The sequence below is a fragment of the Cupressus sempervirens genome, chromosome 3 (assembly GCF_028749045.1).
Source record: "Cupressus sempervirens isolate cs-2001-9-10 chromosome 3, ASM2874904v1, whole genome shotgun sequence".
NCBI classification, from domain to species: Eukaryota; Viridiplantae; Streptophyta; class Pinopsida; order Cupressales; family Cupressaceae; genus Cupressus; species Cupressus sempervirens.
In genome coordinates this window covers 850716265-850860443 of record NC_143120.1, presented here as the reverse complement: position 1 = coordinate 850860443, position 144179 = coordinate 850716265, and the positions used below count along the sequence as shown (strand labels likewise).

Sequence of the window (144179 nt, the reverse complement as noted above, 5' to 3'; positions counted from 1 at the left end):
TTAGCAAACCAAGTGTGATACAGGATAAAAGTATCTTTCTCCTACCAAAGATGGACAAGTGATCTTTAGGCAAGATAGGACACCAAATTGATTACCCGCTATTTGAAGATGGACTTGTGATCCCAAATGAGTGAGTGTAACTATGATAAATGTTTGCTTATGGATAAAGGTCTAGTGTTGTAATCTCAGAGGTTTTGTAACTAAGATGTCCTTATGCCCAAAAGATTAAGGTTCAAATGATCAAGCTCTCTAGAGGAAATTTTGCAAATGGAATAATAGAAATTTGGAAATGGGGTTGATGTGGAAAAAAAAGGTGTTATGGTCACTATGCGATTAACCCAATCTTCTCTCACTGGGAACAAAAACCTTGGGTTCACTTTAGGGAAAGCATACCAATTTCAAAATTTAGCATTGTATTTGATTCTATCATAACGGACTCATTCAACTTCTTCTTTCTTGATGTCTTTGATAGCATATTGGAATTGTTTATCACCATGTGCTAGGTTTTTCCTTTCCTTGTAAGCAAATGGTTTGGACAAATTTCACCTTCTTATGTTTGACTTTGTTGGTCATAGCAGGAACAAAACAAACCTAGTTTTTAAAAAATTTACAAATAAGCTTATGACTAAAAGACCCAATGACTTCCAAATGGTAGACCAAATATAAGAACTCCTGAAAAATAATTGTAGGTCAAGAGGACCCACTTACAACTATTTCACTCACTAAAAGTTTAGTTCACCGTTTCACTCATTTTTGAACTTGTTTGATGTTTGGTACTGGTTTTGGATGTTTAAATAATCAAGTACACTAAACACATCAACAATCCTAATAAGGTTACCACTAGGATGTACAAAGATTATCTAAAGGGATTCCTTGATATATGCAAGGTACATGAGACCCAAATATGTAGATGAAAGAAAATAGTGCCACATAGCTAGAAGGAGACCGTAACCCAAATCTCCACCTTCACTTCCCAAAGGTATAAAGTTCTTTGGGGCTTAGCCAAGAGTGACAAAATTTTGCTTCCAAGAGAGGTGTCTTTTGATTCACCTCTTGATTCTTATACTCTGCCAGAACACTAGAGTTGAGGTCATCCCAAGGGGTGATGAAATCCCCAAGCAAGCCTCCTAAAAATATAAACAAGACCACTTATTTCTTATGCACTCAAGATCACACGAAGGCATCAGAGGAGATAATATGTAAGTGGCCTCAAGGTTAAAAGATGTTTGTTCTTTCCCAATAGAGCTTTAGGTTTTGTAATCTACTCTTGAAGACACTCACGTTTAAGCATGCATTGTTCTTTCAAACTTGACATCGTCGTCAACATAAAGTAAATTGATCATCTTCAATATAAGTAAGATGCTGAAAATAAACCAGTTCCCTTAAGTCATTCAAGATTGAGTGAATTCATTTTAAGCACCAAATCAAAATATTTCATAGCAAGCTTCATTGACCTTAGGTATTCAACAATGTATTTGCTATTTAAACATTCATTCCAATGAAAGTATGTCAATTTCCTTATGGCGCTCAAGATTGGGTTTGGCTCATCTATAGATACATTCCAATGAAAAACTTGTTCATTCATTAATGACATTCAAGAGTGTGTTTGAGCATCATCCATTCCAATGAAATGCGTGTAATTTTCCTTAAGGCACTCAAGAGTGTGTAATGGTTTACCTTAGGGCATTCAAGAATGTGTTTGACCTTTATATATTAATTGCAACATGCATTCCAAGGAAAGTCATTAATTCATACAAGTTCATTTACCATTTGTATCCCATAAGTGATTAAAATCACTACAAATTCTCAAGTGGTTAAAACCACTATAAAGTCCCTAAGTGATAAAAATCACTATAAATTTTTTAAGTGATTAAAATCACTAAAGGAAGTTTTCTAAAACTTGTCTTCTACAATAAAAATCAATTAGAAATCCCTATCAATCAACCAATCAATGAGTCAATTGTTAAAAAAATGATTCAATCTACCAAAACGTGGAGATGACAAAAACTAGGTGCAGACGACAGAACTGTGTAGATGTTGAATAATGCAGATGACAAAACACTAGGATGCACAATTAACTTTTCATTGATAAGTTGTCAATTTCAGATGAAAAAATAAGGCCATAGAAGCCAAAACTCAGAGATGCTAAAATATGCAGACGATAGCCTATGGATCTGAGATGACAGAACTATGTGACAAATTGCAGAAGATAGTATAGTGAAACAACTAGTTTTAATGGTCACCCGTAATGCAGAAGACAGTATGGTGAATCTACGAAGATGATAAAATACACTTTGGAGATGCTAAAATTCAATCGAAGATGACAAATCTTAGATTTAATGCAAGATCGAGTTGATTTTAAAAAATTAACAGTGGCAAAGACACGAATCTACGGAGACACAAATATGTGGAGACGTTGATCTACGAGATGACAAATATCTTCATAGATGAAACTGCATCCTAGTGGAGATGACAGTGTGTAGGTTTCAATCACAAATTAATGGTTTTGATGATTCTTGAAGGTTGAATAGGGATGTGGGTCCCACCGAGCGTGCCAAAATGTATATGTGAAAACCTAACCTATCAGGAACACGTGTAAACAAGAAAACATTAGTAATATGTGCATTCAAAATAACAAATATGATTGAAAAACTACTAATTCTACTTGAGTTTTAAACAATTATGCAACCAACATATTAGAGTTCTCACACAACCTCAAAGTAGCTCAACAAGGGTGCCCATAAGAAGCCTTGTTGGTGTGCTTAACTGTGAGGGGTATAGATGTGCTCTCCCAAACACAAATATTGAATCCCTTGATGATGAAAATGCAATATGAAATGAATCTATACTAAGAATGTGTCTAAAATACTTCAAGCAATGGCTATGTTTAAGCCATCCTCAAAGGATTCCATAGATATGGAGGTGAATGAAATGCAATGAAGAAAGAAACCTACAACATCATACTACCATGAAACTAATGCAAAAACTATAAATCTAAGTAATGCAAACAACTACCAAAGGTTAGTTCTAAGCATAAAATATCTAAAAAAGCTCTAGAACTATACTAGCATGATAACAATGCATATGGAGGAGATGGATAAATGTTTGAGATAAGGGCTCTATTTATAAGTTTGAGAGAGGCCTTGGGGAGGTGGCATCTATGTGGCATCCACATAGGTGCCACAAGGGAGACACATGGGCTAAAGAACAAGTCATGCAAAAGTGAAAATGAGCCTTTATGGTTGAGAGGCTCAAGGTGTACTCACACATGTGTGAGCAACCTTGGGGGAAGGAGTGGGGGACGAAGGTGTAAGAGGTGTAAGAGGTATAAATGAAGTGGAAGGTTTATTGGATGAAGAGCTTCTCGCACATGTGTGAGCACACTTAGGAGCTAAAAGGTGATTAGAAAGGTGTTTAGGATAATAAAGTGGGATTAAGTAGTGAGTAGGTTTAGAAGGATGGGAGTGATGGGTATAGACTATGTTTTAGGATAGGATTATGATTAAATTAAATAAGATTTAACTTAATCATAGGATTAAATAATTTAATAAAGTAGAGGGGCTTAAATAAATTATAATTTATTTAAAAGGGGATTTATGGAGTACTATGTATTAAATAAATTTAATACATTTGAGGGCTTGTATTCAAATTAAATTTAAATACATTAGGGAAATGAATCTATTTAATTGGAATAAATTTAATTAAATAAGTAGAAGAATATGACAAAATATAATTAATTAATTAATTAATTAATAATTATAATGTCACGGGAAATATTAAATTAATTAATATAGCATTTGGGACAATTTTAAGTGTCTACAACAACATTACATCTTTGCACAATTACACATAAACTGTTAGCTCACAGTCTTTATAATTCTTCACTCGATGCTCATTTAGATGTGTGCATTTGACTATAGCATCTTCATCATGTCTTCTATCTCCATCCAAGTCCAAATGAACAATTTCTACCTCTATTAGGAGATATTGATACAGGATCATACTTGATTCAATCTTCCATCATGTACAACATATCTCCTAATAGAGGTAGAATTTGTTCATGTGCAACAATTGCCTTTGATTGAAAGTCCAAATGAGGTTAAGTGTAGTATTGTGAGAATTTGCATGGTTAATGGAAAGAAATTTGAAAATGAAATGAAAAAGAATCAAGTATATTTTTCCATAATTCCTAGGAGACTAAGTTGTACTAGTAGCAGTTGAGCATCAAAAAATAGTGCTAATTGAGTGCTAGCCAATGGTGATTGAGTGACAACAGAAAATGGTAGTATTGACCGAGTGCTACTAGAAATTACAAAATTGCTGAATGAGTATAAGGATATTGTTTTAGAGGACATATTTGATGGTTTACCTCCAAAAAGAAGTATAAGCCATTGTATGGATCTAATTCTTGGAGCTAGTTTTTGTAATAAAGTACCATATAGATTGAAACCTACTAAAAATGAAGAACTTAATAGACAAGTGCATGAGTTGTTGGAGAAAGTTTTGATCTAAGAAAGTTTGAGTCCATGTATTCTACCTACCATATTAGCACCTAAGAAGAATGGAGAATGGAGAATGTGTACTGATTCCAAAGCTATTAACAAGATCACAGTGAAATATAAGTTTCCTATGCTGAGGATGGATGACATAATGGATTGTTTGAGTGGAGCAAAGTATTTTACCAAGATTGATTTGAAAAGTGGCAATCATCATATTAGAATCAAAGAAGGTGATGAATGGAAGACTACTTTTAAGACAAAAGATGGTTTGTATGAATGGTTGGTAATGCATTTTGGTTTGACTAATGCACCTAGTACTTTTATGAGGTTGATGAATGAAGTTCTAAAAATATTCTTGGGTAATTTTGTTATTGTTTATGGGGATGATATTTTGATATTCAATAAAACTAAGGAAGAACATCTTGAGCATGTTAGACAAGTATTGTAGAGATTGAAAGAGGAGAAGTTGATGATTAATCTAAAGAAATGTTCTTTTATGTAAGAAGATATTATGTATTTGGGATTTTTTATTTCAGTTGATGGTTTGGAGATGGATCCCAAGAAGGTTAAAGAAATTTTAGAGTGACCTATAGCTAAGAATGTTGGTGAGGTAAGATCATTTCATGATTTGACTAGTTTTTATACGAAGTTTATAAAGAATTTCAGTTCTGTTTGTAATGCTATGACTAACACAATGAGAGGAGATGAAAAATGACTTCAAGTGGACACATGGAGCTGATAAGATTTTTGAGACTTTGAGACTAAAGGTTGTTGAGTTACCTGCATTAGCTTTTCTTGATTCCAATAAGGTATTTCAAGTTGAATGTGATTCAAGTGGTAGTGCAATAGGAGTTGTATTAAGTCAAGAAGGAAAATATGTTGCTTTCTTTAGTGAGAAGTTGAATGATGCTAAAATGAGTATTCTATGTATGATCAAGAGTTTTATTCTATTGTTCAAGCATTGAAAAAGTAGAGACATTATTTGATTCCTAAGGAGTTTGTGTTGCATCCTGATCATAAAGCTTTACAATACTTGAGAAGTCACAATAAGTTAAACTAGAGACATATGAAGTAGATTGAGTATTTGTAGAGTTTTAAATTTGTGATTAAGCATAAGAGTGGAGTCACTAACTGATTTGATAATGCATTGAGTAGAAGATGTTCTTTGTTGACTAAGATAACGGTTGAAGTTCTTAGTTTTGATGAGATGAAGGAGTTATATGATACTAATCTTGAATTTTATGAGATGTGGAGAGAGTGAAGAGCACCTAGTTTGATAAAACAACCAAGTAAGTTTGATGACTATTTTATTCAAGAGGGTATGTTTTTTAAGGGTATTCAATTGTGTATTCCTAGGAGTTATATGAGATTGAATTTGATTAAGGAAAAACATAGTGGTGGATTGGTTGGACATTTTGGAATTGAAAGGACACTAAGTTTGTTGAAAGAGAAGTATTATTGGCCTCAGATGTATAAAGATGTTTAGAAGTTTTTTTAAGAGTGTGGAATTTGTCAAGATGTAAAAGGAGTAAGTCAGAATACTAGTTTGTATACACCTATTTCTGTTCCTAGGAAACCTTGGAGTGACATTAGTATGGATTTTGTTCTTGGATTGCCTAAGATAGTGAAGGGGTATGATTCTATATTATTTTGTTGTGGATAGATTTTGTAAAATGGCTCATTTCATACCTTGTAAGAAGAAATCAAATGTCAAACATATTGTTGAGATTGTTAGATTGCATGGATTACCAAATATTATTATTTCTAACAGAGACAATAAGTTTGTTGGTTATTTTTGGAGGACTATGTGGAAGAAGATGGGTATTGAATTGAAGTTTAGTTCTACATTCCATCCACAGATAGATGGACAGATAGAGGTTGTGAATAGAAACTGGGGTAATTTGTTGAGATGCTTAGTTGGAAGTGAATCGCATAACTTGGAGGTGATATGAACACAAGTTGAGTTTGCATATAATAATTCTGTGAATAGAAGTACAAGAAAGACACCTTTTAAGATTGTCATTGGAATACAGCCTAGAGGAGTTTTGAATTTAAGGAATATTGTTGGTGAAGAGGAGAGAAGTGAAGTAGGGGAAGAGTTTGCTCATTTTATGGAATCTTTACATAAGGAAGTGAAGCTGAAGTTGGAACAAAGTAATCATAAGTACAAGGAAAATGCTAATAAGTTTAGAAGATATTATGTTTTTGAAGTTGGTGACAAAGTGATGGTTCATTTGAAGAAAGGTAGATTTCCTATTGGAACATACAGTAAGTTGAAGATGAAGAAGTTTGGACCTTGTAAGATCTTGAATAAGTTTTCCAATGGAAATGCTTATGAAGTTGAGTGACCTAATGACATGGATATATCTCCTACATTCAATGTTGATTATTTGTATAAATATCATGAGTTAGATGATGAAGTTGTTGTATCATATGATTATCCTAAGAAGTAGATTGAAGAGACTGAACATATATTAGATCAGAGATTTGGTAAGAGCACAAGAGGAAAAGATTATTATGAGTATTTGGTAAAGTGGAAAAATAGGTCAATGGAAGATACTACATGGATTTACCAATCTGAGTTGGATTCAGCTTGGGTTGTGACATCTCAATGATTCATAAGAATCATTTATTTCAACCCCGATTGTCTAATGTAGGAGCATCTTGGGTTGCATGGCTATCCTACATGTTTATCAGGTTTCTTAGTTTCTGTTAAGTTGCAATGCCTTGCATTGTCAAGTTCTCTTTGTTGCCAAGTTCACAGATGCTGCCAAGTTATCTTGTAGTTATCATGTGTTCTTTTGTTATTGAGTCATCCTATGGTTGCCAAGATCTCCTTGGTTGTCAAGTTATCCTTTGGTCACCAAGTTCATTTGGGTGCCAAGTTCCTTTGGTTGCCAAGCTTGTTTTGGATGTCAAGATCCTTTTGTTATCGAGCATTGTTGAGTTTTTTGAGTTGCAACATTTTGCTTGGTCCTTTGTTTACCAAGTTGTCTGTGTGGTTTCTTGTTAGAGCAAACCTTTGCATTTAATTTAGTGATAGATGTTTGTTGAGAGCCAAATTTTGGCTTGTTTTAGCATTTAATATGAGACTGTATTTTGGTTGTATTTGCAATAGGTGACTTGTGGTCATGCATGTATTTAAAGAGGTATTTGGTAAAGATTTAGGAAAAAAAAAGTTAGAAGATAGAAGATAGGAGGAGTAGAAGCAAGTTGATATGTGAAGTTTGATCATTGAAAATTGTAGTTGTTTTTAATATGGTCGTAACCCAAATGGCCTTATAGATGGGCATGTAATTAATCATTCCAATGGATATATGAAAGCATTTTTGTTCCTCTATCTCCCGAGTTTGCTATAAATTGGTGTTTATTTTTGTTGTGTTTACTCTCATAGATGGGTTTGAATAGTTGGGTGTGCCTTTGGTCCTAGCTAGATGTCATTCCTCTTTGTGTCAAATATAATCCAAGCAATATTAACCATTGCAGAAGAACTCTGTCTGAACACTATCTTCAATAAATCTTGAATAATTGTCCACTATCTTCATATTTTTGTATGCACTCTTAATCATAACATTAGAACACTCTTTAGAATATTATACCAAGTTTGCATAAGCTCAACTTGATTCCTTGATCCTCGCAAAACCAAATTATATGCTTCTCTAGTAGTCTTCACAGAGTAACTACTATGTTGACATCAATGATAAACTATGTCATGAATGCAACACGCAGTCATTGTATCATCTCTCCAACAATGCTAGGATACTTCCCCATATAAATATCATCAACATCCATCCTAAAAACACCAAGTTAGCAAGTTTTACAATTTTAAACAAATCTCTAACTGCAAGTGTAGTACCGACTTTTGCAATGCTACTAAATTTGATATGACAAATCTCTTATGCCATAACAAACTATCATCCACTTAAACAACTAAAAATGGCATCTCTGTAGGATTAAAATGACATACATTACCTCTTGTCCTTGTACCAGTACTAATCAATGTGTCATTGTTGTCTTTGATAATGCAAGTCTTCTTTGTGAATTGTAACTGATATCCCTTGTCCACTAGTTGTCCAACACTTAAAAGATTATGTTTCTATAAAATATAAGAATATGGATGAATAGGGTATAGAATAATGCACATGAAAGAGACCCTAAACACATATTTTTATACATACATATGAATTGTAAGGAGATGGAATGTAAATATAGAAATGCTAATATTGAAATGAAGAAATGAAAGTACTTACCTCTGAAAAAGAACTTGTTGAAAGCCCTGTCAAATAGTCTCATAAACTATTGATTTCCATCAATCCTAAACTGAGCCATCCGATCTACAAAACCCATAAATATTTTCCTTTTCTAAGCTAGGGGTAAGATCTTATCCCTTTATTTCTAACCTTGACCTACACTACTTTGATGGAAATTATGTTTGCGGATCTCAAAATTTTGCCGAAAAGGGTACTCAAATATGCACTGATATTCATTAGCCCTCACTTGTATCTACAAGAAAAATGGTTTTATTACTTGGATGAGGGATTTGCCTTGGTCAAACCTTGGTTTGGAATCAATCTCAATAATAGAATTGAAATAGAGAATGCTAGCAAGTAGTAGAAATAAATCTAACAACAAAGCTATGATATTCGATAGATATGCAATTGTATTTGAAATGTAAAAAAGTATATTGATATGAAAGCTTGGACTCGATAATGTAAATCAAAACCTCCATGATTGTATGCATGAAATCTACCTTGAGGGAAGAATGAATAGATCTTGAACATGAACAAAGGACCTTGAAGGAAGACCACACCACCATGATGGATAGATCTAGGGTTTGAATGACGAATCTTGAATGCTTGAACCAATTTCCTTCAAAAGCTTGAATGCTTGAATCCTTGATCTTCAATGGAGAATTTTAATGCTTGAATAGGTGATTGCTTGCTCACTTGATTTGCTTTCTTGAATTCAATGGAAGGTGGATGCTTGATAATGACAATTAAATATCTCCTCATAAAAAGTGGATATCTCCTTGCTTCTCTATATAGAAAATGAGAGAGGAAGGCTTCCTTTTATACTAGTCTAGGGCACAAACTTCTAAAGAGGCTGACATAGGAGAATTAAATTCCAATTAAGCCTTAACCCCTATAAATGGACCTAGTTTAAATACAATTTAAGGGTTTATTATTGTAAAGCCCAAAATAGCTGACCCAAAAGTGGGAAAACAAACTTTTGAACCTCTCCCCGCATCTGACAAAAATTTTGATGAAAAGGGGGACCTGAGTCAAGGTCAAGGTTGACTTTGACCTAGTTTAGGGTTGAGTTCAACCTTGACCTAGATCAAGGTTGAGGTAAACCTTGACCTAGATCAAGGTTGAGGTCAACCTTGACCTAGGAGTTTAGGTTCCCTAAAAAATGAGCCAGAAGGGGAAAACAGTGACTGGGGAGGCCCAAATAGAGCCTTAAATAGGCATAGAAGATGGGAAGGTGATAGAAAATAGGGGACAACTTGATGAAGTCCCAAAACACCCCTTAAGGAGGCTAAACATTCTTAACATGGAACTGCTTCCATTTTAAGATGATATAGGTTCAAACCATTGACAAAGTAAACATCATCGATGTTAGTATTTCCATCAAGGGTAATAGATCCTTTCCTTTTATATGAAAAGTTGTATTATTTCCAACACTAAAAATTTCTCCATCATAGCTATTGAATTCAACAAACTTGTTCATATCCACAATCATGTCATTGTCAATAATCCAATTAGGTTTCTTCCTTTCAACTTGACATATTAATGTTTTTTCTTCTCTAACTTCTTCTTTTCCAGGGCTTTCTTCCTTACTAGCAATAAGTATTTCATCATCACTTTTACTCAAGATATTAGAATTTAATTCATCCTTATCATTTGCAAAAAGGCATTCCTTAGATTTTCTTGATTTGAAGTGATTTCTAGTCTTTCTTACTCTCTTAGGACACTTAGAAGAATAATGATTATGTTCATTACAAGTCCAATATTAAAAAAAAAATTTACCTTTCGGTTGTCTCTTCATAAGTAAGGTAAGCCATTCCTTAATCTTCTTTTATGCTTCAAATTTTGTTCGACTACTACTAGCATAACCTCTAGTTGTACTTGCACTTCTTGTCAACATAGGTTTGTCTCTTTGTACACAATAAAAGGATTCTAAATCATAAAATTTAATGTTTTTCTCTACACATAATTCAGATAACTAAAAAAGGAACTCCATCTCCATTCTCTAGATATCATAATTAACTCCATCAAACTTCAGATTTTCTTTCCTGAACTATGCCATAGATCTCCTTAAGTTGTTAAGCTTTTCCTTCAAGAACTTGATGCTCTGATACCAATTGTTAGAAAGAAAATTCCACCAAGATAACTAAGAGTGGGAAAGGGGGTTGAATTAGTTATGTAATTAAAACAACTCCCAATATCCTTATTAATTCCAAAAGACTTAAACAATAGATGCCACAACTATAGATAGATCACCATACAAAATAAAACCAAGAAAACCCTTTTGAGGATGGTACCCACAAAATGATATACTAATTTATAATTTCCTTTTAAAAGGATGGATCCTATTAAGAGTCAATGAAATACATTCAATACATATTAGTCTCTATTAGGAGACTATAAATCCTTGTTCAGAGATTCCAACCCTATTAGGTGTTGTGTCAACCCTATTGGGAGTTGTGTCACCCATGTTAGAAGTTGAATAGGAAGACCACTGAATCTACTATCCAAATAGGCTATGTATTATCCTCACTAAATAAGACAATTGTTCATCAACACTTTTTAACAACATCTTTGCCAGATACAATTTTTTTTTATCTCAACATGCCTCAACTACACCAAAAAATTCTCTGATTGAAAGATATTCATTATCAGGTTCACTGGATCTCACATACAAGTTTTCATACTTGCATTATACAAATATCCAATACACTTCACACTCTACCACAAGGAAAACATCTTTCCTTTATACCAATTCCCCAAAAAAAATATTAACTCGGCCTTGAGGCTTTCTCAATTTACAATAATAATATAGGACTAACTTAAGATATTACAATTATATGTTACATTACAATATTGCATCATTTTAGAATTACACTCAAACTGTTGGCTCATAGTATTCATAGCTCTTCACTCGATGCTCATCTAGATGTGTGTGTTTGACCACAACATCTTCATCATGTATTATACCTTTGTTTAAATCTACATGACCAGATTCTATCTCTGTTAGGAGATACAATCCAAACAACAATAACTACTACACTGAAACTCTGTCTAAATGCTACCTTCACTAAATCTTCAATAACTCTGTACTTTCTTAATATTTATGTACACACTCTTAACTATAGAAACTAGATGCTCTTTACAAAATATCCTCAACTGTGTATAAGCTCATCTACATTCCTTGAATTTTGTGAAAGAAAATTGAGTATAACTAGTATGTTGACCTTAATGACAAACTTTTTCATGAATACAACAAACAACCTATTAGTCATGTCTCCAACAATGTTAAGATACGCCCCCTTAGGAATACCATCGACATTCATTCTTAACAAGCTTATGTAGAGATTTTTTGGGTCCAAAATAATTGAAAACTCTATTGTTCAGGAGCATTTTGAGATATTGTGAAATGTTAGAAGGTTGGGTGATTAGTATTTATTATACCTCCTTTGTAAAAGTAGGGGTTTTCAAGGCCAAAAAGAGGCCCATAGTGATACAAAAGGGACATGATCCGAAACAACCCTACCCTATCTTTTGGTATGTTGAAGAAAATCCAATTCTACAATTTAGTTTCCTCATGTTTTGAGAAATTTAGGAGAAAAATGTGGGGGAACAATATTGGAGGCTTAATTGGGGCTATTAGGCCTAATAGGCACAACTGTTGGGTTTGGCCAAGGAGATAGACACTTCAGACTTTGAGGATTTATTCAATAGGATATATTGGTATGGTAAATATCCTTTGAACTAGGGTTAGTATCCTTTGAACTAGGGTCAATCATTGGGAAGAATGCACACTTGGTTTGGGCTACTTAAGCCTCAAGTTTGCATTGATAAAATATATTATTTTGACCTTTTTGTCATAGTAACTTGGCACACTCATTTTTTCATTTTGAGCATGGTAGAATCAATTAGAAGGAACACTCATTTCAAATTTGAAGTGGACAAAACTTGCAATTAATTAAACCTCAAGTGAGAGGAATTTGAAGATAATTAAATATTCTCTGAAGGAGATGTTATCATCAAATCCACCAAATAGAGTTTGACCAAGAAGTAATACAAGGAAATGAAACTTAAATTTGAAATAATTCCTACGATATAACCATGAAATCAATTCCATAAATTCTATGTCTTCAAAAACCAAGTTTATAACCATAACAATATATAATAGTATACAAAATTTATATCTCTCTTATCTATTTTATATACAAAATTTGGCATCTAAATATGCACTTGTTACATCTCTTATTAGTTTTTTTATACAAAATATGGCATCTAAATATGCACATATTTCATGTCTTCTCATTTTTTATATACAAAAATTGGCACCTATATATGCACATCACTATGAAGTTACAATCTTTCGCATGAGATATATACCAAATTCTCCAAATTATTCTAGCATATGTAGAATGATTCAGCTATATAGCACAAAATCAATCGAGGGAACCTTTTGGATCAAATATAACCCTTATTGTATCAAGTATTGCCTCATGATCAGATTCACAAAATTTCCACAAGTTCTTGTTAAGAGGACTACTATGATACAATATAAATTAAATATTTGTTGCAACAATAAGGTTAGAGTAATACAGGATTTTGTCTATGTCTCTCAAAATCCTCAAACAACCATGTGTTAGAATTCTTTTTAGGGTACCTGCATTAAATTATTAAGATAATTTAAAGGAAACATTGATATGTTAAACATTATTTAAATTGACTTAAAGAGGTCGCCATGCCACTAGACACAAATATTCTACCTTCTAATCCATGTGCCTATCACAATGACAGATCCTATTGGGTACTCAATACCCTCACCATCAATGATTATAGTTACCAATTTTCTTTGCCCTCAATAATGGCATAGAAATTAATCAACTTCTTCATTATTCTCATCTACAATAACTAGATATATATGACTTGCATTATATGGAACAATAAGTTAATGCTAAAATTGAAATGGAGATTGAACTAAAATAACACAAATTTAGTTTACCCAAGTATTAAATAGATAAAGTACTTGGTTCAACTAGGTCACGTACATGGTCAAAATTTGTTGATGCTTCAACCTGGTTGAATTGTAGTGTTTTAGGGAGTTTATATGAATCCGTTAGATGAAAAGGTCTACAAGACCATTGGTCAACCCACTCTTTTTCATTCACATTCATCCCATAAATGATGCATACAAGAAGAACAAAAGCATGCAAGCTTTCTAGTATGAATAACTAGTGACAATCCATTTGACCTTCTAAATGAATGCATCTCACTTGATCTTGTAAGTGTACAACAATATTTTAAAAAATTAAAGTTAGGTTCATGTATCAACCAAAAATATCTAGAAACCATAGACTTACTTGTATGACCTGGTCCCATCATACAGTTACACCATTTCATAATTTTTTCAACATTTTGTAATGTTGCACCACCTCTGTACTTTAATTACTCTCTACTAAGAGCAATTTTCATGCATTCTCTAACACCATCATGCTCTCCCTTTCCATGTCCCACCAAAGTGAAATTCCAAAAATGTTGCAATCCACTTGTCACATGCATCCTACTCAACCAATAGAACATCCTTGTGTTCTTGAATTATCTAGTGCAATTGTTTGACCATATTATGTGTTGATTGCATCTTACATCTCTTTCCCTCAAATTTTCATAGCTCCCTCTAAAACATCCTTGCACAAACTCTAATGAATAAGTTTGATCATTGCTAATATAGAAGTGATACTCTCTTAAAACTTTTCTATCCTCCTCGGTGCTATCATGTACATGAATAAATGTCATGTGTACCAAAATTGACACTTATATAGAGTTGTAATACATTGGTTGCACTTCATTTTAAGGTTTTAGTGTATAGTTTTTGGTGAAGTCAATAACTACACAATCATACCTAGGGGAAAAGTGTCCTTGCACAACTTAAATTGCATATCCAATTCAATCTAGCTCTATGTGTATGACATATGTACTCATAAACTACTTTCTCTTGCAAAAAAATCATAATATCAGTTATGCATACATTATTTTTTACTAACTCACACCTCTTTAATTATTTTCCTTCTTTAACACCATATGTAACTAAATTGTACTTTCCAAGATAAATTACTATCTTATCAATTTTGTGTGTTCTACCTAGATGTAGGAATCTATGCAACTTTTGCAGGCCACTACATTGAGGGCAAAAACCTTTCAAATACACGATCTTATAATAAATGCATCCATCATCTCATTTACATGGTACACTTGCAATAAATTCTCTTAGTGACTTAGGAGGTACTTGTGGACCATATTCCTTTAATATATTGTTAGTATGCAAAGTACAACATATATAACAATAAACATCATAATGCATAGAAAAATCAAAATGAACCCTACAACAACATGTAGTGTGTGTATAACTAATCTTAATAAAAAATGGTTTAGTCATCTCAAAAACCTTTGGTTGATTTTAATTTGAGAAAATCTTTGAAGAAATATTTCATTAAATTGTGTTTGAGTCATATCCAAATAATATTTTTCATGTGGCTCATGATTTGTTTTTTGAAATTGTCTTTTGATGACATCTATTTTCTTTGGTGAAGCCCTTGTGTTGTCATGCCAAAAATTTTCAATTAATGTTCTTTTGCATCAACAATAACCTTATCCTTATGTGAGAGTCTACCTTAGAATGACCAAAAAAAAGTTTTGTTAGAATCTTCAATTTTGTCTCACCTCACTAAGGCTTTTACTAACGTTGTTCTACTTATTTTTAATGTTTACCTATTTTGCTTATTATACGAGATTTTTCCATTTCCTTTCCATTATGATTAATGTGAGTAGACATAGACTAGTATTAAAATCTTTACTATATGATTTTGAACCAATGGATTGGTATACATCTAATAGATTTCTAACAATTCTTCTTTTCACTAGTATTTTCAAATGTTTTTAGCCCCAGAAATCTCATTGTCTCTCTAAATTTCACATTTTAAAGTATTTCAACCACAAGTTGGCATCTTTTACTTTGATTTAATTTTCAAAATATTTATTCTAATTTTTTTTAAAATTCTTCTACAAGTTCTAGACATTTTATCATGCATTGGCTTGAAAATATTATCATCAATGTCAATTAGAAACATTGGTTTTCTATGAATTATTCTAGGAGAGGTTGATGTATGTGCATGCTCAATATTTTCATTACTTTCATTATGTACATTCATCATGTCACATTAGGTGCATTAAGTGAAATAGGTGTATTTGTCATAATCATTTCAATTGAGGTATGTTGAACTTTTTTCTTTGTTGAATTAGGTGCATTTGTGACATCAATATCAATATGTACATTGATCATGTCATTATTTTTTAATATTTTTTTATTACTTACATTTGAGACATTTGATGATGTACCTTCAAGTGATCTCCTCGTATGCTCCCTTGTTTGTGCCTCTAATGTTAATCTGATATTGGTTTTGACATATGAGTAACAACATGCTTAAGTCATTTGCTTAGTTCATGTCAAACAAGTAGTATATGTTGAGCATAAGATGTCAAATATACAGTATGTGTTGAGTAACTAGTAAGTGTCGAGTCACTCAAGTGTCGAGCAGACAGTATATGTCGAGTCATTCAAATGTCGAGTGATCAATGGATGTTGAGTCATTTAGAGGTCAAGTTATAACATTAAAGATACAATGGATGTTGAGCATCAGACACTTCAAGTGCCAAGCAAACAATTTTGGACATAGTTATTTATAATGACACAAACTACTGTGTAAACCATTTTTGAGCCAACTTAAGGATTGATTTAAGATTCTAAGATAATAAGGATGAATCTATATTGCAGATCCTTATGCACTACATGCAACCAATCAATTAAAAGGATGTTTTAAGCGAAAAAAATGGGTGAATCAAAATCATTGATTCATAGCTAACCCTAAGTCACCTAGATCTTCTTAAGGAGGAAAAATCCTAAACATTGAATGCATGAAAAGGTATGGAAGGGGGAAGTTCGCATGCACAAACAAAGCATTCATGGTGGTTGAGGACTTGTGAATTGAGATACATTGTAGAATCAATTAGAGGAGAATAGAGGAAAGGAGTTAAAGGAAATAATTGATACATTTGATCATAGAGGATCAAGTGCACATCAAAAATAGGTGATCTATTATCTAGCAGCAGAGTGTTAATTGAAGGATCATTGTTGATACATTCCAGCAAGTGAATCAGTTAAATCTCTTAACAAAGTAGTCCTAACATGCTGTTGTAAATCCTTTAACAGGGTGCTTACTTCATTGAGAGTTGAAGTCCTTTATTTAGGCACCCTTCTAATAGGGTGTTGAAATCCTTTAACAAGGTAAGATATAAAAATCTTGTAAGCCTTTAACAGGGTAGACCTTTCACAAGGTAAATCATAATTTATGATCATACATTGTAGCTTTCATTGGATACACTTTATTACTATAGTAGTGGAGATTTGTGGGTGTCATCCCCACCCCAGTTTTACCTTCTCATTGGAGGGTTTTTGGGTAACCAAATATCTTGTGTAATACATGTGTTGAATGTTATTTGTTTTCATGCTATGGATGAATATGTTTAGCTAGCTATTTCATTTGCATGCAAATTATGAGATGGATGTGTGGTGAATGAATTTATGGTTAAAGTTTTGAAGCACTGATTCACACACCCCCCCCCCCCCCCCATAGTTTACTTTCCCTATTGTATTTCTAACAATTGGTATTAAAGCTTTGCTTCTCTAGAAAGGAAATATTTTCAGCTTTGAGGAAAGATCTTGAAGGTGGAAGTCTACAAGTTGTGAAAGACTATTGAAAATCAAAAGATTAAAATCCATCTTGCCCTACATTAGTTGATTGAAGCAAGAGATGAGTTGAGTTGACGCACTCATTAAAGAGAAGGAAATAGATAGTTATTGAAGAGAATGACACATAATACCATTAAATTGATGTTTCTGAATTATTCGCAAATGGAAATACAAGTGAATTTGATGCAACAGTTGCAAATCTGATGGAAAAGAATGGAGTCCTAACTAAAGAGGTCATAAATCTTAAGATAGAACAATAAGTCCAATCAGTATTACTATGTGAGGTGACCAAGAAAAAAAAGAAAGTTGAAGAAGACAAAGTCATGATTGAAGATGACAAAAGGTTATTGACCAATAGAGTAGAAGAGAAGACATTAGAGGTGAATAGGATAGCTCACATGCAATTGGAAACATTGAATCAAATGATGATTACCAATTATGAATTGAATGGAAAAGATATTAAAATCACAACACTAAAGTTGCAAATGAACAACTGAGAAATTATTTGAAAAGAGAAAAAGAATTTGCTGAAAGTTTCAATAGACCTAGTGAAGCCATCAAGTATTTTGAACAATTGATGAGATCTCCTAGATCTAACAGTGATACTACTGGATTGGGTTACACCAATACTAAAGAAGGGGAATCATCCAAAAGTGGTGAACAAAGAAACAACAAAGATAAGAACTACAAACTCACTTGCCATAATTGTGGTAAGATATGTCATACAACAAATGTTTGTAGGAGCAACAATGTAAATCAGAACCCTAAGAAGAAATTCATGGGAAACTGTCACAAGTGCAATAATCAAGGACATCAAGCACATGAATGTAAGAGCAAGACATCAAGTACACAAAGAATTGAAGGTTACTGTTACAACTATAAGAAGTATGGACATAAAGCATATGAGTGTAGATCAAAGCCTTATTGGTCATCAAATAAGCAAGCCAAGAAAAATCATATTGGAAAATCCTACAATTGGGATTACAATACAAGGTATAGTTGTCACTATTGTCAAGAGTATGGACATGTTGCTAAAAATTCCATTAGAACACATTTCAGAAGTGACTACAAAAGATGATTGAGTCAAACCACCTATTTTAGTTGTTTGAAGACTAGTCATTTGTCCAACAAGGTCAAGAGTACCTAAAAATGAATTCAATTGATGTTGAAGACATCAGAGTGCATATAAACAAGACATGGAAGAAGAATGGAGATTTCCACACATCAAGTTCAAATGGGATCACTTCATCCAATGGATCAGGTGATCACACCATCCCTAACTAGGCAATTAAGAGGTATGTATGGCACTGATATTTCAAAGTTCAATTATACATCAGTTCCAAGGATTGAGTTGTAAAAAGATCATATAAGCATGAAGTAAGATGAAAAATATTGGTTAGAACTTAGAAGAAATCTATAAGTTTCATGTTGTTGCCGAGCATAAAAAGTTTCACTATGGTTGCCAAGTGAAATTTAGTTGTTGCCAAGCTATCGAAGGTGATAATGTTGGTCGAGCTCACTGTGGTTGTCAAGCATAGTAGGAATTACATAAAATTTGAGTGATTCAAAATTTCTATTAGAGCTGAGCTTGCAGCTATGTAAGCACTAAGCATTAATTGCAAATTTTTAAGGGCTATATGATTGATTTTTTTACTCATTTTCTATTGTTCGAGATTAAAGAGAGGATGAAGAGATGAAGGTGAATTGCAGAAAAGGATTCAAGTGTTTGTAAACTAAATTCAACTACTACTCAACACTAGTCATCATATTTTTCAAGGTATTTATCGTGTATCAAGCTACATTGTTTGAATTTATGCAAACTCTAGTTAATTTTTATGGCATCTAGCTCTTCTGCTATTGCGATCAAGGAAGGAAAGGAAGTTTTGAATGTTCAATTAATAAGTGATGAGATCAATCAACCACATTTATGGGAAACTCATAACATTGCATGTAAAGGAGACTCATCTGGTGTGTTATCTATGATACCACCACAAGTTCTGATGATACAAGATGTAAAGTGTTGCTACACTTGTAAGGTTGGAAGCATTGGAGACATGGAGATAAGAGAGTTATATGGAAAATTGTGTGATAATGGAGTATTGAAAGAAGAATACAAGGTTGTAGAGAAAAAAGGGTTAACCCATGCCCTAGATTAATGTGTTCAAGACAGAATGGATAAAGATTGTTCTTAGTAGAATTCATGAGAATTCTATATGGTTGGAGGATGGCCCTATCAAAATCCAAAAGATGATTATTCAAAGAGTGATAGGGTACCCAACCCTAGATAGACCTAAGACAATGAGGAGTGATGCAAAATAGGCAATTTAAAAGAATACAAGGACACTATGGAACAAGAGAGGGATGACCATAGATACAATTAATGATCCCTTAATTGCATTTGTAGTAAGAATTATTGCACATAAGTTCTTTCAATCCAATAGGTTAAATAGTGTACCTTGTATGGTTGTGGATTTGGATTACAAGATAGTGAAGAAAAACCATTCTTATGATCTTGTCGAGTTACAACTCTAGCAATTATCTAAAAACTTGGCAACCATAAGGAAAACAAAGAGTGCACAATGCAAAATTGGTTCAATACTTTTTTTCATATTTTTCTATGTGCAGAACACTTTTCCCACATATGGGAAAATAGCTTGGAAGACTAAAAGATTAGTTGCAGTGCAAATTGGTGAATTTATAGAGCAACTTGGAGATAATTTTGAGTTTGTGGTGACTAGCTACTTTGAAGACTTTGAGAAGTCAATGAAACAAAGACATAGGATTCCAATATCACTAGTAAAGAAGCACTTTGATGATGTTTTTTTTCTACTTGATGTTGATTTCACTTATGTTCAAGTTGTTGTTCCAAGGTTGAGATGGCTCAAACCATTGCCTTATGAGATTAATGTTGATGAGGCATTTGCAGCTATCACTGCTTTACTGGTAAAAGAAGTAGACAAGGAGGCCACTACTTTTAGAAATCATGATGTAGCAAAGTCAAAGATTGCAATGAACTTAAAGACAATTTTTGTGATGAGGAAAAAGAATAATCTTGTGAAGAAACTCAAGTAACAATTTGGTGAAAGGGCAGAAGAAGATGAAAATAAAGAAGATAATGAAGATGATGAAGATGCACCTACCCAAGCACCACTTGCTCTCACACAGGGTCAAGGTAAGGACCAAGGATAAGACAAAGAAGAAATTGATGAAGGTGTTGAGGGAGAAGAAGCCAATGAAGCACCTATTGCCATAGAAGAAAAGAAGAGAAGAGCAAAGAAACTAGCAACAAGAAAATGTAAAAGGGTTGTGAAATCAAAGTCTACAGTTCCTCTTACCAAGGCTAGCACAAGAGCGACTGCCAGGAAGGCTAAAAAAATTTAGAAGCCTAAAGGCAAGAGAGCTAGCACAACTACAAAAGAAGATGAACCTAAGCAGATGCAAAGAAGGAAGTATATTGCCCCAGCTAAATCAAATGAGGAGAGGACTGAGTCAAATGATAAAAACCAATTCAAAGTGGTAAGTCATAGTCCCTCTTATGATTTGGATAACTTGTATGAAATTATCAAGAATAATGTTGATTTAAGTGGATTCACACATATTGAGTTTGATAATCTTGGGAAGTTAGATATGGATAAAGTAGAAGAGTCTATATATGCCATGATGGAAACTTTCAAGAAGAATCCAATTGAGATTGACAACTCTTTACCCAAGAGCCTATATGATAGAGTTTAGCAAAGGTGGAAATATAGTCTCTCAACAGAGAGAAACATTAGAGAGATTACACTTGCAAGAGTGATGCCAAACTTGGACAAATTTGAGATGACAAAGGCTATTAACAAGTATAAGGGAGTATTTTCTCCAAAGTACCAAGCTTTTAATATTTAACAAAACAAAATTGAAGTTGTTGTTCAGCAGAGCACACAAATATGGAAGGTAAACTATGGGCTAACAACACAATAGGCTATTGAGAAAGCACCTAAGTAGGTGAAGAAAAACACACAATTCATGTACAACACATGACATAAGTGTCAAAAGGGGGAGAATGAATAAAGGGGGAGAGAATCCATAAAAGGAGAAAATACATTTTTAGGGAGACTAAACTGAAATAGAGACAAAGTATATAGAAATAGAGCCAACTTAACAAATCTACTCAAAAAGGAATATTCAATTCTAGAATCAAAACATAACAATAAACTCAGCGGGAGTTATGAAATTTTGAGGTATGACTGTTAAGTCATAAGTGTTTTGCAAAATTTTGAAATTTTGTACATAAGCTGAGTAAAGGATGGAGATTATCTTAGTTATATTGAAGAGCTAATGATATTCATGCATGACCGAGTGTTTTTTCCACTCATGTCAAAGGGGGAGATTGTTAATCTCAGATTGGTTTTGACATATGAGTGACAACACACTTAAGTCACTTGCTTAGTTCATGTCGAATAAGTAGTATATGTCGAGCATAAGATGTCAAATATACAATATATACTAAGTAACTAGTAAGTGTTGAGCAGACAGTATATGCCAAGTCATTCAGATGTCGAGTAATCAATGGATGCTGAGTCATTTAGAGGCTGAGTTACAACATTAAAGATATAGTTGATGTTGAGCATCGGACACTTCAAGTGTCAAGTAAGCAGTTTTGGATATAGTTGTTTGTAATAGCACAAACTACTATGTAAACCATTTTTGAGCCAACTTAAGGATTGATTTGTGATTCTAAGATGATAAGGATGAATCTATATTGCAAATCCCTATGTAGTACATGCAACCAATTAATTAAAGGGATGTTTTAAGCAACAAAATGGGTGAATCACAATAGTTGATTCATACCTAACCCTAAGTCACCTAGATCTTCTTAAGGAGGACAAACCCTAAAAATTGAATACATGAAAAGGTATGAAAGAGTGAAGTTTGCATGTGCAAATACAACATTCATGGTGGCTAAGGACTTGTGAATCAAGATACATTGCAAAATGAGTTAGAGAAGAATAGAGGAAAGGAGTTAAAGGACATAAGTGATACATCTGATCAGAGAGGATCAAGCACACATCAGAAAAGAGGTGATCTGTTATCTAGCAGTAGAGTGCTAACCAAAGGATCATTGTTGATACATTCTAGCAAGTGAATCAGTTAAATCTCTTAACAGAGTAGTCCTAACAGGCTATTGTAAATCCTTTAATAGGGTTCTTACTTCATTGTAAGTTAAAGTCCTTTAATCAGGCACACTTCTAACTAGGTGTTGAAATTCTTTAACAAGGTAAGGTCTAACAATCTTTTAAGCCTTTAACATGGCATACCTTTCATAGGGTAGATCATAGTTTATGATAAAACATTGTAGCCTTCATTTGATACACTATATTGCTATAGTGGATATTTTTGGGTGTCATCCCCACCCCAGTTTTACCTTCTCATTGGAGGATTTATGGGTAACCAAATATCTTGTGTCATACATGTGTTGAATGTTATTTGTTTTCATGCTATGGATGAATATGTTTAGCTAGTTATTTCAATTTACGTGCAAATTATGAGATGGATGTGTGGTGAATGAATTTATGGTTAAAGTTTTGAAGCACTGATTCACCCCCCCCACCCCCCCCCCCCTTATAGTTTACTTTCCCTATTGTATTTCTAACATTCGATGTCTCTCATATTTCAATTGTTCCTCTCTTGTTCCTTCCCATGATTATAGATCCAAATTGCCCTAAAAATAATGACATGGACAATGAACAGAATCAAAGACAAACTTAAACAAATCTCCATCATTATTTCATGTTGAATTACAAGATGTAAACATAAAATAACATGTGAACACAATAAAATAGACCAAATTCATCATTTCCAAGCAAAAAAGACTAAATATATACATAAATGTTGCATAAAAACATGTGAACCAATTGTATAATATCATGGACCATAAAAACATGTGAAACAATAATATAATAGTTGTTGACATGTTTATAAATTAACAGTTTTCAGTAACTCGATCAGGTTATCCATAACCCAATCAGGTTATTAAGTCCTGACTACAACATCCATAGGATCTCATAAACTAATCAGGTTTTACAAAACTCGATTGGGTTATATAGAACTATTATACAAAGAGAGATGGGTGTTAATGTGTGTGTGTGTGTAAACTGATTAGGTTTTACAAAACCCAGTTGGGTTTTATAGAACTATTATACAAAGAGAGATGGGGGTTAATGTGTGTGTGTGTGTGTGTGTGTGTGTGTAGAGAGAGAGAGAGAGAGAGAGAGAGAGAGAGAGAGAGAGAGAGAGAGAGAGAGAGAGAGAGAGAGAGAGAGAGAGAGAGAGGGGATTAAGGGTTATAGAGAGAGGGATAGGGGTTAGGGAGGGAGGAGAAGACATAGAGAGAGGAGTTAGGATTTAGGGGTTAGAAAGATATTTAAGGATAAGAGAGAGAGAGAGAGAGAGAGAGAGAGAGAGAGAGAGAGAGAGAGAGAGAGAGAGGTTATGGGTTTGAGAGGATCAATTAAATTAACTTTGCTCCCTTCTTAAGATTTCACTTTCATGCACTTGTATTAGTGATTTTATTATTAAATTAATTATTAAATACCTTTCTACCTGTTAGGGTTTCCTATTAGGTTTTTTTATCTCCTTCTATATGGATTGATCCATTGCACATTTCATTTCATTCCTTTTTGTTGATAATACAATCTTGCATATTGTTAGTTAAAAAACCATTGTATTTGTCTTCTCTCCACTTCTCTGTGATAGGTTTTTACATGTAAGTATTTTATGGGTTATGTGAATTTGTTTTGATCAAATTCTACATGGTATTAGATTTGGATTTGTTGCAAAAAAAAAAAATTTAAAAAAAAAAAAAATATATATATATATATATATAATGTTTAATTATATTTTATTTTGTTTATATATTTATAAATATTGAATTATAGATGTTATAGTAAAATTTTAATTTAATTGCATTAATAAAATTAATTTTTCTCCCTTCTTAAGATTTCATTTTCATGCACTTGCATTAGTCATTTAATAATTAATTATTAAATGCCTTTGTACCTATTAGGGTTTCCTATTAGGGTTTTTTTATCTCCTTCTATATGGATTGATCCATTTTACATTTCATTTCATTATTTTTGGCTGATAATACAATCTTGCATATTGTTAGAGAAAAAACCCTTGTATTTATCTTCTCTCTACTTCTCTATGACAAGTTTTTGCATGCAAGAATATCATGGGTTATGTGAATTTGTTTTGATCAAATTCTACATGGTATTAGAGTTGGATCTGTTGCAACTTGTTCAGATTCTTTAAGGCTATCAAAAGAACAAGGGTATTAGTGGATTAGATTTGTGATTTTTTAGTTTTTTTTAATGGAAATAGATGTTGAGAATAGATTGAGGAAGATTGTTCAAGAAGGAGACTGTTGAGAACAGATTGATATATAATTATGATCAATATATATGTTTCAATCATTATTTTTTCATTGATGTCAAACTTGCTATTTGCTGGTAAGATAATTGCTTATATGATTTAAGTACTATCACTTATTTGATTGATGAAGAGAATTTGATCAAAAGATGTAACAATAGCACCTAGAGGAAAAGTTGATTTATGCTATGTTAAGGAGTACAAGAATTAGTTAAGACAATGATAACATGATGTATTGATAATTTACTTAAGGTTACAAAGGTTGGTTACACTAAGCAAGTATAGAAGAACAAGTTAAATAAAGTTTGTCTGCCAAGCTTGACCGAGTAGATAGTAGGTGTCAAGCAAAGTTAGTGCAAGCTAAGTAGAAAATCAGTTTGAGCTAAGTAAAAGTCTATTATAGTGTATGCCAAGTAAAATAGTGGATGTCGAGTAAAATTTAGTTCATGCCAAGCACCAGTAAACTTTAGTTCGTGCTGAGTGATTTTATAGAGAATGTCGAGCAACGTAATATGTGTCAAGCATTAGAAGCAAGTTAATGCCAAGTGGCTACATTATTTGAAAATTTTTTAATTAGATGGATCTAAGCTGACAAGTTTGTTTTCTTAGATTATGTGAACTAGGTGGAAGATAAGATTGATGAGCTGGTGGCACAAAATTCAAGGTATACCATTTTGAGGTGAATTCAAAGAGTATTGAAGGAGAATTTTCTAGAAGAGATATGAAATATGGGGTAGATTCATTGTACCCTACCTAATATGTCCTAACCCTAAATTGGATGATGGAGAATGAGTGATAACATATTTAAATTTCTTATTTTTAGCAATGGCTGGTCAAAAGCAAGGGTTGTCATGTGTGAGAACCTAAGGAAGACAAGAAGTCAAGGGTTTTGCTTCATCAAGTGACCTAAGAGAAGAGTCAGCATTAATATGTTAAGTAAGAAGGCTTAAGGGTATGAATGCTTGAAGGGTGAACAAGCTATCAAAATTGAAACGTGTAAAGGCCAAGCAGAAGGGAGGATTGGAACAATGATCTTTAATTTGCAAATGAATTTGTAAGTTATTATCAGACTATTACTCTCTAATAATTATATCAATCTAGGGTAAAATCCTTTGGATTAAGGTTGATTTAATAGTCATTTGTAAATCCTTTAACTGGGTGATATTCCAAATGAATGGTCTAAAGTCCTCTAACAAGGCTCACTCCTAACAGGGTGATTGAAATCCTTTAACAGGGTCACATTTAACAGTGTGTATTGTAATATTTATCAAGGTTGGCCTTTCATAGGGCATCACTTCAGAAGAGTGAAAAAGAGTAGCATGTTACTGGTGGTTTTTTCCAAAATGGGTTTCCATGTAACTCATTGTGTCAAGTGTGTTGTTGAATCTGTTATGTTTCATGTTTACATTTCTGCAAGTTGATTTAATAGTAACCTACAAGATTTAAGTGATTGCATAATCTAATAGATGCATGCATGATGATAAATGTTTTATGGGTTCACTAAGCTGTGAAAAGTTTTATTTATACATCTGGGCCTTGGATAACTGATTCACCCCCCCCTTCTTAGTTATTCTAAAGTATTTCAAAAATGGAGGGTCTCTAAAACTTGAAGCACTTTAAGCAGAAATAGGCCTCACTATTGCACTCACAATTTCCACAAACCCCCAAATCCATATAAAACAGATAAGATTTGGAAAATATTAATGCAGGAGCATCTAGAGGTATAAGGGTAATCCTATGTCACCCAAAAAAATGTACTTAGACTTAGTTTCTATTTCATGTGTTTTCATTTCTGGATACCCATTTGGGTCAAATAAAGGTTCCAACTCTCACAGTTTCACTATCAGTGTTCTGGGTTAGAGTTTTTAATCACCTTGGGATACATGTAAATGCCAAAAAAAATAGGAGTATGTAATTGAGACATCATTTTGGTGAACTAGAAGGTGTAAATTGGTCAGATGATTGTCATTGTAATTTAGAGCATTCTAGAAAAAGAATCAAGTCAAAAGGCCTCACGGTTTGAAAGTTATCATAGTTTTTCGATTTTTGGAGACATCCTAAGAATGTTTCAAAGTAAGGTTAGAGGCATTAAATGACCTTGAATAGGGCCAAAAAATTGGGGATGAGAAAATCTAGTCCATAGGGCTATAGAGTGCTTCAAAAGCTTTCCAAAAATGTAAACGGTTCGTCAATCAGAGCTACGGTTCAAAAGTTATGCCTCCCGAAAGTTCAGTTACCATTTCTTGATTCTTTTAATTTTGCGTCGACTTCTAATGCGACTTCTAGAGCTTTCTATTTGGTCGGTGGATGCCTACTAGCACTTTCTAGAATGTATTCCTAATCCTTAACCCTCTGGGGTCTATTTAAGAACATTTCTGCCATTGTAAAAGGCAATTCGGAGTGGAGTTTGAGAGAAGGTACTGGGTGAAGAATTTATCTCCAGATTTATGCTATTGTAAGCCCATAGGGCATGTTTTGAAGTCTATTTTCTCTGTACCAAATGTAGTAGCAGATTTTCATAGTTAATAAATTTTTCCCTTTCCTGTTGTGTCCATTCTATGCTTGGGTTGTGTCCCCATCAAGTGGTATCAGAGCTGGTTTTCCTGAGTGTGTAGACAGAGCGATGATTGTGAGGCAATTTGCACCAGGACTGTGTGGTTGTTGGTTTGAATTAAGAAGATGCCTCCATGAAGAGAGCGTGGTGGAAGGGTCATAGCTATTAATCCTAAGGAGGTTAGAGCCCTCCAAAGGAAGGTACAAGCATTGTAGGAGGAGCTCTGTAGATGAAAAAATGTTGTTGCAGGCGATGAAAGTGAGGATGACAATGAAGAAGAAGAAGAAATTGGACTAGAAGGGGAATTTTATGGGGAAGTTCTGAATCAGGCAGAGGAAAGGCTTTTTAGGGCCATTACTAAGTTTGGGAAAAGACCTACAATAGATGTGGGTGTATTTTCAAGAAATTTGAAACCAGATGAGTTGATCGATTGGATCAATGAACTGGAAGAGTACTTTGAGTATGAGGATATCAGGGATCCAGATAGGGTTAAATTTGCAAAGGCCAAACAGAAAGGACATGCCAAAATCTAGTGGCAAGAGGTTCAGTTGGAACAAAATAGAAGAGGAAAGGATAAGATCACAAGGTAGGATCGTATGGTGGACAAATTGAAGAAGCAATTCATTCTTGTTGATTATGAGCTTGATTTGTTTAAGAAGATGCATGGGTTAAAGCAAGTAGGAAAATCAGTCCAAGAATATACAGAGGAGTTTTACCGACTTCTGATTAGAGCAGGGCATGCATAAGCAAATAAGGAGAAGGCTGCTCGTTATATCAGTGGGTTGCGACCTAGCATCCAGGAGGAATTAAGTCTGGTAAGAATGACCAGCATTGAAGAGGCATACCAGTTTTCCCTACAAGTTGAAGAGAAGCTAAATAAAAGGTTTGAAGGGAGACAAAGAGGGCGCAGTCAAGGAGGAAGGGGTAGTGGTAGGTCATTTGGAGGCTGAAATGAAACCCAAAAGAAAAATGAAGATGTGGGTACTAGCAGGAACCAAAGGAACGAGGGTTTCAATCGCTCCCGAGATCAAGACTTTGGAAATCAGAGAAGAAGAGGTAGAGGACGTGGACAAGGAAGAGGAAGCTTCCATGGTACCTATTTCCATTGCAATGAAGAAGGTCATCGTGCCTTTGAATGCCCTCAACGACAAGGAAGGACAGATAAGAGAGCTGAGGGTCAAGCTAGGGTTGCTCATGTGGATGAGGATGCACAATCATCACATTCAAAGGATGCAGAAAGAGGAGAGACTTTAGAAAATGAAAGGGTCCTACTAAGTGGTGAGATTGAACCTGGACAAAGGGGGAGTTTATTCCGTACTAGGTGCAAGTGTGAGGATAAATGTTGTGATATAATCATTGATGGTGGTAGCACTAATAACTTGGTATCAGAGGAGATGGTCTCTAAGCTGAAGCTCAAGAGGGAGAAACACCCCCAGCCCTATCAGATTGCTTGGGTGAAAGATGATCATAAGGTCCTGGTAAGTGAACAATGTTTAATGAAATTCAAAATTGGGAGTTACCATGATGAAGTTCTCTGTGATGTTATTCCAATGGATGTTTGCCATCTATTGTTGGGTAGACTGTGGCAGTTTGATAAGCATGCAATAAATGATGGCCATGCAAACACATACTCTCTAATAAAGGATGGAGTTCACCACAAGCTGAAGCCCATGAAAAAGGAAGGTGAAAAGGTATGTAGCTGTGCTAGGATTTGTCTTGTTGATGGAAGGAAGTTTTTAAATGGCATGAAACATCAGCGTATGTGTTATGCTTTGATTCCTAAGAAAGATAAAGAAGGTAGTAGTGAAATACCACTTGAAGTTTCAGATTTACTAGGTGAATTTAGAGATATCATCTCTGATAATGTTCCAGAAGGATTGCCACTGGTAAGGCAAATCAGTCATCAGATAGATTTAATTCCAGGAGCTAGTTTTCTTAACAAGGCTGCTCATAGGATGACTCCTATTGAAATTGAGGAGCTAAATAGATAGGTTCAAGAGCTATTGAGGAAGGGCTTGATTCGGGAGAGCCTCAGTCTATGTGTAGTACCTGCAGTACTGGCACCAAAGAAGGATGGAGAGTGGAGGATGTGTACAGACTCACGAGCTATAAATAGGATAACCATCAAGTATCGATTTCTTTTGCCAAGAATGGATGATCTTATGGATTGCTTGAGTGGAGCTCAGTACTTCACAAAGATAGATCTCAAGAGTGGCTATCATTAGATATGGATACAAGAAGGAGATGAGTGGAAAATAGCCTTCAAGACCAAGGAGGGTCTTTATGAGTGGTTAGTCATGCCCTTTGGATTGACAAATGCCCCGAGCACCTTCATGCGCCTTATGAATGAGGTACTTAAGAAGTTCTTGGGAAAATTTGTTATTTTCTATTTGGATGATATTTTAATTTTCAGCAAGACTTTGGAAGAACATTTATTGCACATTCATAGTGTCCTTGAAAGGTTAAGGGAAGAGAAACTGTTAATTAATCTGAAGAATTATATCTTTGCAAAAAGGGAATTAATCTACTTGGGGTTTGGTATATCACCTTAAGGTCTCAAAATGGATCCAGAGAAGGTAAAAGCCATCTTGGAATGACCTACTCCAAGGTCTGCTACTGAGGTAAGATCATTTCATGGTCTGGTTAGTTTTTACAGGAAGTTCATTAAGAATTTCAGTGGCATATGTGCACCCCTGACTAACACAATAAGAGGGGATAGAAAAGAGTTCAAATGGACTGCGGCAGCTGCGAGAAGTTTTGAATTGCTGAAGAAGAATGTGACAGAATAACTGGTGTTAGCACTTCCAGATTTTAGAAAGGTGTTCTAGGTGGATTGTGATGCTAGTGGCAACACTATTGAGGGTGTATTAAGCCAAGAAGGTAAGCCTATTGCATATTTTAGTGAAAAATTGAATGATGCGAAAAAGAAGTATTCTGTTTATGATCAAGAGTTATATGCAATAGTTCAGGCCTTAAAGAAATGGAGGCATTATTTATTGCCAAAGGAATTTGTTTTGTATACTGATCATCGGGCATTACAGTACCTAAATAGCCAAGGTAAATTGAATCAGAGGCATATGAAGTGGGTAGAGTTCTTGCAGAGCTATACATTTGTGTTGAAGCATAGAAGTGGAAAATCTAACAGGGTTGCAGATGCGCTAAGTAGGAGACAGTTGTTGCTTACAGTAATGCAGGTTGAAGTAGTTGGGTTTGATGAACTCAAGAATCTGTACCTTGAGGATCCTGATTTTACTGAAGCGTGAAAAGCTTGTAAAGAGCATGTTACTGTAGACAGAACTAAGTGGTTAGACTATCTGATTCAGGATGGTACGCTATTCAAGGGCAGTCAATTATGCATTCTAAGGAGTTCCATGAGGGAAAATTTGATTAAGGAGAAACATAGTGGAGGGATGGCAAAACATTTTGGTCAAGATAAGACCATTGCCATACTTAGGGAACATTATTTTTTGCCCCAATTGTCACAGGATGTGAAGAAGTTTGTACAGAATTGTCAGGTTTGTCAAGTGGCCAAGGGATTTAGTCACAATATTGGACTATATCAGCCATTGCTTGTTCCATCAAAGCCATGGAAGGACATAAGTATGGATTTTGTTCTTGGATTATCGAGGACACAAAGGGGTAGTGACTCAGTATTTGTGGTGGTTGATAGGTTCTCCAAAATGGCACATTTTATTCCATGCCACAAAACTCATGATGTTGTCCATATTGCAGACTTGTTTTTCAGAGAGGTGGTAAGACTACATGGTCTCCCAAGGAGTATAGTTTCTGACAGAGATACTAAATTTGTGGGGTATTTCTGGAGAACATTGTGGAAGAAGTTGAGAACAGACTTGAAATTTAGTTCCACACATCACCCACAGACTAACGACCAAACAGAAGTGGTAAACATAAGTCTGGGCAATTTGCTGAGATGTTTAGTTGGGGATAAGCCCAAGGGATGGGATTTGATTCTACCACAAGAAGATTTTGCTTACAATAACTCTATAAATAGGAGTACAAGTAAATCACCATTCCAAATTGTATATGGAAGTAGCCCAAGGACTGCACAAAAATTGAGGAAGATAGAGCAAGGGGAGAGGACAAGTGCTGAAGCTGAAGAATTTGCTGGACATATTAAGCGTCTACATGAGGAGGTTCAGGCACACATTAAACCAAGATGAATCAAGAGTATAAATCTAGGGCTAATCAAAGTAGAAGACATAAGGAGTTCCAAGTAGGGGATCTAGTCATGGTACACTTAAGAAAAGAAAGATTTCCAGTCGGTACTTACAACAAGCTGAAAATGAAGAAATTTGGCCCCTGCAAAATTCTGAAGAAACATGACTCAGGAAATGCATATGAGGTGGAGTTGCCAGATGGTATTCACATTTCTCCTATTTTCAACATTGCAGACTTAACAGAGTATCATGATGATGGTGCAGATGAGGAGCCGATGTTAGAGCCATGTCCAATTCCTACTTCTAAGGAGGAGATAGAAGACATTCTAGATCATCGTGTGGGTAGGAGTACCAGACATAGGCAATATGAAGAGTATTTGGTCAAGTGGAAAGGACGGTCGATCGAGGACTCAACTTGGATATCAGTAGCTGAGGTTTCCCATTTGGGATTTCCTCTACCATTCATAAAGTGACAGGGTCACTTTTCAATCTACCCTGGGTGTCTGATGCAGGAGCATCCAGAGGTATAAGGGCAATCCTGTGTCACCCAAAAAAATGTACTTAGACTTAGTTTCTGTTTCATGTGTTTTCATTTCTGGATACCCATTTGGGTCAAATAAAGGTTCCAACTCTCACAGTTTCACTATCAATGTTTTGGGTTAGAGTTTTTAATCACCTTGGGATACATGTAAATGCTAGAAAAATAGGAGTATGTAATTGAGCCATCATTTTGGTGAACTAGAAGGTTTAAATTGGTTAGATGATTTTCATTGTAATTTAGAGCATTCCAAAAAAAGAATCAGGTCAAAAGGCCCCATGGTTTGAAAGTTATCGCAGTTTTTTGATTTTTGGAGACATCCTAAGAATGCTTCAAAGTCAGGTTAGGGGCATTAAATGACCTCGAACAGGGCCGAAAAATGGGGGATGAGCGAAGCTGGTCCATAGGGCTATGTGTCACCCAAAAAAAATGTACTTAGACTTAGTTTTTGTTTCATTTGTTTTCATTTCTGGATACCCATTTGGGTCAAATAAAGGTTCCAACTCTCACAGTTTCACTATCAGTGTTCTAGGTTAGAGTTTTTAATCACCTTGAGATACGTGTAAATGCCAAAAATAGGAGTATGTAATTGAGCCATCATTTTGGTGAACTAGAAGGTGTAAATTGGTCAGATGATTTTCATTGTAATTTAGAGCATTCCAGAAAAAGAATCAGGTCAAAGGGCCACATAGTTTAAAAGTTATCGCAGTTTTTCAGTTTCTGGAGACATCCTAAGAATGCTTCAAAGTTAGGTTAGGGGCATTAAATGACCTCAAATAGGGCCAAAAAATGGGGGATGAGTGAAGGTGGTCCACAGGGCTATAAAGCACTTCGAGAGCTTTCCAAAAATGTAAACGGTTCGTCAATCAGAGCTACGGTTCAAAAGTTATGCCTCCTGAAAGTTCAATTACCATTTTTGGATTCTTCTAATTATGTGCCAACTTCTAATGCGACTTCTAGAGCCTTCTATTTGGTTGGTGGATGCCTACTAGCACTTTGTAGAATGTATTCCTAATCCTTAACCCTCCGGGGTCTATTTAAGAATATTTCTGGCATTGTAAAAGGCAGTTCGGAGTGGAGTTTGAGAGAAGGTACTGGGAGAAGAATTTATCTCCATATTTATGTTATTGTAAGCCCATAGGGCATGTTTTGAAGTCTATTTTCTCTGTACCGAATGTACTAGCAGATTTTCATAGTTAATAAAATTTTCCCTTTCTTGTTGTGTCCATTCTATGCTTGGGTTGTGTCCCCATCAAATATAGACTGGAGAGAAAAAAATCCTTGATAGGGTTGTACGACCTTCTACACGCATCTTGAGGTAATTTTTAGCAAAAAAAATAGGAAAAAAAAAGCACTACCTTTTTTAAAAATAAGGGGGCAACTTTAATAAAACTTTCTTTTAAAAAAATTTAAACTTTGTTGTATAAAAAACCTTGAAAAAAAAACATGCATAGGTATGCCTGCAAGATGTTAATGATACAGATCAACACATATAGGGGTTATGTCATCAAATTCTTGGCTGAAATTTGATGTTCATGCGCCCATCACCAAGTTTCTTCTTTGGTTGAAATAGTAGCACTTGGTTTTTTGGTAGTATCTTGAGCATATAGTGTCAAAATCGGGCAAACAAGATATTGTCAAAAAGTGATTCTAAGATCTATCTAATGGTGTAGGTTTGGTCTTCTAGTTTTTGCATTTTGATCTTTGTTTTCATAGTCAAAGTGAGAAGTTCTTTTTGGACTCTGGGAGGCATATCTTTTACATTTTGAGCTCTGATTTTTTATTCAGAAGAAGTGTCGGAAAGCTCTCTTCAATCTCTCTTCAGATTATTTACTATTTTTATTAGAATTTCTCAAAGATACATTTCATGTTTATTTGAAACTTTTTTTCTCTCTTATTGTAAGCAATCTTTTCTAGCTTCTATGGTTGAGTTTATTGAATTGTTGGGGGTGTTTTATTTCTTATTTTCTATAATTTACTCCAGTAAACTTGAAATTATCTATAAAAAAAAACTTTTAAAAATTATGGCCGAGACCTCTTCTTGTCTAGAACTTTTGACACCCCATAACTATCACACATGGAAATCCCTGATGACATGACTTCTCTAGCCAAAAGGGTTATGGTGTTGTTTAGACATAGTGCAACTAGATTTATAGAGGAATTTTGAGGTCATGCAACACAATAACAAGATGGTGTTGGGAGTCTTATTGGGAAACAAGATACGTCGAGGGGGAGGGGGGTGACTTAAGATCTATAAAACTTTTCAATGTTAAAGAAATATATTAATTTAACTTCTTTCACTCCTAATCCATCTTGTATATTAGATCTCATACCATATAAATGTTAGCATGAATGTTGATGATACTACTTTGGGGGAGTATCCTAAGCATTGGAGAGTATTGACATGTTCTATTCATGACTATGTTTTTCATTAATGTTAACATAGTAGTATGTTTGTGAAGACTAACAGAGTTACTAAACAAAGATCTTAGTTGTACAGAAAATGTTTTGATTATCTAGTGATGCACGTTCGTGGACATGTTTGGTATAGTGTCCTAATGCGAAGGTTTAATGTGCAACATCTAAGTCAAAGATGTATTGAAGTTGTACCTAATTTATAGAGAGTGGTATAGAGATAGAGTACCTAAGAAGCCATTTCTAATGTTTGCATTATATCCTTTGATAGTCATATAATTTGTTGATGCATAGTGAGTCAATGACTGATGACAGTCTGATGATGACATTAGCGGATATACAAGCCCTAGTGTTGCATGTGTCATAAGTTGCATAGAATATGAGCCAACAGTTCTATTGTAATTATAAATAAATTAATTATCTTATTATAATTAATTGGAAAGCCTCAAGGCCAACTCAAGGAATTATCTTGAAGATATGGTATAAAGGAAACATGTTTTCCTTGTTTGTAAAGAAGTTGTGATCACTGTATTGATTATGAAGTAAGAAAATGAGTAGAGTGTTTATTAAATACAAGTAAGTGATTCAAGGGATTATTGAATGTGAGGTTTGTAATCTAGTTACAAGATTAGGAGCAGAAGTCTAGTTGACAGGACAAAAAGAGGAAGGAGCAGTGCTATTCATTTATATTATTCTACAAGGAATAATACAGAGATCATTTAGACAGTGAGGTCATTGGTCTTTCCCTTGAAGCTATTTACATAGTGGGTCTAGTTGTCTTCCAGAACTCCTAACAAGGTTGGCATAACTCCTAACAGGGTTGGAATCTCCTAACAAGGATTCAAAGTCTCCTAAGAAGGAGTGATATATATTGAATATTGTTATTGACTCCTAATAGGGTCCATCCTCTAATGTAAGAAATATTTATATTACTACATCATCTTATGAGTACCATCCCTAACGGGGTTTTCCCTCTAATCAAGGGTTTCCCTAGTTAAAATATTCGGTATTATTGTGCATGAGTATCTTGTTGTGGTTTCTGATTATATTGCTCATATGGTTAAAGTTTATTAAGGTTGATATTTGTGATATTAGCTGGATAACTGATTCACACCCAGCACCCCCCCACCCCTAGTTATATTAGTGAACTATATATTCTAACAATAAACATAAACTTGTAATGCTGGAATGAAATCTATCTAAGCATAACATACATGAAAATATAAACACATAACATGGAAGATTTGGTAACCCAAAAACCCTCCAAGGTGAAGGTAAAACTAGGGTGGGAATGAAACCCACGCATCTTTACTGTTGCAACATCAAAATTTGCCTATTAGGGCTATAATTTGATCACTTTTGATGATCTACCTTATGAGAGGTCTGCTCTATTAAAAGCTTTACAAGATTGTTAGGTCTCACATTGATTAAAGGATTTTATAATGAAGTGAGGACTCTATTAGGATATTTATAAAAGTAAGGTCTGTTAAAACAACTCTATTAAGATATTCTCCTTGACTCAATCTATCAAAATTGATTCAATACATGATCCTTCAATTTTCTCTGCAAGTTGTTTATAGATCTCCTCTCTTCAATATCTTAGTCCAATCTCCTTATCTGATATGTTTTATTATGTCCTTCACTGTTATAGGTTGCATTCGTCTAATCTTCTCTACCTTAGCCTTCCTTTCTCTTTACTTTGCTTGTTCACTCCTTCGTATCTTCGCCATCATCACTCTCATTCGGATCATAATGATATAGGGTTAGATCCCTTGTTTAAATAGATAATCATAGAAAGTTATAGATCTTAATCAATGATCCATATTTCATCCTTTTGTTGTTTTATCCCTTTGATTTTTTGATTGGTTAATTCACTTTTTTTGGGATTAATTCCTTCTAAAAAATGCATAATCTACTCCTTAGCTGTCTCTACAATCATTAACTATCACATAAAAGTTGACTAAAATGATTTACATAAGTGTTTGTATCATTACAAACTCATATGTCAAAACTAGTTTACTCGGCAATCGAATGTTTTGACACTTGGTCATAACTAACATTCATGTTGTCACTCAACTTCTATAGGCTTGACATATATGCTAGCTCAATCTCCACTGGCATTCTTGGCAACCTTTGACTTGTTCTGTATGTAATGTAATATAGACAAGTCCTTTGTAGCTTGGCCTTCTCTAGATGGCTCAGTTGCATTGATGACTGACCAACACTACCTTGGAAATAACTAAGTGTTGGACATTAATAGGAAACTTGGGCTTAGAGATCAACAATCCCCCCCTTTGGAATTTAGAGAAAATAATTTGTCATGTCTTATCAATAAAAAATATAAAAAATGCAACACTCCCCCTAAGATTGTGATACAATCTTCAAAAACTTGGTTCTACTATACAATTATGCTATACAACATATACATGTTTGCAATTTGATATTGACTCATATGATCACGCATTTCCCCCTTGTTTATTATAACATTTCCCCATTTCATCTTGTATATATACACCCCCTTTTACTTTATTTATGTCATGAGAACATTTCCCCCTTTTTTTGACACTTATGACTTCGCGTTTGTAGGGGTTAGCTGATATTAATCCAAAAAAAAATTGTGAGAAGGCAAAATCTCTTCAAGTCCTTTATTCCATCCCACTCTCACCGATTCCATGGCATGTATTTGAAGCTCTAGCTGAGCAACTAGATCAATCAAGCTCTTCCTTGTTGAAAGATGGGGATGTTTCCTTCATAAATCCTGAGCCACTAATAATTCCTTTTGAATTATCTCTAGATGGGGTAATAACATAAATTAAATTGAAATCAATGTTTGACAAATGTTATTATCTCTAGTCATCAACTTAGCTAACCTCCCTTGATCATATTCCATTTTATTGAAGGAATGTGAGCTTAAACTTACATTCTTGCTCAATGAAATTGTACAATCCTTCATATATACTTGTAATTTATCAATAGCATGTTGGTTCTCCAATGTGAAGAAATCAACATCACAAAGTTTCATATATAAAGAATGAATTACTTTCAAAATTTCTTACACATTTGTTACAAGAGTAGTAAGCTCAACCTGCCTGATTACAATTGCCTTTGAGACTTTCTCCAAAACTTTGTGTTCAAATTTCTTTTCAGACCATCTCATCAATTTATCATTGGTCTCTATATCATCTGATTTTTGTCAACTATATACATATGTTGATGCAAAATTAGGTGTTGGTCATTAACAAAAAAATCTCAAAAGCATCGACAAAAATATCCTTGATATTATGTAGTAATTGTTTCGTCTTGTGTTCTCTTCTCAAATGTTCTTGCTCTATCTTGTGACTTACCAAGGTTTGCAAATGTTGCATTTTCTCCAAAGTCATATTGTTCAAGTCATACATAGGCAATGCAATTACCTCATCTAAACTCGTTGTTTCCTCTGGTGTTTCATCTTTCTATGCCACTATCTATGATCAATGGGAGCTATCACTAAGTAGTGATACTTGTAGTTATTTTTTCTTAGCACTCAATCTAGATGTTTGTCTTAGCTCCTATGGATTTGATCTAACCCATTGTATAGGTGTAACAGTTAATGTCTCTGTTGGCATGGCACTCAATAGTTGTACAAGAGCTTGGATAACCTCTTATTCTTTGGGTTTCTCTACTAACTCTATTTGCTTCTCCTCCTTTTTTTCTTCAATGGTACCATCTATAACATGGGAAATTTGTGAAAACACAATTATTGCCTTGCCCTACTACTCGACACTCATGTCAGAAACCACTATAATTGATGTAAGTTGAAAATCATTAGTCTTTGTACTTTCAATCCTTGGATAATCTTTAATTTGTAACAAAAATGGATTGGTCCATGGTAGAGAAGAGTCTAAGGTGTCTATTTTAGCATTCTTCAAATCTTCCTCAGTTAATACATTTTGATTCAGTGCAGAAGAATTAGGAATGTCCTAAATGGTGACAACATCTTGTTGTTCACTCTAGTCCATTGTTCTCTTCTTTGTCTTCTTCTTCTTCATCAGTTGATGGAACAAGCAATCCAAATGCTTTCTTTCATGTTAATATACTCTCTTTTTCCACTTCATGAGTTTTATTCTTCAAAAATTTATATGCTCTTTTTTTGGTATAAATTTATTTACAAATTTTTTTAGGGCTATAGTTGTGTCCTTCCCAAATCAGGCATTTTTTGTGCTAAAGTGGTCTCCCTTATTTGTCTTTCAGTGCATAATGCCCACTTCTACTTAGCATCAACTTTATTGTACAAATCCTCAAGAATACCTTCACCTAATTCTATAGGTGTATACCTAAACTTGATCATCGTATCTATCATAGCTTTTTCAAGCTTCTTCTAATCATCTTATTTAAAGAAACACAATTAATATTCTTAAAACATGCAAAACTGCTTAAGTCCTTAATCTCCTCACATACTTGGTCAATAGTCATCGGAGGTAGTTTGTGAATAATTTGAAGTTTTCTCAAATTGTCAAACTTAGTTTCTTCTTCATCTTCCTCCTCATCATCAGGTATAATGACTAGTTTTATTCTCTTCCTCTTAGGTAAGCTTTGTTTCTGTGCTTTGGTTGACTTCCTCTTTATTAGGCTTCCTTTTTCTTTTGTAGCCGACGATTGAGATGCCTTTAATCTTGTGATCACTCTTCTCTTCATCTCTAGCCGTAGTGATGTGATAGACTTCTTCACATCTTTGTTTAGATCCTCCTTCACCTTTGGATCAACACTCACCACTTTCTTTTGTTTTGTTTCCCTAGACTCGCCAACAACTAGCTCTTTGCCCTTTGACTCTTCAGCTTTAGTTGCTTCATCGAATTCCTCATCCTCTCCTTTTCCTTTAGTTATTTGAAGTTGACCTTTACCTCGTCTTCTTTATTTTCATATCTATCTTGGGCACTTTTGTTTCCATTAACATCTTAATCTTGGTTGTCTCAAAGGTACCGAAAGGCTTAACATTCTTATCAATCTCTTTAGATGATAATACAATCATTGCTGCTATAACTTCATCATCATTAACTTCATATTGTATTGGCCTTATCCATGTAACCCTTGGTAGTATTGGCTATTCATAGATGAAATATGTATCTACCATAAAACCTATATCATTAAAATAGTTGTCTACTACTGTATTCTTGTCCTATTCTTCATTTTATTTCTTGAATTCCTCAAAATAATAATCCATTATTGCCTCAAAATTTTCTCACTGTTGATTGATTAGGTCACTTATATTTTCAATTGTCGGTCTCCTTCTGTCCAGTGCTATGGTGTTGATGATGGGGAATGAATTTTGTACATAGAAAAATTTACAAACAAGTAGAGATCCAAACTTACATGAAGTATTCTTTTCTTTTCTTATTGCTCCAAAATCCTTTGATGTTTATTGTAGTTGCATCTCAACAAGATCATAACTATGATCTTTCTTTACTATTTTATATCCTAAGTCCACTGCAATGCAAGGTACACTATTCAGTCAACTCAACTGATAGAATTTGTGTGCAATCACATGTACTACAAATTCAATGACTAGATCTTCAATCCCATCGATTGACATTCCATGATCGTTCCACTTTGTCTTTGTCAATTGTTCAATGATGTCTTTTGCAATACACCTCATTATCTTTGGTATATCCAAAGTAGGGTAACTAGTCACTCGGTGAATTATAGCCTTGCTTATGTTGATTGGTCGTCCTTCCAACCATATCTTCATATCATGAACTTGGCTCAACATAATCTTTATCCATTCAACCTTACAAACCTTTGGAAAAGCTAGGGCATAGGTCAACCTTTCTTGAAAACAATTTTATTTCATCCCTCAATACTCCATTGTCACACAATTTCTTATAAGCTGCTCAAAGTTCAGAATCTCCAACTTTTTCCACTTTACACATGTAGGATGATATTACATTATGAATCATCAACACTCTTGGTGGAATTGACCATAGGAAGCTAGATTCATTGCCAGTCAATGAAATGTTAGGGTACTCCTTGAATTTTGGTGGACATAGATTGTTCCTCACAATTTATGCATTGCTCTCCCTCAACCTTTCATTTTTAGATGCAAATATAGAGGATGTCATCTTTAAACTAGGGTTTGAACATGTTTTCTTCAACAACTTCAAAAAATAACTTAACTCAGCACTGGAACTTTATTTACTGAGTTCTTCCAATTTTTCCAATGACACATTATGATTCACTTGTTATAACATTGAAATGCCTTAATCACCTTTGAATCCCCTGTGCACTGAAAATCGCTTGGTAAAATGCAAATGAATACCAAAAATTGATATATACCTTCAATATATTCATTTAGATCTGTAATAAATGTGTTTCTACTTTGGTAGGTGCACAAAAATGATCTTGGCTTCCACAAGTTGTATCTGCGCTTCTTTGCATTCAAATACTCAGTCACTATTACTTGACTCTACCAATACCACTTTGTTTGGTCAATACATCAACTCGGTTGATATAGGTTCTTGGTTGATATTGCCATGCTTGATCAATATAGCCAATATTACTAATGCTCATCACTTAATAGTATAACTTATTCCATAACACAATTATTTTCTCAGATATGTCTTAATGCATCTTTATTCGTGCTAGTATGGACTCTTAATCTCATTTAGGAACTGGTGTATGATATAACATTTCAGTAAACAATGCCTTACATACCTTCTTTTCTTAGTTGGATGTGGTGTGATCACTTGATCCATTGGACTGGGTGATCTCAACTTTGCTTTCTTCACTACTTCCAGCTTCTACTACCTCTTTCCATGATTTATTCATCTTAACTTTCCCTTTTCATTTATTGCTTTCATTTTTTGGTGCTGGTGCTTAGGTCCTACAATTCTTAATAACATGTCCAACCTTAAGACAACTAAAGTAAACTAGGTTTCCATTCAACCATTTCTTATAGTTACCTCTTAAATGTATCTTAATGCAAAATTTTGAAATGTGTCCATACTTTCCACAATAATGACAATTATACCATGTGTTGTAATCCCAATTGTAAGATTTAACTTGCGTAGGTGCATGTGTTTTCCCTCTAGATGCCCAATTGGATTTTGCTTTGGATATGTATTCTTGAGCTCTATGTCCATATTTTTGACAATTGTAACAATGTCCTTCAAATCTAGGTGTAGTGTGTGTATCACTTACCTTTGACCTATATTCATGTGCTTGGTGTCCTTGTTTCTTGTAATTAAAACAATTACCAATAAACTTAGTTTTAGGGTTTTGCATACCATTTTTGCTTTTGTAAATGTTCATTATGTGTCCAAGTTTACCACAATGATGACATGTAGGTTTACCTTTATGTTTTGCATTTCTTTGTTGTCGACTCTTTGATGACTCTCCTACCTTAGTAGATGAAGAGTGCTTGATATGTCATATACCAAAAGTATCATTGGATGACCTCGGTGATCTCGTTAATTCTTCAAATTATTTGATAGCTTTGATGGGTTTGTTCATTATTTCTAGAAGTTATTTATAAGTTCTTAACTCATTCCTTAGTTGGTCACTCTGTGATCTCATATTTGTGACCTCCATATCCTTTTTGTTCAACTCCTTATTTGTAAGTAGTAACTAATTCATCATGTCCAACCGATTGTTTGTAAGCTTATGCACATCAAATGATCTTTCTTCAAGTTTGGAAACCATTTGTCTTTTATCTTCTTCATCCATAGTCTTATCTTCTTTAGCTTTCTTCTTTTGTCCAGTTACCTCACATAGTCTTACTGATTGTATTTCCCATTCTCTCTTGAGTCCTCTGACTTCTTTACTTAGAATGTTGTTCTTCTCCACTAGATTTGCTATTGTTGCATCACTATCACTAGTATTTCCATTGCTAAGAAAGTCCTTGACATCAAATTCCTTGTATAGTGTGTCATTTTGTTGAATGGCCATATCTTTCCTTTTCTTCAAGGATTTCCTTAACTCTTCTTTTGTTCCTTCAAGTTGCTACAATATGATTTGGATTTCAATCATCTGATTCTCAATGATCTTTCCTAATTTGTATTCCCCATTTCCAAAATATGTACTCTCTCAAGTTGTTAGACTCATTTCAAGCCAATGGGGGTCTAATAAAAATTGTTGGGAATCTTATTGGGAAACAAGATACTGATAGGGGGGTGTGAATCAGGATCTATAGATCTTTTCACTATTAAAGCAATATCTAAATTTAAGTACATTCACTCATAATCCATCTCATATATTATATCTTATACCATATAAATATAAACTTGCAATGTTGAAATGAAATATATCTAAGCATAGCATCCATGAAAACATAAACATATAACATTAGAGATTTGGCAACCCATAAACCCTCCAAGGTGAAGGTAAAACTGGGGTGGGGATGAAACCCACAAATCTTTATTGTTGCAACGACAAAGTTTACCCATTAGGGCTACAATTTGATCACTTTTGATGATCTAACCTATGAAGGGTCTGCTTTGTTAAAAGATTTATAAGACTATTAGGTCTTACATTGATTATGGGATTTTACACTTACAATGAACTAAGGAATCTATTAGGAAATTTAATTAAAGTATGTTAAAGCCACTATATTAAGAGGTTTGCCTTGACTCAATCTGCCAAAATTGATTCAGTACTTGATCTTTTAGTTTTCTCTACAAGTTGTTTATAGATCTCCTCTCTTCAATATCTTAGTCTGATCTCCTTATCTGATATGTTCTATTATGTCCTTCACTACTAGGTTGCTTCACACCACATTGTTGACCTCAGATTGGTTTTGACAATTGAGTGTCAACACACTTAAGTCATTTATCAAGTTCATGTTGAACTATTAATGCATGCCGAGTATGATATGTAAATACAAGATTGTGTCGAGTTGCAATGAGTGCCAAGTCACTCAAGTGTTGAGCAAATAGTAGATGTCGAGCAGTTCAAGTGCTGAGTTGAAAAAAAAATTATAGTATGTGTCAAGCATCAATAACTTCAAGTGCCGAGCAACACAGATTGGACATATTTGTTTGTGATTATACAAACAACTATGTAAATTGTTTTTCAATCGATCAAAGGATAGAATACGATCTTTTGAAGATAAGGATGAATCTATATGTGGATTCCCTATGCAATTACATGCAACTAATCATAAAAAGGTAAGGATTAAGCGGCAAAAAGGATGAATCTCAATCATAGATTCATACCTACCCCTAAGTCTTCTAGTCTTCTTAAGGAGGATGGAACCTTGAACTTCATAATGAGTGTGTAAGGAATTGAAGGAGAAAAATAGTGAACTTTGCACACAAAAAATAGAGCATTCATGGAGACATAGAAGTTATAGAGAGTAAATTGCAGAATTAGTTTGAGAAGAACAAAGGATAGAGGATACAACATTGACATACCAGATCAAAGAGGATCAAGAAGGAAAATGTACAGATTTGATCTTTAATCAGGCTACCAGAGCTAATCACAAGATCTATGTTGAAACATCCTAACAAGTGATTTTAGTTAAATCTCCTAGGAAAAGTAGTCCTAATAGACTATTGTAAAACCTTTAACATGGTGACATTCCAAGAAAATGTTTCGAAGTCCTTTAGTTAGGCACACTTTTAACAGGGTGTTGAAATCCTCTAACAAAGTGGGACTTAATAGTCCTTATAAGCCTTTAGCAGGCAGGTCTTTCACAGGATAGATCATGTTTCATGGTCAAATCATTGTAACCTTAATTGGCTATACTTTGTTGCTGTAATAGTGAAGAATTATGGGTTTCATCCCCACACCAATTTAACCTTCACTTTAGAGGGTTTTTGGGTAATCATATCAGGTGTCAAATGTGTGATTACTTATGTGTTTACATAATTTACATGTATATGCTTTACTTGTTATTTCAAGTTTATCTAGATTGAATGCATGAGATGTATGAGTGGTGAAAAGTTTTATGGGTTCATGTTTTAATTGTTGATTCACCCACCCCCCTAGTAGTTTAGCTTTCCTACTTGTAATTCCAATAGTTGGTATCAGGCCAAGTTTTCAGAAGGAGAAGCTTTACAACTTAGAGGAAAGATCTTGAAATGGAAGTCTACAAGTTGGGAAAAACCATTGAGAACTAGGAGATTGAAATACATCTCATACTACGTCAACTAAATGAAGCCAGAGATGCTTTGAAGAGTTTCTTGAAGAGATGGAAAGAGATTGCTATAGCAGAAAATGACACACAATACAAAGAGATTGACACCACAAAGCTATTTATAGATGGTAACTCCAGTGAATTTGATGTAGCAATTGCATATCTAATGGAAAATAATAGAGCACAAGCTGAAGAGATTAGAAATCTCAAGTTGGAGCAAGAATCACAAGCTATACTACTGTGCGAGGTGACTGAAAAAAAGAAGAAAGCTATAGAAGACAAGGCCATGATTGAAGAAAACAAAAGAATTTTGGCAAACAGATTGGAAGAAAAGTCAATAGAGCTATCCAGGATCTCAAACATGCAATTGGATACCTTAAGCCAAATGATGAATGCTCATAATGACTCGAATGTCAAAGACATTGAGATAACTACTTTGAAGTTGCAAAATGACCTGAAAAGAGAAAATGAATTTGCTGAAAGTTTCAACAAACCAAATGAAGCCATCAAGTACTTTGAGCAATTGCTAAAATCTCCTAGATCTAGTAGACATACATTAGGATTGGGCTACACAAGCACTGAAGAAAGAGAATCATCCAAAGCTGCTGAGGAAAGGAACAATAAAGGTAAGTACTCCAAACCTACTTGTCATCATTGTGGTAAGAAAGGACATACAACTAATGTGTGTAGGAGCAAGAATGCAATTAGAATGCTAAGCCTAAGAACATGACTCATTGCCACAGGTGCAACAAACGAGGTCATCAGGCACATGAATGCAGAACCAAAACCATACATGCATCAAAATTTGAAGGACATTTCTACAATTGTCAGAAGGATGGACATAGAGCCTTTGAATGCAGATCTAAGTCCACATGGTCATTAAGCAAGACAACAAATGTAAGAAGCCATGGAAACTCTTATAATTGGGATTACAATACAAGATATAGCTACCACTATTGTCAAGAATATGGACATATACCTAAAAATTGCATTAGGACTCACTTCAATGGTAACTACATGAGATGGTTGAGTCAAACCACATGTTTAAGTTTTCATAAGACTAGTCACATCAGTAAGCATTGTCCAACTAGGTTTAAGGCACCAAGTTGTGAATTTGATAAAGGTAAAGGCAAGACAGATGTTGAACACATCAGGAATGAGATGAATAAGACATGGAAGAAGAAAGATGATGGCAGTACATCAAATGGAGAAGGGATCACTTCACCTAATGGGTCAACTGGTCACACTACATCAAACTAAGCAAACAAGAGGTATGTGGGACTAATACTTTAAAGTGTTGCATTATACATTAGTTTCAAAAGAAATTAGCAGTAAAATATTACATTAGCATGAATTAAGATGCAAGAAGTTGTGGAAAATTCAAGGTTAAATCTTCAAGTTTTCATGTTGTTACCAAGCATGAAAAGTCTTTTGTGTATGCCAAGTAAAACACTAGTTAATGTTGAGTTGCTAGTCAAAGACAATTAGAGCCAAGTCTATAGTAGATGTCAAGTGAGGGAAGTCTCTATAGATACCAAATGGAATAGAAATTGTGTTGATGTCGAGTTTATAGCTGTACAAGTACCAAGCATTAAATGCAAAGTTTTGAAGGGTATAATGTTGATTTTCACCTATATTTTGTCACTACAAATTCAAGTGAGAGCAATCAGAGTGAAGAGGCAATTTGCAATCCAGTTCGAAGCATTTGCAAAGATCCTAGCGACGATACAACTCTAGTTCACCAAATTTTTGAGGTATTCTTCATAAGCCAAGTTATGCAGTTTAAAATGTGTAAACCCTAGTTTGACAGAATGGCTTCCAGTTCAAAGAATGCGAAGGAGAAAGAAGTTTTTGATGTCCAATTAGTTAGCAATGAAGTTAAACAACCAAATTTCAAAGCCATGCCAGATATTGCCTATAAAAATGACCTGTCATGCACATTATCCATGATTCTACCCAAGGTCGTAATGGTCCAAGATGTGAGAAAATGTTACAACTGCAAAGTAGGAGGCATAGGTGACATGGAAAAAAGGCAAGCTTATGATAAGCTGTGTGAAAATGATGTCTTGAAGGAAGAATTTAAGATTGTGGAGAGAAATGGTTTGACCCGTGCCCTAAATTTTCCCACGATTTTCAAAACAGAATGGATAAAAATAGTATTAAGCAAGATACACGATGGATGCCTATAGTTGGAAGGACCAATCAAGATTTCAAAGAGAATTGTTCATAGGGTGACTAGTTATCCAACCCTAAATAGGCCAAAAACCCTACGAAGTGACTCAAAGGAGCCAATTGAGAAGAATATAGGTGCAAAATGGAATAAGCATGGAATGACAATTGATACCATCACTAATTCTCTACTTAATTTTGTTGTTAGGGTTATTTCTCATAAATTTTATCAATCAAGCAAGTTAAACAGTGTGCCCTGCATTGTAGTTAATGTTGGTTATAAAATTTTCAAGAAAGATCATACTTATGATCTTGCAGAACTTCAATTATAGAAGATAAATGAAAACCTAGGTGTCATTAGGAAGATGAAAAGTGTATAATGTAAATTTGGATGAATACTTGTGTGCATATTATTCTATGTATAGAATGAATTCCCATCCTTTGGCAAAATAGGTTAGAAAACCAATAGATCAGTGGTTGTGCAAATCAATGAATATATTGAGCAGATGGGTGAGAACTTTGAAACTTTTATGACAAGCTATTTTGAAAACTTCAAGAAGTTTATGAAGCAGAGGTTAAGGATACCTATCTCCTTAGTTGAACAATACTACAGTGCCATATGTTTTCTTGTGGATATTGATTACACATACATTCAGGTAGCAGTACCCATAGTAAGATGGTTAAGACCCCTAGGCTATGAAATCAATGTTGATGAAGCCTCATCTACCATTACTACATTCCTAGTAGAGGAGATTGATAAAAGTGCTAAAATATTTGGTAACTATGATGTAATAAGTCCAAAGTTGAGATGGAGTTGAAGACAACCTCCACATTGAAAAAGAAAGACAAATTGATAAAGAAAATCAAGGCCCAATTTGGTGAAGAAGAAGAAGATGATGAAGAGGATGAAGAGGAAGAATAGAAACAAGCCCAAGAATCTCTTGCTTTGACCCAAGGCGTGGTTGAGGACATTGAATAAGAGGGTGTCGAGGAAGTAGAGGAAGCACTAGAGCAGGTAGAACCAAAGAAGAGAAAGGCCAAAGCTCAGCTTGTGGTGAAAAAAAAGGCTAAAAAGATTGCAAAGCCAAGCCAAGCAAAGCCTTCAACACCAATAACCAGGGAAAACACAAGGGCCACTACACAAAAGGCCAAAGAGCAAGCCAAAGAAAAGGCCAAGGCCACTAAACAAGAAGGGCTAGAATATAAAAAGAAAAGAAGAAAATACATTGCACAACCAAAGACTGATGATGAAAGAACTAAATCTAAAGATACAAGCCAGTTTAGAGTGGTAAGTCATCCACCAAAATCTAAGCTTGAGAATATTTATGAGAATGTTAAGAATAATGCAGATTTATCTTATTTGAAAAATATTGATTTTGGAAAATTGAGTAGAGAAGAAAAAAATTTAATTGAGGAATCAATATATGCAACGATGTCTAAATTCAAGAACACTTCACTTCAATTAGATAATACAATGCCTAAGGATTTGTATAACATTGTTGACAATAAGTGGCATTATTGTTTAAACCTAGAGAAACAAATCAAACAATCCACACTAGCCCAAGGGATGCCGAATTTGACAAGAGGACAAATTGTCAAAGTAAACAAGCAATATGGTGGAAGGTTTGCACCCAAATACAAAGCATTTGGCATCCTTTAGAACAATATTGAAGATATTGTCAAGAAATCCACCCAAATGTGGAAATTGATCTATGGATTGACAATTGTGAAAGAAGGAGAGAAAGATCCCTTTGAGGGAAGAAATAATGATGACGACAACAATGATAAGGAGAAAGAAGATGCAGAAAGGGGTAGTATTGTGGAGGAGACACAAAAAGAAAAAGATGACATGGCTACAACTAAAGAGCAATAGGAAGAAGAGAGTTTGCAAGACACACAAATGCCTAGCATCAGCCCTCCACATGACACAAGCATGCCTGCAGAAACTACAATTGTTAAGGATGTTCCTGATAATTTAGCTCAAAACATCAATCCTTTAACTGTAGAAGATCTTAAGAAGATTCTTGACCAATCCACACTACAAGCCAAATTGTGTGAGAATCCAGTATCGGTCAGTGTTGATGAACTTCAAAAGGTAGTAGCTGACATTACAAGGGATAAGGTGAACACACAAGAACCACCTTTTGCCATCCCTTGAGCTACTAGTGCTCAACCTTTAACACATACATCAATAGACATATCCACAAAGGTTGACACAACTGATAAAGTTGATTTGGTTAAACAACAACATACCACAAGAGAAGAGGAAAAGGAAACCACATCAGAGCAAACAAGACAAAAAGACACCTCTGTACCTACAACACAAACACAAGGTGCAAGTCAGATCATTGTGATTGATGGAAGCATATTTGAAGAAATTAAGGACATACCAAAGGAGAAGGAGCAAGAGGCCACTCAAGCATTGGTAACATTACCAACATATAGCACTCCTACAAAAGTCCTTCAGGAGCTGAGCACTGAAGCTGTACCATTGTAGATCTCAGCACTAGGTTCAAGTTCCTCCAAGGTTGCTAAGGTAATTTACTATGGAGTTGTAACTCTAGATGAAGAAATAGTGATACCTAAATATGATTATGCAACCACAACATTAGAACAAATGGGCATAATGCAACAAGCCTTAGAAAAGAAGAAAAAAAAGGAAATAATTAGAAAGGAGTATAGATAGAGGCAAGCATTACAAGAAATCAAAGACATCTTCTTAGATACATTCAACTTGCAAATACCTAAAGAATTAAAGCCACTACTGGAACAGTTATTAGAAATTGTGGAATAGGTGAATAACGAAGACCAGGACACTAATGTAAAACTTTTGGAATGGTCTAAAAGGAAATTTCAAGGAAAAGTGAATGAAAAGATATCTGGCGACATAGCACTGCAACAAGTTGAATTGGCTACAAAAATTGAGAAACTAAAGAAGATACTTCAGAACATATTCTCATTGTACACCAAATTGTGTGATCCCACACTCTTCACACAAGAAACAAGCTATAGAATTCTAAGTTTGGAGAGAAATTTAAAAGTATCAGGTATGCAACTACCTTTGAACCCAACTCAGAGTGAGCAACATTTTCACTCATTGCTTCAATCACAGAGTCAACTAGCTGTGTTAACAGTAGAAGAGGATAATATAAGAGCCAATTTGATTGATATCCAAGCCTCCCTTACCCTTCATACAAAGATACTCCATAAGGAACTAGGATTTGCAGAAACACTGTTCAAGAAAGATCCTAATCTTTCTACATTTGATGGACTAGTTCACCTTGTAGTAGCGATAGCAATCCAAATAAAGTCACTAGATGCTGCATGTGACAATTGGGATGCTACTCTGAAAATAATCATGGAGGTCCACAAATCTATTTTGGACAGATACACCATTAGTGTATAGGCCCTTTGACATAAGTGTCAAAAAGGGGGAGATAAATAAGCAAGGGGGAGATAAATAAGAAAGGGGGAGATGATGAAAGAATAAAAAAGAGATACAAGTGAATGAAAAGGGGGAGATAAACAAAAGGAAAATAAACCAAAGGGGGAGCAAAGCAAACAAAACAAATAACAACAAAGCATATTAGATAAAGAGTATCAACACATTGAAGACAAAAAGTATCAACAAGAGACAAATCTACTCAGAATGGAGAACAAAATTTTGAAACAGTCAGGCGCATTAACTTAGGGGGAGTTATAAATTTTGAGGTATATAGTCTATTACAAAATTTTGAAGGTTTGTGTATGAGTCGAGTTGTGAATATATTATACTCGAGAAGGTTAGATTGAATATGTAAAGTTAAGTGTTTTTTACACTCATGTCAAAGGGGGAGATTGTTGATCTCAGATTGGTTTTGAAAATTGAGTGTCAACACACTTAAGTCTTTTACTAAGTTCATGTTGAACTAGTAATGCATGCCGAGTATGATATGTAAATACAGTTCTGTATCGAGTTGCAATGAGTGCCGAGCAAATAGTAGATGCCAAGCAATTCGGGTGTCAAGTCAGAAACATAATTTCAGTATGTGTCAAGCATTGGTAACTTCAAGTGCCGAGCAACACAGATTGGACATATTTGTTTGTGATTGCACAAACAACTATGTAAACCATTTTTTAGCTGACCAAAGGATAGAATACAATCTTTTGAAGATAAGGACGAATCTGTATGTGGATTCCCTATGCAATTACATGTAGCCAATCAAAAAAAGGGAAGGATTAAGCGGTAAAAAGGATGAATCTCAATTATAGATTCATACCTAACCCTAAGTCTTCTAGTCTTCTTAAGGAGGATGAAACCCTAAACTTCATAATGAGCATGTAAGGAATTGAAGGAGGAGAATAGTGAAGTTTGCATGCGAAAAATAGAGCATTCATGGAGACTTAGAAGTTATAAAGAGTAAATTGTATAATTAGTTTGAGAAGAACAAGGATAGAGGATACAACATTGACATACTAGATCAAAGAGTATTAAGAAGCACACTGTATGGAATTGATCTTTGATCAGACTACTAGAGCTAATCACAAGATCTATGCTGAAACATCCTAACAAGTGATTTTAGTTAAATCTCCTAGGTAGAGTAGTCCTAACAAATTGTTGTAATCCTTTAACAGGGTGACATTCCAAGTGGATGTTCTGAAGTCCTTTAGCCGGGCACACTTTTAATAGGGTGTTGAAATCCTCTAACAAGGTGGGACTTAATAGTCCTTGTTAGCCTTTAATAGGGCATGCCTTTCACAGGACAAATCATGTTTCATGGTTAAATCATTGTAACCTTATTTGGCTACACTTTATTGTTGTAGTGGTGAAGAATTGTGGGTGTCATCCCCACCCCAGTTTTGCCTTCACTTTGGAGGGTTTTTGGGTAATCATATCAGGTGTCAAATGTGTGATTACTTATGTGTTTATATGATTTAGATGTATGTGCTTTAAATGTTATTTCAAGTTTATCTATTAAATGCATGAGATGGATGAGTGGTGAAAAGTTTTATGGGTTCATGTTTTAACTACTGATTCGCACCCCCCCCCCCCCCCCCCCCCCCCCCTCTCTCAATAGTTTACCTTTCCTACTTTTAATTCCAACACACATGGCATCTTCTTAGGATTTTTTCTCTTCTTTTGAGGCTTCTCCCACTCCATACATTTTGACGGGGAATAACACTATTATGATTATATGCGGGAAGGTTCTATTGGCATCGATGATGGTGCATTCCATGATGTATTATGTGTTCCATCTTTGTCCTCTAACCTTCTCTCTATCTATTAGATTACTCATAGTGAGACATGTAAGATAGTAGAGTTTACACATGATTCAACGTACAATCAGAGATAGTGAGACATGAAACATTGTTGCTATAGGGATTGTTGATCATTCTTCTCGCTTGTACTCTCTCTCATTTCAGTCCACCATCTCCACTACTGAAGAATCACTCTCTTTCTTCACAAGAGTCTATTGAAGTGAAGTTGGGTCACTTGAACTTATGTATTGTTCCTAAGACCAATTTTTTGACTTCTATACCTCTATCTCCTACTTAAATTCCATATGTTGCACAAGATTACTCTTTAGCATTGCCTGGAATTGGAGCTTCATTTATCGAGCCACCTAGTGCAGTTGTTGAGGATATATAAGAGGATTTTCATCTCCTCTTAGATGACAGATTCAATACACCTATTATCTCACCTCCATTGGAGATTCCATTACAATATTCTTACGCATTCTTTTTTAAGCATCAATATAATGTCCCCTCCTCAGTGCTAGCCTTAAGGGCACCTGATTGGTCTATCTTTCCATCCAGATAGGCTAACAACATATGTTTTAGGATGCCAACCAGCCATAGGAGTTTGGGTTTCAGTTAAGGAGATTTAAATGGGAGATCCTAAGGTTCTAGTCACTTTATTTTATTAGATTGAAATGTAAAGTACTTTATTATTTAAAGTCACTTTAGGACAAATTGGCTTAAGTGACTAAAATACAAAATAGTGTTTTATCCCACATTGATAAGTTATTTGTATCTCCCCACACTTCAAGGTGATTAAAGGAAGCATTTTGCATTGGGATTCACATAACAAATATATGATATTTCTATGAAATCCTAGTGGTAGCTCAAGTGTGATTGGATATTTTTTAGGGACGAAACCCCTAAGGAAAAAAAGTGAGTCTGGATGTAAAACTAGTACTCATAGGATATTTTCAAAATTAAGGAATGGAATGATTCATGGATATTAGGAGATTATAGCTCTAGGATAGAAAGGGTGATTGAAGAGTCTAAACATCACACACAAGTCAATATTTGTATAATAGAGGTTTGGACAATAGAGAGGGACATCAATTATTCCATGACAGTAGATGGTTCATTCCAAACATAAGTACTCTTTCCTCTTCCATCAATTGCATCATGTCATTCAATGCTAGGTGATCTATTGAAGTGTAGTGACTAGGTGGGAATGGTCTACCCTCGACTCTCTTCATGAAAACTCTTCACGTGAGCACCTCAATCGAAAGTAGCAGGTTAGGGTCACAGTAGGGATAACTCGTAGTGAGGAGTTTTCTATAGGGATACCATATTTACAATGATCATGAGTAGGAAGTGGATTCAAGAAGCTGGGTGACATTAATATCATGCCATAGGTCCACATAACAAAATAAACAATAGGTAACATACACCTGTGTAGGATGGGAATAAGTACAAACAGTGTTGGTGTAGTCAAGCAGTAAGTGACATTTAATATTAGAAGTTGATTGTGGGCATTGGGAGGATGTTGAAGCAATTTCAAACTTCCACAATGATATGCACCAGCTAACAGACTTGTATGTTAATTACACAAATTGTTTCCCAAGTTACTGTATGTTTTTTATATATCTGAACTAAAAATCTTGTCATTTGTAAAAGTGTAAACCTGTTGTTAGTTAATCATCCTGGTTATAATTCATGATTGTACATTGTGTTTCGAAGTACCCTATAGAACTTATTGAAGGTTTGAATTCATAAGTTTATAATAGTGTTTCATATCATTTATGAGAGCAAATTAGCTTAACAGTAATAAGTTTGCTTAAGAAACTATTTACATGACAATTGTTCGACAAAATTATCATTTGACCAAGTCCCATATTTCTGATCAAGTGCAATAGAGTTCACTACAATCAACCAAGCCTTTGAGCTTCATCTTACATTTAGGGGTTTCATCTTCCTTGTCCACTACCTTTGTTTCTTCCATATTGGAGCCACATTAGTTAGTTCATCAACATAGGAGTAGTACCATTCTAGGGGAGCTAAGGAGTCTCGAGCCTCTATCATGGGTGGTTTCATTGTACTTACAATTTTGCGAGAGTCTCTTGAGACATATTATTTGTACTTTCTTTCTATCTCTATTTGGAGTAGGGTTTTCCCAATTACTTTTCCTTGTTTCTCTATTTCATAGAGATTTTTTTGTGATTGGGTACCTCATTAGGCCATGTTGTTGGGACCCAAGTTTGCATTCAATATTGTCTTTGCTTTCTTCTTGAATTCTTTGTAGCTACATTGTTGTTCATCTCAAGGAGGGTGTTAGAGTATAGTATTAATTAAATTAACTTTTCTCCCTTCTTAATATTTTACTTTCATGCACTTGCATTAGTCATTTAATAATTAAATGCCTTTCTACCTATTAGGGTTTCCTCTTAGGTTTTTTGATTTCCTTCTATATGGATTGATCTATTGTACACTTTATTTCATTCTTTTTGGCTAATAATACAATCTTGCATATTGTTAGAGAAAAAACCCTTGTATTCGTCTTCTCTTTACTTCTCTGTGATAGGTTTTTGCACGCAGATATTCTATGGGTTCTACGAATTTGTTTTGATCAAATTCTACAATAAATATTTAGTTAATTTATGATAGATATCACCTGATCGGGTTATTACTATCATAGTAACCCAAGAGGGTTATGTGAATACAATATATATTTCATTCACTCATTAATAACTCAATTGGGTTTTGTCTAGCAAAATAACCCAATCAGGTTCTTTAAACATCACAACAAATATTTGGTTTTAATAACCCAATCAAGTTATTTGAAAACATAAAACTTGATTGACTTATGGCTTTGAATTAGCCTTGGGAGTTTACCAAAGGCTTGGGAGCTCATTTTCCCTTTGATTTCAACTCTTTAGATGTGTTTTCATCTTTTAAGGTGAATTCTCATCTTCGCCATTATCACGTTTCCAAATGATAAAGTGGACATCTTTGAAATCACCACCATAATTCACACATCTTCTTACCTTTCTAAATATATAAGTTTTTTTTCTTTAACAACATTAACATTATAAACGTTAATTTGTCTTACCACTATCTCCACAGTACTCACAGATATATGTCAAACTTTTTAAAAATAACTTTTACTATATTTAACCAAATGCAAAGAAAATTACATATTATTGTTCTACACTTCATTATATACACATTTTAAAAAACAAATCATTTATTATTATATTGATACAAGTTATGTTAACATGAATTTTGATGGTATTCCCATGGGGGAGTATCCTTGTAGTATTGGAGACATCATTCCATGATTATATGTTGCATTCATGACAGAGTTTGTCATTGATGTCAACACACTTGTTATTATGTGAAGATTGGTAGAGCACCAGATAGAGATTGACTTCAGGCGGTTCGAGGACTGAAAATAATGTTATGCGTACTTGGGATTATGTTCTAGAATAAGTCTAGATGCTATAGTTAAGAGCATGCATAGAAATATGAAGATTGGACAATGTTATGAGGAATTTGGTGAAGGCAGCTTTTAAACAACATTTCTAGAAAGCGAGTACTATTATTTGGATTTTATATATCCTAACAGAAATGGAATCTGGTTGAGCAAGCTAAGATAGAGGTTTAATACATGTTGAAGATGACTTGGTCAAACATGTATAATTAGATGACCAACTATTGGAAAGTTATGAAGATTGTGAGTTGACAACTTACTTGTAATTGTGAACAATGTAGTGTTGTAATGTAACATTTAATGTAATATCTTAAGTTGGTCCTGTATTATTATTGTAAACTAAGAAAGAATCAAGGCTAACTCAATAATTTGTTTTAGGACTTGGTATAAAGGAAAGGTCATTTCCTTGTGGTATAGTATGGCAATGAAAGTGTGATATGTGGTCATACCTATGTTATGTATTGTGTGAGCTTGAATACAAATATCTTTTGAATTAGAGTAGAGATTGGTGTGGTTGAGACACTACGAGCTTACAAGGAATTGACATATTTGGCAAGATAAGTTGTTGTTGGACAATTGTTGATGTACACTTGTATTATTCAATGGGGATAGAATTGAAGCTATTTGGACAATGGGTCTATCTATCTTCCTTTCAACTCCTAACAGGGTAGGAATATCCTAATAGGGATTCAAAGTCTCCTAATAGGGACTTACATGTACTGGTTGTATTTCATTGACTCTTAAAAGGGTTCATCCTTTCAAAATGAACTTTTATATTAGCACATCATCTTGTAGGTACTATTTAAACCAGGGTTTTCCCTCTGATCAACAGTTTCTCGAGTTAACAACTATGGCGTTATTGTGCATGGTTATCTTTCTATGGTTATTGCATCTACTATTTACAAGCTTCAAAATTAAAGAATATATTAAGGGCTATTTTAATTGCATAGTTGATCCACCCTCCACCCCTCTCAATTATCTTGGTGGACTTTACTTTCTAACAAGTTATGCCTTGCACACAAACACGTATCAAAATTTTAGTATGTAGTCACTTCGGTAATTCATTAAAAAAACTCATAAGAAAATTACACAAAAATACACAACTTCCAGATATCGCTCTTAACTATCATCCTACCAAAGGGATTTGCATTGCACATGAAAACAAGTACGTTATATTTTCTAAAAAAACTAGGAACTATTTTTTGTGTGCACAGGGTTTGACTTAAGCTAATCTTATTTGTTTTGTAAAAAAACTAGTAGATTAGAAAGTAGATTCCACATACTACAATTTATATTTTTAACACATCTTGTCATTTTGAGTAGATGACCCTCTAATGTCTCATCCAAGTTCAGGTTTACATTATTTCAGAAAAAAGGTGTCCACTTATACCCCTCATTTTGTACACTATCTTGGTGCACTTACCCATTGTACACTCACCACACATTGTACATTATTTTTTTGGGGGCTTTTTTTTTGACTATTTTTTCTAGGGGCTGATATGTTTGAATTATTATAACCCTAATTTTGTAAGCAATAAAAAACTTCTATAAAATGGCATAGGGTTAGGGATTTCATAACGTGTGATGAGATAGTAGCTTATTGCAATGGTATTGAGATGTAAGGGATTACAAGATTACATATTGTAACCAGGTTGTAATCACTGGATAATAAGAAGAAATTAGACTCACTCTTGGTTGACATTGCCCAGGGATTGCGTGAGCCACGTTAAATCTTTGTGTCGTGTGTTCTCTTCTGTGTGTTTTATTATTTTTTGATATTGGATATATTTGCATGTAATTATTATTTCTATCTCGCTAATCCTAACATAAACAATGTCAAAATCCATACTAGATAACCTATAAAATCCATATACATTTCCATGTCTTTCATTCTTTCATGCATTCCAATGGATTCAACCCAAGGTTACAACATCACAACCATAGCTTTCATGCCAATTGTAAGGAAACTTGGAGCCAACCATATGAAGATTTACACAACCCATGATAGATCTTATGCAAACAAACACTTTGAATAAACATAGAGAACAAACAACATACACACAAAAAATGACACAAGATATATCTTGGAAAAACCCTCACAAGGGAAAAACCAACCTCCAAAAGCATTAATCACCATGTATTATTTATCAAATCACCATCTAATATAATGGTGAAAGCTTTCAAAGCCCTCACCATAACCAAGAACTCCATGTGAACATGAATGAACCCACACAACTCATGCCATACTTCTAACCTTCACAAATGGTACACTAACTAATCTATCTAACCTCAACAATTACTCTTGTGGTTGCTTTTATAGAAATAAGCTCCCACAAAACCACCAAGTGGTGTTACATAAACCACGTGCTACCTAAACCCACCCAATCCACATATGGTATTGAGAGCTTTTTAATATATTTCCCCAAATATTACACAATTACATCAAATAATATTATAATTTTACAACACAACTCATCAAGAATATTCTATAAGAAACTCTATATGTTGCACACCCATCTAGGTGCAATATTTACATAATAAGATAAAATAATACAATTTAATAAACATTATTATGCAATATGTACGACACACATTTCCCCATCATCTTAAAGACATGTCTTGCAAAACTTTTAGTGAGAGATTATCTTTGTTGTTGCAAGCATAGGAATATCATGGGGTGCAAAAGTATTGATTCAGCCCTAGGGACATTGATACAATAGTAAGGCTTTGACCCTATCCGTCAAGTAGGTCCATGTCTTATGACTAGTTCATCCTATCCATAAGTCAACTTATTTCATTGTGGATTAGTGTGATTTACAAAGAAGTGTTTCTTGCAACTGAAATGGATACTCTTATACTTTATAAGATGTCTCCAAATTGTGTTACCCTCTTTCAAATCTATCTTAGTAGGAAGATCATTAGAAAGGTCCATTTCAATACATACAAATGTACATTTTGAGATTGCATTATCAATCGTCTCATTAACAAAGAAAATATGCTTCGTTAAGCTATCAGAAATAACACACAAGCTCTCCAATTCCCAATATTGTAGTAGCAAGTTTGAGAGTCAATACTAGAGGCAAGTTGTAGAAAAGGACTCAAACTAGGGCTGAAAAGATGAGAATCAAGGTTCCAAACATAAGAAGTCAGTATTGAGAAACCATAGGTCCATACCTAACACTTGTGTATTGCATTTAGCTTGGACAAATTCAACGAATTAAAAAACCCTTAACATAATGGTACATGCAAACTTCTTCCTCCATGCCCTCCATTACTAAACTTTGACCAAGTCTTAGGGAATATTTAGATTAGGGCACAAACCATTAGACATTATTAATTGTCAAAGGCACTTCCACCCAAATAAACCTCTAAAATCACTTTAGGTTGACAAAATGAAATTGAGCTACTGAGATTGGAATTTTTCCTTGGCGAGGGAGGAGGTGTGAGGCTAAAATAGGGGAGATGCGAGAGACCATTCTTGCCCACACGATAAAGATCTTGTGCACTCTTACACCTTAAAAGACATGAGACATCTATTGTGGAAAAAGATGAATAATAAGCCCCAACAAGTTATGAATGATCTACTACAAGGACAAAAATACTTATAGATCGTGAGTCCCTACCATTGAAGATTGGACACCAACATTGAAAATCTTTGTATAACTGTATCATTTGCTATTTGATCCTTAAAAAAGTTGAAGTTGACGCCCCATGATATCAAACTATGATGAAAAAGACATCATAACTATGATTTAATATTTTATAAATATATTTATCATATTAATAAGTAAATAAAATAAAAATATAATTACTATTATATTACATTTATAAACAAGAGACGCAAAGCATCATAGTTCCTGCCTAACGCATAATGGTTGTAGAGGTGTAGATGAGTGAGAATAAGGTTAAATAGTTCTAAATTAACATTGTGAAATGCATTAGTTTTTGTCTAGAAATGCACTTCTGATCTGATAGGATGGCTCACATTTTGTTGTTAAATTCTCGTCCTAGAAATGCAGTTGTGATATGAAAGGATGGCTCATAATTTATTGTTAAGTTCTTGTGTTATATTATTATATATTTGGGCATTTAAGCCCAATAATAAGAGGCCAAAGTCCCCAACTATGTATTATTCTCATCGTGATTATCAAATGAAAGTCACACTATTTTTAATCATTAAATAGAGATAAATAGTAGTATAGAACAATAACAACATAAACATATATGCAAAAGAAAAAATGATAGATAATATATAGGAGGAAGAGGAAGAGAGATAAAATATTAAGATAAAGTGATACCAACATAAGTTTTGTGTGTGTGCGTGTGTGTGTGAGAGAGAGAGAGAGAGAGAGAGAGTTAAATATAATTATTTTTCTTAATAAAACAAATAGTCAAAATAAAATCATGGCTATAATGAAAAATTAAAATATATTATATTTTAATTAATGAAACTAAGAATTTAATTTTTATATTAAAACTCACATTTGTATTAAAAAAAAGGAAATGTATTGAAATATACAAATATTTTATAAGTAAAATTAATTGTTTAATTTTACATAGTTAGGGATGTTTTGTATTTCCAATTTTTTCATAAAATTAAGCAATTTTTAATTATAAAATAATATCTATATAATTTAATATGTACATTTGTAAATAATAAATACATGTAATACATGTTGATAAATAAATATAATGTAATAAATAAGAAATAGAATATAACTATTTAATTTTAATACATAATTTATAAAAACTTAATAATAATTTACATATCCTATAGAATTGAATTATTTCTTTTTTGTGGTTAATTCTTTTAATATGTTTTTTTTGATGTAAAATATAATTATTAATTTAATATTAAAATATATATTTAAGTTTTAAATCTATTTAAACTAAATGATAAATTGTTTAAATATAAAATATTAATAATGATAAATGATATAATTTACAAATTGTAACACTTATCAATTATACATATTACAAACACTATTATAAAATATAATTAAAAAATATATTGTTTAATTTATTTTTACAAAGGTAAAATAATAGTAATAATTTAACTACTTTTATTAAAAAATCAAAGTTTTGAAAAAATTAGAAATTCAAATACAAATATATAACATATTGAAATTATATTGCTTTTGGGAATTAATATTGATTAGACATGTTGTGTGAGGTGGAAGATAAAATGAATGAAAAAAAATAAAAATCTTATCAACTTAGCACAAGATAAAATTGTAATTAATGCATTCATTAATGCAAGATAAGTTAAAAAAATTTATATTTTTGTTGAAAGAAATTAATTTTCTCCCCACCAAAAATAGTATAGACCAATAGAATGAATGAAAAATATGATTTACTAAATAATGAATTTTTTTTAAAAAAATAAACATTTGAACTTTCATATAATCTTTAAAATTCTTTGATTTAATTGGTCAGTGTTAATTAATATTAGTATGACATGAATGCATAACTATTCCTGCCATGGACAGGGACTAATAAACAAAATACTTTCCACATTCTAAATTTTCTATAAACATGTCTCTCTTAAGATGGAAATCCAAGACATTTTTGAATCTTTTATGATTTTGTCATAAATGAATTTGTGTTAAACTTTTACTAACGATTAGGATTATATTCTTTTATGCAATTCTCATATTGCTAAGTAGTTTTTGAAGGTACCAATCTCAATTCTTGTAAAATTGAATTGAAGAATTTTAAGAATTCATATAAGAAAAAATTATATGTTATTTTCTTCCAACCTCTAACTCAAATCTAGGGTGTAAAATCTACCCACGCATTTAAAACAAAAAAAATCATCCAAAAAATTTAGCGGGTTTTTTTTCCAACGTCCAGTATTTTCCATGTCGTCGCCAAAATTAATGAATTTCAGCGTTCCATCAACGGCCACGGTAGGCGTGACAAAAACCACCTGGGAAACGAACGGTCAAGATTTCTATGGTCGAACATTCTCCAAGATATACCATAAATCTTTATGTGTATGTAGGGTTTTAAGGGTTTAAGCAAACTCTGCAATTCTCCTCGGAGGGCGTAAAACGCTTCACATATTTGCAGTAAGGTTACTAGGCTCCATCTCTACTTTGAGTAGATTTTATATTGATTGTCGTCTGCCATTTTTTTAGCTTTTTTCCTTTGTTTTTCTCGTAATTACGATTTCAATTACTTGTATTTGCATCAAAGGGAAGATAATTCTGATTCATTTTAGCATGTGTTTCAGGCAAGCCATATTCTTATATTTTTCAGTTCTGCTCGGTTCTGTTATATTGGAACGTAATGTAATTTATTTTGGTATAATTGCGGATATTAGCAGTCAGTAAATTTTAACTGGGTGCCTTCTTTGTCCAAAGGATTTGAGCATTTTGAGCGGTCCATACTTTGACGAGCTTCACATTTCTAAACATCTCTCAGTGAAGCTGTTAATGAATGTTATTGAAATGTACATATTTCTTTGGCGTTTGTTGATATATACGATTATTAACTTTCATTGAGATATATAAGGAGCGAAAAAAAATAAAAATTACGGAGAGGTTTTGAGGGTTTTATCTAAACCTTCTTAAAAAATAAGAATTTGCGTTGAATAGAACCATATCAACATTTCACGATGTTAAACGTCTTACAGTCTTTTGCTCAAATCTTTTTATCCCGAAGGTGACTTTAAATGTTAAAGTCCAGCTACAATTTGTTTTAGTTAAGGCTAACATATTTGTATCTGTGAAAAGCATGTGCCTAAGTTTCCCCCCAATTTTTTGGCTGAAGTAGATTTTATTATTATTATGGCTTGCAGAAACTTGAAGTACTTTGAACTTTGAACTTCTTAAATGTGGCCCATACTGTACCATTTTAATGTTTCTTAATTTTTTTTAATTCTGAATTTCATCTAGTTGAACAGTGGCCCTGTTTTTCAAAATAATTTTTTTTACTCCGAATAAATTTTAATAATTACTATGAATTGCTGAAGCTTGAATCATTTTCAGACTGTGTGTTTTAGTATTCTATTGCGAAGAGTGGCCCAAATTATCAATGCTCTGTCTATCCTGAAACAATTCTGGCAATTACCATGGATTGAGGTAGCTTGAAGTGGATTTGGATTCTTAAATTCAGCTCCACTCCTGTTTCAAGAATACAAAAGCCATTTATAGACTGGATTGTATCCTGTTGATGGATCAGGAAGGCCTGAATTTCTATCCTAAAGCAGCTTAGAATTACCATAAATTAAGGAAGCATTAGGTAATTCAAGCTTCTTAAATCTATTAGGTTCTGGTGCATAATAAGGTTATTAAACAATTTGCAATCATTATTGCAAAGAGTGGCCTGAATTTTCCATACAATTTCCACACAGAAACATTTTCCTGTAATTATTAGGTTTGTGGTAGCTTAAAGTCCCTCAGTTTCTCAACTACTGTAAGGAGATTATTTGCGATCCACAGTGCAGACAGAGTTCCAAATTTTCCATGCAATTTCCTTACTGAAACAACTTTGATCGTCATTATGGACTGCAGAAGCTTAAAGTACATTTAGATTCTTACAGTCAGTTACTCTGCCAACTATTCCTAGATTTCTTAAACTATTTGTAATCTTAATTTCACCCTCTTGTGGAAGGCAAAGGCTGGAAATTTTCTTTCCCAAAACAGTGATATCTAATTCCGAAGGCTTGTTGAAGCTTGAAGTAGCTTCAAGTTCTTATGTCCAGTTATGATGTGGGCTGTTATCTTTCTTAAACAATTTCCAATCCTTATCACATTAGGTTGAAGTATCTTCAGGTTTCGGAGTCCAGCTAACCGTGTTATCTTTCAAGGTCACTTAATTAATTTTATTCTATATATCATCCTGTTATTGGGATACTAAAAGTGGCTTGAAATTTCCATGCAATTTATTTCCTGAGGTAATCTTTAGAAGTATTATTATGACAAATCACAGAGACTTGAATGTTGAAGTAACATGGATTGTTTTCTGCAAATGTACTAACATGACCATTGTAATCGATGTCTTCCAAATGCAGATTTTGAAGACTCATAAATATGAGAGGACACATGTCTCTATAGTTAATTATCATTAGTTAATATATTATATATTAATTATATAAATAACCAGATATATATTTATGTAATGATGATTTACCATCAATAATGTATATCATGATCAAATCAATCTTATTGTAACTACAAACTTAACACTCCCCCTTAGTTAGGGAGGATTGATATGGAACACATTATGCTCTTGAGTATATGAAGAGATATCATCTTAGTATGATATTCCTGGAATGACATATTTAAGGATATCAACATAAATCCATCAACTTAGATGTTATATTTCAATATAATCCAAAGTATGATTCAACAAGAAATGTCAATCATATTATATTCATCATACTTATATTCTTTTGGTATGTGCATTGACATCAAATCCTTGATGCCTACCATAAGAATATATTATATTCTAGAAGGATATGAGTTATCTCATTTCCGGCACACTTCGGGACAACAATTTAATATAGTTTATTAGATAACATCACAATGTCATGGTCTCTATCATGACAAGTATCATGATCTCCGACACTCGAGGACAACTTAATGAACTCTGATAATGATATGTTTGTTATCATGACTTCCCAACACTCTAGGACAAAACTTAATGAAGTCTGTCATGATAACAAGTCTACCATTTATAAGATTGTCACCTTACAATGGTTACCTTTTGTCTGATCAATTTATGTTCGTTATCATGACTTCCAACACTCTGGGACAACAACTTAATGAAGTCTGTCATGATAATAGGTGTACCATTTATAAGATCATCACCTTACAATGGTTACCTTTTGTTTACATATGTCAATGAAAGATCGTCACCTTTCATTACATATCATATGTGAAATAGTAACCACCATGAACGAAGTCAGAGGGTGGTACAAAGGTTTTCACCTTAATTCTCTCTCACAGAGAAGAATGCATTACAAGGAATTTCACTTAGAACTTCTCATAGAGAAGATATCATTCACAAAGGATTGAACTTCAGAATTCTCCCGCTGAACAACGATTCTGGAAGTTAGGTCCAATAGTTACTCCCTTAGAGTCTCTCTTCCCCCAAGGATTCTTGTCAGACGTACTCCAACTCTGATATTAATCTTCCAATTTTCTAGTGATAAGTCAATACTTCCTCATGATACACCCAAAAGTAGGCCCATCAAAATGATGCAGTCACATCCATGTATTTCTAGATTCCCTCTGAGTATCAATCTTTTAAGCTCTTATTTTGCCTTCGAAGAAGTGTCATACTCCCTCTTAATGTAGAAGGATACTCATAATCTCAATCATTAAAGATGTTTGCTTCAAGAGTTTGCACAAGTTTTGTAGCATGTGTACCAACCTTCGTTTCCTACAAGAACATCTTAAGACATAAAGGAAAAGATCAAGGCAAAGAACTCTTCTAGTATGTATAGAACTACAAATATGAGAAATACTACAAAGAGTAGATAAATGTAATACTTAAGGATAAGAATACGTATCTGCCCATGAGGGTCATGGAACATCTCCTTTCTAAAGATGTTTCGAATGGGAATGAAACATTGGTTATTATTTCCCCCACACTATAAAATTCCGATTCTGATATCATTGAAGGGGAATGTTAGGCTGTCCCAGGGAATGTTAGACTACGATAGTCTTCAACTCACAGTTATTCTTTAGGCATCAATCTTCAAGTTACTCTCTTCATTTCAATATTTGATCTGGATATCCATCGTCTTTTGTCAAGAAGTTTATATATTGATTAGTTTCTCTCTAGTCAAACATGATTATCACTTGTGGTTTGGCTATCAACCTTTGTTCAAACTAAAACTAAAACAAATTTTTTAGAAGTAGAACTTAGAAAGTTAGAAGTTAAAATTTTACCTGCAGCAACATAATTAGTTGCATTATCAGTCACCACTTGGACAACATTCTCTTCCCCTACCTCCCTTATGACCTCCTCAATAGCCTCAATTAAGAATTTTGCATTTTTCACATGTGAGGAAGCATCTATAGACCTCAAAAACATAGTGGATCCCGAAAGTGAAAATTAAACAAAATAATTATCATTCAAGAATTAAGAATCAATAGTCAATAAAACAAAATTTTTGTTATTCAATAATACATTAAATTTTAAATTTAGACTTCAAGAAGTAGAGGATGATGAATTACCTCCGCTAGAAACAAGAAAATTTAGGTGGGTCCTATTCCTCCTATCTGTCCATCCATCCTTCATAATGGTACACCCCTTTTGGCTCCAAATTTTTTTATGGTCCTCCAACTCATGTTTCATCTCCTTAACCATATCTAGTAAGAGGGGACCACTCAACTCATCTTCAGTGGGGGCTTTGAACCCCGCACCACAAATGGAAACTGCATCAATCATCCCCTGCCAATAAGGAGTCCTGTTATATTTATAAAAACATTTTAATTAGCATATTTCAAATTTTCAACGTCAAGTTAAAACTTAAAAGTATAAAATTGAATTTAAATTTTAAAACTTAAAACGTAAAACAATCAAATATAAATGAATTTGAATTACCTGGCTGCTATAAATGGAATGTTGCAGAAAAACCAAAACCTGCAAATTGCTTTTATTCTAGCTTCATGTACCTCCCTATTTCAGCCCAAGCTCTCAAGTGAGGCTTGTGCACCAGGAGTGGAACGCGGTACAAAAAAATTGTCCAACCTAGGTTTTCTGACTTTAGGACGAAAGGTAAAGCTAGTAGGCCCAGTACTACTAGAAGGGGCAGTGGCCGAAGCAGTAGCACCACTAGCAATGCAAGGAATAGATGTAGAAGAAGTATGACTAGCAGAAGCATTAGGACGATAGGGGGGAAGGGAAGAACTTTCTTCAACACAACCTATTGACTCAAAAACATTTCCAGATGAGCGTGGAAGGGAACTAGAACCAATTTGAGCTAACTCTTCTAATTGTTTTTTTTTTAATTCCTTTTCTTGTTCATATTTTTCCAAGGCTACAGAACAAAAACGTTGAGCTTCAACAGTTGCAACTCTGCAAGGCTCAGTATCATGACCATGTATGACAGCAATATGGTATTTCAATCTATTTATCCCCCCACTATTAATGGTTTTGCAAAATAGGCATTTTGTTTGAGTTCTAGTTCTACCCGGAAAGTCTATGGTGAACTTCCAACACTCATCTTTTTTATTGCCTTTGGAGAGCTTGGGTTTTGTTACCTCCAGGAGCCATTATGAGTAAGGAAAAATGTAAAGGTTGCTGCAATAAGATATTTTAGACCAAATATTACCATTTAAGCATTGTATTTTATGAAGATCTAAAGTTAAAAAAAACTCATAAACAAACAAAAAAATTCATCCAAAAAATCCATAAGCATAGAGAAAAAAATCATCAAAATCTAAAAAATCAACTCTTACCTCTTTCAAATGCTTTGGGAAGTGTTGAGAAGAGCTCCTATAAACTCCTTGATGATCTAAATGCAAGCTCCAATGTCACAAATGCAAGCGTTTCTCCTCTTCCTTTTAGGTGCTTGCAAAACAAGGACACTCTATTTCTCTTCTACCTCTCTCTCTCATTCTTCTTCTCACAATGGAGTGTTATGGAAGCCCTTTTAGGGTTATAAGAGTGAGTAAGAAGAAAAACATTAAAAAAAATGCAAAAATTATTAATTTTAAGCCAGCTGATTTTATGCTAACGTGGCTGAGTCAAGCAGCCCAAGTCAAGCGAGTCACGCCACTTGACTCGCCGCTCGCGAGTCACAGTTCATAATGACTCAATTAGGTGTTGGTAGCTCGCTGACTTGCGTGACTCGCCTGACTCGCGGCGAGTCACGTTACTCTGGTTCAAAGTTCCTCCATAATATTTGTCTTCATCCTTGCAAAGGACTAAATAAATTTATGCTCGATGAAATGATTTTATATGCTAGTGGAGAAAGAATGACTTTAGTCCAAATAATGCTCTTCATAGAAAGACTGTCTTGTATATATTGTTCTTCTAATTGTGTATTAGATTTCATCTCGCAAAGTGGTGATGAGGCATACATAACTAATGTGATAAATTCAAAATATTAAGTTACCCTCTCCACCAATGTTCATCTCTTCCTATTTTAGTTACTTTGGAATTTATTAATTTCACATCATTACTTTTTCAGTATTTACTTCTTACTATGTCTCATTCTCGTTATCCTTGGAGTCACCATTGTTTACTCAACATAGGCCTATTCTAGATTGCTTGGTCTTTAAATTTGATTTTTTTCATATGTAGTGATGTACAATCCCCTTCTTAGTGAGTATTTTCTTCATACGACATGCTCAATGTGTGTTGGCCATTGATCATTCTAGATAAGCATCTATGGATATTGATGGATAAACTTCTTAGTCGAATTTTTCAAATTAATTATCAAACCTTAGACTGATAAGTAGGAGATAATTTCCACAGCAAGTCAAGTTGTGATATTGCTATCATGGGTCAATGAGTTTGACTCAAAATCACACAGTTAAATCCTGATAGCAATATCACAAACCTTAGACTGGTGTCAACTTCTTTCATGATTGTTTGATCGACGAATTCTTAAGTTAACTAATTCTGAATATTCAGCGTGTTGTATCCATCTGCTATTTCAATAATTGAGTGATATGGATCATCCTTCGGTGCTCATTTTTCCCTTCACAAGATTCATTCCCTCATTGTCCACATGCTTCAAATGTGCCTTGTTTATTCTAGTGCACATACCACTTGACTTCCTCTCACTCCCGAGTTTAACATGTGATACTCATTTGCTTCAAAACAATATATTATAAATTTCTTCTTTTAACAGGCTACTCCTTAATGATCCACTTTGGGTGGAATTGTCATTAGTTACAATATTTTATCTCTACGCTGACTTCGTATCATTTGATGATGTGGCTCATACTTCTGTTCTGCTTTTGCGTATGGAAGAACTATATAGTCTAACAAATATTAAATCTTCTCCTCTATAATTGCTCAATGCTTATGTATCTTATTTTTGTTTTGCTAAACTGTATTGATGACCAGTTAACGCTAGCTATAATTATTGTCACTGATATTGATATTCTGTTAATTATTTTTGTATACTTAACACCAAGTCTTTACTTCTAATTATTGGTTACATCGAGTATATAATTTCACAGTGCTCAGTTTGATTGTTAGATTCTGTTTCTCCCATTATAGTTGTGTTGATTTCCCTTTAAATATTCTCTTCCGGTTCCCACTATACCTTCTGATAATCCATCTCATTTAAATCTGGTACTCAAATAATGCCATACATGCCTCCACTCTCTTCAGGGTTTCCACCATACCAATCTCATCAACCACGAAATTATTCAACTACACTTGATTAGAAGATCAAACCCCTATGTACATTGTCAGAATCTCTTAAGATTCAGGACTGCTTAGGTGGCATCATCTGATATCGATCAAAGCTTCAACCGAAACCATTTTGAGCATGAAATCAAAACATTGTAGGAATGTGCAGATCGTAATTGATCACCACATTATTGTTGACCTGTGATGGAGGGCATTTGTTGCAAGGTATCAAAAAGCTTTTCTTTCAAAAAAGTGTAAGCAGTTGAAAACAAATTTCAACTAGGTGGATTCCTGTTATCCTTCAATCCACATTATCTCCGATAACCTCCCTCGTCAACTTCTCTTTCTCTCAGTCAATCAAAATAATGACTAATGATAAGGCTGCAAACTTCAATACTACAAATTTGGTGTCGATATTTCTAATATCAATGTCTGGAAATTGAATTGCATGCATTAAGAATATTGTGAGACTCTTGCAAGATACATGAATGAGTATGCGTTTGGGAAATTCTCCAGACCTTTTGTATTTTAATTATTCTCAGTAAACAACCTGGTTTATGATTGCCTTATTTGTATCCATAGTCTCTCTATTTCAATGTCTTTATTCTTCTCTACTGCGAAGAACATATGTGACCAACGTCTTAAGTTTCTGGTTTTCATTTGCAGCCTTTGCTCTGATACCATGTTGAAGTAACATGAATTGTTTTCTGCAACTATACTAACATGACCATTGTAATTGATGTCTTCCAAATGCAGATTTTGAAGACTCATAAAATATGAGAGGAGGAGACATGTCTCCTGAAGAGACATTTCTCTATAGTTAATCATCATTAGTTAATATATTAATTATATAAATAACCACATACATATTATTATTATATATATAAAAATATTTATCTAATGATGATTTACCATCAACAATGTATCATATGATTGAATCAATCTGACTGCAACTACAAGCTTAACATTGAGTACCCTAACATTCTTAAATTCAGCTATATGTTATATTTTAACATGAGTCATCTATAATCTGAAGTCCAAGGAGTGAGTAGAAGTTTCCCCTGGATATTTTGTTGAAGAAACTTTAGTAAGTATTAGGGATTATGTAAGTTTGAAGTAGCTTCAGATCTTAAATCCTGCAATTCTATGTCCTACTTTTAAGGTTATTTGAACTATTTGTCATTCCTTTTTTCGTCCTGTTGACAGGTATGTATGATTAAGTGGCCAGAAACTATTGATGCATTTTATTTCCATGCAACTTCTACCTTGAAGAAATTTTAATGAATATTGTGGATTGTGGAAGCTCAAAGTGACTTTAGATTTCTAATCCATCTGTGATATGTTATACTTATGGTACTTGTACTATCCATGCAGGGTTGCGTAAGCATTTTCTAAGAGAGCGATCATGATGAAGGGACCCGGACTATTCTCTGACATTGGGAAGAAAACTAGAGGTTAGATATTTATGTCAGCCTGATTTCAAATGCATTGCACACATATATGTTTGATTGAATATATTGTTACTTTTATTGGAGGAGTTTTGATAAGGTAAAAATAATGTCTATTTATAGATTTTGATGTAGTCAATAGATGGAGGGTCTAATAAAGAACTGTTGAACCATGCAGTCTTAACACATACACATTCTATGCACAGCAGTGCTCAAAATATTCTCAGGACAACTTAACTTGATAAAACATTTATATAATCAGTAGTTAGAACTATGATGCCAGCCCCTGCCCAATGGGATTACAACATGATAGGCCATAGCTATTTGATTCAAAGATACAAAGTTTGGAATACATACAATACAATGCCTAATATGGATGCTCATCATGGATCTCCAATTTGATTATTTCAAAATGATTATATTTAATATATATATTGCAACTTTCAGCCTTTCGGAATTATCTTAGTTGGAAAATTTCTAGTCAGCCAAAATATGTAAGAAGAATCTTCTTGAAAGAGTTTGATAATGATAGATCAATTACTCTCAATGTGGTCCATATCATAAGGTCTTGTGGGCCTAGTATACCTATTAACACACTCCTTGTGTTGCAAGCTTTTGGAAGTATGCAGAATTGCAAATCATTAATTTGACTCTTAAATCGATCACACTGCTGAGCTCAGGAAAGGATCACAATTTTTTTAATGCTTTCATGGTGTTCAGAATCTCTCGAGATTTGGATATGTCAGTGAAAGTTCCACGATGAGCATATATATTTTTAACAAAGTGAAACATATAATTGCAGTTAAATACGGTTGGATGTGACATAATTTAGGGTGATAAAGGACTGCTGTCACAGCTAGGGAAGCTTTTGAAGTGTTTAAATTTTAATAAAAAAATTCAAGGTATATGAAGGTAAAAGATTTGTGAGCATGGTGCTCCTATGTAATGTTCCCAAGTAAAATATTTTGCTTATTTATATAAAATACAATAACATTCAACCAATGAGTCAAAATATTAAACTTAAAATCATATTCGAATAAAGATTGAAAATATAATGAAATGTCCACGACTCCACAAATATTTAGAAATCTCTTAACAAATATATGCACCCAAATTTGACGATTTGTAGAAATCTTTGATATATATATTATTAGTGTAATCTGATTTTTAGACATGAAATATGCTGCTACAATATTAAAATCACCACCAGCAACAGCAGGAACAAAGTTCTGAAAACTATCACATCAAGCAACACATAAAACTGCAAATTACAAAATAATGTTGACATTGTACTGCTCCAATCTGAAAGACTAAATCCACAACTCGTGATTTATAGCAACAAACAACAACTCCAACAGCAATATATTCCCCATATACCACATCAAAACTGGTAACCTAACTTCAGACATCTTTGTTAGAAAGTAAAGTCCACCAAAATTGTAAGCAGCTGGGCGGACAGAGAGATTGCAATACACTAATCTCAACAGGATGGATATGACTGATACTGCAAATAAAAATTTAATTGACATTTCTACGGAACCAGCCCAGGAAATACAAGAAGACAGTAAAGCTGCTGGAGATCATGAAATGTTTGCAACCAATGAACTTCCCGAGAGTATTGTAACACCACAAAATGTTCATGGTGCAGAATCAAGGAAAAACTTGGAACTTGATATTAAGGTGCAGGTGGAAAGATGCATGCAGAGTATAACAAGGACAGCAGCATTGCCGAACAAGCTCTTTTCTCTATTAGAACTGTGTATTCCTTTGTTGCTGAAGAGAAAGTTATGGCCAAGTTTGCATTTGCACTAGAAGTAAGCGTGAAACTTGGGATTAAGCAGGACCTGGCAAAAGCTCTGGCTATAGGTGCCAGTGGTGTCAATCTCGCTATACAGGCATTCATTCATAACTGAACGGTACCCAATACTTTGTCCCTATGTCAACTGATGTTACTCTTGTAAAGCAGATTGTATGCTATGATACGTGAATGATTACGACAAGTTATACATAGCAATCATCCACGTCAGAAGATCAAAGGGAAGCAAACAGTTAGACACATCAGTAATGAATCCGGTGAAGGCTTACATCAGATAGTACTGACATGAGTGACAGTCGGTGACGTTCAAGTCTGATTTTGCAGTGACAACACATTATCATATGTTTGTACATTAGTCTTCCTGAGAGGTGATATATATCAGACAGTCTGGGCAAAAATATACAAAAGAAATCAACGAAGAAAGCAAAATGATACCCATACAAAGAGAATGGACCTGCTAAAATTTCCACAGAACAGTAATAAGGAGATTATGTAATGTGAGAGACATGATATGTGCATTGGGAGTATGCAGCAATCACCATGCCTGTAAAAGAAATAACATTAAGCACAAACAACTAGCTCAGAAGGTTCCAGGGTTATTTGGAGCTATATTGATAGAATATTGGGCCAGCCTTCATTGATACGGGAGTCCTCAAGAGGAAAGCATCTATGGTCAGGTCTATTTTCTCGTTTCAAGAGTTCCTTTTCTAAATCTCACAACTCGATTGGAGAGAAGGATCCTGAACGAAGTGGAAATGCTTTTGGTGATGTTATTCTTCATCCTTTGTTGCAAAAGAGAATCAAACAAATTGCTTCTGCAACTGCAAACACCAAGACTCATCAGGCTCCTTTCCGAAATATGCTTTTTTTTATGGACCTCCAGGCACGGGGAAGACAATGGCAAGAAGGAAATCTGGCATGTCCACGTACGCTTGAAAGCTTCTAAATATGCATATGCGGCTTTTGTGTTGTGGAAACTTGTAGTTAATATTTTGACCATATATGAAGAGATCACAATAAGAGGACATCCATGTCGTCAGGAAATAATGTATCAGGATGTTCCCGACGGTGTATCGGGAGGTTCCCGACGGTGTTTCAGGATGTTCCCGACGGTGTATTAGGAGCTTCTCGACGGTGTATCAGGATGTTCCCGACGGTGTATCGGGAGGTTCTCGACGGTGTATCGGGCTGTTCTCGACGGTGTATCGGGAGGTTCTCGACGGTGTATCAAGAGCTTTCTGACGGTGTATCGGGCTGTTCTTGATGGTGTATCGGGAGGTTCTCGACGATGTATCGGGAGGTTTTTGTCAGTGTATCGAGATGTGTGCCGTCAGGCCGACATGTATTGGGATGTATCTAGAAGGTTCTATTATTGTAGTTGACATGTTGTATGTGGCCGACGGATACCTTCGAGAAGGTTCCTCGGACAATATTTATATCTCCCTTCGGGATCATTGTAATCATCATGATGATAACCTAATGTAATATCTTGGCATATGCGAATAATAATAAGAGTTTTGCTGTTCGTGTTCGTGTTCATTATCTGTGTGCAATTCTTAATTAACCTATGTGATAAACATTTGGCGCCGTTGCTCGATGGACCTGGAAAGGCAGGAAAATGAAGAGTAATGCCGAATCAGCTGAACAAGAATAAGAACAAAGTAAAGGACAAGGACGAAATATGCACAGCACACGGCGATCTGATTTTGGCGCAGCAAGCTGAACGCAGAAAGAGATTCCAGAAGATTGTTGCTGACGGATGCAGAAGTGCGGAAGCATTATTGGAGGAGAGGCGACAGCGTGTGGAATTGGTGGAAGAGGCAAGGGAGGAGTTTTTGAATTGGTGTTCGCCGAGCTAAGACAATCCAGATGGAAGAGAATCGACTCGCACGGCTCGGAGTGCCGAAGGAGCACGAGCGTGGAGTGACCTCTTCGTCCGAGATATACTTCCAGAACGAACAGCTTCGGTTGACGAACCCTCTTCTTCACCAAACAGCACGGAAATCGAAAACAACACGGGTGTTGAAAACAGTGCGGATGCCGAAAACAGTGCGGGTGTCCAGAACAATGCGGGTGTTGGAAATAGTGTGGGTGTGCAGAATAGCGCAGGAGCTCAAAATGGCGTGGGTGCTCAAAACAGCACGGGAGTGCAAAACAGCGCAGGTACACAACAAAACCCCCAACATATGGTGATAATGGCAGGTCCGAAGGAAAAGTTGCCTAAATTTGATGGTGATGAAGCAGCTGATCCCATTTGACATTGTAAAACATGTGAAACAATCTGGAGGGCAAATGGCATAACAAATACAAACAAATGGATCCGACAATTTCTCGCTAACCTACGGGGTGTTGCAATTGATTGGTTTACTGATATCGATCCACAAAATTTAAACAACTGGGATAACATTAAAAAGGAGTTCATCGCCGAATTTCAACTCCTGCGCGACGATAATGAAATTGTAGCGGAGATATTCAATACTAAGCAAGGGAAGAATGAAACAGTCCGAGTCTTTGCAAGGAAATTGAAGGACTTGATCAATAAAATGGAGAATAAGCCAACTGACGGGTTACAGAAATGATGGTTCATTGAGGGCCTTCACCCTAAGCTGCGGAAGAAGATGAAGATCGTGCCACCATCGACATACATTGAAGCATATAATCGGGCAATGAACCTGAAAAGTGAACAGAAGACCAAGAAGAAGAAGAAGACTAGCTCATCCGATTCAGATGACGACGCCGCTTCAGGAGAAGATAGCAGTGATGATGAGGGTAGCAGTAAGAAGGTTCATGCCCTTTAGAAAGACATGATTCGGATGATGAAAGAATTCAAGAACATGAACAAAGAAACTAAAGGCAATGAACTATGGTGCATGGAGTGCAAGAAGGAAGGCCATACGAAGGGATCTTGCCCGAAAGAGCGATTTTGCGGGATCTGCCAGATTATGGGACACTTGGTAAAGGAATGCCCTTTCAATTTGAAAACAAGAACACCACAGCAAGTGTTCCTGACACAGGAGGCATCCTGTCAGGAGGGAACGAGAACACTAGTACGAAAGGTGCCACATCGGGCAGATATAGAAACAACTGGCACAGTCAAATCAACAATAGCAGCAACAACAATAATGGCGGAAGGAGTCGAATTCAGTATGATGCGAATGGTCGGCCGATAGTTCAATGCCGCGCATGCAATCTATGGGGTCACTTCGCCCGAGAGTGTACAACGGCAAACACACCGAAGTTGCTATGCCGATGGTGTGGACCGGGCGATCATGACGATCCTAAGTGCCCGAAGTCCGGAGTAAACTTGATTACCGTCGGGACAGACAAAGAAGAGGTTTTGGCCATCACACTGCAGCAAGCGAAAGTGTACCTCGACCCGGCGGAAGAAAAGAAGAGACTAAAGGAAGCACGGGTAGAGATCCAAAAAGCAACACAGGTAGAAATGGCACACCTGAAGGACACGCTTGGTACCTCCGTACGGAACTACGCAGAACAGAACATTGTACGACAAATATTGCAAGCTGAGATACCTGTCAGGATAAGTGATCTGTTGCTCACTATGCCTCAGCTCCGATCAACACTCACAAACATCGTTCCCGCTGCCAACTACTAGGAGAACATGGAAGGACGCAGGAAAGTGGAGCAAGTGCAGCGGACAAAAAGGAGAAGGAAAATGGCGCAAGTGCAGAAGACCCGATGCTGTTAGCTCTTTCATCTGGACGCTATCCAGCGGTTGTTGAAATGGGCATTCTCGGGATTGTGCTAACGGACACGATCTCGACGAAGGATCCGGTGTCAATGTGCTACCAGAGGATACTTGGAAAAAGTTGGGACAGCCGACATTATGGCCACCTACCTTCCAACTGTTAATAGCCGATCAACATGGAATCAAGCCATTGGGAGTCCTGACAGCACAACCAGTGACGATTGGAACACAACCATTCTTGTTGGATTTCGTCGTGATCCCATTGAAGCGGAGAGGATATGATGCCATTCTGGGCCGGGGGTGGCTGATACAAGCCAAGGCAAAACACGATTGGAAGAAAAATACTTTATCACTTGAAAGCAAAGGCCGGAAGTGTCATCGATCTACACACTCAGATGGTTAGAGAAGAAGCTCTATTGTCGGATTCCGAAGGAGAAGAGGATGAGAGGAGGCAGAGTATGGAACCCGATCAGAAGGGAGTCCTATGATTGGAAGGAGATGACGATCTGGATTCAGTAAATGGTCTTTACCACTGGCAGATAGAGGATTACGAGCTCTTTCCAAGTTGTAATATGCTGAGGATCGACAAAGGTAAGAAAGGAGGAAATGAAAGTTCGAAGGAACACAGAGAAGCCGACGAAGGAAATGAATGTCCGAAGGAACATGGAGAAGCCGAAGGAGGAAATGAATGTTCGAAACAACACAGAGAAGCCGAAGAAGGAAACGCGGGTATGACTGAAGCTGAAGGAAAGAACATACAGTACGAACCCGAAAGGAGGAAAGATTCCACTGTACGACCGCGCAAGAAGAAAGTATTACGTCGAACCACAGATATAGTAGAAAGGTACCAGCAGCAAGGAAGACACATCATACGGTCCACACAGGAAACAAAGCGGAAGGGTTTAATAAAAGTTGCAGTAGTACGGAGTGGACGTGTTATTGACGGACATAAGGGGCAGCTGATGGAGTCCATGGTAACGAGCTTCGGGAACGAATTGGGCGATATGGAGATGACATAGAATAGGTGTAGCAGGTTTCAACTTGGACAGTGGGTGTTGAAGTACGACGAATGAAATAAGATCAAACCAGGCAAGTTCAAACTTAAATGGGTCGGGCCGTATCAAATTCGGGAAGTGGATGGTAACGGAGCAGTAAAACAATGGATGCTAGACGGAAAGGGAGTCGCGGACGTAGTGGATAGGTCGAAGTTGACTATCTACCATGATAATCCACCTCCGTGGATGAACAACTGAAAAAATTGACTGTAAGTACTGTATATATGTAAATATTGTACATATGTCAGATAGGGAGCAGTAGAAAAAGGAAAAAAAAAAAAGAAAAAAAAAAGAAGAAAAAGAAAAGAAAAGAAAAGAAAAGAAAAAGACACTATACGGTCAAGTGACCGTATGGCTTTAGGAGCAGGCAATACACATTGTACGGTATTCTCAAGTTCATCACCGTACGACATTGAGAGTTTGTGTTACCGTACGACGCCTCTAGTCCTATCACTGTACGGAAGTCCTTGCCATTTCGAAATATGTTTGTGCAATGAGCCGTACGGCTTCCTTATGGTAGTATTCAAATAAACACCGTACGACATTACATTCACTGTACGGCATTCTAGATAAAGCACCGCACATCATTTTGGCCTAAGTACTTTCACCACCGTACGGCTTGTTGAAGGTGACACCATACTGCTTGCAGCAAGGACACTATACGGCATGATCATGTCCTCTAGAAGTCGTGCCCTAGTACGGCGCAAGGTATTGGAAGGACTTGCGTACGGTGGTCAGTGAGGAAGTGAATCGCAACATTACAGAGTCTTACAGGAAGGCGGTATGCAGGCCAAAAGTAGGGTGAGAGGAGGTTTTCCCTAAAAAAAAAGAAAAAAAAGTCAACAAATCAAGAATGCTCAAAATGAGTAACAGATGATGTTAAAGGGAAGGGGAAGTATTAGCGATTGTTAGAAAGAGTGTGGAATCAGAAGAAATTGCAAAAATTGTGTGTTCCATGCAGTTTTGTGTGGGTTTCAAAGTGCTAATTTGGTCTTGGCGGCGAGGGGCAGCCCCGCCCTGTATTGCGACAGGCGGGGGCGCTGCCCCTTGACCCCGTCGGGGGCGTTGCCCCCTGGACCCCTAGTTGTTGCGAATATCAATCGTGAAGTGTGACCAGTTGAGAAGACTTGAAGTTGCTACAGGTATGGATTGTCTGTGTACCAGAGGCACTAGCAGTAGGTGTTGGCCGAGAGGCTGTCTTGGCGGATGCGTAGAGAGCTCGGAAGGAGCCAATCATCCAGTTGAAGGCACTTCAGCGACACTTGGCTCAGTGGACCCGGAGTTGGAAGCAGACTAAGCAGCATGGGTGGCTATCAAGGCCAGCTAAGGAGACAGTTTTTGTTGTCTAGTCGTCGGGAGACGACTTTTCTTTTTGGGGGGGATGATGTCGTCAGGAAATAATGTATCAGGATGTTCCCGACGGTGTATCGGGAGGTTCCTGACGGTGTATCAGGAGCTTCCCAATGGTGTTTCAGGATGTTCTCGACGGTGTATCAGGATGTTCCCGATGGTGTTTCAGGATGTTCCCGACAGTGTATCAGGAGGTTCCCGACGGTGTATCGGGCTGTTCTCGACGGTGTATCGGGAGGTTCCCGACGGTGTATCAAGAGCTTCCCGATGGTGTATCGGGCTATTCTTGACGGTGTATTGGGAGGTTCCCGATGGTGTATCGGGAGGTTTCTGTCAGCGTATCGGGATGTGTGCCGTCAGGCCGACATGTATCGGGATGTATCCAGAAGGTTCTATTATTGTAGTTGACATGTTGTATGTGGCCGACAGATACCTTCGAGAAGGTTCCTCGGACAGTATTTATATCTCCCTTTGAGATCATTGTAATCATCAAGATGATAACCTAATGTAATATCTTGGCATATGCGAATAATAATAAGAGTTCTGCTGTTCGTGTTCGTGTTCATTATCTGTGTGCAATTCTTAATTAACCTATGCGATAAACAATCCAGTGGTAATTGATAGTGATGGACTTAGATGGACATGCTGGATACGTCTAGTAGAAGGTAGTTAAACCCGACGGCAGCAGATGTTAATGAAACCTGAATGAAATAAAAAATATATGTCATATACATCACAGGAAAGAAGTGAAGCACAAATAGCTTTGAACATCTGAAGGTATCGTCCCCAACAAACAAGCAAATATTGTCATTAACAGCAGTAAGCCAATATAGAATCACATCGTGAGATTCAAGTCTTCACAATTTGTTGACGAGCATACTTCACAGCATACAGGAAATAGCTATTGCGTAGTCAATGGAATGGAAGCCTTGTGTGCACTGAATGTAGATACAGATGCTGGAATCAATTGGCCAGAGAAGTGTATGTAACAAAAATCTTTTCCCTCCTGGATAGGTCTGCACACAATCGGTTTTGCTTGTGCATAACGAATGGAAAGAATAGAAGAATGAGGAGTAGATCAAGTTCGTATCTGGAAACTCCGCCCTGTTACCTCCAACATTTCTTCGTTCACGCAAACTAGAGAATATCGGGTGCAATAAACTTTAAAGAATTAATGTATTTGGATTTATCGGATGAGATATGTTAAAAAAGACCAATAAATTTGATTATCATTAAAGTTTAATGGTCGTAAGGCTAAAGAGAATTATTAAAAGTAAAAAGGTGCCATTATCTCATCAAAATAATTGAGACTTTTTATTTAAGGTCACGTCGTTTAAAATTAAAAGATATAAGATGAGTCAAGAGAAAATACAAGTCAGGGTAATATCCTAACATCCACACATCCACTTTCAGAGGAAGCATTTTTATATTTTTTTTATTGTATGGGGGGATAAGGGCTTTATCATGATTTTGTAATCTAAAGTCCATTATTTTATTTTAAAAATAAAATAAAATATGTTTTGTTTATGTTTTTAAAAAAGGCATGGAGATTTAAACTACGGGCGAATCATCCTTCATAATTATATTTTAGAATTCTATATATGATTTTGATATCAAATAAGTGGACATGGTCGATTAGCATTTTAGATTTGATCATCACAAGTGTTGTGAAATATTTAATTGTTTTCGCATCTGTGTACAGTTTGTCTCCTTGTAGAGTTAAAATTCAATCTGGACTAATTTAAGATTGAATTATAATTGGTCTGTGGCATCTGAATTATTAAAATTGTTGGCAGTATAAGTGCATTAAACATTATGAAGTTGTACGTAAAAGTTCACCAAAGTTGGCTCTATCGCTCGGATGAGCAAAGGCACTGGTCTTTTATTATTAAAGTCAGAAAATCTATATATATTCCTTCTGCAAGCATCAAATTCATTATTAACACAATTTACACAAAACATTCAACTATTATCTAGCATCCAGTTTCAATTCGATCGAATTCGAGCACTTTGCCAGCTGAAGAACTCCAGAAGTTTAATTCGCTATAGAAAAACTTTGAACCAAGCAGTCAGTGTTAAGGTAAAGGTTAACTCGCCTGGGTGTAGCGGAGCCTGAAGTGCAGGGGAATCAAGAAGTATTCTCATTTGTTGGCCAGAATTGATTGAGAAGTCCTATTGGAGAAGTGGCAGGGTCTTGGATTTCCAATCTGCGGTTTTGGGAACCAACAGGAGGGAGGGGTGGGGGGTGAATCAGTTGCATGCTTAAAACAACTTATAATAACTTATAAAAGCTGAAACATGTACTCAAAAGATGCAACAACCATATAAAGATAAACATACACAATAACACCAAATCTATTAACTAGGGAAACCCTTGATCAGAGGGAAAACCTTGGTGGGAAAGATGCCCACAAGATGATGTACTGATATAGAAGTTCCTTGTGAAAGGATAGACTTTGTTAGAAGTCATTGAAATACAATTAATACTAGGAGACTTTGAATCCCTTTTAGGAGTTGTGCCAACCATGTTAGGAGTTGATAGGAAGTCAATTGAATCCTCTGTTCAAATCGCTTCAAGACTGTCTTCACTAAACAATCTTCAGGATAACATATCCAAGTTCATGAACTGACTAAACAACAACTTCTTTGCCAATACAGTTTCTTTGAAGTTCGCAATACATCTTCAACATCAATTTCTGTTTTGATCTTACACAATTCACATCCAAAGCTCATAGAACATAACATATAATCTCATTGATGATACAAACACACAACTAAGGAAACAAACTTTTCTTTATACCAAGTCCTAAAACAAGTATTGAGTCGGACTTGAGGCTTTCTCAATTTACAATGAATAGTATAGGATTACATTACGATATTACATTGCAATATACTCTTCCCATAACGATATTAACAATAGTCGGCTATTGGGAACAACACACTGAACATACATCACAAATCTTCATAAACTGAACATCTGATTTCGCCACGTCAACCGTAGCATCATGAACATATCTTCAACCATAATCCAAGCCTGCTGAATGATCTTCATCCTCACCAAAAAGATACAACATAATTACCAGTACTCGCTTTCTAGAAACTCGCTTTGAGAATAGTCTCCACAAAATCTTCCGAAATTCATGGAAATCTGCCTCTCTTTCCACGAACATAGACAAACCATCATAACACATTCTTGAACTCTCCTCTAAGTGCTCAGAACATAACTCTCAGACCACAAACCTCGCTGAACGAATCTTCCTTTGCAACTCTGACTGAACTGTTCAGAAAACTGATATGTTGACATCAATGACAAACACAGTCATGAATGCAACACATAAGGACTCAATCATCTCTCATACATGCTGACAACCTCCCCCATACAGTCATACCTTCAACAACATCAAGCATTCATGCTAACAATCTTCACATTTAACCTGCAACAAACACACAATCACACACACACACACAAACCAATTGCAATAATTTGCAAATCTTCAAGCTCCAATATAATTTTAGGAATATTTGCCTCTAGAATTTAAGAGGGTTCCATCGTTTGATTCCAGTGTTCAATGGGTTTCGAAGGAAACGTAGAAGTATAAGAGATCACACAAAACCTTGATGAAAAATAATCCAAAAGTCCCACTGAAAGAAAACGTACGCATATTTTTAATTCACTAAGACTGAATTGGGTTCTCAAGTCCCAACACCTTTTTTGAGGGGAGATTAATAAATAAAATCATATGTGCAAATCTCCACTCAAACTAATGCTATAAAATATGTTGTACTTTCACCTTATCACAGTTGCACTGGCAACCTGTCAAATTTGTCATAGAATTTTCTTTTTTGCCATTTGACAGTTACAAAAGAGCCCAAGGAAATCCAATTCCCCCATTTTTTAAAAATTGACCTTTGATGTTTTGAAAACTTAAAATTTCATTGGAGGCAATCAAATTCGAAAAATATCATTTCCTTATTTTTTCCCTTAGCCTGAAACAATGGAATGGGCTATTCAACCACTTGATATATGACATCTCAAACAATAGCTGAACAAGAATTCACCCTGTTGGGTGATAATCAACCTCAATGCACCTGATAGCACATGGATAGGCATTCAGGATCAATAAAATCTTGCTTCTCTTTCACCTCTCCCAGCCCATAGAATGGAACTAGGACATACCCAAACTTGCATATCTCAACCTTAACCTGCAATTCTTACAGGCATTCTTTCAACTTCCACTTCATTCTTTTGGAATTCAATCTGTTCCATCAATTGAGTCTCTTTCTGTAGCTCTTAATTTTTATATTATCCAACTCAAACCATCTCATATCATCCCAAATTTTTTGCTCTCCATTTTTGTCATCTTCTTTGATTCTTCCTTATCTCCATGCTATGCACTACTCTCTGATCCACTTGTAGTTACTAATGCTATACCTATGCCAAAAAAAGTTTACCACATATTTCAAGTTTTGTTTATAATATTCATGGATACTTGGTACTCTCCCTTTGACATCAATGACCGAAGCCAACCTGCATAACTGAAGAGGGGCTAATAGAATAGGACAATGAAAACTCTCTCTGAATCAGAAAAGCAGATTGAGGTATAAGTTATTCCTTATGTCTTTTAGAGAGGGCAATGGGATTGTAGCCAAAATGTGATTTCATATGCATCTGGTTTTACCGGTAATGATATTGTAGAAGCTTTACCATAGTTTTGCTCTTCAAGTTCAAGCTAGTATACCAGATTAATATAGTCTTGAGAGCATCTGATTTAAGAAGAAATGAAATGCTTATGAGACAAAGTATAGTGGTGGTTGGGAGCTCATCATGTCATGGTTGAATCAGGTTGCATATCATCAAGCTTAATGTAGACTGAGGCAGATATTGTGTCATGAATTCATACAAGTCTATTCTGTATTGTGAGAAATATAAGACATAATGTTAACTTGTGCTAAAGTTTAATATTCTACTATAGACAAAGAGGCATTCAGGCTGATCTCATAAAAGGATAGTGTTGTCTGGGTTCAATAAATTTATTTAATACTGGCTTAACATAAAGTTTCAGTGGACAAAGCATTACTTTGAGATGATTTGTTCTGCCTTGTAGACAAGAAATAACATAATAAGGTCTGTAAGTTTCCCAGAAAGCTTTTGACACCCGAAAATATAAAAAAATGGAAATCGAACTTCAACTATCTTGTAGAATGATGATGGTGAATAGTCAATGCTGGCAATTGGCACTAGTCTGGGTTCAATTCATATGGTTAATATGTGCCTACCTTTAAGTTTTAGTGGACTACACATTAAAGAAAGATGGCTTGTACTGACCTGTACATATAAAATAAGGTCTAGAAGTTTCTCTGAAAGGTTTTGACACCCCAAAATATAAAAAATTGGAAAATATGCTCCAACAGTCTGTTGTATGATGTATTGAACAACTCAAATGTGTATTGTACGTGTTAAAAGTGCAGATGTGTATGTGGTAGCATTCATGTATTGTTTTAGACTCTGCCATGCTTAAGCCTGTTTTATAAATTATTTTTTAATATTGCAGTGATATTTCACCCATCTTTTGACATCTACTTTTTGGTTCATGATTGTACTCTAATATTCGATACGAGAAGAGATAAATGTCCCCACAGTTTAGAACAAATTTTCCCTGAAGCTTGGTTTTGATTAATTTTTAATGAAAAATCTTCTATCATGTATTGGGCTCTAGGGATGCTTAGCATGCACAGGAGCTCCCTGGGAATTAATCTGTTTTAATATTTCTCTAGGAGTGGTAGGATTAGCTATGGAGTTAAACGTCTATATCAAATTAAAAAGTTCTCTAAGGTACATATAATGATATGTGTTGGATTTGGTTTGTGATTTTGTTCTTTTGTGTAAATATGACAACGAAAATTCAGAAAAATGGTGTGAGTTCAATCCTCTTATTAATACTGTTTGTTGTTGAAAATTGAAATGCATATGGATGGCTGTGCAATCATTTGTATTTTTTTATGAGGTATAGGCTATAGCAGTTTAAAATTCAAGTGTGGAAAAATAATGTGTTGTTTTGGAAATGCACGATATAACTCTCAATGCCTCAGTACCATCAGATTTTCACAATCTCTGGAAAAAGTCTTTCATATTCAGCATTTTAAACTTTTTTTTAAGTTCTGATTTGCAGATCTCCTTTATAAGGATTTCCTTGTTGATCAAAAGTTTACGCTCACAACCTACACATCCACTGGAATGGTAAGCTGTTCTAATACCCTGACATATATTCTTTCTAGTGCTTTGGTTTTTCTTCACATTTGATTTTTTCTTTACATTTGATTAACAGATATGCAGACAAATTCAAAAGTTTCTTACAATGTTGTCTTATTTGCTTGGTTTTGACAGAATCTTGTCTCCCCGTCAGCTACTTTATTTAGGGTTTTCTTATTTCATGCATTAAGTTTGCAGTGGTCTCCTACAGTGCATTTTTGTCGAGGGCCCATTATTGAGCACTAAGTTGTCTAGTATTCTAGTTTTAATCGAGACTCGAGTAAATGATGCATGTTTAGGTCAAAATGTGTATCTTGTCTAAAAGTCTAAACAGCAAAGTAAATCTTGAATTATTAGTCACAGTGAATATGATTTGTTGTATTACTCCAGCATGCTTATATTACAATAATAGATAAGATGTCTATTATTAGTTAATGGTTATCTTGTAAATATCTTTAGCTTTAGTTTGCTTTCGTTTTTTGCTTTCTCTGGAATAGAATGTTTCTATTCTTTACGATCGTTTCCTAAGGAAACATCGTCTCATTCTTTTGTATAAATTGACCTTTCGGTCTCTGTTATTAACAAGCAAGTATTTACCAATTACCTCGTAATATGGTATCAGAGCCAATACTTGAATTTTTTTGAAAAACTTATAATTTCATTCGAAATTATTTGCTAAATTTTTTTGAAATAATTCCTAAGGTTTTTCTCAAACAAGCCCGTCTAGGGTTTCTGATTTTTGAGAAATTCATCTGTGCAGCTAGGTTTCTTTTTTGGAGTTTTTTCCTTGCAAAGTCTGCAAATCGCGGGAAGAATTTCATCTGCAACTCCTGTTTTTTTCGAAGAGACCCGTCTGCTACAAAACATCTGAAAATCCGTGGCCTGTACTTGCGACTGGTTGACATTTAACTCTGCAACCTGTGAGATTTTTTTTTGACTGCAAACTCGAACTCACGACTTTGCTTTAAAAAAAAAAAAAAAAAAAAAAAATACCTGCTCTTGCCACATCCGCCACCGTTTGGAGGTCACACTCTGTGTCTAGCGTCGTCTTAGCCTGAAGTCGCGATCTGGGAAACAGATCTGTTTTTTTTTTTCACAAAAATCAACATTTTTTTCTGCAAATCCGACCTCCCTAACTGCCAACCGTTTTTTTTCGAAACCCTAATTTTTGGGGTCGAATTTTTTTTTTTGTTTGCAAATCCTTGGTAGATTTTTTGAGAGCTCAACTGGGTTGTCGTCCGTTTTTTCTGGGTGCCTTGATTTTCGAGCCAGCGGATTTAGAAAATGACAGCAGATTCCTTCTGGGTTTTTTCAAGCTCTCTTTTGGGTCATTCTCTGATTCTTCTGGGTCTTCCGTATTTTTCCTCGAAGAACGTGCCTTCGCAGATTTTCACAGATTTTCATTGAAAAACGTGCCATGGCATCTCTGACAAATATTCTGCTCGAGCATAATTCCAAATTCAATGGTCGCAATTATGGAACCTGGAAGCAGCGCATCATTGCAATCTTCGAATATTGAAACACCGATCAACTTGTTCTGGGTGTTAAGCAGCGTCCGACTTCTCCGGGTCCTGATCAAGATACATGGGATCTGAACAATCGAGAGGCAATAATGCTTCTCAAACTATCCGTAGCTGATGACCAGCTTTCTCAAATTCCATCTGGCAAGACAGCGGCCGAAATCTGGACACATCTCAAAGGTCTTCATGAGACTTCTGACAAGAGCAGAGCCTTCTTTTTGAAAAACACTCTGTTTTCTATTGTCATGGATGAGCGCACCTCGCTCCAGGCACACCTGAATCGGATTCAGGAAATTCGTGATCAGTTACTTGCCATCGGTCGCAAGATGGAGGAAGAGGATATTGTGGTATGCTTGCTGGATATAGCAGTCTTCACAAAGCCTACCGCCTTATTGATGTTGAGACATCTCGTCTCATATACAGCCGCGATGTAGTCTTTGATGAGCAGCGAGGACCATTCATGCCTGTTTCTCCTGTTCCTGATCCAGTAGACCAGCCTATGCAAGTTCATGATTTGGGAGTTCGGCTTCCATTAGGTCCACCTGATGGGAGGGCTCCAGTAGCTCCTACAGCTCCAGTCCTGCCAGTGATACCTGTACAGACACCTCCGGCTTCTCCTGCAGGATCACCTCGTTTTGAAGATACTTCACCTGAGTTTGATCTAGATTCTTCTGATGAGGATCCTGTTGATCAAGCATCTCCTAGTACTACTGTTGGTCATTCTCCTCTCGGCCTAAGTGGTGGGCTAAGACACTTGCTGATCTTCATGATGACGAGCTCATTGATGGGAGAACTGCTCGGAAAAAGAGCAAAACTACAGATTCTGTTAACTTTGCTCTTATGGCCAACATTCACAGTGTGTTTGAACCTCAAACATATTCCGAGGCTAAAGGAATCAGAGTGGGAACAGTCCATGCAATCTGAACACCAGAGCCTGCTAAAGAACAACACTTGGGTCCTTTCTGATCTTCCCCCAGGGAAGAAACCCATTAGCTGCAAATGGGTCTACAAAATCAAATACAAATCAGATGGTACTTTGGATAAGTACAAAGCTCGTTTAGTGGCAAAGGGCTTTTCTCAGCGTTAGGGCATTGATTATGAGGAGACCTTTGCTCCTACTGCAAAGATGAGCACCATCAGATTAGTCCTAGCCATGGCAGCACAGTTTGGCTGGAAGGTCCATCAGATGGACGTAAAGAGTGCTTTCCTGAATGGTGATCTCCATGAAGAGGTCTACATGACGCAGCCTCCTGTTTTCAAGGTTGCTGGTAAAGACCATCAGGTTCTCAGATTGGTAAAAGCTCTCTATGGTTTGAAGCAGGCTCCTCGGGCATGGTACATCAGGATTGATACGTACCTCAGTGATCAAGGCTTCAAGAGGAGTTCTTCAGACTCAAATCTGTACATCAAGACTACTGACAGTGACATCATCCTTCTGGTTATCTATGTGGATGATCTGATCATCACTGGCAGTTCGGCATCTTTGATTCAGGGAATCAAACAACACTTATGCCAGTCTTTTGATATGACTGACCTTGGGCTCATGCATTATTGCTTAGGTGTTGAAGTTTGGCAACAGTCTTCTGGTATATTCATCTCTCAGTCCAAATATGCCAGGGCCTTGTTAGACAAATTCCGAATGCAGGATTGCAAACCTGCATCTACACCTATGGAGAAAGGTCTCAAGTTATCAGCCAAGTCTAATTCTCCTTCCGTTGATGATATTATGTATAGGCAACTAGTAGGCAGCCTCATCTACCTATCTGCTACTAGGCCTGATATCAACTTCGCAGTCAGCTATATTTCACGCTTTATGACAGCTCCTAAGGCTGATCATTGGATGGCAGCAAAGCGTGTGCTTCGTTATGTGAAGGGCACTTCTGATTATGGACTTCTGTATTCTCGGAGTTCTAATCCTAAACTCAGTGGGTTCACAGATTCAGATTGGGCAGGCTCTGTTGATGATAAAAAGTCAACATCTGGATATGTGTTCAGTTTGGGATCCGGTGCAGTCACATGGACCAGCAAGAAGCAACAGGCAATTTCTCTCTCTTCTACAGAGGCTGAATACAGAGGGACTGTTAAGGCAGGATGTGAAGTTGTCTGGCTTCGTCGGATGCTTGGGGATATGCAGATGTCACCAGCAGGACCGACTACTCTGTTTGTTGATAACGAAGGCGTTATCAAGTTAGCACGGAATCCAGTTTTCCATGAACGAACCAAGCATGTGGATGTTCATTGTCATTACATACGATAGCTGGTTGAAGACGGGACTATAGATCTGCAGTATGTTCCTACCACAGATCAGACTGCAGACATTCTCACCAAGCCTCTTGGTCCTGATAAGTTTGTCAAATTCCGAGGATAGCTTGGTGTGTTAGATAGATTAACCATTAAGGGAGGGTATTACAATAATAGATAAGACGTCTATTATTAGTTAATGGTTATCTTGTAAATATCTTTAGCTTTAGTTTGCTTTCGTTTTTTGCTTTCTCTGGAATAGAATGTTTCTATTCTTTACGATCGTTTCCTAAGGAAACATCGTCTCATTCTTTTGTATAAATTGACCTTTCGGTCTCTGTTATTAACAAGCAAGTATTTACCAATTACCTCGTAATAGTTTATGTGTGGATTATAATCTAAGCATTTTTGTTGATGAGCAACTAAAAACATATTTGTCCAAATTTATCTATTATTTGTATTTAGTTCTCTTTCATGAAGTTCTCATAAGCATCTGACTTTTCAGTTTTTTAAACATAAAACATTTGCATGGCTGCTTTGAATGATGACCACTCTAGCTGGTGAGGTGTTATAATTTTGTCAAATTTTTTGTTTTAGGATGTGCAGTGGTTTGAGCAGATCAGAGATATATTATTAGGGCATAGTTAATGCCTTTTGTTTTGCATGCTGAATAATGTACAGGTTTGAAAATTGGTTCATTAGCTATACTAGACATGTTTCAGTGCTTGAGCAGTTGACTATGAGATTGTCAAATTGAACTTAACTGTGATTGTACTTGCATGATTGATATACAGGCGTTTACATCAACTGGTACCAAGAAAGGAGAATTATTCCTGGGGGATTTAACTACACAGTTGAGGAGTGACAACATCACAACTGATATTAAAGTGGACACACTATCCAATGTATGGTGTACATGATATGTAATGGAGAATTGTATTACTCTGAAGTAGATTTCTTTGTGGTGTTAATTGTTTCATTATACGTAGTAGTATATACCTCTGACATGACTATTTTTTGCCAACTAGCTTATTGCAACTGTGACAGTCAATGAACCAACACCAGGATTAAAAGCTACTTTCAGCTTTACCATTCCTGACCAGAGATCTGGCAAGGTATGGTTCCTACTTATAAGCATTTTAGCATGTGATAATTCTACTTTTCTATAATATTGACTTTACGTTTATGCCTGATTTGGGTTGGAATAACTTACTTTCAGTTGTCTATAGGGAAGGTGATTTAGAGAAAATAATCTGTTTACAAATGCTTGAAGTTCCAAGTTCAGACAAGTATGTGAATGGATAGTGTCATAGTAAAAAGTTGACGTAGATGTTGCTCCAGTTTCATAAAATTACAAGTCCTTGAACAGTTAGTTACTCTGCTCTCCTTATTATCTGCTGGATCACTCTTGCTTCCTGAATCACGCTTTATTGGCATTAATTGTGCAAGTTGCATTTCTTTATGAAGTCTGTTGTATGAAAGAGCAACTAAGAGTGAAATGTGTTGAGAGTTGCTACACTTAATTGGAGGAAAGAAAAACATGTAGCTTATAAATAAATAAAATAGGCTATTTTGTGATCAAGAAGTTAGTTCTTGACAATTTTTACTGAATTGGTAGTTATCGATGGTTGATGTTCTCCTTGACCATTGGCTTTGTTATATGTTTCTTAGTCTTCTCATAGATGGGGGTTGCATGTAAGAACTCCTATATCTATTGCATATCTGATGATAAATGAATAAAACACTCATGATTTTGAAGCATTGCTACAAATATTTATTATATTCTGTTTTTCTATTATTTCATTCACTCTCTGTTGATTGTTCAAGTAGAATTACAGATTAAACAAAGCAGTTGAGTAATAAAGACAAGTGTAGAAAGCAAAGCTTCTGTTTATCACACCAATTTGTTTTCCAATGATTACAAGTTTTTGTAGTTGAATTTATTTTTATAGTGGATTAAGTTTGTTAGATTTAGAAGTATTTTTTTTCTCGGTAATAGTTTTGATTTTATTAAAAAATAAAGAAACATTACAGAACGTAGAAGAGCTTTTCTAGACCAGCTTTGAACTTACAACAAAGGAGTCATAGCTATGAATAGTCCATCCAAAAATCAGCCATTGAGCTTTCATCAGACTCATTCCATGAGTTCTGGCTCAACCATTACAAAGAGTTTTACAATGTAACACAATGTTCACAAAATTGGGCATTCAGTGAAGCCCTAACAACCCAAAAACAAGAGCACAAGAAGAGCACAAGAAGAGCAGTCACTACAAAAACTTAACAATTACAGCTCTAACAAGAAGCAATTTTGGCCTTCAAACCCTCAGATCTCTATTTTACACCATTCTCATTACCTCCTAAATGTCTTGCTATTCACTATTGTGCAGAATTATCCAAAACTGGGCTCCAAACCTGCCCTAAGGACCTTTGAAAAAACCATTACCCATGTAAGCTTCAAACAAAATTGGCAATAAAACTTCTGCTATGAAGAGTAGTCTTCAAAAATTCAGACCATTCTTACATCTCATTTGCAGACCAGATCACTAGAAATTTGAAGTTTTTACAAAAACTTAAAAGAACATCAAAACAACAGACAACAACACAACCAGACCAAACACCAGAACACCAGAGGGAAAAGGGAGATCACCTAGAATTCATTCGAAGGCATGAGGGGTGAAGCCTTGAATTCTTTCTCTAAGCATGGCATTGATGCAAGCCTCGGACCAGTCTTCCTCCATCTTGTTTGTTTCCTCCCTTGCACGCCTTAGCTCTTGGAACCTCGCTTCATCAGCCGTAGTCCAATCCATACAGGCTTTCAGCTTTGCAATGTCTTAATCAATAATTTGTTGCATTACTAATAATTTTAGGGAAACCGGGCCTTCCTTGCTTCTGAATCTTTTGTGCCTGAAGCTTTCATCAAACCTCCAGATGAATGGAGTTTACGTAGTGCCTGGGATCTTTTAAGACCACTTTGCTTGTCAGCCAAGTGAAAGCCCAATGCATGGAATGGAGGCCTGCAGAATTTCGTCTAATCCCAACAATGCCATAGGTAAAACCAACTTCATCATCATAAATTTTACTGTCTTTTACCTTCATCCAACTGTAATGCCCATGCCATGATCATCGAATAGATGTTTGTGTTGTTATGATGGCGGTTTTGAACTTGGTAGAACTTCTCTCCCAATAACCAGTCAACCACCTTTGCAAATCTAACAAAATTGAAAAGTTTGTCTAGATGAACTTTCCTAATATGGCCATGATAAGGGTGTTGTTCTTTCGACAGTGGAGTGTAAATGCAGTTTCCATTTTACACAAACCCAAGCTACCCCTGCACCATTAATTCTATGCAAATTCACAATGATTTTTAGTTTTGAGGGCACTCATCTCAATTCCTTATGGTGATTATTGATGGAAATGCAATTAAAGACTTACCACATCCACCATTGTACTTCACATAAGGACAACTCCTCAACTCCATCGGCTGCGTGCTGCATTAATGGGAAAGAGAATGGTGGCAAGCTCAAAGTGTAAGAGAATAACTATTAGAGTGATTTTATTCCTCCTATCTGACATCAGTGGAATTCTCAATAGCAATTTCAAACAAGTTAAGGTCTAATGCCCAATCAGACATTGTGTCAGCCTCTTTGTTCCCTTGTCTTTTGATGTGTGATAATATAAAATCCTCAAAGAATGCCAACTCATCATTGATTTTGGAGACGTGGTTTTGGAGGTGTAATGCCTCCATGTCACCTTTAACAATACGCTTGATGATTATTTGAGGGTCACCTACGAGATGTAGCTTTTTGGCTCCTAACTTATTTGATGCTCTGATTGCCTAGAGTACCGCTTCAACTCTTGCAACATTATTTTTTCCATCCAAAAGACATTTGCCTCCACAAGAAATGAGATTCTCTTTTGAATCTCTGCCCTAAAAGGGCCAGGGTTCCTTTTAGAAGCCTCATAAAGTTACACTTCCACCAACCTTCGTGAGGTCTTTCCCATTGGATAACATCAAGTAGAGGGGGGGAGGGATTAATCCCAATATTAGGTTTATAAGTATTGAAAGATAATCTTTTTTGTATTTATTGTTCCTTTATTTTCTCCCCTTTTGGAGTTAATAACTTTTAATTACACTTGAGAAGTGTCGACCCCTTTGACTCTACTCCAAATGTGTGGGGCTTTTAGACAAGGATGGGATGAGAAAAAGACATCCTAACACAACCTCCCACCCTCCCACCCTCCCCAATTTCCCCTACCACTACTGAGGTGAACGTCTCCCTCATTGAGGGGACATTTCTGATATGTCATCCTTGTTGGGGATGCTAAGGATGTCCTTGTAAATGTATGAGAGGTGATGAAGTCACCCAACCATCTTGGAAATTCAAGGACATACTAATGAGACGGGGTTGCAAAGTCGTTAAAAGAAATGTGTTTCATTGACCATAACCATAATGGGTTGCACCCACACCTCAAACTCTCAAAAAATCTATAAATATGAATGCCCATCCTCAATCCATATTACCATAACACATTGCCATTGCATCAAGAAAAAGCAAGAGGAAAACTCCAATCTTCATGAGCAACTTTTAAAAGCATTCATTGAGCTTTTGAGGTAACCTAACAAATTTTGAAATTCATACTTTGTTTTTGGTACATGCATTTGCATTACGAAGTCTGATATCAAGGATCATATGTTTTTTGTCTTGTTTTAAATTAAAATATTCAATATATTATTTATATAGGTAATAGTGTTCTTTCTAGGATTGCTGCAAATGTACTAATAATTGCCATTGTATTGATTGTGTTCCAAATGCAAATAAATAACCATATGTATATATATTATTATATAATATGTATAGCAATATATATATATATATATATATATATAACACTATACTATATATATTATATACTATAATATATTTTATTTAACATGGATAAGTATATATAGGAAATAATGATTTACCAATAACAATAATGTATATCCAATCAAATCAATTCGACTGAAGCTACAACTTTAACACTCCCTCTTAGCTAGGGAGGATTTGTAGAACACATTATGCTCTCAAGTATATGAAGAGATATCATCTCAGTATGATATTCAATTTGTTGGTGTAAATACATATTTACTATTTACACTTACTTAAGTTTACTTAGGTTAATGCACTATTTTATTATTTATTTGGTGAGACACTTAGGAGTTTGCACACCATTATAAGTTGTCATGTTGACAACATAGAAGTATGCAACTCTATTTCGGCACATGGTGTCTACAACACTGTAGTTTGCATTATTCACTGAGTTGTCATGTAGACAACACAGTTATTTGCACTTCCTTTTTAGCACATGTTGTCTACAACACTGATTTGCGTGTTACACTCTTGTAGGCTTATCCTCTCATCATCGCACTTACTTCCGTGCTTAATGGAGGATAACCCATATCTGGTCGACATGTGCTTGGTTGTATGACTTATCATGATGTTGATTCCGAGGCATTCTAGATGCATCTCAGAGGCCTAGCGTACTTTAATGCATATTGAATTGAATACATTGTTATTCTGATCATACTCTTTTCTGGTCTACAGTTGTGCTTGTGTTTGAGTTCTTAGTTCTTGGGTGAATTTTGCCCTAAGGCAAATTCTTACATGGTACCAGAGCTTGGAGATTTTCTCTTCACATAGTCGTTTGAGACCATTATTGCTTCAGCACTTCGGCCCGAATCTAGAGTACCGCAGAAATTGGGAGTGTCTAAAGCCAAAACGGACCTCACCATTGCATCCGGAACATCAATTCGATGAAAATCAGCTATAAATTTGGCTACCCTAGGCCAAAGTCGATTGTGAGGCAAATTTTTTTTGGAAATCGGCACTTGGAGGCCCCGATTTGCAACTTGGGTATGATCTTTTTTTTAGATCTCCATTTTTAATGTTCAGATCTAAATTATTTAATCTCTGCAATTATTTTTCGATTTGTGGGTATTTTCGAATTTTTTTGCCCAATTGGGCTAGCAGAGATTTTTTTTTGTAGATTTGGGTAGTCACATCCCGGCCCTGCAAGGAGGAATATTCTACTTTTGGCGGCATTTATTTCGAACTAGATTTTGACCAGACAACGGCTAATATTTCCTGGCAACGATCCTTTACCACTGTCACGTAATTATCTACATGGAAAGATATTGCATTGAGTAGATTAATGGAAAAAGGTTATAGTCTTTATGTTGATGGTACAATTACCAAACCTACTGATGCTAAAGAACTCATTGATTGGAAAAAAACAGAAGACCAACAGGCTTTAGGAATTATCAGGAGTTGTGTACATAGAGATCTCTTCTTCCACATTGCCAATTTCATGGAATCCAAACTTGCATGGCATAAATTTGAATCATTGTATGGTAAGGTGGATGAGGAAAAGGGATTTCAAATTGAGGACGATCTACTTCTCTTGGATCCAATGAACTTTGACACAATTCAAGATTATATCAACAAAGCTAATGAGTATAGGGCACTACTTAAAGATTGTGGAAATCCCATGAAGGATGACAAGTTGATTCATCACATCCTGAAGAGGCTACATTCAGAGTATGCTTCATTTGTTTCGAGTTTTAATACTTACAGGTTGACCATGGGAAGTGCTTACCAAAAGCCTACATTTGATGCATTTGCAAAGATGTTGATTGTTGAACAATCTCATTTGATAGATTTGGGACTTCTCACAACATCAAAGACCAAAGCCTTGATGGCTAGTGATGGGCACCAATCAAGTCAAGGAGGGAAAAGTTCTAGCAACAAGAAGCAGTGGAAGTAGAAATCACAATTTGAGACACAACAATCTTCCTCACAGCAAGGCAATTCTTTTTCCAACAAGAAGGGAAGTAATGAAAAGAAGGACAAACTTTTTTGTGCATATTGCAAAAAGTCGAATCATGATGAGCATCATTGCAAGACTAAAAGAATCGATGAGTTGGAAAACCTACTAAAGAAGAACAAAATTCAAGTGCCAGGTACTTCCAAGGATTCAACTCCAACCTCTTCAAAGGGAAAAGGGCAAGCACTTAAAATTCAAGTTCTTCGGAATGGATACTTGACTCAAGTGACTCCTATCATATGGGTTCTTCAAAGGGAGACTTTTCTTCATTGAAGCAGTCATAGGTACCACACATCTTCATGGGAGATGATACTAAAATGGAAGTTGAAGGGAAAGGACATGTGGAAATAGAAAATGGGGAATTCAAAGATGTTCTCTACATTCCAAACGTTAGCTCCAATCTCCTCTCAATTTACAAAATCACTCAAGTGCCTCCTATCATATGGGTTCTTCAAAGGGAGACTTTTCTTCATTGAAGCAGTCATAGGTACCACACATCTTCATGGAGATGATACTAAAATGGAAGTTGAAGGGAAAGGACATGTGGAAATAGAAAATGGGGAATTCAAAGATGTTCTCTACATTCCAAACATTATCTCCAATCTCCTCTCAATTTACCAAATCACTCACCTTGGAGATGGTTGATTCAGTGATGGTGTGTAGTCTTAGAGATGATTCATTGGTTGCAGTGGGGAAAGTCAATCATGACAAGATGCTTTATTCCTTCTCCCATTTTGTGCCTAAGTATCCTTCTCAAGCCTTGTTAACTCACTTACATTCACAAAACAAACTATGGCATGAGCAGTTTGGTCATCTTGCCTTCCGCCATCTTTAGCAACTTTGCTCAAAACATATGGTCAAAGGTCTACCTAACATCAACTTTTCTAAGGGTGAATGTTCATCATGTTTAGTGGATATGCATCTCGAGGAGAAGTATGATAAAAGCAAGTCTTTACGAGCACCAGTTGTTCTCCAATTGGTTCACATGTTTTTAGCAGGTCCTTTTGCAGTGACTTTAGTCAGACAGGGTCGCTATATCCTTTCTTTTGTTGATGACTTTTCACGTTTCACGTGGGTCTACTTTCTTCATCACAAGAATGAAGTGTTGGATAAGCTTGAAGCCTTTAAGAGTCATGTTGAATGGAAATCAAGGAAAGTCATCAAGGTTCTATGGATGGACAATGAGAACAGATATGTGGACAGAAGACTTGAGGACTTTTGCAAACTTGAGGGGATTGATCTTCAGAATCCACCAACATTTAGTCCGTACAAGACAAATTTTGTAGCACTGAGGATTAGAACTCTTAAGTCCATGATAAGTTGCATGATAAAAGCCAAGTCTCTTGATCCTACACTTGAAGTTGAAGCCATTAGTAGTGCTACTCACATACTTAACAGGTCTCCTCATAATGCTTTAGATGGGAAGACTCCTTTTGAGGCATGGTGCGACAGAAAACCAGTTGTGAGTCACTTCAGAGTCTTCGGTTGTCCAGCATGGGAAAATCTATCTTCCAGGGGATGCAAGGCACCAGCACCTAGGCCTTGTACTTTCATAGGATATGAAGACAATGTGAAGGTATAGGCTTATGGATCCCGAGACTCATGAGATTTTTGTGGAGAAGGATGTTCACTTTGAGGAAATTTCGCCCAGCCTATCCTCTAATCCTCTCAGCACATCATACACTGTGAAAATTGATGGTGACACCAGTGATAGTGCTTCAACAGATTCAGACACGTGGGGTTCTATCGACAGTTGCAGCGAGAGCTCACGACATTAGTCTAGTCCACATGCTTATATTGCCACAGTAATAGGTCCAACACAACAGGTTACACGTCTTCCAACTCCAGCTTCGGTTGATGACTACATGGCAAACATTGTGGGTTTGTTCTTGGAGTCACACACCGCAGATTTGGGAGACAGCCTTGATAATTTACATCTCTTTGATGAAGATGATCCTTCTATAGTTGTTGCGAGGGCTCACTCTGACTCTGATGTCCATTCTCTACATGATCAATCTTCATAGGTTGGCGTGATTGTGGATCCTTATGTAAAGCAGTTGTCAGAGGTCTCTTTATCAGTTGAAGAGACAGATGGTTCCTTGGCATAGGTTCAATAGACATCCTTGCTAGATCTGCATTCGTTTTTTCAACATAGTTGGAAGGGGTGACCATCAGCATTAGTACAAGGACACTTGAGCAGGTTTCAGGGCTGCCATACATCTTTAGGATTGTACCTTTGCCATTGCTTCTTCCAAAGGGGAGGAACATCATTTTGCAATCTTAGACCAGCTTCTTCCTTGGAGCGGCTTTCACTGACAGGCATTCTTCATTGGGGGGGGACTACCTTGTCTCTCTTCCTCTTCTTTCTTATGGGGGGGACTTATTCCTCTTGTGAAGTCTTCTTCTTCTCATTCTTCACTATTGTATATACTTGATGTATGTCGTAACGGGGGTGGGGGGGGGTTTGATTACTCCATCCATCTATGCATCTTGCTTTTCATCTCCTTTTTTGGGGGAGGGTTTTTCCCATGAGGTTTTCCCTCTTTCTCTGCTTTATGAGAGATTGCATTATCATTATGTACATGGGTACCTAACATGGCCTAGTAGCCGGGACACATCTTTGATTTCATCCTAGTTTTCGTAAGCTTAAGGGCATTCCCCTAAGTTGCACTTAAGGGGGGGTGTTGGTGTAAATACGTATTTACTATTTACACTTAAGTTTACTTAGGTTAATGCATTATTTTATTATTTTGCATTATTTTATTATTTATTTTGTGAGACACTTAAGAGTTTGTGCACTTTCATGAGTTGTCATGTTGACAACACAAAAGTACGCAACTCTATTTCAGCACATGGTGTCTACAACACTGGAGTTTGCATCATTCATTGAGTTGTCATGTAGACAACAAAGTTATTCGCACTCCCTTTTTAGTACATGTTGTCTACAACACTGATTGGCATGTTACACCCTTGTAGGCTTATCCTCTCATCATTGCACTTACTTCAGTGCTTAATGGAGGATAACCCATATTTGGTGGACATGTGCTTGGTTGTATGACTTATCATGATGCTAATTTCGAGGCATTCTAGATGCATCTCAGAGGCCTTATGTACGGGCACTCCTAGTGTACTTTAATGCATATTGAATCGAATACATTGTTATTCTGATCAGACTCCTTTCTGGTCTACAATTGTGCTTGTGTTTGAGTTCTTAGTTTTTGGGTGAATTTTGCCCTAAGGAAAATTCTTACACAATTTACTATGAGGCTAAATTTTTCACCTTTCATAACACACAGTTGACACAATTTCCATAACTTTATTATAAGCTTAAACACCACCTTAAGTGTGGTCTATAATAGTAACTATGTCATGGTGTCCGACAAGATCCGTCCCAAAGAACCGTAACAAGTTGATTATCATGGTGTCTGGCAAAAGCTGTGATGCAGGAGCATCCTGGGGTAGTTGGCTATCTTGCATGATTAAGGGATTTGGTGGGATTGAGTGGACCTATTTGGGTCTTGGGTAGTTAATTTTGATGTATTTAATAATTATTGTAAGCCTTTAAAGGCATTTGGTATTTAATTTTTGTTGGAGGCTAACTTGTGGCTCTTCAAGTATTTAATGTTAGGTTTATTTAGTTTTTAGCATTTTGGGTTGACTTGTGGCTTAGATTGGTATAAGTAGGGGTTGTGGTGAAGTCTTTAGTCATGATTCATCCATCTTGGAGAAGAGGAGGTGGTAGAGGAGTGAAATTTTGAGAAGGCTACTAGCTGAGGCTTGGAAAAGAAGGAGATTGCTTGGTGGGCTTGCGAGTACCAGTTGGATCTTCCTCGGAGGTTTCTACCAGAGTGTGGATCTGGACTAGCTAGGGTTTGGATTGGATCTTGAGGGATCTTGCAAAACTATTACTTGTTTTGTATTTGGCCGTAATTGGGAAGGCCTTACAGCCCGACACATTGCATGTAATCAATTATATCTATGAATAAATATTGTGATTTGGCTTCAAATCTTGCATTGTTGTTTATCTTCCATTGTGTCGTTATTTGCTGGGGGCTAGGACATCTCCTTTGGGGATTCTTCCGCCTTGCACTGCATCAATCTGGCCCAAAGAACCATGATGTGTTGGTTATCATGGTGCTTGACAAAATCTGCCCAAAGAACCATGATGAGTTGGTTATCATGGTGTTTGGAAAAATCTAGCCCAAAGAATCATGATAACACTTGCTCTTGGACATCCAACACATTTAGGTGCTACAAGTTAATGTAGCGTATGCAAGAGATAGGTCAAACTATTGATAAGGTCGTCACCTTACAATAGTGACCTTACACACATGAAAGATCATCACCTTTCATTACATATCATATGTGAAATAGTAACCACCATGAACCAAGTCAAAGGGTGGTGCAAATGCTTTCACCTCAATTCTCTCTCATAGAGAAAAAATGCATTACAAGGAATTTCACTTAGAATTTCTCCTCATAGAGAGGATATCATTTATAGAGGATTGCACCTCAAAATTCTCCTTGAACAATGATCCTAGGAAGTCAGATCCTCTAGTTACTCCCTTAGAGACTCTCTTCCCCCAAGGATTCCTGTTAGAGTCACTCTGAATCTGATATCAATCTTCTGACTTTATAGTCATAAGTCAATACTTCCTCATGATGCACTCAAGAGTAGGCCCATCAAAATCATGCAGTCACACATGTATTTCTAGACTCCCTCTGAGTATTAATCTTCTAAGCTCTTGCGTTGCCTTCAAAGAAGTGTCATACTCCCTCTTAATGTAGAAGGATACTCATAATCTCAATCATCAAAGGTATTTGCTTCAAGAACCTCACTTTATCCAGCCTGATCACAACTTCTTTTAAGCTACTGTCATAAGTTGCCTAATGTGCCATTCTTCTTTTCCTGCAAGATCAACTTCAAATACAAAGGAAAAGATCAAGGAAAAATAACTCAAAGTACATATAAAACTGCAAATGACAAAGAGACTATAATGAGTAGATAAATGTAATACTTAAGAATAATAAATACTTATCTATACATCAACATCCTTGATACAAGTTGCTCCAATGAAGGCCCATATGCATCAATTCAAAAGATTATTTAGATTTGAAACTTTGATGATGTCCCTTCTTTTACATTTCCCCTCTAAAGACGGTTCAAGTGGAAATGGAACATTGGTTTTTATTCCCCCCTCAATGTAAAATTCACACTTACTCCATTTTGTAGAGTTTTCACTTACTGTTTAATCCCATGTCTACACACATCAAGATCTTTCTTTCTTGTATTTTTCTTTTCTCTGCTTCAACACTGTTCAGCATCTAAAATGGTTTTGGTTGGATTTACAACAACTTGATTATTCATACCAAGTTGAGGGTTGTGAATTCACAGCTCCCCTTCAACTCATTTCTTCCATAGAAGAAGCATAATGGAGGGAAAAATGTCTATGTTCCCTAGTCTAACTAGCTTGTAATATGGGTATAATCCTCTTAAAGACCTTTATTCTCAATAGTTATTTTTGTACTCTCAATCAAAAGAGGCCTTTTCCTATCAAAATTTCACACATAATAAGTTTGAAGCATGACATGTGTTCAAAATGAGTTGAAAATGTGACAGATGTAATTCTTCTCAGGTAGAACTACTCCTATGTTATGTCCCCTACCCTCTTTAGCCTCTCCAGATTTATATTTCTTCATACATTTAATAAAGCCGTTCATCATTATGTAGTCTCTTTGACTAAAAGTCCACGGTAGTATATGAAATCCTCTGAGATGTAAACCAGTATTAAATATTTATCAAATTATAACTTAGCTGTGTTGAGTAATCCTCAAGACTCCTTTGCTTGTGATGAAGTGTGATTCGACTTGCTACTAATTCATATATTATTAATGAAACACTCAGTAATTTGTTTGATGCTGTCATCAATAAATTTTTATTTTCCTGAGTGTTGTTGATTGCTCATGATCCTCAATTATATTATGCTTGCTTGGGTAAATGAGACAAGTGTTACTTTGATCTTCACAATTGATCATCATCCCTATTTTGGTCTGTCATGGTACCATCTATTATCAGAGTCTTTCTTAATTGTATTGAATAACTCCCACTAACTGACATCTTTCACTTTGGCGGTTAAACCATTAGATTATCCAGGAAGACATTATTCGTATGAGAAATTGAGTCATCATGTATTTTGATATATTCATGCTCTATGCAATGATATTGTGATGTATTCCTGTGTGTGATATGTCTATCCATCCAACCCTTTTGCTTACACATGCGTCTTATGGAAAGATAGTTTCGTCATTGTGATGTATTTTCTGCAAACTATAATTTGATCTTCCGTAGACTGCAGACTATGTATCAAGAGGGTGATCGCTGGCAGTTTTGACCCCCATCTCCTCCACACAGCTGACTCATTTTTCCACTCTCTGATATTCGTTTCTTCCCTGTAAATCTGTGTGTCCAGACTTGCAGAATCACTTTCTCCCCTGTGTAAGATGGCTTGAATAAATATGGTCACCTAATAAGTTTTGAGTAACCAATATAATCAACTGTGTATATGGCCACTCTAATTCCTCTTGGGTAGCAAATTCAGGAAGAGATTATATTGTTTGGAATGATCTCTGTGAAATGTAGTTGTTGACTGTAATGCTGCTCTGATCATGTGATGATAAAATTAGCTGTCAATATCAATTTCTGCAATATACCATTGAATTCCTCCAATAACTTCCCATTGCTCTCTTTATAGATTAATATCTGCAATGTTTTTTTAAGAATATAGGTTTTGCTGTCTAATGGAAGCATGAACCAGTAAGTCTGATATATTGGACAGTCAACAAAACTTCTGAGATTCACCCGGTCAATCCATACATGACCAATCCTTAATCTCATACTTATCTATCAGCTGCTGTGGCTATTGTTTAGAGTACTTAAATATTGGCATCTCAAATCCTCTGGTCCAACTCAAATTACCATACTGCTGCCAATGTGTAAAGTCCTTCTGCCTGGTCCTGTCTATTTCCTTCTCTAGTCTTACTCTCCACACTTCCTAGTTGTCCCAGCCCATTGTTTCTTTTGGTGACTGAATATATCCCCTATGCTTCCTTCATTAGTTCGTGATTGTGTATGCTCCATTGCTGACAGTCCTATCATCTCCAGAAGTCGCTCACTAGATACATGGGTTGATCATCTCTAATACACAGCATAATCTCTTTGTACACATCTGCTTTTCTGAATCATCTCTTCCTCTTATTGCTGGTTATAGCACTGATTGATGATTCGTTATCTTATTTGTGTTTCTGCCGTATGCTTCCCTGAGTTCAATCTCTATGTTGCCGCCATCTTACCCATTTACAAATGGGTCAGAACTATGATTACAAAGTTCCTCATATTGTGACAAGCTGTACAAGTTTCTGACTGTGTTCGCATCCTATCTGAGACTTGTCATTGATGGGTCTACAGTCAGTTGTGGAGCTCCTTTGTTCACTATTCTGATACGGATTCCTCTTTCCTTTAGGGCCCGTTTGGTTGCTGGCATAGGAATTGAAATTTAGTATAGAAAATGGAATGGGAATGGGAATGGGAATAGAAAATGACAATTCCAATCCTGTTTGGTTCCCTTGGAATTCGATTGGGAATATGTTAATCCATTGTTTGGTTGTACAAAAATGAAATAGGAATAAGGTTAAGTTTTGTATTATTAAAAATATTTCTCTTAATTTTTTTTGGTTTAATTTATTATTTTTTGGTTAATTTTTTCAATAATGGTAAAAAAGTTAATTTATTTTCATTTTATTTTATTCATTGAAGTTAATGAGAAATATAATTTATTTCATATTTTAAACAAATAAATATAATTAAAAAAATGTTATAATTTTTTTTTTTTTTTTTCAAAGTTTAAATTTAAAAAAAAAAATAATAATTTTTTTAATGAAAAAATTAGATTGGGAAGAGAAATGGCCTATCTCAATAACAAATATTTTTTGGCATAGACGTGCTCATCTTAGGGGCAAAATTGGAATGTCTTCCTATTCCCAATTCCGATTGAGCGTACCAAACAGCCAATATAAAACATATTCTAATTTTCTCTTCCTATTCCAGCAACCAAACGGGCCCTTAGATATTGTTTTCGGCCATATGGTAACTACCCAGTATGAGATGTATCTTATCTGCTCTCCGTATTGTTCCCTGCTGTCTAAAGAAAGATATATCTGTGTAATTCTTTGATGATAGTCAATTGAATTATATATGTTTTAATATTCTCTTGATTGATGAAATTTCTTTGTGTTTTAATGCTTCAAGATTTATGTCTGACGTAGATGCTGCGTTCACTTTTTCTTTCATACATTTGCAGTTGGCTCTGATATGTGGTCTTTCTAGGATCACTGGAAATGTACTGACAATTGCCATTGTATTGAGTGTGTTCCAAATGCAAATGAAGGCTTATAAATATGAGAGGAGGAGACATGTCTCTATGGTTAATCATCACTAGTTAACATATTAATATATTAGTAATATAAATAACCATATATATAATATATTATTATATAATATTTATAGCAATATATATATATATATATATATTTGCATTACATACAATAATATATATTATTTAACATGGATAATTATATATAGGAAATAATGATTTACCAATAACAATAATGTATATAAGATCAAATCAATCTGACTGAAGCTACAACTTTAATCTGACTGAAGCTACAATTTTAACAATTGGTAGGGTGTAGAAGTTATTAAATGCTATTTTAGGGATGTTAATTGCTTTTTAACTATTTAGGGACAGCAATATCTAGGGTTGTGTTAAATATTAGCATCTTATATTTATCTATGAATTCATTCTTAATGTCTATTTGTGGATTGGCATAATGATACAGTGAATTTTCTGTTTTTCATTTGGCTTTTCATGTAAAACAAAAGTAACATGAGAAATATTTCTGTTATGCTTCTGGGCAAGATTGTGTTAAAACTTTTGACATCAACGTTTCAGATCATACTCCATGATCCATCATCAGGATGAGACAGTTTTAAGAATGAAAAATGTTTCGAAACATTGATATCAATTTTTTTAACACCATCTTGCCCAGAAGCATAACAGCAATAGTTTATGGATTGTAGAAATCTGCTATCTCTAACGTGAGAAGTTTTAATTTTATTAAGTTAAAATGTTAAATTTTTTAGTTGAAAATTTGAAGCTATATTATGAATGGTCAATTAGGATTTCAGCTTTTGTGTGTCCTCTGTGACTTCAAGTAATTAAACCAAAAGTGAAATCCTCGTTTTACAAAGCAAGGATTCCAAGTTTTGTGTTCACTTCTGCTCGTGCAATCTTACATGGAAAAACGAAAATTAACTTGTTTTGGTCTTCGGCCCTTGAATTGCATGCGAGCACTATAATTTAAAAATTCCAATCATAAATTTCATTTCTTGCATTTCCGGAGTTGTCATAGCATGAGTTATGATGAGAAGGTTGGGAAATGGAAAATTGCAATTGAATCTAAGAATTGGAGTATAGATGTGGATGTGGGGAGTGGATGTAATGGCTGGAGGCAACTAGTTCTATTAGGAGTACATTTTTTTTCCAATTGTCTTTCCAAAATGTTGGAAGATTTTGGTAAAGGTCCTTTCATAAAAGAGGCTCCTTTAAACACAATTGGCTAACTAAATGAAAGCAAAAAAAAAAATCTGGCGTATCATGGGGTGACTAAGTTATGAAAATGTTATTTTTGTGGCCTTGATTTCCAACGCAACATTACTGGAGCTACTGTACATCTGCTTCACATCTGAAGCAAAGTTGTTGGGGTATATAGACAAATGTCACTTGCAATAGAGATAAATAGATTGTTTGATATTGGTGAACCCACAGCACTTACTAGCATATATATTCCAGTGAGAGGTACTAGAACTTGCAGTAGCCATGATTCTTCCATTTTGATTGGTGCAACAAAGCCTAAGAGGAAATATAGGTTGACAAATTCTCTTCCCAGTCAGGTGACAACAATATTTAATGTTCAAATGAAAGATAAGGTAGATGATGCCATTGGCATCATGATTTTTGCTACTAGCATTCCATTCCATGTTAATTTTCTTATCATAAGGAAGTCGTGTCTAAAATTGTAAGAACAAGATCTTTATATGTGCTACTTGGGAAGTCATAACTAAGGACTGCAACCTTTGATAAGAATAATTGTAAGAATAACACTTTTATGGAGAAAATGAATGCTACATGGAGAAAATGAAGGCTACATGGGTCACATATGGATGTGCGGGTGGATGTTAACTTTTGTCCACTCATCAATATCTGAGTAACATTTACATTTTGTCGGGGGTTTGGTCATTCAGGTCATTGCACGGATGTTAATTATTAGTCTTAAATCCTTAAGAGATGTTGAGAAGGTTGTCATTGAAAATGTGATGCATATCTCTCGCAATGTGACCATAAGTTCTCACAACATGAGTAACAATGAGGTGGGTGGGGATCCAAACATTGTATATGACTTGAGGATGAGATAATTAGTTCTTTTGGAAGTGTTTATTTTAATTGCCTTTCCAAATTGTTGGAGAATTTGCTAAACGTCCCTTTGATAAAAACCCCCCTTGAAAACAATTTGCTACCAAAATACAAGCAAAAAATAATGGCGCATCAAGGGGTGACAGTAGGCTATGGAGATCCCATTTTTATAACTTGGAATTTCAAGACTAATAATAGTTAATGTGCATCTTAAGTGAAAGTGCTAGATTACTAGTGGAGGCACCTTTTGCTACCATATCTAGGAGGGTAGTTAGAGTTACTAAGAGTCATGATTTCTTTGGTTTTCTAGTGCAATAGAGACTACAGGGAAATGTATGGTGAAAAGTTCTCCCAAGCCAATGGTTGAGATGTTCTCAAATGAAAGAAGAGGTGGATGATACGATTGGAGAATTTTTTTTGCTACTGATGTCACATTCATCTCTCTCTCTCTCTCTCTCTCTCATGTGGTGGTGTTGTGGTTAATAGGATAATAATAAGGTCTTCATATGTATCCTTAGGGGATACAAAACTGAGACCCACAATATTGGATAAGAATTACTCCAAGATTAACATTCTTATGCAGAAAATGAAGGCTATGCTTGCTACAAGTGGATGCAATATTGTCATGGATCCACTCATTAAGAACACAGTGACATATATGCAGGGCTCTAGGCACTTGAAGAATGCCAACTAGCAATTTTAAATTCTTAGAGAGGATGTTGGCATTGAGAGTGTAGTTTAGGTCATGATGCAACCTATATGTGTAGAGCAGCAAGGAAGTTCTTTAGGGTGGCTTAAAAACATACAAACCTCTTATGTGCATGCCATGGATAATGCACTTAAAAGACATGGGAAAATTGGTTTGGATCAAGCACTATGCATTGCATGCACTATTTCAGACCGTCTCCAAGAAGGAATTCTTGAAATGTGTAGAGACCGGATAAGCACTTTACCTCCTTTTCCTGGAGAGGATGCTCGAGTTGCAAAGCATTGCCACTTACGGTCATGCAACAAGAGTAGAATCAGTGGTCCCATTTTAGGTCAAAGCAAGGGAAGAGGCTAAAACAACCATTTAAGAGAAACATTTTCTGGGCTCAAATACATTGTCCCAATCACATCTCTAGTTTTCATACTCATCATATATTGTAGGTGCCATTTTTACAGATTGGTTTGTGAATGCAGAAATAGCATAGATGGGTGTGTTTGTAGTTTTTGTTAGATAGGACTGAAATAAGATGGGTGTGTAGTCAGGTTGTTATGCTTGTAGTAGATTATGATGAGGTGGTTTGTTAGCTATTTGGTTTCTACGTTGATTACTGAATGGCTTTGATAACTTGATTGTTTGGGTATTATCACTAATTGAGGAGAACTGGTCAACTCCTTGATTAAGTGCTGAAATTCAGAAAAGGATTAGTCAATTGTTAGTTGACCTTCCATAATTGAGGATTGTTGAGAGTAGTGTCCACAAAACAAAGCAAAATGCATAAGGGAAGGCACCTTTGAAAAGTTAACCAACATTCAATTCTCATTTTAATGTTCATGATATTTCTATTGCAATTGGGCACTTGGAGATGGAATAGTTGGGGAACCTATCATCTTGGGATGGCAACCCTCAAGTGTAGCACAAAGTAGTACAGGAGCAAATTATTCACAAACAAAGAAGATTTAGACCCCAGCAACAACGAGCTTGAAACTTGTCTAGGAGTAGAATTAGGACAAAAGACAATAAAGGAGTAGATTTGCTAAGCTTGAATGTGGGCATTTTCTGTAGTATGTGGGTTGTGTTATTTAGCATCCAAAGCATGTAATGAACTATATTAATGTGGACATAGCGTCATATTATCCACATCAGATGATTGGAGAATTCTACAAGTCACTTAAACGAGCTTGTCGGTAACTTGATATATTGATATTGCTCATGACATCTTAGTGGTCCACTAATTATGTTAGACTATGGAGAAGATGATTCATTCAATACTTCTTTGTACACAACCATACAATATTGCCCTTGACTATGAGTTTTAAGCTGCTGTTGTTATGGGAGACATTCTAGTGGTAGTGAAAAACTGTTGGCTATAATGTGTAAAAAAATAGCATAGAGCTTTCTAGGTCACTCACCTCATACTGTTCATCCTAAGTCTACTAGTTCCTTTCATGTAGTCTATGGATGAATGTGGCAAGAGATGAAGATTGGAGTGAACATGTGCAAGGTACTCTGCTTTACTAGCTGCCAACCCATTTTGTATCACAGAATGGATGAAGCCATATGTGCTCCAGTTCCTCTCGAAATGCAAATGAACTCAACATCTGTAAATTTTTTGATATTGTAAGTTACAAAGACAATCAATTAAATAATAATAAAATAAGAAATAATTTAAAGATAGTTTGGTCACGAACTGTATTAATAATTGCTTTTTTGTTGTTGAATGGTGAAAGGTTTCTTTAAACTTCTTGGCTCTTGAAATTGAATCTGATTCTTCTTCTCTTGATGGCATATTGATCTCAGGCTGAGATTCAATACCTTCATGACCATGCAGGTATCACCACTAGCATTGGCCTCACAGCAACTCCAGTTGTGGAGGCCTCTGTGGTTGTAGGAAATGAAGCTATTGCTCTTGGTGGGGAGCTTGCATTTGATACAGCATCTGGGGATTTGAGAAAATACAATGCAGGCATAAGCTACACAATGCCCGATTTTATTTCTTCTGTGCATGTGTATGTTTACTACAATTTGATCTGTCAAACTTCTTTCTGTTGTTACCTGTTGCATTTAAAATTCGATCTATGAGTGTTACTGATTAGTAAAAATGATGTGTATACTGCAGCACTGACAAAGGTGATACATTGAAGGGATCTTATTATCATATTGTGAGCCCTCTGACAAAGACAGCTGTTGGGGCAGAGGTTGCTCATAGCTTTTCAAAGAATGAAAACAAATTCACCATAGGCACTCAGCACGCCTTGGATCCCTTGACAATGGTAAAAGGACGTTTGGACAACCATGGAAAGGTTGCTGGTCTCGTTCAGCATGAGTGGAGGCCAAAATCTTTGATAACTTTTTCAGGGGAAGTTGACAGTAAAGCTCTTGATAATAGTGCCAAGTTGGGTTTATCTGTACTTCTGAAGCCTTGAAAGTGGTTTTGGTGAATTAGTTGTGAACTTTTTTGATAATAACTTGGTTAGGATTTTGTAATTATGTGCTGCTTCTGAGATTTGAGCGATTCCTGCAATTTGTTGAAAGGCTTGCAACTGACTGCTCTTTTTAAGAGCTTGATAGTATAAAAATGTAGATTCTGTAAGGATGAAGGAATATTCCATGCATTGTGAGCAGTAAGTATTTTGCAAGGGAAGGGAAGGTCTCTGGCTTTGGATCGTACCATTCTATTGATCCTCATTTTGCTACACGATTTTGCATTTTTTTTTGAAATCAAAATGGAAATTGACACAGATTGTTTTTGGAGGAATCTCTTGGCTGTTGATAATGCATACTTCAGTTTTAGTAATGAAACACGCAATATACTATGATTAATTTCTAGTTTTACAGCTTGCCAAAAATTTGTCATGCCAAGTAGTTCTTGGAGTAGTTCTCTCTTATGAACTAGGTTTTTGTCTGGTATTTAATGCAATTTAACAAGTCTTATCTAGGGTCATTTGAAATGCTAAAAGGCTAGAAAACAAAAGCAACTTCTTTGGTGTGTGAGGAGTTTGTAATTGAAGTCAAACAAGCTATCTGAAGAGATGTCTAAATGGTGAAAAGCGTTTGATAAAAGAGCTACTTTAGTCCTATGAATGCCTAATGAATTTCTGGGTAATCTTGAAGAACAATTTGTGTTATAAATACGACTCTGCTGCTGTCCACACTTTGTAAGTGCATTGTTGTACACACAACTGAGCGATTCTTGAAACTTATAAATTAAGTTATGAGTCCATACTCCATATCCTTTCAACAATGGAGGAATCACAATGAATGAAATATATTTTTGTGCATCTGTTATGCTTCTTGGCTATCTAAATAATGCTTGTCAATCACAGGATTGCTATATCAACTACTTCTGCTGACGTTGTTTTGGTTCCATAGATGATAGCAGCAATTTCTGAGCATTTTAATTGTGTAGAAAATGTAGGCTGAATTCCTTTGATCGTTTTCATATGTAGTTGGTATGTTCAAGCTGCAACAAAGATTTCGTATCTGATAAGAGGCTTGCTACACCCAATTGCATAGTTTGTGGTGGGGTAGTTAGACAATGCTAATCTTCCAGGATGAGAAAATGTGTGAAAATTGTCAATGACTATTGAAACTGTATTGGAGGGCCATGTCATTACTTCCTCATTGTCATAAGGGGCTACCCTGTGCTTGGTTTTTCAGCCTATTAAATTCCAAGATGCAAATGGATCGCCTGTTTGAGGCTTTTTTGTATTAGGGGAAGTCATACAATACTCTCGATTCACATGTTTTTGGTCTACCAGAATAAGAAAATGTGTTGTATGCCAACAATCATCAAAGTTTACTGGGAGGGTTGTGACATTACCCTCTCATTTTTCTTGGGGCTGCTGCTCCGCTTATTTTTTCACAAAATTCCAATTCCAAATGCATCACATCTTTGAGGCTTATTTTATGATGTTTTCAATTCTAAATAAGGGCAGTTGTTGAAGTGTCATTTGCTCCAAGCTTATTATAGAAATGAATAAATGAATGAGTTTTAATGATGTCTATGAGACCATTATGCCATGGGACCAAGAATAGCATTTTAAACAATTTTCTAGTTCGTTTCAATGTTGCCTCCTTTGTTGCAGATCTTGATTAAAAAACCTACGACACTGCAAAGTCTTGCATCCTCAAGTAACTCGGTTAGATTGCTCACCTTCAAATTGTTTTCATTTGTTTTCATTCTAAATGCAAATATCATAATATGCTACACACCCAATTTGAATTACATTCAATTTTAACCACCTCGTAGTTGTAGAAAAGACAAGTTCTTTCATCCCACTCTTTTTTCTTGGAGACTGCCCTTATACCTACTTCACATTTAAGATGATGAAATCAGTCTCAATTGGACAACTAGGAGTAGCCTTTATGTATGTTGTAGCTCTTAACTTGTTTCAACTAAGGGCTTGAAATTTTTTGTAGTCTGTTTTTTGACCAATATATTTTGTCCACATGGCAATCCATTTTTTTTTTGGACGTACATTTTTCTTTCCTTTTTATTGTTTGGGTAATCTTGCAATTTCATGTACCACTTGCTCATCTGCTTGTTATGTGTCATGTAAGCATTCTTCCTTTGATTTGATTCCTTGTTAACAACAATTATGAGCTAGCAGTGCTTATCCATATTTTACCTTAAAAAAAAACTAACAAATGTTTTATTTGCATCAACATTTTGGTTCACACTCGAATTGAGAAACACCAATGAGTGTTAATGTATATAGCTTCAGTCTGACATTACTGTGATCCACACACACACGCGCGTGCGCGCGCGGATGATGCACACATTGTTATACATATATGCATACGTAGTTGCTGTATGTGAACAATGCACAGTTGAAACCAATGATATATATATTTTCTAAGATCATTTAAGGTATGATCAAAACTAATTCTGATTCCTTTGATATTTAGATCGCTATCAATCTATCCTTTATATTGGGCCGCGGATCTTAATGTTTGGTAATACATTGTTATACTTTGGTTAAGTCTGCAACAAATTGTGAATGATTAGTTCCATTGAACTTAAATCTAGTAAGAAACTTTACATGGTATCATAGCCTTGTTAAGGAGAGATCTCATTAAGTTTAAGAGCCCAGATTTCACAGTAAATTGCAATCTCTCTTTTCTTTACAATATGAAAAACATGTTGAGATTCAGACACCACCTTACAAGTGCTAATAACTTCAAATCTTGGAAACATTGTATAATGATGTTATTAAAAGAAAACAAATTGGAATCTTTTGTAAGAGAAGATAAGGAAGAACTTAAAGATGATCTAGAGAAAACATTATGGATCGAGAATAATGAGAAGGCCATGAAGATAATTGTGGATGTCATTCGAGATCACATGGTGCCAATTGTGGCAAAACATGCAACAATGTATCACATGTTTAGAGCTCTTGAAAATGCATTCATAATAAATAACACTGGTATAAAACTTGCTCTTCAAAGATAGATGAATAATATCAGCATGAATAAAGGAGAATCTGTAAATACTTTCTTCATGAGAATCACAGGTTTGAGAGATCAATTATCAGTAGTTAGTTATGAGATTGACAACCAAGAATTATCCCTAATAACGTTAGGAGGACATCCAAATTCTTGGGAATCTTTTGTACAATATATAAGTGCAAGATCTAAAATACCAAAACTAGATCGATTATGATATGATTGTCTTCAAGAAGAATCGAGATTAATGATTAAAGGAAAACATAAAACCTTAGATGAAGATGTTCAAGTTCTTAACACCCTCATAAAAAGGGAAACAAGAACAACATAAGGAAAATAAACTTTCATGGAAAAGGAGAGGTAAAACATAAGAAAGACTTGTCCAAAATTCAATGTTTCAGATGTGATCAATATGGACATTATGCAATAAATTGCTGCGATTGATTTAAACATCAATCATCATTTGCCAAATCTGATAAGTTAAATGAAGGTCATGAATCCAAGAAATATGACTTCTATTTAGCATTGTCTAGTCAAATATCAACCAAATCAAACACTTGGATAGTTGACATCGTATCTTCAAGACACATCACTGGATATCAAGATAGCCTAGAAAGCATGCAAATAGAAATAGATGAAGAAGTTACAATTGATAATGATTCTGCACATTCTGTAAAAGGAATTGGGACTTGCACCATCAAACTGAAATCTGAGAATTCTACTATCCTTTCTCGAGCTCTTTATGTATAAGGTATAAAAAGGGATTTAATATCTATATTTGCACTTGAAGATGATGGTTATAGAATGCATTCATGGAAGGTAAGGTACTAGCATGGCCTAAGAATTCAACCATAAAGAAAGCTCTAACAATATGAGTACGACAAGGACTATTATATGAGCTTTGCAGTAAATCAAATTTTTCACTTGTGCATGAGACTTCAGATTCAAATGAAATATGGCATAGAAGATTAGGTCATATCAACTTTCATGCCCTAACATGTATGAAAAAGTTTTTGATTAAGGAAAACAAGTTTTGAAGGGTGCTTGAAACCCTTTACATATCGAAATATTCTCGATGAAGCCCAAACCAAAAAATACTATAGCCCATAGGTGGAATAGGTCACCAACCAAAACAAGGTGACTAGAGTGGCATCACAGATAACACAGTACTCTTTAACCACCAAAATAGGTTTTGAATGGGCACCTAAAACACCATGGTTAAAAAAGAAATAGACAATAAGTTCTTAACCATTTCAAACTACAAAGAATAACAGGCCAAAAGAACTAGGAGAACAAAAAATGGGACATCCGCAAATAGGCAGGGTCTCAAGATTTACCTTTCGATCTCGTCTTTTGAGAACATAATGCCATATCAAAAGATGGAGTAGAGGGCTTGACCTTTTTTCTTTTTACTGTTGTCTATCCATTCTCCACCATACCAGTAGCCTTCTGCCACACAAAGTTAGCAACACCACAACTAGCCCCCAAAATCCCTGCGGTAGGGGAAGAACCACCACCACACGACATCAAGACCGCAACAGAAGAAGGGACAACAACAACATCTAGAGATGGAGCCACAAGCGGGGCTACAATTGAATCACTAGTGACAAAATTTGAAGGAGGGAAAACAGAAGAGGTCACCACTGTTGGGGCAACATCCACCACCAAAGTGTCTAGAGAAGAGCCACCATCCCCAACAGAGGGGGCTTTCTGAACCATGTAGTGATCATTCGAAACCCCCTTCCACCAAGAAGGTGACTTCTTTGGTCTAGATTTTTCAAAGGAGCAGCGGGTAACAAGGTGGCTGGTCTTATGGCATTTTCTGCATCTGAAGGGGATACCCTCATAATCAAGAAGTTGAATCCAAGAGCAAGAGGGGAGGCCAACTTAATCTTTTCAGGGAGTCCCTTGGAGACGTCGATCTCCACAAGAATGCAAGCATACATAATCTAAAATACATTGAAAGATGCAGTATCAACCAACAAGAAGTCCGCTAGGGCCTCCCTTATCGCCTCTAGGACTGAATCCAACCATAGTTGAAGAGGGAGATTCGACAACTTGACCCATAGAGGGATCTTATTAAAGGATTCTGTCGACGGGTCAAAATATTTATACCAAGGTTTAGCCATCAAGGGGAACTTCTCCCCCCAAGAGAAACAATGGCGCAGGATGTCATTTCTATCTTCAGTAGTAGCAAATTTCACAATGAGAAAACCCTTTGCCACAGAGTAAATCTAAGCTAATTCCGAAATGATGGGCTCCCAAACTTGGGTAATCCAAGCATGCAAATCTGATAGAGAGGGCCAGAATCCCTTAAAATGAAAAAATAACAACGGTGGAAGGGTAGTCCTCCACATAAGTGGAGATCTCATCAATAATATCAAATTCTAAATCAATCATTATCGGGTTACTTATAGTGATAGGCACAACATCATGGAGCCCCAAACACACAACCTGACCTCCAATACCGGCCTCATAAGAAGCCACATCTGTGCAAGAGATGGCGGATCTACCCATAGCACTACAAGGTGGAGCAACAAGGGAAAGAGCCGCCCCAGCAGGATCCATAGGCATAGAAACCATAGAGGGGTTGCCAAAAGCCAAGGCCAGACAAAACCTAGCCCCATAGGCTGCTTGAGAAAGGGTGGGAGAAGACGGTATTTGCAACCCAGCTAAGGCAACATTGCGTAGGATAGAGTTTGGAGCGAAAGAAGCGGTCGCAAGAGACACCAAGCCATAACCAACATCAACCCCACCCTTGGAAGAGGCCTGCATAAACAAAGCAAATGCAGAGGCAGAAGCAGAAGCAGGAGCAATTGGAGGCATAGACATTGCAGACTTAAAAATAATTGTTAGAAAGATAGTGAATGGAATGCTCAAATTAAGCCATATTCACAATGAACCATGCAAAGGTTGTGCCTTGGGAAAGAACACTAAAAAATTATTTTCTCATAGTTTGAGAAAAGCTAAAGATGTGTTAGAACTAGTGCACTCAAATTTAGGTGGACCCATCTCCTTACCATCCATAGGAGGGTTTCTATACTATGTGATATTTGTTGATGATTTTCAAGGAAGACATGGATATACTTCCTTAAGTGCAAAGAATATGAAGAGATTATTTCTAAGTTTAAAGAAGTCAAAACAATCACTGAAAACTCCTTAGGAAAGAAAATTAAAGTTCTGAGAATAGATAATGAGAAATAATACACTTTTGAAATATTCAAAGAGTTCTACAAATTTGCTGGGATTAAGAGGGAGTTCACAGTCCCCTACAATCCTCAACAAAATGGAGTTGCTGAAAGGAAAAATAGAAGTATTGTAGAAGTTGCTAGGGCTATGATTTTTGATCAAAACTTGAGCATGTCATTTTGGGCTAAAGCATCTAATACAACAATCTATATTCAGAATAGATGTCCTCACTCATATTTGGACAATAAGATCCCTAAAGAAACATTTTCAGGATAGAAACCTGACATTAGTCATTAAGGATATTTGGATGCCCTGTGAATGTTCATGTACCTAAGGAGAAAAGGACAAAATTAGAACCTACTGGAAGAAAATGAATTCTTATTGGTTTTAGTGAAATAACAAAAGGATATAGAGTCTACATACTTGGAAAGAAACAAATAGAACTCAATAGAGATGTCATTTTTGAAGAAGATTTGCTTTCAAAAGAGCCAAAACTTCAGATGAACTAGATATAGATGACTTATCTCAATAAGAGGCTCATACTCTTGAGATTTAGAGGGAGTACCCTAAAGAGACTTGAAATGAAATTGAGATCATTCCCGCGACTCAAGAAGAGAGTTTTGATCATTCTAAAAGATCACTTTGGGCAAGGAAAATTATACAGGAAGGAGATGGATTCACAACACCTTCAACGACTTTTTGAGAAAACAAAAGACCTAGAAAATTGACTTACAATACATTCATGTGTGAGAGTCCTAACCCTGAAATTTCAAGTGTTTCAGAAGCACTTAAACATCAAGCTTGGAAAGATGCAATGGTTGAAGAATATCAATCGATACTAAAAAATGATGTTTGGGATATAGTTCCTAGACCTAAAGAAAAATCTATTGTTTCTTCAAAATGACTCTTCAAAGTTAAGTATGTTGTAGATGGTATCATTGAAAAAGATAAAGCTTGTTTTGTGGCTAGAGGGTTGTCTCAAAAGGAAGGAATTGACATTGATGAAGCTTTTGTACTAGTTGCCAAATATACCTCAGTTAGAGTTGTAATAACCATTGCAACAACCCAAGGTTGGAAAATCCATCAAATGGATGTAAAAACTATTTTTCTAAATGGAACAATTGAGGAAGAAGTATACTTGAAACAACTAGAAGGATTTGTGACTTATGATGCTGCCTCTTATGTATGCAAATTGAATAGGGCTCTATATGGACTAAAGTAGTCTTTGTGAGCCTGGTACGAAAGGATTGATAAATACCTTCTAAGTCTTGGATTCACCAAGAATGTGGCTGATCCAAATCTTTACTTTAAGGTAACTAAATGTGATATGCTAATTCTAATTCTTTGTGTCGATAATCTTCTTATTACAGGGGAAGAGCATCTCATTAATCAGTGCAAGAAAGATTTGGCTTCTGAATTTGAAATGAAGGACTTAGGAATTCTTCATTACTTTCTTGGTTTGGAAGTGCGTCAGAAGCATGAGAATATCTTTCTGCATCAAAAGAAGTATACTGTTGATATTTTGAAAATATTTGGAATGTGGGACTGTTGACCTATGTCTACACCCATGGAAACCAACTTACACAAGCTAAAGGAAGCAAGTGCTGAATCCAGACTAGTGGATCCCACTTTATATAGACATATAATTGGGTCCTTGATGTATCTTGTAAACACATGACCTGATATCTACTATGTTGTGAATGCATTAAGTCAGTTCATGTGTGAACCTCCTGAGATTCATCTTGTTGCTTTGAAGCATATATTAAGGTATCTCCAAGGTACGATTGGGTATGAACTTAAATATGAGAATACTAGCTTGGATTTACATGGATATACTGATTCTCATTGGGTTGGAAGTGTAAAAGACTAGAAAATCACATTAAGATGTTGTTTCAATTTAGGATTAGTTATGATCTTTTGGATCTGCAGAAAGAAAGCTTTAGTTGCTCAGAGTTCTATTGAGGCAGAGTATATTGCAGCAGCAATGGGAGCTAGAGAAGCAATGTGGCTTCAGAAGTTGCTTTCTAACTTGTTTTGTGAGCCTATGAAACCTAACACTTTTCACTATGATAACCAAAGTTGTATCAAGTTATTTATGAATATAGTATTTCATGATATATTCAAGCATATAGAAATTCCTTACCACTATGTAAGAGACGTGGTGGAAAGAAGAGCTATTTAGTTGGAATATATTAATACAGGTGATCAAACAATTGACATTCTCACCATGGCTCTTCCTAAAGTGAAGGTTGATCATTTTAGAAAGAAACTTGTCATGGTTGAAATGTAAGTTTATGAGATTGAGTCTCAACTTTGTAAATTTATATTATTTTAATAAAGATGTTTAAACTCTTTTGTCATATGTGTGACTATGATTTATGGGCCTACCCTATGTACATCATTAAAAGGTGACAATCTTTTATAATGAAATGTTGATTCTAATAATATAAGGTGATGACTTTATAATTATTAGATTACTATCATGATGAATATCATGTGACTTGATATTCATGGAAAAATCATGATGGTTAAAAGAGCATGTTGATAGATATCATGTGACTTGATATTTGTCGAAGATCAATGCTTTCAAATTCATGGTGAGTATTATGTGACATAATATCTATGGCTATACCATGAACTTTTATGGTGGATATCACAAGGCTTGATATATATGTACACACTATAACTGGAAAGAATACCACGAGACTTGATTTTCTTCAATTTATTTAGAGGATATTACTTTTCAAATAAGAAGAACTTATATATTTGCACTTTGTCTTCCCTAGCTAAGAGGGAGTGTTAATGCATGTAGCTTCAGTCTGACATTATTGTGATCAACATGTGTGTGTGTGTGTGTACAACAATATGATGCACATACTGTTATACATATATGCATATATATTTGCTATATGTGAATGATGTACACTTGAAACCAATGATATATATATTTTCTAAGATCACTTAAGGCATGATTGAAACTGATTCTGATTCCTTTGATATTTAGATCACTATCGATCTATCCTTTATATCAAGACACAAATCTTAGTGTTTGGTAATACATTGTTATACTTTGGTTAAGTCCATAAGAAATTGTGAATGATTAGTTGCCTCCGAATAGGTGTGAGGATGAATGTTCATGTCTCCATTTGGAGACATGACCATTCATCCCCACACCCTTCCACTCGATATATATACTGATCTGCCCGAGTAAACAAGGCATCAAAATCTATTAATGTATCCACATCAAAGGGTTGAAGAACATTATGAGTTCAAGAATATTATATTATCTCTGCACTAACTTCTACAAATTTTGAAGTGAATCCATTCTTTGTCAACAATAATTATACCTGCAATAAAATTGTGCATCAAGTCTGCCATTGAATTGAAATCTGGTAAGAAACATTATAGTAAGAACTACAAACATTATTTCCTTAAAGAAATAATTGATGAGGCCCCATTGAAAATGTTCCTATCCTAAGACTAGTGATTAATTGGATGATTTTGGATTCTTTCTAATTACCTCTATAGGTAGGAAACTGATGTTTTCATTTGGACTTATAAATAAATTTTTGTAATAACAATAATTTTGGGTTCTAAAGTTTAAGGATCTTAATTTTTTAAATGTATATCAACTTACTTATTTCTAATTTTTTATTGGTTGATATCAATTTTCTTTAAGGGTTAAAAAATGTTTTATTGAAAAAAAGAAGAAATTCATGGAAAACTCCAGATCTCTAAATCTAGAAGATTTCATATCATTCTTACCAAATTTGTCCAAGCCTGAAGACATGGCAACCCCTGTCTAGCTCGGTCTTGCAAACACTCATTATTCTGAGAGGCATCTCCATTATATGAGAGCTCCTTTTCCAAACTAAACCCTTCTATAGGTGAACTACCAATGCTCTATATATAGAGTTTTGCAGGTATATAGAAGTAGTTTCACAAACCCTAGTAGCATTCGCTCAAGAAGTAAAAAAGGCATCGAAAACTAGGGCTTTTGCACTTTGCTTCACTTACTCTGTCAGGCAAAATGGCGAGAGGTGTTGGAGCAAACAATGACATCTCCATCACAACATCGATTCTCCATGTTATCACCTCAGAATCAACAATATTCTCTTGAATATAAATTTTAGGGCAAAGACTGAATTATAGACTAACTAAATTTGGCATAGGGGTTTCTACCACAACTAGTCATATAATTGGTATAATTAGAACTTATAGTATGATTATAACTATAAAATCTTATTATAATAACATAACTTCTTGCAAAATATGTTGTTATTGATGAAGAAAGAGCTAGTGAAGACACATAGGAGCTAGTGAAGACACATAGAAGGGGCTCCATGTTCTAGCAACTATAGGGGCCATTGAAGTCAGATCCCACCTTGAAATCCATTTGGCCTTACATTTCAAGATAAAGTTTTTCTTAGCTATAAAAATAATGGAATTAATATTCATCAATGTTTATGCAGATTTAAGAACTAAAATGAAAACCATCCCTAAACTATAGAGTGGCTATAGTTCATGAAGAGGAATCTAAGAAATGGGTCCTGGAATTTTGAAATGCTCTGAGCAAATTTTTAGGACAATTTTTAGAGTCTACCTAGAAGTTCCAGTTATATCCCTCCCCTATTGGCATGAGACATAATTGGATTTGAAGAGTATAAGCCCATGTGCAATCATTGTGGTATTAACATCCAAGAAAGGAGGGAAATGGAGATTGTGTATAGACTCAAGAGCCATGAATAGGATTACAGTCAGCTATAGGTTTCCCATACCTAGGATTGAAGATCTCATGGATTACCTTAGAGGAGAAAAGTGATTCACTAAATTGGATTTACAGAGTGGATACCACCAAATCAGGAGTAGGGAGGGAGATGAATGGAAGACAACATTTAAAACTATAGATGGGCTATATGAGTGGCTAGTGATGCCATTTGGTCTTTCCAATACTCCTAACACATTCATGAGACTCATGAATGAAGTTCTTAAAGACTTCACAGGCATATTTGTAGTTGTGTATCTGGATGATATCCTCATCTTCAACAAGACTAAGGAGGAGCACATCAAGCATGTGGAAGCAGTATTGCAGAGGTTGCATGAATAAAAGCTTGCCATAAATCTTGAGAAGTGTGACTTCTTCAAGCAAGAGCTGGTGTATCTAGGCTTTGTAGTATCCCAAGGAACATTGAAGATGGATCAAGAGAAGTTTGTTGCAATCCTCAATTGGCCACCACCTACCACTTCAACTAAGGTAAGGAGTTTTCATGGTCTTGCTCAATTCTATAGAAAGTTGATTACAAACTTTGGTGGTATATGTGCACATTTGTTAGAGATCATAAAGGGCGGTATCAAGTCCAAGTTTAGGTGGACCTTAGAAGCTGAAAAATCATTTGAAATGCTAAAGAAACAAGCAGCTACCCAACCCATTTTGCAACTACCTAGCTTTGAAAAGCTCCACCCTAGAATGAGATGCAAGTGGCCCAACAGTAGGGGGAGTGTTGAGTCAAGAAGGCAAGCCAGTAACCTTCTTTAGTGAAAAACTTAATGAGGCCAAAAAGAAATATTCATCTTATGACCTTGAACTCTATGCCTTAGTTTAATCCCTTAGGAAGTGGAGGCACTATCTATTGCCCAAGGAATTTGTTGTATTTACTGATAATCAAACCCTAAGCTACATCAACACTCAAGAAAAATTGAGTAATAGGCGCTTGAAGTGGATGGAATACTTGCAGGCATTCACTTTCACAATCAAGCACAAGAAAGGACAAATGAAGTGGCAGATGCATTGAGGAGGAGAGTTTTGACAGTTCAAGAAGTATACTTGCATAGAATTAGAATAGAAAGCTTTAAGAGTCTTTACAAGGAGGATGAAGACTTTGTAGAGGCATACAAGGCATGTTCAGATTTTGAGAACCACTTTCATAACAAGTATTCTATATTTACTTTGCAAAATAGATTGCTCTTTAAGTGTAATCAATTTTGTGTACCAATGGGTTCCATAAGAGAGAACCTAATACAAGAGAAACACAATGGGAGTCTAAGTGGACATTTTGGGGTCAGCAAAATCTAGATTTGGTCCAAAGATTCTATTATTGGCCTAAACTAGTAAGAGATGTGACTATGTGGAACAATGCATGGTGCATATGAAAGCTAAAGGAGGAATGAGTAATGCAGGTCTTTATCATCCCTTACCAGTGCCTGATAGGCCATGGGAGTGTGTGAGCATGGATTTAATACTAGGACTACCCAAAACTAAACAGGGTTATGACAGTATATATGTGGTCCTATGTAAAATAACTAATGATGCAAGTCATATTTTCCATTTGTTCTTCAAAGAAGTGGTAAGGATTCATGGCCTTCCATTAAGCATAGTTTCAGATAGAGACGTGAAATTTATGAGTCATTTTTGGAAGACTTTGTGGGGAAGACTTGGCACAAATTTGTCCTTTGAATCATCATACCATCCTCAAACTGATAGTCACATTGAGGCGGTCAACGGGGTGTTAGGTAATCTCTCAAGATGCCTAACTAAGGAGTATGGGAAAACTTGGGACGTTATCATTCCCCAAGCAAAATATGCCTACAATGATAGTAGGAATATAACAACAGGCAAAAGTCCCTTTGAATTTTTCTATGGCATGCATCCTAGAGGTGTGTGTGAGTTGAGGGATTTTGGAGGAATGGAGTATAGGAGTGGACATGCTGAGGATTTTGCCCAAACCATGAAAGAAATACAAGACCAAGTTAAGAGGACTGTACAAGACAATACATAGAAGTTCAAAGTCAAGATTGATGAAAGAAGAAAGGATGTTCAATTCTCTATTAGGGATTATGTCATGATGCATTTAAACAAGGCTAGGTTGTAGAAGGGTGTCCCTACTAAGTTGCTGATGAAGAGAGTAGAACCTTGCAAGATCATAGAAAAATATGGGGCAAATGCATACAAAGTTGATTTGCCATCGAATTTGGGCATATCTCTAGTATTTAATGTGCAAGATTTGGTGCAGTAAAAAGGAGCATTGCCTATTGATGCTACCTATAGTCAAGGAGTTCAAAATGACTTGGACCCTGTAGTAGTTGCTTCCACTACCAAGTTGGAGGTTGATAAGGTGCTAGATTCCAGAGTCAAGAAATCTACTAGAAAAAAAGTATACATGGAGCACCTTCTCCAGTGGAAGAACATACCAAAATTAGAAGCCACATGGATTGCTGAAGAAGACTTCAAGAAATTGGGCATCAGCAAAGACATATTGTCCATAGGAGTGACGTGACTTTTGTCTCTGGGGAAGTATGGTGTAGGGGCACCTAGGTGGCTAAGGGAGACCTAGGGTTCTCTTTGAGATTTTGGCTTGTAGTGGTGCTAGCCACATCACTAGATAAATAATAGGGCTAGTTTAGTCCTAAGGTGAGTTTGTGTAGGCTAAGTTGTTCATAGTTGCTCAAAATTGCTAATTTGGCTATATAATTTTTTTTTGGGTTTTGAAGGATAGAAAGGTCAAATAAGTGTTTGGAGGACCTTATTATGTTTTTTTAAACCATTTAAGTCCTTTGGCATGGTTTTCCATCATTTAGAGCAAGTTTGAGGGTCAGATGCTCAAAATTGTCAATGTTGTCATTGACAACATTTTGACAACTTTTCTTGCCATGGAGCAAATTTTCAGTTGGAGTGTTTCAACTGTCTAAAAAAGTTAGGAACGTGGGTGGCAAGCCTATATGAGGTCATTCTCAACCTGTTCAAGTGGTTGGAGAAGTGAGTCTTTGCATTATACGGACTGAGCAGTAAGATTTGAATAGCAATTTTATGTTTTGAGTGTTCTTCGTATGTAGACAGATTATATCTTGAATATTTTGTGTTGGAAGCATAAATATATATTGATTTCAAATTCTATGCATAGTTAGTTTGTTATTCTATAGGGTTTTGTGTGCTTGAAATAATAATTTTGGTTCCTATCAGGCTGTTGTCCCAAGACAGATTGTTTGCACAAATGGGGTCATAGGGCCATTTCCCATTGTATGCTTTGTACAACCTTTTGGGATTTGGAACATGACTCCATGCACATTTTGTATAGTGGAGATGGGGCTCCATGTACATTTTGTACAGGGGAGATGGAGCCTTGGAAAGTTGAGGAGTGTAATTTGCAGTGATGCCCTAGGCAAGTCATAGCAACTTGGTTAGGGATCACAGACTGTTGCAAAGATGATAGAACTGGTTGAACGCGTGTATACTTTAAAAAAATCATGGAAGGTTTTGAAGGAAGGAGTGGTGAAGCCCCAAGTCCAATGAGAGTTTGTGGAAAGAGTTTTATGGAGAGTAAAATCTTCTTGTTTGTAGACAACCAGTAAAACCCTTTAAACCCTTGATTTTAGGCTAAAATTGTGCCTATACAGCACATACAAGTTGGGAAGTGTAGACCCCCAAAATCCTTAAGGTCTCTGAAAAGGGTATTTGAAATGGTGGTTTGTTTGACCCCTTGTTAAGGAGTTTTGCCAGATAATTTGGTTTTAGTGCATTTGGAGGGCTAATTCTTGTAGTCTTTTTACAAGCATTTGGATGCATTTTTGCTTGGTGGTTGGAACTCGATTAAGGTTTCAGTGTTGGTTTTGATTGTGGACCTTGAAAGAAGCTTAATGCACTCCTAGATGACCAGTCATCCCTTTGGGAGTCATTTACAGGCTTGGGGTTACCTATGTGGTTGGGGAGTTAGTAAGCAAGTGTGTTCTACCTGATTGATGTCTGCCAATTAAATGGTTAGGATCTATTGATTAGACTCCTAAGAAGCCTAGGGTGGTTAGAAGCCCTAGTTGGTCAAGTGTATGACCTAAGGAGACCCTGAGAGAGCTTGGGGAGGAAGCAAGATTGGTTCACATAAGTTAGAACCCAATTTCAACAAACCCTACCTTTCCTCTTCGCTTGAAGATTTTTGGGGTAAAAGTTGGAACCTTATTATCGCAAATATTCTTGATAAAAGAAGAGAAAAGAAAGCAAAGCACAGAGCCAAGATCCAACTAGGATACAATAAAGTTCTTTATCCTGCAAGGCTCAATTCAATGCTGCAATTTCATTCATATTGCATGTCCTTGCAATTGGTATGAATCTTGAAAAGTAGCCAATTCTTGTACCAAATTTACTTCCATTTCTAGGCTTGGCTAATAACTACCAAACTTTGCTAAGTCAAGTGAATGCATCTAGTTGGAAATTGTCTTACGAGTTCTACAAACCCTAATGGATAATTTATTTAACTCAAATGAATGAAGTTGAAGTACTTGTTATATCAACTAGTTGGTGGTATATTCCACTAAATTCGATTTGAAATGAATTGTATATTAACAATCAAATCAAATTACATTCAAATGTATTTATATTATTTTTCCTACTCAATGAATTCAATATATACATTTTATTTTTCAATAGTAGTCTGTCATTAATTTTTTTCATTTTCAAAATTTTATCATATTTTTAATTGTTATTGATTTTATTTATTAAGATTTTATAAATAAAAAATACCGATCAATTCAAAATTACAAAACTAATAAAATTTAAATTTATTTATAATTATATAACTTCATACAAAATTTCATGGCATCGTACCCAAATAATATTAAGTTACCTTTTTGTAAAAATTATTTTGTTTCTTTTGAAAAGCATGCATTCTATATATTATATAATTGAAATGTCATATATATTATAATATCTCTATCATAGTTGTTTAGGAAATATATGTTATAATATTGAATTTATAATGGAGAATGATTAAATGGATTTAAAATCTTGATGTCACACAACTAATAAACATTTTAAATCTATGTCACACATCTAACAAAGATCCAAGATCTTAATGGCACACATTAAATAAAGATATAAAACTTTCATGTCATTTTATAAAGTATTATATAAAGATTATTTTATAAAGTATTGTATTGCAATGAAAAGGGTTTGAACAAAAAACTATGCAGTTGAGATAGAAATATGCGAAGACAAGAAAAATCGATAAAAACATTTCATAATTAAAAAAGAAAGTATAGATCAAATGTCATAACTTTGAAAGAAGCAACATTCACTACACTTTGACCATTAAACATATCTATCTTCTTTTGTAGCCAAAGGCAGGGGCTCTAGCTCCACCAGAGCTCTTGTTTGACATGCTACTACTTAAAATATCAAAGCCATAAAGGAAAAATGGCATAGGTAGCAAGATGAAAAGGGGTTCCTTGGTTTTTCATTTTCACAATTCTACTTTCCAACACCTATTTTGCATGAGATAAGAATCCCTCAACCCTCCTTGAATCCTTTTCGATTTACATGTATCCCATCTTTGAGCCTATTGTGAATCAATTTCCAAGTACTTGTATTGTTCCACTACCTCTAGTGAGTAACCTCAATCGCGACTTTTGTCCCGCTGGTTGTTACTTGTATTCCAACCTTTTATAAAAGAGTTCCTTGGTTTCAATTGTTTTCTCAAACTATTTGCAACTTAAATTACAATTAGGATGAGGTCTACATATAGAAGTTTTTTGGCAACATTGGGTAATAGACATTTACAAATTAGTTCATGCAAGGAGCTTCGTTGGCTCACCCTATAGCTATGTTGGAGAATTGTTTTTTCTTTTTGGAGTTTCGTAATTTTTTTGTTTTGTGTTTGAATATACATGTTTTTTGTGTGCTTCTGAATACATAGAGAAATGCTTGGAAACAAACTATCAAATTATTGAAATTCAAATTGCTTTATTGAAGTTCAAATTGCTTAATTGAAATTCAAATTGCATGGTTAATGATTCAATTCACACATATAGAAACTCATTCATCAATGCATGCGGAATGAATGACAATTTTGCTAGATAACTTGTTGCTACAATTTATACCCAAACACAACTTCTAGACAAGAAACACAAGCTATGTAACTCAATACATTTTTTTTGAATGGTAACACTTGGCCAAAGTGTTTTTTCCAACCCTGACACTAGATGCAACTCTTATTGTAGTGAACACAAACCTCAAGACCAACCATAGATGCATATACTTTAACATTGATTCAATCAGTAAAATCCTAGCTTAAGATAGTTTCACAATTCAATGTTTTCTTGCAAGGAATGTGCAACATATTCAATGCTTATGCAATCATATTCCTTTTGTCTCAAATTCTAACAAGATAGTAAAATGAATGGTATACATTGAAACACCATCCAAAATCTCAAATTTATTGCCGATCAAACCTTCATCATATAGACATAATTTACTGGTATGCAAATCCAACTCAAAGTGCATTTAATTGGAGGAAAATTCAGAGTTCCTTAAGACCACATTGAAACCCTTGCAGCTTATTCAAAATTCAATAAAATTCCAATACAATGAGATAACTTGGTTTTCCACATAGAAGTCTTTTGTAACATAAAATGGCTTGTAGCTTCATTCTCACACAAAACACCCAATAGCTTCATCATTACATCTTTCACTAATGAAACTTCACCAATAAACCATCAAATTGAACAAAGATGCAAAAGTTATTTATTAAGTTAGACTTAATAAAAAAATAACATTATGCCATCCATTAACAAAGCACCAATCAAACAATGATGAAGCCATGACCTCAAGGTGCCATAACTACACTGTTAAAATAGAAGCTCCACATATCTAACTTATGATAAGTAGAAAGTCACTCCACTAAGACCCTCAAAACACAATGTTAACTCATGAGGGTCGCGATGATGAATTGACATTGCCAAGCTACTAGAAATTGCTGAATTGCTGACATTACAATCCTTCCTCGCCAAGATTGTTTGTCCCCGAGAAATCATATCTTGGGGTGCTAAAGTATATCACTAGTAAATTTGGACCTATTTTTCGAGGAGAGTTGGTCGATCTTTCGACAGACAATGGTAAAAAAAATAGCATCGCTATAATTTCATTGAAATTCTGACGTAATCTAGGGCTGTTGATATATCGACAGACAACCCTGTAAACAATGATCCCAATCTCTATCATAGGTTGGCGTTAGACCACTAGTAGGAAATGTTGAAACTTTGACAATTATGAAATTGTTATCGACAATAGTTCTCGTCTAATTCAATGTTTAGGAAATTGTTATCGTTGAGCTTGCCATGCCCTTGATGACAAGCCTCGTCGAAATATCAATGATTAGGAGATTGTTATTGACGAGTTTGTTATGCCATCAATGGTAGGCATCATCGAAATATTGACTTATAGTCATAAAATTTCTACGACAACCATAGTTTAAAAAAAATCATTGACAAACTTTCAAAGTAGAACCTCTCCTGGTGCCTCTCTTTGAGGACATTCTTATCAAAGTCCACCACAACCCCTAGTTTCTTGGGCCTTCATGACAAAGCATGCTCTGGTAGCTTGTTCCAACCTAGCCCTTGCTAAGACTTGTGTGACCATTCCCACAAGGAGAAGACCCTGGAAACTATTGGAGCTATAAACACACCCCAAATACCTTGAAGGCTTCATTCCCTAGAGAGAGAGAGAGAGAGAGAGAGAGAGAGAGAGAGAGAGAGAGAGAGAGAGAGAGAGAGAGAGAGAGAGAGAGAGATCTAATGGAATTCATGATGTGGGATACTTAGTTGGACGTTAAGGGGTTGAATCAAGATACAACACATTTACCAAATAAGCTAGCCTAGGTTGATTTTCATGGTTCGTGTCAGTGCATTATCTTGTTTCCTAAATGCAACTAGATACTTAGTAGTTGATAATTGAACAGGTCAATATGTTATTCTTTAATTACACTTGATAAATTATACAAAATGGAATTTCATTGTTAGTAAGCATCTATTCACCCTTTGATTTTTAAAAATTCCTGCACATATTGCAAGCTAATTTATTTTACCAAAGAAAACTAAGATTGCTATGAAAGAGTAAGTGAAACAAACATTCTGAGAAGCAACACATGACTCACCACACATTCTTCGATATATTGATTAAGGACAGGATTACGTGCAATGATGGTGCTTTCAACATTTTATGGGGAGAGTGATCAATTTCTATCATTTTACAAAAGTGATCCAACCGTGTTGGAAACATCAAAGTTAGAGCATCCCCATCTACAATAATGACAATAATGCCCATGAGAGGCAGTAATGTCATGATACAAAAAGAAGTTATAACTAAAATGTTTTTAACAGGTAAATTAAAACCACTAATGCTTTAACTAGATCATAAATTAAAAAAAGGGATTGTTAGTACCTAAATCATATTTGTTTGTGGATGAAAGCGCAATGAATGCCCCTGAATGATATTTGTTTGTAGAGAAATAATTGTCAAGGGTTCTTGAGTCCTAGTTTGTGGAATTAGGACACATTTGAAGGATGAAGTTATGATAAGAAGAAAGGGATGACAATTAGTAAATTGTTATGTGATCATACTTGGGCGTGATCAGAGATTGATGGAAAACCAATATGTGGAGCATGGTCGTTGGACAAAGTTGTTTGTGATAGGATCTAACCATTAATAGGTCTTAATAGAGTCACTAAGTGATTGGATGATTAGTTAAGGGACTTGGTGTTGGTTCAATCAGTTTAGTGGTTTAAGAGGATATGTTTGATGAAGTTGTATCACATTGGAATAATTAAAGAATCTATCCTTGTACATGGGAAAAATGTGTTGAACCACTATGCTTTGCATCATGGTGGTCTCAGAGAAAGGGATTAGATCTTTTCAAGTTGGTGAAGGTTAAGAGGAAGTCTATGAAAGACATATGGGTTTGATAAAATTATAAAGAAATATGCTTGAAGCATACAAAACATCGAAGGGATTGTTGAATAATAGAAAGAAGAAAAGAGAGCAAGATGAGTAGAGGAAAAAATTATGTGAGGAAAGGAGGTAGAGCTATACTATCGAGAAAGAGATAGATAATGAGGCTTGATACCATAGAGAGGAAGATGTGGTTGAAGCAGCAAAAATACAAAGAACTTGAAAATGAGATGGTTCAAGATGTTTAAGTAGTGATGGATGGTGAAGAAGATGAAGAACCTTGTGATGAAGAGATTCAAGGTGTTGAAGTAGATGTGGAAGACAAAGGTACTAGTGAGGACAAAAAAGAAGCAAGTCCTATGGGGCTTCAGTATTATGAGTTAGTGGTGTTTGGGATAATGACAAGTCCTTTGAGTGAGGAGAAGGGTATGGAGGCTAATGATGTAACCTTGATGGTGAATGAAGACTTATAATGCCAAAAGGAATGACATGAGGTAAGTGACAATTTGGTAGAAGAAATGATCTCAGTGAAAAGGATGCAGTGGTGTTGGTGATGGGTCATGAGAAGATCATGGAGGTTGTTTATGATCCAAGAATGAAGATTGGATATGTTGTTGTTATCAAGACATAAGAGTGTCTTTGGGTGGCATACTTGGTGAGTTTACAGATGTATGCAGTTGGGATGATGAAAACGAAGATATCTGACCAAATGAAGAGTAGTGAACAAGATGGAGTGTTCACACTGCCAAGGAAGAATCTTCCCAAGCCATCTTCCCCCTAAAATGCCTTTGCATGTGTACAATCTCACAATAGAATATTATCTTCAGGCAATGAGATTGGTTATTTTTGTAAAGTTGAGAAAAGTGTGTTAGGTGGAGTTTGGCGATGACCAAAGGAGTCAATTAGACACATCTACATGAGTGAGGAAGAAATGAAATTCTCCTATTATTCCATGAAGTTTAATGAGATAAACCCTCAGATTGGATGTAATGTCCCCTTTTTAGCATTCATAGCATGATGTTGTCATTAGCCTATTTCCCCACGATCCCGTAGGCTAACTAGGACATTAAAGGGGCTTAGAGGCCATTTGGCGTAGATAGTTTCAGTTGCAGGTCTTTTTGAGGGGTTTTGAGGCAACGTTGGGCATACTTACTATTTATAGTAAGTCATCTTGGATATGTTCAGACATCCAGTGGCAGTGGTATGTCGATGGTAATTTTTTAAAATCAGCAAGAAGACTTATTTATCATTGATAAGATTTGTTATGCATTGATAAAGCTATTTTATAAAGTTAAATTTAAATATTTAACTTTATTAATGCATAGACTATAGTTTGTGGGAAATATTTAAATTAAAAGAGTCCCCTTTATTTTATAACACATTGGAGACATAAGTTACATAAAGGGAGTGATGTTTTATCCCACATTGCGAAAATGAAGGATTGAGCTCTTGTGAGAACACTATAAAAGAAAGGGAAGAGCTTCTTTTTAGTAGGCTTGGAAATATCAAAGAAATTGAGAAATTTTATGGAGATTATGTCTCAATAGTTTGAAGGACGAAATCCCTTCAAGCTAGAAATTTTGATGCCATTAAAAGATATGGTCTTGAGATTCAACAGGGTAGCAGCCTGAAAAAGCAAATACGAAAAAGCAGTATGAAAAAGCAGGCCGAAAAAGTAGTCCGAAAAAGTGGAACCGAAAAAAGCAGGCCGAAAAAGCAGTTCGAAAAAGCAAATCGAAAAAGCAAAGTAGAAGGGGCAGCATTGAAGAAAATTATTACATCCATCTACAACCGGGTTCCTTTATTAGTATTGTTTTTTTCAGGTGTTATAAGTTTCAACTGTAAGTGTGTATTATACCAGCATTATCATTTTGTAATCCATGTAAATGCCAAAAGTCTTGGCCATATTTCATGAGCATTGTATTAGAAATTTCATTGCAAATTAAGAAGATAATAGTTGCTGGTGTCATTTAAGCAATTCAATATCATTATTTATCAGCTAGTTAGTTTGCACACCAACTGTTTGTAAAAATGCCAGTTGGCTGTAGGCGTTCATTTCATTCATGATCAACTTATTAGTTTGCATGCCAATTGTTTGACAAAATGTCAATTAGTTATAGGTTCTCTTTTTGGCATAAATAATGTTATAATTTTACATCCCAAGTGTGTCAAAATTACTAGTTGTTGTAGCTACATATTGCAAGTAGTTTCAGTCACATATATGCATTGAACATTGTCAGAATAAGTTGCACATTCATGTTAGGTCATTGTGTAGTCCATTTTAAGTCTTCTAGCACAAGATTCTCATTGATGAAAATTGAAGAAAGAGTCATTTAAAGCTAGCTAAAATACTATATCAGTCATACGTCCCTTGCATGTGAATTGTTTGATGAAATTCCTTGAGCTTTCATCAGCATTTTTTGAGAGCAGATTTGAGGAGGGTCATTACAGTGGTATCAGAGCTTTCTTGCAAAGTGTTTGACGAAATGTCAACAACTGAAGTATAAAGATTTTTGGTGTTTGAAGAAGTTATAACCTATTGGGATTATTACATTGGATGGAAATAGCTTTTAAAGTTGTTTTGAGTTCTTGCATAGAAAAGACTTTATCATACTGTCTTGACCATGACAATGACAATGATAGTAATATATCGATTCATTAAAGGTCAAATTGACCTTGAAGTGCATTGGGGTTATTTATTTGGTTTAAAGTGTGGGTTGGGAAGGTTTAGATCCTTTCATGTGTCACTATTATGCCACAGTCATAGTATGACATTCAAATAAGATTGTGATGGAAATGGTGAAGCTTCCATTGGGAGTTTGTTCATAAAGCCTTTGTAATCAGCAAATGAATTTGATCCATTTGATCCTATTTAGAAGGTGTTATGATGATTTAGTGAAGGTTTATTTGAGTGTCAAGTTGGAAAGGCATTTGGGAAGAATTGATGGGACCATATATTGGTGTTTAGTTTTGATAGGTTTAGTTTGAGCTTCACTTGGTTTTGAGAATCCTTTCATATTCTCTACTTAACAAGGCCAACCATGTGAAGGTGGAAGCTCATTTGCTGCCCCCCCAATAATCACTCTAAAATCACCATCAACAACTAAGTAAATATTTCATTCATTCATTTTATAAGTATATCATTGAATCATTATAATTACATAACTTTTATCAATACAACATACAATTAATTAATATGTATAAACATTCATCAATAATTCGTCAACACATCAATCATTACATTCACATAACATTCATTAACATAACGTATAATTCATTAATACATATAAACATTCATCAATAATCCGTGAACACATCAATCATTATAATCACATAACAATATTCAATAACATGACATACAATTCATTAATAAGAAACATTCATAAGAAAATCATCAACACATTCATCATCAAACAAGGTTTTTAACATTCATTTCTTCTTTTGTTGAAGATAAAGGCTAATAGGCACATCATGACTATCTTTTGCATTCTCCTATGGGTCTTGTGGTTTTGATCTTATGACATGAGGCTTCCTCTTCTTTTTTTGAGAACAAGGATGATGCACCCCTGCAACAAGAAATAAATGGGTTTGATTTGAAACATTTTTAAAAATGATATAAGTATTTCATTAATCTAAAGAACATAACATGGATTTTTCTTAACCTGATAGTGCCACATCATCTACTATCACATTTTGTTTAGCCCCAAACTCAACATGCTCAACACGAACATCACGCTCTGCATACTCAAAAATTATCACACAAAGGTTACACTAATTGCAATTTAAGATGTAAAATTTTATTAATAATTACATAATTAATTTTCAAGAGAAATTGAATATGTTCCTGTATCATTGTGATGCACATCAAGGCCTTCATCATGTGTAGGATCTGTGCCTTCATCATCATGATTAGGATTTGTGCCAAGAATAGAAGATTACAGTGAAATGTCATGCACATTGTTATCATTGTTCGAAATTAACATCAAATAGATGATTTCTCATGAAGTTCTCAATTTTTGTTATTATTCATTAGGCCTATTTACCTGTATGTGAATTAGTGCACCAAAATCTTCTACATCTCTTTGGCCATTGGAATCTGTGCGGTGGCAGGCAAACATTGCTTTATAGCCTTGCTTGAAGCCAATTTGTTTGTCCTCTTCTATGGGCACTAGATTAAATTCAATGCCCTGCATTTTTTGCATAATATTGTCAATATTGAATGCATTTCTTATTTGTAATTTTATATAAAAAATTGATATGAAATTTCATCTATTGCTACTTACAAGGTGTGAGTGAATTTTCATATATCCACTAGAGCCAAGATGGTGTTGACCAACCTTCTCTTTCTTAGCTTGTGTAGCCTTTGATGTGTCCTACATTGTGTATATGTAAACTTTCAAATATGTTAGATTATATAAATATAAAGATCACTAATTTGTGCATAATTACATTAATACTACCACATACCTATTTTTGTCGGGTGGTGGTTGATTCCTTTATCTCTTTTGCATCTCCAATGATTTCTTTCCACTATAGATTTGGAACCATAAGAGGACACTTATACTTTGGGTTGAGCTTTAGAGCCCTTTTGTACGATCTCTCACAATCTTTAGATGTTTGCAAGCTTTTTTAAGAATTTGGATTCTATTCAAAATATTTTGACCAAAGAGCTCCTCCATAGTTTTTATGACTTGTTCTTTAAATTAAGGTCCTTGCTCATTCCACCTTTTAACAAAAAATAAAATTGTTAGATAAAAAAATTAGTTCAAGCTATGTACCTTGAATATATTACAACCAATGGATGAACAGAAAAATGTAGCAACCAATTATATCGAGCTACATACCTTTTACGTAATGTGGGCCCAAATATCTTCAATGCTAAATCATTAAAAGTTTCATTAAAAATATTGTTTCCTTCAAAATCATCACGAGATCATTAGTCAAAAATGAGTTATGAATAAGTAAACTACAATTACACTCTAAATAATTACAATTTTAAAGTACCTGTAAGCTTAGGAAATTTAAAGGGAATCATAACTTTCTCAGCCATCAACAATGATGCCTCCAATAATCTAGTAGAAGTAACATAGGTTGCTCTAGGAAAGGCTGTTAAATTATCACCAGTATTGGTATCTGTTCTATCATCATGAGAAGGTGTACCTATCCTTGCGCAAAGTTAATCAATGTCATAGTATAATCAAATGAACAAGAAAGTACAAATCTAATCATATCTATCACATAAAAAAATGTAGCAAAAGGAGGATTTACCAACTCTACTTGTAGCAGGTGTAGATGTTTGTATGCTCCTTGTCACCGATCTTGTAGTCGACAATCTTAGAGTACTGGCCAGCCTTGTGGAAGGAGGCATATGCACATCATCAACACTTGAAAAAGAATCATACATATATATACATACACACACACACACAAAATATATTGTCTTTGTAAAATAAACATTGCAAAAATATGACAACAGTAATATAAAACTGTTAATAATAACCATGAAGAAAATAATGTCCTTTTTGATGATTGAAAATTGAAGTCACATACCTATAGGAGCTATACTGGTACCCTCGTCAGGTGGAACAACTCAGTAAGGTCTCAAAAACTGTTATAACAAAACATACAGATTTTGGTTCATGATCCATAAATTACTATAAAACATAAAGCTTTATTGAACTATTGTCCTAGCAAAAGATTCATTGTCGCTTACTTCTAGACAACATGCTCTCCAACACAATTCATTTATTGTGGCCTCTTTGTCTTCTATTGGTTTTGGATCCTTCACAATTCCAATAATTTGTAGATTGATGCTCTTGAGGCTCTTTTTACACATGCTTATAGGGTCACTAGTATATGCGATGTCATCATTGCATAATACTGTGGCCACCATATTAGAAACTATTTGCTCTTGTGTAATATGTTCTTTTCCCTTTCCCTAAGCATCACATTGTGCCAAAAATACCAATAAAACAATAAAAACAAGTGCAAAACCTTAGTGAAAATAACATAATAATATGACATTTTGTAAAATTATAATTGAACAATTTTTTATACAAAAGGTTTACCTATGCTGGAGAAGGGGTGAGAGCAACATCGTTGCCTATGTCATTTGATGGATCAGCCATGTCACCTAATGACAAAGAATATATATAAAAACATCAAAATAATGAAAAGAATAATCGACTTAGCAAAAAACCTATTAATAAAATTGTATATTGTATTTTGGAGTTCTAATTGGAAGTAATTAGTTTAAATATTATATATATAGTACTTACAATTCCCATGATAGTAACCTTCTATTGGAAATACAAATAGGAAATGTATACTTTTTGGGGGGGGGTGGGGGGGGGTGGGGTTAAATCAAAAGCATCAATCAATCTTTAACCAATAAAACTTTTGACTTTAAAACTATGCATGCATAAACATATTGAAGTAACATGTAAAGTAAACACATCCACATAAAAACTTAACACCAGATATGATTACCCAGAAACCCTCCAATGAGAAGGTAAAACTGGGGTGGGGATGACACCCACAATTCTTCATTGCTGTAGCAATAAAGTTCACTTGTTAAGGTTACATGATTTGACCATTCTCATGACCTGCCCTATGAAACGCTTGCCTTGTTAAAGGCTTACAAAGGATTGTTAGATCCTACCCTGTTAAAGGATTTTAACACCTTGTTAAAAGTGCGCCTGGCTAAATGACTTTAGAGCACTCACTTGGAATGTCACCTTGTTAAAGGATTTTACAATGACTGTTAAATCAACCTTAATACAAAGGATTTCATCCTACTGATACAGTTGTTAAAAAGTACAAAAGAATGTTTGATCTGATACACTTACAATCTAATATTGCTGATTTCATATCTCAATTCAATCCTTCTTAATCCCTTCTGATCTGATATGGAATTGCTATATCCTAGATCCTCTATTCTGATAATTGATTTTGCTATTCTGTCCTTCTTCTAAGTCACCTTGAAAGTATGTTGATCAATTCACCCCTTTTACTGCTATCATTACCTTCTTGCATGCATTCTCTAATGCTCTCTCTCATACATACTCATACTCATACTGAATTATGGGGCTTCATCTCTCTTTAAAAAGACTTTGGTGGCTTAGGGTTAGGTATGAATCTATGATTGAGATTCATCCAACTTTCTCGCTCAATTCCTTCCATTTTTCTCATTGGTTGCATGTCGATCACATAAGAAATACAAATAGATTCGATCTTATCTTCAAAGCTTTGAGATCTATCCATATGTTGGCTAAAAAAAGGTTTACATGGTTGTTTGTGCCATCACAAACAACTATATTATTTTTGTATTACTCGACACTTGTTAATACTGGTGCTCGACACATACTATAATTCTATCTAGCTCGACACTTAACTTGCTCGACATCTATTGTTCACTCGACACTTGAAACTTGCTTGGCTCTATCAATTTACTCGACACTTACTATTTACTCGGCACATGAGTGACTCGACACACATTGCAACTTGACATTTAGACACATTATACTTGGCATACGTTACTAGCTCGACATGAACTTAGTAAATTTCTTAAGTGTGTTGACACTCAATTATCAAGACTAATCTGAGATCAACAATCTACCCCTTTGACATGAGTGGCAAAAACACTTAACTATACACAATGAATCTAATCTCCTTGAGTATAATATAAATTAAATTTGGCATATATACAAAACTTCAAAATTGTTCAAAATTTTGTAAAGAACTATATACCTCAAAAATTTTGTGACTCCCCCTGAGTTAATGTGTCTTTGCTATATCCAAAATATCTCTGAGTAGATTCGCCTCTGCTATAACTCTTTGACTTCAATATGATACTCTTTATCTGATATATTCTGATATGCCTTGTTTCTACTTTCCTGTTGTTTGCTCCCCCTTTCTTCTCTTTGTTTATTTTGTAACTCCCCCTTTGCATATTTCTCCCCCTTTTTGACACTAATGTTAAAGGGTTTATACATTAAGTGTGTATTTATCCAAGAAGTTCTTATTTACTTCCATTACAATTTTGAGAGTAGCATCCTAGTTGTCTATTACAACATCTAGTGATTTGATTTGGATGGCTGTCTCTGCTACAAGGTGAATTAAGCCGTCCAATGTTGAAAGATTAGGATCTTTCTTGCATACTGTCTGAGCATAGGCTAGTTCTTTTTGTAGGATTTCCATGTGTGGGGTCAGGGAGGCTTGAATTTGAACTAACTTTGCTCTTGTATTAGCCTCTTCTACTGTTAATACAATTAGTTCCTTTTGTGTGTGAAGCGTGGAATGAAAGTGCTTCTCAAATTGAGCTAGATTTTGTGGTAACTACATACCAAGTATTTTCAAGTTTCTCTCTAGACTCAAAATCCTTTGGCTCGTTTCTTGTGTGAAGAGTGTAGGGTCACACAATTTGGTGTACAATGAGAATATATTCTCAAGTACTTTCTTCACTTTTTCTATTTTTGTAGCCAATTCCACTTGTGATAGTGCTATTCCACTAGATATCTCCTCATTTACCTTTCCTTGAAACTTCTTTTCAGACCATTCCATGAGTTTTGCATTGGTTTCCTCATCTTCATTTGTCACTTGTTCAACAATTTCAGACAATTGTTCCAATATTGGCTTGGTTTCATGAGATGAATGCATCTAGAAAGATGTCTTGCATCTCATCAAGTGCTTGCCTTTGTTTATACTCCTTTTTGAGTATTTCTTGGCTTTTCTTCCTTTCCAATACCTCCTGCATCTCAGTGATCTGTTCAAGGTTCATGGTTGCATAATCATATTTTGGTATAACAATTTCTTCATCTAATGTTGGGTCTCCATAGTGAAGTACCCTTGAAACCTTTGTGGAGCTCGAGCCTGGTGTTGAAATTTGGAGTGGCACTACATCAGTGCTCAGCTTCTGAAGAACTTTTGTAGGAGTGTCAGTAGTTGGTAAATTAACTAATGTTTGAATTGCTTCCTACTCCTTTTCTTTTGGAATTTCCTTCTCTTCTTCTATTCTTCCTTGATCAATCACAATTACTTGTGGTGCACCTTGAGTTTGTGCAGTAGGTACAAATACCTCTATCTGTCCTGTTTGTTCCTTTGTTGGCTCCTCAACAATCTAAGTTTGTTGTTTAGTCATGAAAAATTTCACTATGGTATCAACCTTAGCTGATGTATCTTTTGATGCTTGCTCTTGAGGTTGTCCATTGGTAGCTATAGGGATGGTAGAAGGTGGTTCTTGTGTATTCACCTTGTCCCTAGTTAGGTCAACTATTGCCTTTTGTAACTCATCTACACTGATCAATATTGGATTTTCATTCAACATTGCCTGTAGTGTAGATTGGTCAAGGATCTTCTTTAGATCCTCTACACTCAGTGGATTGATGTTGTAAGTCGAGCTATTAGGAATATCCTTTAATTTTACTATCTTTGTAGGTGTGTTTGTGTCATGTGGAGGGCTTAATAGTGGCAATTGTGTGTCTTGCACACTTTGATCTGTTTGCTGCTCCTCAGATGTTGCCATTTCATCTCCCTTTTGTTGTGCCTCCTCCACTATGTTTTCTACCTTTTCTTTCTCTATTTCACCTTCTTTGTCATTTTCTTCCCCTTCTCCATTGTTCCTTCCCTCAAAAGGATCCTCCTCTCCTTAACAGTAGTCAACCCATATATCAACTTCCACATTTGAGTTGATTTCTTGACAACATCTTTAATCTTATTTTGAAGAATGCTGAAGGCCCTATACTGAGGTGCAAATTTGCTACCATTTTTCTTATTTTCCTTTTGATAATTTTGGCATCACTTGTGCCAATGTGGACTCTCTTATTTCCTTCTCCATGTTTAGGCAATAATGCCATTTATTCTCAACAATTGAATATAAATCCTTGGGCATTGTGGTGTCAAATTCAAGTGGGGTATTCTTGAATTTTTCCATCATGGCATACACTGATTCCTCCACCTTATTCTGATCTTCTCTATTTAATTTATTAAATTCAATGGTTTTCAAACCAGTTAAGTCTGCATTATCCCTAATATTATCACAAATATTTTCAATATTGGACTTGGGTGCATGACTTACCACTTTGAATTGGCTGGTGTCTTCTGACTCGATCCTCTCTTCATCAGATTCTTGTTGTGCAACATATTTTCTCCTTATTTTCTTTTGCACTAGACTTGGTTGCTCAGTAGCCTTCTTCTTCTCTTTTGTTTTCTCCTTAGCCTTCTGAGTGGTGGCCCTTGTGGTTGCTCTTATGGCTGGAGTAGTAGGCTTTGTAGGGCTTGGTTTTGCAATCTTTTTACCCTTGGGCTGAGCTTTAGGCTGTGTCTTAGCTTTCTCTTCTTTGTTTCTTGTTTTGCTGGTGCTTCCTTGGCTTGTTCCTCCTCAACACCTTCTTCCTCATCTTTAACCATGCCTTGGGTTAGGGCAAGAGGTTCTTGACCCTGTTCTTGTTCTTGTTCTTGTTCTTCATCATCATCATTATCACCTTTAGCTCCTTCACCAAATTTTGATTTATGCTTCTTAACCATTTTATCCTACTTTTTGAGAGTTGAGGTAGTTTTCAACTCCATTTCAACCTTGGATTTGATGACATCATAGTTTTCAAATATTTTTGCTGTCTTGTCAACTTCCTCTGCAAGTAATGCAGTGATGGCTACTGATGCTTCATCTATATTTATTTCATATCCCAAAGGCATTAGCCATCTTACTCTGGGTACTGCAACTTGGATAAAAGTGTAGTTAATATCTACAAAAAAAAAGAGGTTATTGAAGTACTTTTCCACCAGTGAAACTAGGATTCTTAATCTTTGTTTCATGGATTGCTTGAAATCCTCAAAGTAACTAGTCATTATAGACTCAAAATTGTCTCCCATTTTTTCAATGTATTCATTTATTTGTATAGCTACAAGCCTATTTTTTTTTCATCCTACCTTACCAAAAGAGGGAAACTCATTCTGAACATAGAAAAATATACATATCAAAATTGAATCAAATTTGCATTGAGCACCTTTGGATCTCCTTATTGCTCCTAAATTCTGCATGATTTTCTACAACTGTAGCTCTGCAAGATCATAAGTATGATCTTTCTTCACAATCTTATATCCTACATCAACCACTATGCATGGCACACTATTTAGTTGACTTGACTGATAGAATTTGTGAGATATGGCTCTCACTACAAATTCTAGAAGTGGATCCTTGATGGTATCAATAGTCGTTCCTCTCTTATTCCACTTGCCCTTGTATTTTTCTCAATTTCTTCTTTAGAATCGCTCCTTACGATTTTGGGCCATTCTAGGGTTGGATATCTCGTAACCTTGTGCACAATCCTTTTTGACAATTTGATGGGTCCTCCTTCTAACCATAGGAATCCATCATGGATTCTACTCAAAACAATTCTTATCCATCCAGTCTTAAAAACGGTGGGGAAAGCTAGGGCACGGGTCAAGCCCTTCCTCTCAACAATTTGGAATTCTTCTTTCAACACTCCATTCTCACATAGTTTATCATATGCCTGTCGAATTTCTATGTCTCCTATCCCTCCAACCTTGCAATTATAACACTTCCTTACATCCTAAACCATTATGACCTTGGATGGAATGATTGATAATGCACCTACCAAGTCCTTCTTATATGTAACTTTAGGAATAGCCCTAAAATCTAGTTTCTTAACCTCATTACTAACCAATTGAGCTTCATAAGTTTCCTTTTCCTTAGAATTTCTAGAGCTAGAGGCCATTTTGCAAACTAGGGTTTCAATAGATATAAAATTGTGTAATTGTGTAACTCGACACGTGAGGAATACCTTTAAATTGATGAAACGATGCTTGATCTTTGTTGGAATCTATGCAAAAGCTTCAATGTCTGTTCGCCAATCACTTCTTTTCTCTGCTCGCTCTTGCTCTATGTTTGTAATGACAAAAAATGAGCAAAAATTTACCTTATACCCTTTAAAAATGTAGCATTTAATGCATGGTGCATGTACAACTATAAACTCGACTTCCATGCAATTTTTGCTTTACTCAACATCCATTGATTTTCCATCACTCACCAGCCACTAGAATTGCCCTTACTCGGCCCCAATAGAAATTACCTTCACTTGGTAGATACTACTGACTTGGCTTCAATTGGCATTGGTTGACAACTCGGCACACACTAGAATTTACTTGACAATTGAAGAGAACTTTTCACACTCGGTAGTAAGATGAAAACTTAAAGTTTAACCTTTGTTTTTCCTTGTTGACTTGCATCTTTGTTCATGCTAGTTTATCCTTTTTCAATACTAACTTATCTTGAACTGATGTATGATGAACCATTTAAATACTAGTTCCACATACCTCCTTTTACTTAGTTTGATGAGGTGTGCTCACTTGACCTTTCAGGTGAAGTGATCCCTTCATTTGATGTGCTGCATCCATATTTCTTCTTCCATGTCTTTTTCATCTCTCCTCTGATGTGCTCAACATCTATCTTACCTTTTCCTTTGTTGAACTTTGAGTTAGGTGCCTTCGTCTTTGTTTGGCAGTGCTTGCTGATATGACCAATCTTCAAACAACTACAACATGTAGTTTGACTCAATCATTTGTTGTAGCTAACTATGAAGTGTGTTCTTATACAATTCTCAAGAATGTGTCCATACTCTTGACAATAATGATAGCTATGTCTTGTATTATAATCCCAATTATAGAATTTTTCATGGCTTCTTCCCTTGTTTGATGACCATGTGGACTTGGATTTGCATTCAAAGGCTTTGTGTCCAAACTTCTGACAATTGTAGTAGCATCCTTCAAATCTTGGTGCATGCATGGTCCTTGTTTTGCATTCATGTGCTTGATGACCTTGGTTGTTGCACTTGTAACAATGAATCATGTTCTTTGGCTCGACATTTTGGCTACCATTCTTGTTCCTACAAACATTAGCTGTGTGTCCTTTCTTTCCACAATGATGACAAGTAGGTTTAGAGTTCTTACCTTTATTGTTTCTTTCCTTAGTAGCTTTGGATGATTCTCTTTCTTTAGCACTTGTGTAGCCCAATCCTGACATGTCTTTACTGGATCTAGGGGATTTCAATAGTTGCTCAAAGTACCTAATGGCTTCATTTGGCTTGTTGAAACTTTCAACAAACTCTTTCTCTCTTTTTAGGTTATTGTGTAATTGCTCATTTTGCAACTTAATGTGGTTATCTCAATGTCTTTGACATTCAACTCATGATGGACATTCATCAATAGGCTTGGGGTGTCCAATTGCATGTTTGAGATCCTAGATAACTCTGCAGATTTTTCTTTCAATTTGTTTGCCAAAATTCTTTTGTCCTCTTCAACCATGACCTTGTCTTCTATAGCTTTCTTCTTTTGTTCAGTCACCTCACATAGTAATATTGCTTGTGATTCTTGCTCCAACTTGAGATTTATGATTTCTCAGCTTGTGCTCTGTTCTTGTCCATGAGATCTGCAATTGCTACATCAAATTCACAATAGTTACCATCTACAAATAGCTTTGTGGTGTCAATCTCTTTGTATTGAGTGTCATTTTTAGCTATATCAATCTCTTTCCTTCTCTTTAGTAAACTTCTCAAGGCATTTCTGGCTTCATCCAGTTGTTGTAGTAAGAGATGTATCTCAATCTCCTGATTTTCAATAGTCTTTCCCAACTTGTAAACTTCCATCTCAAGATCTTTTCTCCAAGCTGTAAGGCTTCTCCTGATGAGAACTAGGCTATGATACTAATTGTTGTTAATAGAAATGGGAAATGTATACATTTGAGGGGGGGGGGTGGGTGAATCAGAAGTATCAATCTTTAACCAATAAAACTATGCATGCATAAACATATTGAAGTAACATGTAAAGTAAACACATCCACATAAAAACTTAACACCAGATATGATTACCCAGAAACCCTCCAATGAGAAGGTAAAACTGGGGTGGGGATGACACCCATAGTTCTTCACTACTGAAGCAATAAAGTTCACCTGTTAAGGTTACATGATTTGACCATTTTGATGATCTGCCCTATGAAAGGCTTGCCCTATTAAAGGCTTACAAAGGATTGTTAGCTCCTACCCTGTTAAAGGATTTTAACACCTTGTTAAAAGTGTGCTTGGCTAAAGGACTTTAGAACACTCACTTGGAATGTCACCCTGTTAAAGGATTTTGCAATGACTGTTAAATCAACCTTAATACAAAAGATTTCATCGTGTTGATACAGTTGTTAGAAAGTACAATAGAATGTTTGATCTGATACACTTAAAATTTGATATTGCTGATTTCATATCTCAATTGAGTCCTTCTTAATCCTTTCTGATCTGATATGGAGTTGTTGTATCCTCGATCCTTTGTTCTAATAACTAATTCTGCTATTTTGTCCTTCTTCTAAGTCACCTTGAAAGTATGCTGATTAATTCACCCCTTTTACTGCTATCATTACCTTCTTGCATGCATTCTCTAATGCTCTCTCTCATACATACTCATAGTCATACTGAATTATGGGGCTTCGTCTCTCTTTAAAAAGACTTTGGTGGCTTAGGTTTAGGTATGAATCTACGATTGAAATTCATCCAACTTTCTTGCTCAATTCCTTCCATTTTTCTCATTGGTTGCATTTTGATCACATAGGAAATACAAATAGATTTGATCTTATCTTCAAAGCTTCAAGATCTATCCATATGTCATCTCAAAAATGGTTTACATAGTTGTTTGTGCCATCACAAACAACTAGGTTATTTCTGTATTACTTGGCACTTGTTAATACTAGTGCTTGGCACATACTATAATTTTGTCTGGCTTGGCACTTGAACTTGCTCGGGATCTATTGTTCACTTGGCACTTGAAACTTGCTGGGCTCTATTTATTTGCTCAACACTTACTATTTACTCAGCACATGAGTGACTTGACACTCATTGCAACTCATCATCTATACACATTATACTTAGCATATTTTACTAGCTCGGCATGAACTTAGTAAATTTCTTAAGTGTGTTGACACTCAGTTGTCAAAACTAATCTAAGATCAACACCTTCTTTGTATCTATGTGATTTAAATTGTAATCTTTTAGCAACTCTTCTCCTGAACTTACTGATTTTATCACACATACAAAAACATGATTTCCCTCATGTGCCTTGAAAATGCAATTGGGTTGCTTATTAGTTGACCAATGACGCATACTATTTATAAAACCTAGAATGTCCCCTATTGCTTTTGGCCTTCCATCATTGTACACACAAGTCATTTACTTTGATCATTTTCTTTCCATCATAGATAATTTGCTAACAGTGCATAGATATGTATTCTGTTTTTATTGAACTGTCCAGATCCAATTTTTGTAATTGTAACAAGGTCATACATACTCCATCAATTCAACAACTTTTTTTATAACTAACCTTTATCTCATTAATGGAAAATAGGCCCAAACCAT

At 35.4% G+C, this 144179-nt stretch overlaps 1 protein-coding gene across 2 annotated transcripts; it reads left to right on the top strand.

Moving 5' to 3' along the window:
* The first annotated feature begins 61626 nt into the window (after positions 1 to 61626).
* LOC149569453 (mitochondrial outer membrane protein porin of 36 kDa-like) lies at positions 61627 to 109185 on the top strand. 2 transcript variants are annotated; one of them, XM_089822154.1, is made up of 7 exons: positions 61627 to 61687; positions 70317 to 70396; positions 84488 to 84555; positions 89123 to 89233; positions 89357 to 89443; positions 108228 to 108436; positions 108547 to 109185. In XM_089822154.1, exons 2-7 carry the CDS (start codon positions 70348 to 70350, stop codon positions 108851 to 108853), a joined length of 831 nt encoding a protein of 276 aa, XP_089678280.1. In that variant the 5' UTR covers positions 61627 to 61687; positions 70317 to 70347; the 3' UTR covers positions 108854 to 109185. The 2 variants fall into 2 exon arrangements, with proteins under 2 accessions (XP_089678280.1, XP_089678281.1); XM_089822155.1 differs by having other exon boundaries at positions 61627 to 61692.
* Positions 109186 to 144179: the final 34994 nt, after the last annotated feature.

Coding starts and splice junctions, on each gene's coding strand:
- LOC149569453 (XM_089822154.1), top strand. CDS start 70,348: ATGATGAAGGGACCCGGACTATTCTCTGACATTGGGAAGAAAACTAGA. Junction 84,556..89,122: donor CCTACACATCCACTGGAATG/GTAAGCTGTTCT, acceptor ATTGATATACAG/GCGTTTACATCAACTGGTAC. Junction 89,444..108,227: donor CTGACCAGAGATCTGGCAAG/GTATGGTTCCTA, acceptor TATTGATCTCAG/GCTGAGATTCAATACCTTCA.